Source organism: Dipteris shenzhenensis, chromosome 25 (genome assembly GCF_047967505.1).
Source record: "Dipteris shenzhenensis isolate YYH24624 ecotype China chromosome 25, Dip_SZ_1.0, whole genome shotgun sequence".
Taxonomy (NCBI): domain Eukaryota; kingdom Viridiplantae; phylum Streptophyta; class Polypodiopsida; order Gleicheniales; family Dipteridaceae; genus Dipteris; species Dipteris shenzhenensis.
The window spans coordinates 40693850-40838028 of NC_141620.1; the positions used below are offsets into that span (position 1 = coordinate 40693850).

Sequence of the window (144179 nt, forward strand, 5' to 3'; positions counted from 1 at the left end):
TCGTGCTGTAGGGCTGCAACCAGAGCTGCCAACAGGTTGCCATCCAGTGGATGCATCGGCTTGATGGATCATGTCAATGGTACTGTTAACACAATTCTGCCCCTGGATGTGCTTTCTGTTGAGTGACTTGCTGTCCATTTCCAGCTGAGGTGCTGAGCCCGCATCCCCCTCTAAAGGAGGGCGGGCCTTTCCATTGAACCTTCCCTGCTCTTGCAATACCTCTGATCTATGCACATGACGAGAGGTTGCCCCGATACTCTCGCTGAGAGGACTCTCCTGCCCAAAATTCAGAACGGTACTCGACACTGGACTGTCAAAAGCTGCGAAAGAGCACACTTCCAGTGGCAGTAAATGAGGCCTCGGGGGAGGAGATCCTACCTTCAAGTGCCTATTCAAGTCCAGAGCTGAAGACCCAGTACATGAGAGCAATGGCTGTGCACCATCGAGCGCATCAACTCTGACTGCTAGGTTCTCGGGAAGCGTACTGCGCAGGTGTGCTACCGAGTGCTTATTCTTCCGCCGACCAGCACCCACCGGCACATTTCTTAACGTTCCCCCAGCGGTCCAGTAACGTTGGCAATTCTTGCAAAAGTGACGAGGTTGGTTCACGTTGTAATTGTTGAAGTAGCAAAACTTTGTCTCTAGGCTGTCGCACCTAGGGCATGGAGTGGGCTTGTCTGGTTTCTTCAGTGTGCCCTCGTTCTCATCCGCTCGACTATCATCTTGAATCTTCTGCGTATCTGCAGCTGCAAAGTCGGGGGTTGGGACGAGGGTACTTGGCTTATCATCACCCGTTCCCATCCCATCATTCGGCTTTTCTCGGTCACACCCATCACTGCTTCCTGAAGAGCTTCCTAGTTCGTCCAGAGCAGACGCTCCAAACTTTTCATCGTCGGAATCTGGAGCCTGATCTCCGATACCCTGGAAAGAATAGCGCGCAAGGGAATATGTTAGACACTTACTCATTCAGTACTTCACTGAAAACATATCTATTCACAGTATGCTTGTGTTAAGACATCGACCAACAGCAAAAGACCAGAGAAAGACCGACGGAAAAGCAGTCAAAAGACCGTCTTTAGGAAGAAGTGTAATAGGCTTCCGGCGAAGCCGAAATGCAATCGCATGCTCTGCAGCAATGGAAACACCGTCTTGCACACAGAAAAAATGGCAAGGATTGCAACAGAAACAGAGAGGAAAGAGGGAAGGAGGGAATGAAACCTGAAAGGAAGAAGGAGGAGAAAACGAGTGGTAGATGAGGAGCTCCTGCTTGATGGGGGGGGTGTGCGGGAAGGGGGAGGAGGAGACAGGGATGGTGCGGCCAAAGAGCTTGAAAGCGGGGTCGAGAGGGGAGGGAGAGGGAGGGGAAGCAAAGGCAGAAGACATGGGAGCAGAGAGGGAGAAGAGCAGGAAGAAAGGGGGAGAAGCTTTGGAGCAGAGCAAAGCAGAACAGAACAGAGAAGACAAAGTGCAAGATGATGAAGAAGAAGAAGAAGAAGAAGAAGAAAATGAAGTGGCTTATAATAGTCTTTCTTTTTCTTCTTCTTTAAAAAGAATTATATAAACTTTAAAGCAATCAAACAAACTAGAGTCTCCCCCAAAACGAAGTGAAAAAGCTTCCTTCATTTTCTCCCCAAAAAGCCTCCTTTCATCCTTCTCATCATCACCACTCTCGCACAGTCTCCACACCCCGGCTTTGAGTGTGTTTTTTACCGGCTCACATTGTTACATCTTGGTTGTGATTGAAGGTTGCCTTTTCCTTTTAAGAGCCACAATTCAGTGCCTTGTTTCGTAAATACCGGCATTTTATGCAATTTCTGCGGTCCAATCCTCTCGGATTACCCTTAATCGTAAGGGCTGGGCAAAAAAACCGTTTTCTACGAGTAATGCTTCCGATTCTGGAGTGTGCCAGTAAAAAACTGTCCTGTAGTGTATTTTGCACCAGCTTTGCAATTGAAAAAAACCGATCTTTAGCAAACCCGTTGGCAAATTCGAATAATCCAATGTAATAAAAACTGGCAAATGTGTATGCTTAGGTTTTTTCCCTTCATTTCGACCCCCCTTTATATTTATCTTAGTTCCGGATTATGTCTAGTTTCCTCTGCTGGAATGTAAATGTTTTATTTTGAAAATACGAGAAACTTTAAGATCCATTCTTCCCGATTAAGCTTCAAGATTGCCCGCTTTAAAAAAGGTATTTTAAAGCACTATCCCCATGTGTGTGTGTGTGTGCAAATATGCATACGTATATATGTACATATACACATCTATGTACATAACATACTACATACTACATACATAATGTATATATGTACATGCATACTACATATGTTTATACGTGCATATACATACTACATACATATGTATATATGTACATGCATAGATACGTACATACCTTGCATATAGACATACATTAGGAAAAAAAAAGGATTTCCTATCCTCATAAAATAACTTCTACTCTTCTTTTTTCTTTGAGGTGAAAAAGTCAAAACATAACCTCTACTCTTAAATATATTCAATTTTCACGAGTTGAAAGTGTGTACTTTGTTGATATTTTTAAACTAAATGTCATAAATTGTAGCTCATAAAATATAGTTTAGGAAAAACCTTACCCAATTTCACCCATTTTAGCCAATACAAAATCCACTAAAGGTTAGTGTTTAGAAGCATTGCATAACACCTCTCCTATGGGAATTGATTGCACTATAGCCACCCGAGTCAACTTCAACTTCAGCTGCTTGCATTGCCACCACTGAGAGAACTCAATGGCGGCCCAAAAGCGACAAGCCCATTTATAATAATTACTTTATCTAACTTAAACTTGAGACATTTTCAACAAGGCCAATCCTCTCGAGATGCAATGGAGTCAAAGGACCTAAACCCAGACACACACCAACAAAAACGTTAGGCCCACCAGGATCTTCTATGTTCTAACATTGGCTTACATATTTTTATTCCACATTATTGGATCTAGCTCACATGATAGCTTTACATATTTCATGGAAACATTATTGGATCGAACTCACATGATAGCTTTACATATCTTGATGGCAACATTATTGGAACTAACTCACATGATAGGTCTACATATTTTGCTAGGAACAATATGTGACCAAGCCTTTTAGGACAAGTTCTTACAAGCTGAAGGTTTGATTATGACTGATAACAATCATGGGTTTCCCTGAAGTAACCCTTGATAGTTCTACACTTATTTGCAATTTGGTTAAAGAGTATGTGGGGTTGTTTGACTAGAGGACCATGGTATCCTTTCAAGTTTGTTTCTTTTTTTTAAAACTGAAGATAGAAAAGATGTGCATGTCAACGTTTCTCTTTAGTATTTTCCACTTCCTAATTTGCACGTCCTCTATCATGGGTGAGGTTGGAGGGGGATGTGAGAGTATAAAGGAGAAAAATCACAAGAAGTAGGTGGGAGCCTAAAAGACTTTTTGGGGGCCCTTGGGCACGTGGGAAGCAAGCTCACAAGGCCACAATCTTAGCTTGTGGCTAGAAATGCCCCTCTTCATCGCTTTCCTTTTCCCAAAAGCCAACGAAAAGCAACACACCCTTGTTCCCACCTTTCCACAAACCCCTTCTTTTCTTTAAATTTATTGTTTAATCTATCCATCTCTATCCATCGCTTTCCCTTTCCACTTCTCCCTTACACCACTCACTCTTTCCACTGTCAATCTGAGCAAAGAATTCATGGCTTTTGCATATTATCCAATTGGTCATGATAAGAGTATATTAATGCCACTTGGTGTCACTCCCACTCACCTACTTAACACAAATATAACTCATACACAACCTTAACAAGGTTAAGATAGAGTAATTCCGACCCAATCCTATTCCCTTGTGTGGGTTTAGAGTTACACTAGAAAGAAATCATAATATCCACAAACTATTTTAAGGTTTTGATATGGCTCTCATGTTTCACACAAAGAAGTAATGAAGGAAAAGAGCATAGGATCTTTTCCCTCCTTCTCAACATGCTTAATAGTCTCTCTCTCTCTCTCTCTCTCTCTCTCTCTCTCTCTCTCTCTCTCTCATTTGTCAAGTATGCTTTCTCATTACCTTTTTAAGTGCGACCTTGGAAATAAAATTGTATCTCATTGTTTCCCACCATTTTAACTCTATGGGCATGTTAAGAGATAGCACAAGGAACTCCGCATTTGATGTATTACGGATATAATTCTTTTTCTTTTATGGCTGCTTGCAAAAATCCATCATCATCCTCTTGAATTTAGAAGATACAAGCCCATGCATTCAATTTATAACCCTTCCTACTTATAAATTAACTGCTAGATGTAAAGTTTATTACTTCATTCATTTAGTTCGGATCTGTGTGCTCTAAGTTCTACACACTTTCACAAGCAAAGAAGAATTCTACTCTCTCTATGGAAATGGGGGCAAGCCACCTATAAACTTAAGGAACCCCAAATTAGAAATTTCTACTACCATAAACCTCAAGGAGTAAAGGAATATGAACCTTTGGCGGTTTCAAGATCACTAGCAAATGAATTGAAAATGCTCGATTTGATCCAACTTAATGGAAAGGAGAGGATCATATTTTAAAGTCTTGACATTTGAGTAAAAAAAACGCTCATGCAACTAGTTGTCTTTGTAATGCCTCCATGTAATATAATAATAACAAAATTCATAATATGGCAAGAAAAGAAGAACGTGTATTCCTTCGGAGCATTATTTAACCCATACATCATTTTATCCATGCTATCTGGAGGTATTAAGACATGCAATGTCATTTTCTTATTTTGTACCCTCCTATAATATAAAGAAAATACAAAAAGAGGCTTTTTTAGAGTGCGAATGGTAGCTCATTTTCAATCACAGATTTTATGTCACATATTCATACTCAATTTTAAAAAATGGAATATGCTTTTGCATTGCTTTTGATTAATGAAAAAGTGTTGCATGAATCATAACATTACTTTATGAAGGCCCTCACTCAACATGTATCATGTCATAGTTTACTAAGACCCTTTAATTATTATAAGTATTGTTTGTATACTAGTCCCACTATTTTACATCTTTACACAATATGACACTCTGCCATTTGTATCCACATTTTTCATATGAAATTCTTGAGCTTAACATTCTACCTTTTTTGAAAGATTTGCCTTTAGCAATTTACCTTTTAGCTTATTAATAAACTTAATGAGTAATCTAACATAGATTTTAATGACATTATTCCTTTAAAGAGTGGGCAAGATAGGTTGTACGCAAGTGTGCATACACACCTAAAACATATTCTAAGTTAGCCTTCTTATGCCCTTACATTGGAAAAGATAGGCTTGTTAGTATTCCTTTTGGAGAGTGGGAAAGATAGGTTGTACGCAAGTGTGCATACACACACATAAAGGATATGCTAAGTGAGTCTTCTTATGCCTGAAATTAACCAACAATTTTCAATGAATTTACACTTTTCTTTTAAGATAGGCTACTTCTATTTGATTCATTTTTGTATTTTTGGGACCAAAACTTTGGAAAATTCTAGCTTGGTATCCACAAAGATACGACTTGGGCAAATAGAATTTAGTAAACATCTTGCAACATTGAATATCATCTTCTAATAATACCCTAAGCCCTAAAAATCTACATGTAATCAGTTATACCTCACGAACTCTCAAGAAGCATCTAGATGTCCTTCTAATATATGCTAACCCGATTCAACTTAGTCATGGCCACCTTTACACAAATAGCCCATTTGTTCCATGATTATGTTTATATTGTAATAGAAATTTGAAACCCAAGGCGATCACTCTCTAAAACCCCATAAAACATGTGCAACCAAGCACACATTTAAAACACACCTATATTTAGATATATATATATATATTTGCATTATTTTTTACCCCTCTTATACGTATACGTGTTGTAATTTTGAATGTAAAAGTCCCCTCCGTACATGTACATACCATGATTTTTTACATGTGTAGAGGGGACTTTTACATTCAAAATATACATGTTGAGATATTAAGTATTTTTGTAACCCCTCCTATCCATAAATGGCCCATGAGTCCTCCAAATTAAAAATTCCATTTTCATTCACAAACCCACTATGTGATTGTCCACAGAATTTAAATAATAAGTTTTAATGGTTGGGGATTTGTTAAGTCTTTTGCTTACTTTGAAGTAGCCTAATTTTATGTATATGGCAAATAATTTTCCATCTAACCCTTTTAAACCTTCTAAACTAACCTTGCTACTACTTTTGCCAATTTCTAGTTTACTTAGAATTTAAATGATTACTTAGGATTTGGAAACTATGGCACTAATGTGACTCCCCTTTTCGCTTGAGTAAACCTAGGTTGGGGCCCTTTTTCAATATCTATTCATTAATTGAAACTACCATATAAGAGCAACCTTCCAATTTTGTCTACGACATACTTAAGTTTGATTTCTCCTCTAAACCTTTCAAATAAACTTTACATTTAGTATATAATCATGACCTAAGCCCCTCTACACGTGAGAGCATAAGAAGCTACCAACAACAACCCTTCTAGCTACCTTTCAGACATCAAGTGTTGCCATGGTTACAAGGGCCTTGGTTGAAATGAGGTGCTCTTTACCCTTGCATTGTCGGGAGTGAACGGTGTACTAAGACAAGGCAAGTAGTGGATTGTATAAAGTGTCATGCTCTCTCCCAAGGGTGGAATTTTTGCAATGTCATTGGGAACAAAGAGTACGTGAGCTCCATAATGGTGCTACTTGCAAGGTCAAATGGATTGAAAACTATGAAATTTTCATAGAGGTGGTCCTTGCAATATATGAGACTAGATGTATCATTGACATTGAAAGACGCAAACCCTTGAAGGGGGGTATGTTCAGATAAGTGTGATCAAGGGCTTGCTAGGTGCATGTGTGCATCCACTAGTAGTCATATGGTTGTGTGTGTGTGTGTGTGTGTGTGTAGAAGAGGCACACTTAGTGCATAGACCATGACACAGGTGATGATGTAATACAAAGGCCCCCAAATGGGGCGGTGCCTATGATTGTGGAGTTCCTATGATTTAGGAGCTACCTCCTTTGATATAGGAGAGGTGCCATTGATTTAGACCGCCCTCTCTCCATTTCTATAAAAGAGGGACTTCCTTCTCACAATGAATGGAACACCCATTGCTATATCTCATGTGTTCTCACTCACCTCCATGATGAAGCTCTCCTCTCTCCCCAAGTTCCAACATTTGGTATCAAAGCCTCCTTGAGTCCCTAGGCCATTGTAGCTTCAATATGCCACCTCATCATCTTTTTCTCCACCCTCCATCTTCTTCTTCATTTCTACCCTCTTTCTCTCCAGATTTTGCTTAGCTCAATTCTCCTCCATTAAGCAACCATTCTCAGAGCCCTCTGAGCTAAAGTTTCCTCTACTTAGGTCACACCTTTAACACCAAGCAATTAGGGAGAGATGCCCTCTACAGCCCATGCCGACATGATCTCTACTCGATGAAATTTCAAGCAATTCTACCCCTACTGATGCAATTCCTCTTAGCCACCGGTGGGTGACACTATGAGCTTGGTGCTCATGAAATTTGAGCTCAAATGCTTGTTGGAATAAGGAGAAACAAGCAAAAAACTAGTCAGAATAGGCACATCTTTCCATGGTGACACAACATGCAATCTCGCCATTCCTCTCTCCTAGAAGTATTCCTCAGTAAGAGCTTCCATTCGCCTTTGAAAGCTCTCTCAAAGCTTTTCTCTTCAGCTTTAATTACACCCTCCAATTTTAGACTACTCAATTTGGGGGTAACAGTGATATTTGCTTCTAAGATGAACCATTGAATATGGTTAAGTGCTAGAAAGTTTCATTATTATGTTAGTTATCTTTGGTCTTTTGGATGTTTGACCATTGGAAGTGATCTGAGGCATTTTTCAATCTTATCTTTGGAGCACTGTCCTGTAGTTTAACAGTTTTGCTAAATGCTCATAATGCATTTATGTTTTGAATATGCTTGAATGCTATTTTTTGAAGCAATAGACATTGTATTTCCTTTATGCTAAGAGTTTGGGGTATCTAACTATCTCTCCAACCAATTATACTTGTGGATAAGGAGACTTATTTGTAAGGGACTAGACACTACCACATTAGTGGGGTAAGACCTTCCCAATATGCCTTCATCATATTGTTCCTCTAACATTCATTATGTATCTCAGAGGAAAGCATTCCAAAAGAAGCCTAAAATGAGAGTAAAGCCTTGTAATGGTGAATATTTCATCAAGGTGAACACCAAGAAAAAGATATGTGCCTTCTATGGAGTACCCAATCATACTATGGAGTATTGCCATCTAAAAAGGTTTTCTCTACAGCCGCTCTCCAAGAGACAAGCCCGAGAAGAGGAGAGGAATGACTCCCAAGAGAATGAAGCATTTCATGTGAAGAAGAGCTGCATCAACAACAAAGAAAATCTTGCCGAAGGAAAGACTCCATCGACAAATGAAGAATCAAATTTTGTGGTAGAAGACAAGGACTATGCCTTTTGAGCACTTTGTCTTTTGAATTTTATTTATCATCACTTGGTCATGTAGTCAATTTTGAGGTTCTCTGCGTGGATAAGTACTCCAAAAAGAATGTTATGGTTTTGCTTTAGTCCATATAGACTTTGTAAATCACCTCTGGTCACCATATGATATAGGCCATGTGATGTGTGTTTGTTCCCATGGTACCTCTTGCAGACATGAGAAACTAGGTCCACACAAAGGCCTATGATTAATACTTGTACATGTAAGAGAGAGAACCATTTGGGGGGGTCTATCCCATTTTTGTAAACATTGACCCTTGGGCACCTTTGCTAGCATGAGATCCTAGACATAGATTTATCCTTGACCACCATGAGATGGCATGAGAAACTATGAGACTAGATGTATCCTTGACATTGCATGAGGCAAACCCTTGAGGGGGGGTATGTTCGGATAAGTGTGATCAAGGGCTTGCTAGGTGTTGAGATATTGAGCTCCACTCGTGATATGCCAGGGTGACCGTTGTGCATTTATGTCACCGACTTGTTAGCTGCAGATGCGGTTGGTACACTGCCCATGAATAATAGCTGGATGATAGCTATCCTTATGTACTCTAGTTCGTGGCTTAGTTAGTATGCCACCTTAGTAAGCTGAGTTTGGTTTGAGACCCACATATAGGGTTCTCCTATTTCTTTGTACTAGAGTTCTTTTGGCTTTCACAACTAAGAAGAGGAAAACTGTTTTCAGCCTCCACCTTTGTGTGTATTCCCCCATTGTGTATGTGAGAAAGCCACAAGTGAGACTCCTTCCCTCTCTCCCACTATCTTCACATGATATGAGAGCCTGGTTCATGGCAAGGAGCTCAAGAAAGCAAACCAAGTTCACGGTGTCCTGGTAAGAGGACCGGTGTTGCTTTCCTTTTTCGAGTTTGGGAGCAAATCTCTGTAGGTAGCACAGTCGGAAAGTGCAAGAGTGCATTGTCTTAGATTGAGACGCCCTTCATGGTGTGGCAAGAGGGAAATATATGCTACGGGCGAGGGCAAAGCCCTCGGTGACTTTATTTTTCTAATTCGAGGCCATTTCAGGACCCGCCATTTTGGAGGCCGAAGTTCACCGCAAGCACTGAGAAAAAGGCCCTATTTTTGCTGTGCGATCACTACTCTACAGGTCGGTGAAAAGTTGCCGTAGAAATTGCATCATATGCCTGTGCGCAGAGATACTAGGAGTTACAAAATCATCCTTATTGCCTGTTGATGCAAAATTGTCACTAGGAAGTGACTATGTGGTCAAATACCACTTTCCTCAGTTTTGCAGATTTGCTCGTGTGAGGCAGAAGCTGTGTTTTTTGCAGTGACAGAATATTTTGCAATGTTCTGTAATGGCGTCTGATTCTCTTTCATAGATTGTCACTGAAAGCTTGACAAGAACAACTTCCAAGCATGGAAGTTTAGAATGACGAATTTCCTTATGGGAAAAGGCTATTGGGAGTTCATTACAAGAAATGAAGAAGAACCAATTCTTCCTAATGTTCCCAATCAACAGGAAATGCAGGCATTTAAAGGATGGCATGAGAGAGCCAGAAAAGTTATGTACTGCCTGTTTATCAGTATTTCAGATTCTATGATTGTGCATATTCAGTATGCAAGTATGCCAAAGGAGGCATGGGATACTTTGGCAAAAATGTACAGCACAAATACACAAGCCAGGAAAATGCAGCTCAAGCAGGAGTTGCACAATGTGCAGAGAGAATATGAGCATCAATGACTACCACATGAAGGTGAAGAAAATAACAGATGCACTTGCTTCCATTGGGTCGCCAGTGGAAGATAATGATCTAGTTTCTGTGACCTTGAATGGTCTAGGAAAGGATTATGCACAGTTCCAGACATCCATTGCCGTCCGTGAAAAATTTCTTGATTTTGAGTTGTTTGCTCTTCTAATTTATGAAGAGCAGAGAAATGGTGGTGCATCTTCTTCAGGAGGAACTTCAAAAGAAGTTGTCTTCTACTCAAATGCTAGAAGAGGTAGAGGTAGACATAGAGCAGGCCCGTGATAGAAATCAGAATATGCAGCAAACTCAAGAAAACCAGTCCTATGGAGGAGGACGTGGTAACTCTAGAGGCAGGGGGAGCCAAAGGGGTCATGGTGGATGGCAGAGAGGCCAAAATGCCAATAGCAATGTTGAATGCTACTACTATGGTAAAATGGTTCATATGGCTAAAGACTGCTACAAAAAGCAAAATGACATTATGAATGGAAAATTGCAGCAAGGCAATTATGCATCTTCTAGTAGACAGGGTGATGACAGAAATGAGCATCTATTTATGGTGCAGCACATGGCCAATTCTGTGACAAGTGCAGAAGAAAGAAATGATGTGTGGTATGTTGACTTAGGTGCGTCAAACCACATGACAGGTCATGCAGAATGGATGCTGGATGCAAGGAAAATGGATAGACTAGGATTTGTGGAGACTGGTGATGATACTGCACATCCTATTGTGCAGATTGGTAAAATTCCTTTTTCTATGCAGGATGGGAAAAAGAAATACCTGTCTGATGTATTTCATGTCCCAAATATCACCAAGAACCTGGTTTTTGTTGGTCAAATGTTGAGCAGGGCTTGCAAGTCAGATTTAATCCTCATGGATGCTTTGTTGAGGATATGAAAAATAACGATCGCTTGATAGCCAAAGGAAAGAAGAAGGGCAGGATGTTTACATTGGATGCGGACATGCCTGAATTGAGTGCAGTAATGTTTGCACATGGGACTGGTGTAGTTGCAGATATTGATATCTAGCATAAACGCATTGGTCATGTTAATGTACAGCGACTTAAATCAATGCAGGCCCAAAATATTGTTGTAGGATTGCCTAAATTCAAGGTTGTAGAAATGCATAAGGTATGTGAAGCCTGTCAATTTGGAAAACGGGCAAGGAAACCATTTCCTAGGCATGTTCAAGAGAGTAAGAAGCCATTGGAATTAATCCATTCTGATGTGTGGACTACTAAAGCTGCATCTATTGGAGGTTGTCATTATTTTATCACTTTTATTGATGACTACAACAGAAAAGTTTGGGTGTATTTTATGAAAAAGAAAAGTGAAGTGTTTGGGAATTTCAAAGCTTTCAAAGCTATGGTTGAAAAAGAAACAGGCCTGTAAAGAAAATGCCTAAGGTCAGATGGAGGGGGAGAGTACCTCTCAAATATGTTTGCAAGGTTCCTGTAGGAGCATGGCATAAAGTAGCAATATTCATGCAGTCATACCCACTAGCAAAATGGACTTGCAGAAAGGAAAAACAGGCATATTGGAGAGGTATCTCGGGCCATGCTAAATGAAAAAGACCTACCAGATTATTATTGGGTTGAAGCACTTGCTATAGCAGTTTACATAATGAATAGGACTCCCATTGCAGTAATACATGGCATGGTGCCAGAGGAGATGTATACTGGTAGGAAACTAGATATTTCTCATTTGAAAATTTTTGGTTGCATTGCCTATGTTCATGTGCCAGATGAGTTGAGGTCCAAGTTGGATCCAAAAGCTGAGAAGTGCATGTTGTTTTTGATGAGATGAGTAGTTGACATAAACCAATAAATGTGATTGATGATGCAGATGCACAAAATGGTAATGCTGCATAGAATTCACAGCAGTAATCACAAAATATTAGTGGACCTGCAGTGTCCTCTAGCAGTGGTTCACATAGTTTGCCATGGACAGGCAGATTGAGATCAAGAGAATATCCTCAAAGCAACGCAGATAGTGGTATGGAGGTATCACCAAAAGGAAAGCAAAAGGTAGATCAGCCCATGTTTGATGTGAATGGAGGTCACTCTTATGTGGATGGTGAATCCAGTGGCTCAGAATAGAGCATTGATGATGAGTTGGGTATTCCTTCTGTTGTTACACCTGGAGTAAGGAAAACCAGGGATGTTTTAAGAGCACCTGGAAGTGAGCCTATTTTGTGCAGGTCTACCAGAGCTAGGTATCTTGTGGATAGGTTGAAATATGATGGATTTATAGCCATTTACTATGCCTATACGGTCAAAGTGATACATGAACTAGAACCCACTTCCTTTGAGCAAGCCATGGGAAAAGAAAAATTGGAGAAAGCCATGGATGAAGAAATGGATGCCTTGGAAGCAAATGCTACATGGGAATTGGTGCCTTTGCCTAAAGACAAGAATGCAATTGGCTGTAAGTGGGTTTATAAGGTGAAGCACAATGCAAATGGTTCTGTGAATAGATATAAGGCAAGATTAGTTGTCAAGGGGTATGCACAGACATATGGCATTGATTATGAAGAAACATTCAGTCCAGTTGCAAGGATGGCAACCGTAAGAGCAGTCATTGCTATGGCTGCATCAAAGGGATGGTATTTACATCAGATGGATGTAAAGAATACCTTCTTGCATGGTGATTTGCAAGAAGAAGTCTTTATGGAGCAGCCACCAGGTTATGTTCATGCTGTTCATCCTGAGTTTGTTTGCAGGTTGAAGAAAGCCTTGTATGGCTTAAAGCAAGCACCTAGAGCATGGGCTGACAAGATAGGACAGTATCTTGTCACTATTGGCTTTCAAATTTCCAAGGCAGATTTCTCACTTTATGTGAGAAAAACAGAGAAAGGTATTATGCTGCTTGTCATTTATGTTGATGATTTGATCATCACAGGTGATAGTGATGAAGATATCCTTCATGTGAAAATGCTATTGAAGCAGAAGTTTGAGATGAAGGATTTGGGAGAGCTGCGTTATTTCTTGGGCATTGAGGTGATTAGATCACCAAGTGGGATACGGCTCTTGCAAAGGCCGTATGGATTGGACATGCTATCCAAATATGGGATGACAGGCTGTAAGACTATTTTAGTTCCTTTGGAGCAGAATGTGAAGCTGAGCGCAGACGCAGGTGAGCTTCTGGAAGACCCTACTATGTACAGACGCGTAGTAGGAAGTCTGATTTATATGACTATTACCAGGCCAGATTTGAGCTATGCTATTGGATTGGTAAGTCAGTTTATGCAGGCTCCAAGGAAACCGCATTTGGATGCAGCTAGATGCATACTCAGTATGTGAAGTCCACACTGCAGTATGGACTATTTTATGAGACTGGGGTTCAGATACAGTTGCATGGATACACTGATGTTGATTGGGCTGGTAGTATTTCTGATAGACGATCTACCAGTGGATATATGTTCTCTTTTGGGAGTGCTGCAGTCACTTGGAGCAGCAGGAAACAGCCTACAGTTGCCTTGTCTAGCACAGAGGTTGAGTACAGGGGTGTAGCAATGGCTGCATGTGAGGTAGCTTGGTTGCATAAGCTACTCTATGATATGCATCAGTCTACAGATGGGCCAGTTGTCATTTATTGTGACAACGTGAGCAATATACACTTGGCAAATAACCCAGTCTATCGTGCTAGAACAAAGCACATTGAGGTGCATTATCACTTTGTGTGGGAGAAGGCTTTACTAGGTCTTATTGATCTAGTATATGTCAGCACAGAGGATTAGGTAGCTGACATATTCATGAAGGCATTGGGCACTGAGAAGCTGCGCAAGTTCAGAGACCTGCTTGGTGTGTAGGAATTGGGATTGAGCTCGAGGGGAGTGTTGAGATATCGAGCTCCACTCGTGATATGCCAAGGTGACCATTGTGCATTTATGTCACCGACTTGTTAGCTGCAGATGCGGTTGGTACATGCGGTTGGTACACCACCCATGAATAATAGCTAGATGACAGCTATCCTTATGTACTCTAGTTCATGGCCCAGTTAGTATGCCACCTTAGTTAGCTGAGTTTGGTTTGAGACCCACATATAGGGTTCTCCTATTTCTTTGTACTAGAGCTCTTTTGGCTTTCACAACCAAGAAGAGGAAAACTATTTTTAGCCTCCACCTTTATGTGTATTCCCCCATTGTGTATGTGAGAAAGCTGCAAGTGAGACTCCTTCCCTCTCTCCCACTATCTTCACACTAGGTGCATGTGTGCATCCACTAGCAATCATATGGCTGTGTGTGTGTGTGTGTAGAAGAGGGACACTTAGTGCCATAGACCATGACACAGGTGATGATGTAATACAAGGGCCCCCAAATGGGGTGGTGCCTATGATTGTGGAGCTACCTCCTTTGATGTAGGAGAGGTGCCATTGATTTAGGCCACCCTCTCTCCATTTCAATAAAAGAGGGACTTCCCTCTCACAATGAATAGAATACCCATTGCTATATCTCATGTGTTCTCACTCACATCCATGATGAAGCTCGCCTCTCTCCCCAAGTTCCAACACAATATCACAATTAACCCTTCACTAGCATCTATGTTATGGGTTCATATATGGAAGTATACCAACATCGATGAGTTCACCAAAATCATTGTCATGAGTTCACAGTTGGAAGTATACCAACAATTTCCCTTCCTACATGCAGGATTGCCATAGTGCCCAATAGGCACAAATGTTTCATGCAAGATCATCATTCAAAAAGGGGGTATTAGCAAACATCCACAACTTCACTAAATTATTCAACCCTTTATGACTTATGTGTAAACATAGGGCATTCAAGGCCATGTAAAGGTGATGTTGAAAGGATGATAACATGATGCAGCAACTTAAGGTGACTTTGGAAGGGATTCATATAGAAAACTATGGAATACATGAGGATACACAACCTTTAAAAACTAAAACATGAAGAAAGATTTGATATAAAGGCAACAATTGATTACAATAGGTATCCAGTATGGTTTTCTGTGTTCCTGTAGACAATAGTCATGAACTTGAAACCATTAAAAACCTATTAAGTGGAACTTAGGTCATATGAACTAGCTCCAACCCATCCTCCACATGTATTTAGCATTAGCAACAAGCAAAGTTGGCAGTGAGAAACTCAAACCCTTCATCAACACCTATTAAGTGTGACTCATAACCTGTGGACTAACTAACCACTCTCCCCTTGCCTCTAGCATTCACAACTAAAGTTGATAGTGTGCCTTCCTCCATGAGACTCCCCACAGTGGCATGCAACATCACTCTTCCAAGAATTTAGATCCCAATCCTTGCAACAATCTATAGGGATCTCTTTTCCCTTGTAACCTAATGGACGTGCCTCTTATAACTATGTGTGGCTTTCTAGTAGCCCAAATAGGCCATTAAACCTTAGCTAAAAAACTTCAACCCTTGGCTTGCCATCACTGATGGTCTTGTCCCTAGCTTTCCACCAATGGCTTTGGCTGCTCATCACTTAAGGTTTATCAAACTAGGTCATCTTGGTCCCTCAACATTTGACCCAAGCATGCGTGTGCACTTTTATTTGTCCTGTTCTTCAAAGCACTGTAGCCTAGGTGTCCCTGTGATGTCAAGGAGTTAGAAACATTTAGACATATTATCCATAGTTTATTAGCTTCCTCTTCCTTGATGTAATACATTTTGTAGTAGAAGTCATGGTGGATCTTGAGATACATGCATGCTCTTCCATTATATTAGCTTTCTCTTCCTTGATGCAATACATTCTACAGTAGAAGTCATGGTGGATCTTGAGATACTCTTCATGACCAACACATCAATGCATAGCCTAATCTTTTCTTGTGCAACCTGACTGGTGGCGGAGGTGGCCTTGTCCCTTCCTTTTGTAAATATGATTATCTACTAGTCAATGTGTACATGCTCATACTAAGTTGATCTCCATATTTGAAAGGTGTAGATACTTCTACCACTTCAAGGGGTGCCTTTGGTGCCAATGTAGCCTTCACATATTTTGGGGTTTTTTTTGGGGATTCCAATCTAATTGTTTCCACATCTTCTTGGTTAGTGTTGGATCAAGTGCTCTTAAGTTTTAAGACTCCTTGTGGTATATATAAATTCTTCAATAAGATAACATTTAATAGGTTTTTTCAAATATGATTACATTTAAGGGGGGGCTTGTTCCCCAAGGTGCTCTCTACAGTGAAATTTAATGGGAGCCTCTACACTATCTCATCATGTTTGCTAGCTTCTCAAGGACTTCCCTGGCCTTTTCTTCAACCTCCTATTGCTAACCAAGCCTCTAGACATTGTGCAATTTTCATCCTTTTGGTATACTATCCTTAAGTTTTGGGCCTACTCAGTGTTGATGGCTATTAGAGTCGTCCCTCCTTTAGCTTCTGGTACTAACATTGCTTGTGGGCTTTTGAAGGTATCCTCATTAAATGAATCAAGTCTTCCACTTGTTTTAAGGATGCACTTCTTGGTCCTTGAGGTACTACCATTGCTTGTGGGCTTCTAAAGGTATCCTCATTAAATGAATCAAGTCTTCCAATTGTTTTAGGATGCATCTCTCTTCAACTTTGGTTTGTTGAATTTGGAGTTGTATCTATAATGGTGTTATAGACTCAGGGGGGGTCACTCATAAATATGTAAGCATAGTGCATGGGTTCCACACAGAAATTTTAAAAATCCCCGCTCACAAAATCTTTGAATGTATAGAAGGGTATCATATGAAGAGGGGCAATTTGTGTGTTTTATTCTTATAAATTTATAGATAAGGGATTTTATAGATAGGCCTTGAATGCCCATGATATATCAAGTCCATGCACGATTGGGGTAGAGAATTGTTGCAAAACTATTAGGGGCAATTTTAGGGCCGCAACACGACACGCTGGTGGGTGATATTTTGAATTTTGGGTAGGCTCATGCACTCGCCAAAATTTTTCACAGTGTAATTATTCCCTTACTGGAGTAATAATGAGATGCAATTTATCAAAACTTATAGTTCTGAACATCATAGAGCTTGACACATGTCACTACACGAGTAGTTCTGCCCTCCTTTGCATAGTCTTTGTGCTACATCTTTGTATATCAGACTGTAGTCTATCCTATCATCTACCCATATCTCGCCACTTGTCATGTATCCACATCTCACCACCTATCATCTATGCACAACTCTCTTGCGCTAATCTAGAGTTGTGACCACCGCATTGATGTTGGCTTGGTGTGACCATTGTGCTGGTCCTTGGATGTGGCTGTAGCTACTCCTAATTAAACCAAAGGAAATTTATTCACGTTAATTGGCTGGGTTATGTGAGACTCGAATTGGAGTCCCACAATTGCTCATATATTTTGGATTGAGTTTAAAACAAGTGGTTAAAAGTGAATCCTCAATGAAGGAAAATGTATTTCCTTGCGCAACCACTGCACTGATTCTATTTGCAATTAATCCTAAAACAAGGAAAATGTATTTCCTCATCCCTGGTTCTATTTTAGTGTAGTGGTTGCACAAAGTTAAACATTTTCCTTCATTAGAAGTTAATCCTAAACGAAGGAAATACATTTCCTTCGTTTTAAAGTTAGAAGGGAAATACATTTCCCTTCATTTTAAAGTTAATCCTAAATGAAGGAAAATGTGTGTCCTTGTACAACCACTATGCTAGTTTTATTTTAGTGTGGATTAAAGTTAATTTTAAACCAAGGAAAATGTATTTCCTTAAAACCGCTCCGTTGGTTGTTGGAACTATTTTCGTGCCGCTTGTAGTTAATCCTAAAACCAAGGAAAGTGTTTTTTCGTGTGCAAAAATTGCTTGTGCAATGACTACAACCAGCAATGATTGCAATAATAGTATTATGTATATTAAAATTGAAACTTAAAAGGGCTTACTCCTGATGTCCAAAGACAATTTACAACAATTTAGCAATTGCTGAGAGCCTCATTGAGCAAAAATTAAATAAAAGAGATTACAGCTACATCCAAATACAGTCTATAAAATCTAACAACTCATCAATTGTTGCTTTAATTGAACAAAAGAGATAACATTTATAAAAACTCAGCAATTGCTGAGAGCCTTACAGCCCAAAACATTACATCATCGAGCAAAAATTTAACAAAAGAGATTACATCTACATCCAAAGATAGTTTATAAAAACTAACAACTCAACAATTGTTGAGAGCCTCATGGAGCAAAAATTGAGCAAAAGAGATTACATTTATAGAAATTTAGCAATTGCTGAGAGCCTTGGAGCCCAAAAGATTACATTCGGTGAGGATAACCACTCAGCCATGAGCCTCACTGAGAAAAAGATGCAAAGATGATATTTGTACAACTAAGTGTTACCGATTGCTGATAGACTTCTATACATTCTCATATTCAAAAAGGTTAGGCCAGCTTGCTGCGCCCAAATTTTTGGGGAGCCAATGGAGGAGACGATGGAGAGGCCAAATACCATGCACAAATGTAGGACTTAGAATTCACCCCCTACAACAACACAAGAAAAATCTCCTCTGAAAATCCTTAGCCATACGTCAACATCTCCAGGGAATCCATCGAGCATAGCCCATAAAGAGGCCAGTTCTGTGCATGCCATCTAAGGTGGTGACATGGAGATGTGGGGGGAATTGATGGAGATTACAAAAACATTCCACAAGAGTAGCCATTTCAAGTCCTGGCGAGTGCAACACAATGACCTTGTACGAGAAAGTAGATAAGATTGGGATCACATTGTACTCGAAAGGGTAGCAATGTTGGTTGCATTTCCAACAGTTCTTGACATGGTAAAAAGAGTGGATGAGCAAATGTAGTAGCGGATTGAGTATGGGAGCATATGAGCAGATGAGAGATGGAGGAGTGAGCATGGAGCAAGGTAGCCGATTAGGGGTGGATGAGAGCTAGATGAGGGAGCATGGAGCAAAGTAGCAGAGCAAGGGTGGATCAGAGCCTTAAGTAGCCAAATCATGTATGGGGCCACCATTAAATAGTAATATTGGCACTCTAATATTAATCATGCACCTTAATTAATCAAAATTACAGCCACCATGTTGAGTGGAGGCCCAGTGGTGCCATCCAAATAATCATGAGCCATCTTAATAAGCCACCTTAAATTAATTAAAATCCGAGCCATCATCTTAACTAGAGGTTAGGTGGTGCCATTTGAATAATCATGAGCCATCTTAAATTAATCAAAGTAATCAAAATCCAAGCCAACGAGGTGACTGGAGGCCTGGTGGTGCCTTCCAAATAATAATGAGCAATCTTCAATCAATCAAAATCTAAGCTACCAATTAATCGCACGCCTAGACGCCAGGGCACAGTGCTATATTTTGTAGACATTCTTTGCATGCAAAGCTTCATCATAATGCCTTAAAAAATAGCTAAAATTTTCCCTCTCATTAAAGTGAGGGCACTACGATGACTAGGACTAGATTGCTTGTTTTCCCCCAAAAATAATCACCGAAATGCAAGCTCGTCCAATTATAGAACCATGAGCTCATAATCTATTTGGATGTCCTTAGTCCACATCTTCACATCATGTAGTCCACATCCTTGGGTGGCTACTTTAATACATTCCTACACCATACCTTAGCCTTTGATTTATGTGCTCATGGCACCATATGTCAACCCTATCTCAACACCTCCCCTTGGTGCCATGATCCATTGGCTACTGCAGGGTGGTCAGATGTGAGTTACAAATCCATCACCTCCCCTTAGTGCATACATTGCTACTTAAGGTGGTCAAGTGTATGTTTTACATGTCAATACCTCCCTTGAGTGCTTGCATGGCTACTTGCAAGTGGTCAAGTTTGATTACAAGAATATAGGCTAAAGGTGGAAAGGCTTTTGCTTCTCAATACATGTTGTTGTTGTCGTTCTGCTCATGGCTTGATGATGACTCCACATAGACCTACTGGTTCTTCAATATGTAGTCTTCTTCTTTGTGACCTAGCTTCTTGCAATGGTGACTCTTTGGTTGGTTCTTCAGTCTAGTTCTTTAGTGTGCAATCACTTTGATAGTGACCCATTCTTTTAAAGCTTCTGATGCATCAAGAGATACCTCATTTGTGTAGACCAGGTGTGAAATCCTTCCCTAGTGAACTTCTTAATAGTTGGGGTATGTATTGCCATTGCTAAGGTCTTACCAGTTGAAGAAACTTTTAAATCTACTAGTGTCTAATTGCATAAAGCAAAATTGACTTGATAGGCACGTAGAGCTCAAAAAGGCGATCACTTTTCCTTTTTGGAGCAAGTGCAAATACTTTTTGGATTGCAAGTTATGGCTTGTCGAAGTTTTAATCAAGAAATGGCCTTTGATGATGTGGCACAAGGATTCATATGTAGAATACAATGTGTGCCTAGCTGGGGCTATGTGCTTACATGTCATTTAGTTGACTAAACCCTTGACCTAACCCAACTTGTGAAACCTTGACTGGTGAGTTAACTTAACCAATCATACTCAACTAAGGTTAAAGACACTAAACCATGGTTAGTTTAAATCTTGCCACCTATCAATCAATGGGAACCTTTCAAAAAACAAAAAAGCTTTGACGATGAAGGTGGTGTAGTCTGTAGTTTACGAGCAGAGGCATTGAAAAGGTCATAGGTCTGATCAGCTAAAGGTCACGTTGCCTCTTCCTTGTTTATGATGTCACTGAACATTGTGGAGGTGTGGCTTGCATTCTTGGTACTCGAGTGTCATGACTGCAGGTTGTGGGAAGCCTAGCTAGGATGTCAGATGGTCAAGGCGGGCTTCCGGGCTTCAATCAAGGCTATGGCACCCGTACTTACAGATGAAGGCACAAAGGTAAGGAGCGAATGGCTTTGATAGAGCTCAAGCGGCCTGTGATAGGAGATCCATGGAGGAAGCCGTTCATAGTAGATGTAGATGGAGTGATGGGCTGGAGCTGTAGGGAGTATATACACACATAGTTATCAAGGATCATCTTGTCCTCTTGGCTGGTTTCAGATGCAATGAAGAAGCTTTCTAATTTTCCAACATACAGCACAAAAGTGCACTGCTGCAATGAGGTCTTAGTACCACCACTAACAGCTTCAATGTCATATTTAGAAATGATGGCATCTCCTAATCAACAATGCTTAACTAGTTTTGTTTTAGTGCACATATCTCTCTTCCCATTTGCTTTTCTTCTCCTCTTTGATTATAGAGCATGGGATTACAGCCCTCATGAACAAAAGAAAAAGGCACCAACCAAGGAACCTGATACAGTATTGAGAAAGATGAGTAACAATACATTAACCATAAAAGATGGCCTAATGTAACAAATGTTAAAAAAAAGAACAAAGACACACATCTTCAACTGGCTCCCACCTTTGGTAAACCCATGGCCACTTGCAGCTACCTGCATGATAAGCAAGTGATCTACCAATGAGGTGGTGATAAACCAACATTCATCAACCACAAATTTCCAAGAAATCTTGCAAGCAGCCATACATAGATCCACAATCAAAATATTCCACTCTAGCACTTTAGCATTGCTACACATTAACAACAGTCACGACCTATTTTTGAATCTTGCATGGCACATTGTTAACAACCATTGAGCATGCCAATGGATCTGGTCCATCCAAACCCTACGGGTTCTGAGCCACAAATGGCTTAGTTTTGAATTAATCACTGGGATCACTCAAAGTGGCACGGATAACACAAGGGCCATTTGGATCCTGTATATGGATAAAACAAGAGCCATTTGAAGATAGAGGGAAGGTTGTGAGAATTAGCAACTACCTTGGCGCCATATGGTCCCAAGTGATTGTAACAAGAGAGAGAGAGAGAGAGAGAGAGAGAGAGAGAGAGAGAGAGAGAGAGAGAGAGAGAGAGAGAGAGAGAGGTACAAGCAATAGTGTTGGACCTTCCTTCAAAAGTTGACATGTATAAAATGCCAAATGGTTGACTTTGGTCTTCATAGTGTAGTTGCAAAAATTGGAATATAAGATCTCATTCTCTCAACTCTTGTTCATGAGTATGGTTGCTTGCTTTCTTGGTGTATTGCCTTGTGATTGCCACTCATCCCCTTTCACTTCCCCCCTTCTCTCCCACTCCCTCTCCTCTCACCTCCTTCCCTCTCCCTCCCTCCTCTTATGGAATCATTTGTACACATTCTGATAGGCACTTGCATGACACAAGTGTAGGCTTTTGCATCTAGCTAAGGAAAGGAAGTAAGGAGATATTTTCAGTGCTTTCTAGCCTACACAAGTGTAGGATTTTGCATCTAGTTGAGAATAGGAAGTAAGGAGGTATTTTCAATGCTTTCCAGCCAAGAATAGGAAGTAAGGAGGTTGATGATCCTCATGTCCAAGATTGGCATTCTAACCTTGTAGCAATGTCTAGATCATTTGCTTTTCAAGAAAGTAATTGATCTACCTAGATTGAGCATATGCACTTGTGACTTGCCAATTGGATGAGCTTGGTGGGAAAAAAACCTATATAAAGTGGCATACACGACATGGAGTTTTATGCAAACTATTATAATTTGCAAAGTAAAGTGCCCTTTTGTTAGTACCAGTTTTGAATCGATAGACTTCATCAATAATGGATATGTGTAGGCTATATAAGAAGCACCATATCTGTAAAAATGCATGGAAGGTTGTTGTACCATAATGTAGTGTGAGAATTCTCAATTCTATATATTTAAGCTTGCCTTTTGGCAACTTGGACATAGAGCTACAATTTTTTTAGATGTGTCTATCAACCAAAATTTTCCAAAGTAGTGATTATAGAACCTTTGGCCCAAATGGGGTTTCATTTGTGATTTTTGTATACCTCTGCATCTGAGCTAGACACGAAGTGTGGATGTTCAATATGGACTTATTAAACAATTATCCTACTTGTTTGCATTGATAAGATTGTGTTCAATTGGTTCTACATCTTACAACCATAGAGTTGATTTTGGAATTGCATTGATGGTATGGGTGGAAGTGTACCTACCTCCTCAATTGTCCTTGGTAGGCATCTACCTAACATATTACTTAGTAGTATCTCATCAATTTAATGCTTGTTGCTTTGATTGGGTTGGCATGTGTTTACTTTGATAGCAATCCCTTTTGATAAGAGGGTCAAAATGACACAACAAGGGATGAGGATTCATACTACCAAGTAGGGGCATTATTTTTGTGCCTTCTCAACAAGTAGAGTATCTTTTATTCCTTTCATGCAAGACAAAATGATTGATTGATTTGAGGCCTCCAAAAGCAAACAAAACATGAGGCACCCTTTTTTACCCATTTTAAAACTTCAGCTTGAGATTACTTTCAAACAACACCACTTTCCCTTCAAATATAGAATTTAAAGAACTAACAACTTACAACTCTCATTTAGACCATATATGGAGCAACATTGACAACCCCAACAAACAAGTAGGTACCTCATTTGCATACTAGAAAAACCATTCCATTGCATAAATTGGCACATAATTCTTGCACCTATAATAACATTCCAAAATGCAGGGCCGTAGTGGGATCCCCACCTTGTTTATACTTGTGGACTCCCAAGCATTGCCAAGGTGACCAAACAAACTATTACCTCTAAGCGTGCATTCAAGCATGTGTGTTTGGGTGGATGGGTGTGTTGTAAGGACTTATCTCAAAAAAGATGAAATTTCGAGATGGTTTGAGACCATTCAAAGCTATTGGATCAATTGTGCAAGAGCTTCATGAGATGCAATCCCTCATCATTAACTTTGAGATTGCTATTATGCCTTAAAAGAGGAAAGAATAATAAAAAGCATTAAGGCCTTTTTCTCATTTTGCAAGGTGCTCTATATAGATTTTTGATACACCTTGAATTTTAGCAACCCTAGGTATTTGGAGAAGTTTGACTTGATGTGGTAGCATATGATGTCTCTTTCACTCGCTTGATCTCCCACCCCCTCTCTCTCTCACTCTCTCCTCTCTCCCCCTCGTTCTCTCCCCCACCCCCTCTCTGTCTCTCACTCTCTCTTCTCTCCCCCCCTTACGCTCGCCCCTCCACCCCCCCCTTTTCCTCTCTCTCCCCCTTACCCCCCCCCTCTCTGTCAGCCCCCGCTACCCCCCCCGTGGCGGTGCACGCAGCGCCGCTGCCCCACGCCCCTCCAGCCCCCGCTACCCCGCCCGCGGCGACGCACACAGCGCCGCCGCCCCGCGCCCCTCCAACCCCCGCTACCCTGCCCGCGACGACGCACGCAGCGCCGCCGCCCCCCGCCCGTAGCCCTGCGCCCCCCGCCCGTGCCACCCCCGCCTACCGCCCCGTGCCACCCCCGCCGCCCCGCCCACCCCCCTCGCACCCCCCCGCCCTCCCTCGCCCCCCCCCACGCGCCACCCCCCGCACCCCCCTCGCACGCCCGCACCCCCGCCCTCCCCCGCCACCCCCCTCGCACGCCCCTCCCCTCACACCCCCCGCCCTCCCCCGCCACCCCCCTCGCACACCCCTCCCCTCACACCCCCCGCCACCCCCCTCGCACGCCCCTTTCCCCCCCTTGCGCCCTTCCCCGCAACCCCCCCTCGCACGCACCTCCCCCCCTGCGCCACCCCCCGCCATTTCCCCCCGCCCTCCCCCGCCACCCCCCTCGGACCCCCCTCACACCCCCCGTGCACACCCCCCGCCCTTTCCCCCCGCCCCCCCACCCTGCGCAACCCCCTCACCCTCCCCCGCCCCCCCCGCGCGCCACCCCCGCCCTCCCACGCCGCGTCAACCCCCCCCCCCTCCGGGCGCCGCCGCTGGGCAGCCCCCCACCTAACCAAACAAAAAAAAAAAAAAAAAACACAAACTAAACCTAACCTAAAATTAACTCTAGGGTTAGTTTAACCATAGTTAGGTTAGTACTAACTACAGTTAGGTTAGGTTAGTTAACCCTAGGTTAGTTAGTTAACCTCAGTTAGATTAGCTACGTAGGTTTGGTTAGTAGTAACTGAGGTTAGGTTAGTTTAGTTAACCCTCAGTTATGTTAGACTAACTCTTCAGTTAGTATCTAACTACAGTTAGTTAAACCTCCCAATTACAGTAACGGGGAGGATCTAGGTTAGTTTCCCTAACTAGAGCCACTTGGTTTCAACCCCTCGGTTGGACTTACAGTCCATTCACACCACCATTAGGACCCCCCAAACGCGAAATTTACCCCTCCTTTAACCCCTCAAAACTCATCCGTTTGGGACCCAAATTGAACCCCGTTTGAACCCAGATTTCACACACGGAAACACCACGTTACGGGGTATTTTTCCAGCCCATTGCACACCATTTTGGCATCCCTAGAACACGTTCATTCGCGCCCCCGTGTGGGCCTCATTTTGCATTAATTCACTCGTATTTTCACGCCGCGACCTTCGATTAACAATCCGTCTGCACCGGCACATTTCCCTACACACGTAGGACAATCTTAGGCACATTATTAACACGACGGTCCCTACACAAACTAACACCACTCTAACTCTCCTAACAGCACCACCTCCACACCCACACTTGGGGTAGCGATACCCTTGGCAAATCACGCACCATCTGCATGCAGTTACGTTCCGGCCAACGACTTTGACTCCAACGCTCACCCAATCCGCAACTAACTCCACTGCAACAACCGCCCTCGCCAATCCTCTACCCCGAATCCCCCCCTGAGATTCAACAACTTCCTTTAACTCCTCCACGCCCCAACATGGCGGGACGTCGTCCTGAGCATGATGGGGATATCGAGCTCGATGCCGAGGCTGACAACTTCTTCAATCGACGAAATCACAACAATCAAGGCCGACGCCCCTTGGGAAAACTGGAACTTCCCAAATATAATGGTAGGGGAGACCCAGCTCGCTTCTTCCAGCATTTTGATGCCGCATGTCGAGCAGGTGGTGATCAATCCCATGAAACCAAGGTGGCTTGGTTTCCAATGGCATTAACTGATGAGGCGTCGGAATGGTACCTCGACCTTCTTGTGGAAGAACGTGCCACATGGGACCTACTTCAAACCGAATTCAAACGTCGCTTCCAAACGGAGAGGCTACAAGATGATCCCGCTCTCCAACTCAGCAAGATCGAACAAGGCCGGAGGGAAGATGTACGCACATACCTAGGAAAGATGAAGAGATTGATCGCCAAATGTGACCCACGCCCAGATGCAAAGTACCTCACGGCATGGTTCATAGCAGGTCTACGAAAGAAAATCCGCAAGGATATGAAAAAGATAAGTAGCTATGAAACATTCAGTGCTGCTCATGCGTGCTGCTCATGCGGCAGCCATTGACATCGAAGATGGCATGACAGATTCAGACACTAGTAGTGATGATGCCAGATCAAATACACGAGATAAGCGCTCGAAAAAAGGTAAATCAAAGGACACTGCCGAAACATCCAATGAAGATCGCCTCGAGGCCACGCCTCGAGGCCATGACCTTGAAGCTGAAAGAAGATATGATGCAGGCCATGGATCAAAAACTTCACTTGTCTCAGCCGGCAACTCAAACATATCCACGGCAAGAAAATGTCTGGTGCCCACACTGTTTGGCAAATCATACAGCAAATGAATGCCCAGTCCTAAGAGCAAGGATCACTGCACAAGCAAATCCACCGCCACGGTTGTGGTGCCATATCTGTGTCGTCGGCGGCCATGATGAGACCAGTTGCATCTTCAACATGCGCAACAATCCACCTCGACCACCACAATACCAAGCGGCACCCATGCCAGTATACAGGCAACCGGCACTTGCACAAGCGCCCCCAGCTCCGAGACTAAATCCTGTTCCCGTTTGGACACAAGTCCCACAACTACTCAGGAATCCAAATCCACCACCGTATCCAAGAGCACCAAATCCAGCTCCTCAGGCAGTTCCCATACATCAATTACAAGCCGAGGAAGTAGACTCACTATTTGAGTATGAAGCAGAGTACCCAGTGTACTATGTAGAAGGTGCAGAGGGTCTAATACCAGTCTATGCAAATCAAGTGCGACCCAACACATTTTGAGCACCAATCAAGTGTTACGGTTGTGGAGAAAATCATAGGATCACAGAATGCCCTCATCGTGGTAGCCCAGCCACTTTCCAACCGCTCTGCAGAGATTGTGGCATAGGACATGCCTGTATGGATTGTCCCATGAAAAATAAGGTCCCAGAGCAAACAGAGGTTAAGCCTGACATCCCCATCGGCATCATTGGGGTGGACCGTCAAAGTCTGGGTCCGGCAAGTCTAAGGTCACAACCTATCAATGTAATTACACGCCAATAGAAAGAGGCCACGAAGGACCCTATCATTCCAATCCAACTGAAGCGACTTCTGAAAAAGAAAGCACAAGTGCCTCCACCTCCGCCAAGCAATGAGCAGCCGAGCTCATCCACATCAACTCTCGAGCCTCGAATAAAAGAAGTTCCATTCCCGAATGCAGAAGTGGAGAAGGCTCGTTTTCAGCCACTTCAGCAATGGGTCCAAAATGAACAAGCTCAATTTGAGGCTCAGAAACAAGCTCAAGACCCACTCCATGACTTGGCCCCACAAAGTATTGATACTGTACTCGAGCCTTTGTTCCAACAACAGACTCCACAACAGAATGTACCGCCACGTCAACTTGAAGGAGCTGCACTCTCTAGCATCCTGAGTTGCCATGTGTCCATTCCCATCGGAATCCTCTTACGAAATTGTCCCAATCTCTGGGAGAGTTTCAAAGGATGGATTGAACTCGCAAATCCCCCTCCACCTGTGAACGACATTGATGATATCCCTGTGCGGATGGGTGAGAAAGATGACATACGCAACATCACTGTGCCTTTGATCCACAAGGCATATAATGAAATCCAAGCCATAGTGGATGGTGGAGCAGGTGTCAATGTCCTATCAAAGGAGCTTTACGAAGAATGGGGTCTCCCACCAATGCAAAAGGCTAATTTCAACATACGCCTTGCCGATGATTCATGGGCTAAACCCTTGGGAATAGTGAATGGCGTGTCCACAAAGATCGCAGGAGTCTGCTTTTCCCTTCAATTCACAATCTTGGATCTCCCCAAAAAATCCTATCAAATCTTACTGGGATGTCCTTGGTTATGGGAAGCATCAGTCCTCCATGACTGGGGAATGGATAGATTGACAATCCAGAATCGAGACATTGCAATCAGGGTGAATGTGGGGACAGGAGTTATTAAACCAATTGTTCCTAGAGTATTGGATGACACATCTTCCACGACAATCTCGAGCAAATCAGATCCCTTGCAACAGCATGCCATAGCAGGTGACTCACAAAGCAATGTCAATAACTGGATACAAACATTGGCAACCATCGACAACTGCCATTCATTAGACCCCATCTTCTCACAGATAGATGTTAACGCACTACAGGTCGATCCTCCACCGACGCATGAAGAACCAATCGATCTAGAGATGCCTTTCTTTATGGCTGACCTCGAATGGGATAATGAACCTAAAGAAGGTCCCCATACCAATGATGACTCATATTTTCCTTGGGACCTTGAAACAGAGGCTGCGAATGCTGAAATTGAAGATCACATCTTTGATAATGACCTAGCCATTCTGCATGCCCTAATGGCAGTTGAGCTCCCAAAAGTTGAACCTCCACAGTTGAATAACAGCAGAAGATCCCGCAAGAAAGCTGCCGGAGGAAATCGCAGAAAAGCCAAGGCCGAGCACTTCAATGAATTCGAACGAGTCCAAACAAGGATTGAATTGTACCTTGCAAAGGCAGTTCCCACAAAATCAAAACCACCACCTCTTGAATGGTCCTCTGAGGGGCTGGAAGGAGTATGTGCAGCACATGAACCCTTACTTGGAAACACCTTGCCAGTGGAAAAGTTACCCCACAGTTCCCAACGTAAGAAGTTTCGGAAATATAAGCCACATGTGCGGATGAAGCTCGATCAAGAGACTTCAGACAAAGAAAGAAAAGAAGAGCCTAACAAATTGCTAAATGCAACTATGCCACCCAGTACATATGACACATCTCAGGCTAGTTCAACCCCATCAGAGGCCGATCTTCGAGAAGTGTCGGAATACTTTAAGAATTATACAAGTGGCAGTGCACCAATAGCAATGCCAAGACCAATCAGAGAATCTGAAGTTCAAGAAACCGATAGCATTGGAGAAACTCCAATCTATGAGGGACCGGCAAAAACACGCACAATAAACCTTGCCCTTGAAGGGGAGGAAGAAACGTTGGTTTTCATTGGGAAACAGCTCCGTCAAGAAGATGAAATCAAACTCAAAGACCTCCTAATGGAATACCGTGACTGCCTAGCATGGTCATACAAAGAGATGAAAGGAATTTCACCAGAAGTGGCAGTTCACATGATCCTTATAAGGGAAGGTGCTCTCCCTAAGGTATGTGGACCTTATCGCACAAATCCTAAATATGGCACCATGGTTTACGACGAGCTGGAAAAACTCCTAGATGCCGGATTCATCTACGAGATAGAGCACACTGATTGGGTTTCACCCATTGTCATTGTGCCTAAACGCAACAAGAAGCTCAGAATATGCGTAAACTTGAAAAATGTGAATGCCGCCACAATTAGGGATCACTACCCCCTACCCTTAACAGAAACAGTGTTGGAAAAGGTGGCAGGATCCGCAATATATAGCTTCTTGGATGGCTTCAGTGGCTATAACCAAGGACAAATTGCTCCTCAAGACCAATCAAAAACAGCATTTGCTACAGAATGGGGTATTTTTGCATATAGAGTCATGCCATTCGGCCTTTGTAATGCCCCAGCCACATTCCAGCGAGTCATGTTCACAGCTTTCAAGTCATTCTTGAATAAGTTTTTACAGGTGTTCTTGGATGATTTGTGCATCCATTCAACCAAACAGGACCACTTCAAATGTCTGGAAGAAGTACTAATCAAATGTAGGGAGTATGGCATCTCCCTAAATCCAACAAAATGCCAGTTCATGGTCACCCACGTAGTTGTTTTGGGACACATCGTCTCTCAACATGGGATTGCAACTGACATGGACAAAATCAAAATCATCATGGAATTGCCTCCTCCTACAAATTCCAAAGGTGTACAGGTCTTTATGGGACATGCCGGCTATTATCGAAGATTTATATTGCGGTATGCCATGATAGCTAGACCACTTTACAAATTATTAGTGGAGTTCTTATGGACCGAAGAGTGCGACCAAGCCTTTGAGCTTTTAAAGTGGCGCCCAATCACAGCACCCATCCTTCTCTCTCCCAATTGGGATATTGATTTTCATGTTCATACTGATGGATCCAAGTATGCAATTGGGAGTGTGCTTTGTCAACCTGGTGAACATAAGAAAGACTACCCCGTCTACTTCGCCAGTCGACAACTCAATGATGCAGAGATCAACTATACAACCACAGAAAGAGAAGCCCTAGCAATGGTGTACAGTGTAAAGAAATTTCGGCACTATCTACTCGCAAATGATTTTGTCTTCTACACCGATCATCAAGCATTGCTATATCTTGTGAACCGTCCGTGTACCACAGGAAGAATAACCAAATGGCTCCTCTTGCTGCAAGAATTCAACTTCAAAATTGTGGTCCGCAAAGGTGCCCAACACTACATTGCCGATCACATGTCTCGAGTCAAGACAGGAGAAGAAGCCACTGGAGTAGAAGATGACTTACCAGATGCCACACTATTTCAAATAGATGCTGTTCCAGAATGGTGTGGAGATATCATTGGGTACTTGATGGCAGGAAGACCACCCCCTGACATGAAAGCAGTAGATGCCAGAAAATTGATTCTAAAGGCTGCACCCTATCAACTCATTGCAGGACAACTATACAAGATGGGCAAGGACCAGATATTAAGAAGATGTGTAATGCCTCATGAGATCCTACCAATCCTGAGTGAAGTCCATGAAGGCATTGCAGGAGGACACTTCCAAGGGGAAGCCACAGCAAGAAAAGTTCTCCTCGCAGGCTACTGGTGGCCAACACTGTGGGCAGATGCCTATGAATATGTAAAAGGCTGTGATGTATGCCAACGAACTATTAAACCACAACACAAAGACTTCAATCCCCTAACAACAGTTGTTGCACAACAGCCATTTGAAAAATGGGGGATTGATTATGTGGGTCCCATACATCCAGCATCAAAAGGAACACAGGCACGCTACATCATTGTGGCCATTGATTACTTTACAAAATGGGCTGAAGCTAAAGCAGTCAGAAAGGCAGATGCCAAAAGCACATGCCAAAAGCACAGCAAGATTCTTGTACGAACATGTGATCACCCAATTCGGATGCCCCATTTAAATTGTGTCGGATAGAGGCACACATTTTGTCAATGAGGTAATCCAAGAACTCTTGTCTGGCTTCATGGTCATTCATAGAAAAAGCACACCCTACTACCCCCAAGGGAATGGACTAGCAGAATCCACAAACAAAATCATATGCAATATCCTCACCAAGGTAGTAGAACCACAGCGTTCTGATTGGGCAGAGAAACTGAATGCAGCCTTATGGGCATACAGAACCACATTCAAGGTCAGTACAGGGAACACACCTTTTCAATTGGTGTACGGCCTTGAAGCCGTGGTCCCACTCGAATTTGTAATACCAAGTCTGCGCATCGCAATACAGGAATGCATGGGTGATCATGAGTCCTTGAAAGAAAGGCTCTGTCAGTTGGAAAGGCATACAGAGACAAGACTAGTCGCTTATCATGCCATGACAATAGAAAAACGTCGAAGAAAGGCATGGTTTGACAGGAATCTGAAAGCTAAAGACATCAAGGAAGGCGACTTAGTCCTGTTATACAATGCCAAAGTACACAAGGGAAAACTGAAGTATCTAGGTCAAGGACCCTACCGAGTACGAAAGATGAATCCCATCGGAGCTGTGCTACTTGAAACACTAGATGGAGTCCAATTCAACATAACAATAAACGGGAGCCAACTGAAGCGCTACTACATCAACACGTGAGCCATCCCCAACAAAAACGAAGATTTGGGAAACCAAGTCTTCCTTAGTTAGGATTAGATTGTATCACGAGCACTCACTTGCATATGTACGTCTTCGCACATATAGGTAGCCTCAATCGATTTTACCTAGAGCTCAGAAGCGATGATGAGTTCTAGCTGCCCTATGAAAATCCCAGCAAAAAAGCATATAGTTAGTCCCTACTTAGCTACTAGGTCACGTGCACTCACACGCTTTCGCTTAGACACATAGATGATTGCATGAATAATTGTACCCCACACTTTCATTCCACACTCTCAAAGGATGTATTAACAAAAAAAAGGAAAAAAAAAAAAAAAAAAAGGATCTCTCCCACACACACACAGAAAGGTCATACAGGCATGCCAATCAATGTAATGATCAATGGTACACTACATGTACATGGATGCAGGTTCAGAAAAGATGCCGCCACTAAAGAGGATGCACAGAAAGAGCCCACCGCCTCAACCATGGGACCCCCTCCAGAGTTCGCAGCCATCTACTTCCTCTCAACCACGGAGACCACAGGCGTTCCTGGTCCAAAGCGATAGCTCCGAAGAAGATTCAGTGCATGTCCAAGCAGAACAAATGCCACCCCAGTCACAGCCGGCCTACACAACCGTTAACAAGGCCCAATCATTGGAACTTGTCTGGCCACCCACCTCGACTTATGCTCTTTCCCAGGAAGCAACATCTTACTTAGAGCAACGGGGCTAGGCAATTTGCATGAGAGCCTCAAATCCTTGGAGGACAGTCCTATCATGACCACCTACATCAAGGACTTTCTCCACTCTTACTACTCCAGCAATGCAACGGATGGCAAGTACGGTACAATCACTGTACAGCAGAGCCCACTGAACATTATCCTTGACAGTACAGTCATTCAAAGGGCTTTCTCTCTGCCAAAGCAAGGTGGCGAATACCCTAAAAGGTCTGCGGATGCAAAGTTTATTGAAGTACAGTCTCTCCTCACCAAGGGTACCCTGATCCATAGAGATGGCATCTTGCTTCGCACAATCCTTGACCCTCGCCTCAAAGAAGCAGCACAATTTCTCTCTACCATCCTGGGAATAAAGAACGGCAAGGAACGCTCCCTTCCACTCCGCACATTTGTTTTGCTGAGTAGGAAGCTCAAACAAGACTGGGTCCAACACTTCGTCATTTTCTTTACCAAAAAACTCGATGGTTCTTCAGGCCAGAAATGTAAAATTCCGCACTTATTGGCTATAATCATCAAAAAAGAACTACAAGAAAGAGAAATGACTCTGCCCCAGTCTCCAAAGCCAATTAAGGAGTTGGACATACCCTTCTCACCAGTATGGGAGCCATCATCAACTGCTCCATCTATCACATTGATAAGTACAGATGCCTTAACAGAAGTTCCTATTTTGGAAAGCAGGATTGCAGAATTGCCCTAGGAAATGCTTCAGCTCGGTGCACAACTGCAACCACTAAGTCTCCACCAACAGCACCAGAGACAAGGTTGGCACCTGAACCTGAGGAACGATCAGCACCAGAGCTTGAGACCACATCAGCACTCGAACCGCCCATCGACGCCATGCCAGTCGATGAGCCCCAAGGAGAGCTCGTGCCAGATCAGCAGTATGACTATTGTCCACAAGGGAGTGAAATGCCATTGGACCAACCTCCCCCAAGTACTACAGAATCCTCGGGATGGCTACATGGGCACCACTTGTATCAGCAATATCGCCAGACCTCATCATCGTCTGTCATTCTCCAACATCAAGCTAGCCAAATGATCCAAATGTCAGAACTCTTCACTAGCTTGGCTAAGGAAGCATATGCAAGAGAATTGGAAAGGCAGACGGCATCAGAAATTGAAGACCAATTCCAGGAAATCGCCATAGAGGTCAAGGCACTTCGGGCACAGATAGATGAGAAGGAGGTAGAAGAAGTGCGCATGAACCATGTTAAAGATAGTGTAAATTGCACTATCCACATAGGGCATAGGGGCAAACCCTAACCCTAACCCTAACCCTAAGGGGTTCACATGTATATCTTCATGTTCATTGTCAATACACTTAGTGTACAGGTAGCTATATCGTGTGCACTCCTCTCTCTCTCTCTCTCCCTCTCTGTCATTTCCGTTATCATGGTATCAGAGCCAATGGTGCTCCACTCCCTTCATGAGTGTCAAGCCCTCCTTGCGTGAGGCATCTTCCATTGAGAGAGATTTCCGTCGAGAGAGAGTCAAGCCCTTGCTCTGTCAAGGCACAAGCCCTTGTTCCGTCAAGGCAACAAGCCCTCTTTCATGAGGCATCTTCATCTCTCAGTTAGCTCTCATCGTAGAGTCCCTTCTCGTCTCTGTTTGGATCAAAAATCTCTCCATTCCGCTTCATGGAGGTCAAGTTATGATGTTCCGAATCTTTGTAGATTTCTTTGAGAGATCTTGTGAGGTTTTGTGAGAGAGAAAGGTTCATTTCTGAGCCTCTAAGTTTCTGTAAGGTTTTTTTGAGAGGATCTCTTCTTCATCGGTTAGCAGCACCCCTACCTAGCAGCTTCTGCTAGCAGTCGTGACTTAGTGCAGGCTCCATCGAAGGAGCCCACGGAGCTCCGGGCTCGACATACACTGCTCTACAGGTTCTATGGTCTCCAACGACCATCACGACCTCCTCTCCACAGGCGGCCTCTTCTACGGCTCAACGGGCTTCACAGCAGTGACCCTCAACGGCCTCTGCCCTCAACGGCCAATTCCAGCACTGCAATCGACGACCGGCTCCCTCAGGGTGCCTCATCTGCAAATGGCGCTCCTCTATGACCTTCCATCATGGCTCTAATGAGCCTCTGCATCGCACCTGTGTCAGTGTAGATGCTCCAAGCTCCTACATTCTCTACAAGCTTTGGATGCATCTAGCCTCCTTACCTCGACAGTCCTCCACCGCGACTCCAAAGCCACAGCCGGCTGGCTTCCTGGCTATAGTCCAACACCAGCAACTCTAGCGTCTTCAACAAAGCAGCGCACTCAACGCGGCTCCTCTGCTGCTCCAAGCGCCACTACGGCCTCCAGGATCTAGCGATCCCTGGTCTCCTCAACAGTCCTGATAGCAACTACAGCAGCGTTTCAACGAGTGAAACGACATCAACAGGCCCCTACAACTCAAGGCAATGCCCTTGACTTTGACCCAAATGCCCATGCAAAGCGACGCCTCCAGGTCTAGCGCCACGGTCTCCATTGAGCGCATGGGCCTTGAGAGCGAATCGGCAGCCACTCCAACAACAGCGCTTCAGCATTCAACAACTTCCATGCACAACGACTCGCAGCATCTCCCAGAACAACAGAGAAACAACTCCTGCTCACAACGCCCGGCACAGCAAGCTTCTCCAAGTAGGCTCCTAGCTTCATCAAAGCTCCACGACGAGCTCCATAGCCAGAAGCGCTCCTTCAACGCCTCTCAACGAGTCCTCACGAGCTAGCTTAGAGACAAGCAAGCAAGGCTACGAAGCAAGCGACGCTCCTTCAACGGCTTCAATAGCCCGCCTCTGAAAACGACCCTTTCAAGGCCTTCATTTTGACTTCAAAGTTCAGCCTCTCCACCGACGGGTAGCCTAGAGCAAAAACTCCATCCACGGGCGTCCTAACGAGCCGGCTGACCTGACTGCCTAACGAAGAGGAAGTGAACTTCTGGCTGACTCCAACACCCCTCGGCAGACTTCTCGGCAGCATCTTCTATGATCGACAGCTTCATATGCCAGCCCCAACAAAGGCAAAATCAACCTACAGCTGACGCTCTACAGCACAGCCTCCACTCAAGGCTCTAACATCAACTCTCCAGCGGCTCCCTTTAGAAATGGACTGCAGCTCCGCAACGCTCGTAGCTCCTCCAACGATGCCCTCTACTATCGTCTTCATCGCTATTGCCAACTCTGTCGCCTCACAGTTCTCGCCTCAGCCATCGCCTCACAATTCTCGTCCCTTGGGTTGACTATGGTTGGATCATCATGTTGACATGTGGCGGATAAGAGTCAGGTAGCCCGGGTTACATTAACCTTGGGTCAGTTGTGGGTCGCACCATGGTTAGTTGGACCTATAGTCTAACCTTGGGTCTAGTCAGTGGCCATGTGGCATTGCCACCTTAGCCTGCACAGTCACCAGCTGTCAACTAGGCACAGTTGTCTCTCCACAGGCACACAGTGAATTCAACATGTGACACTCTCTAGGCCACATCATCATTTTTGGCCTTCTTGGGATCAAAGTTTGGCCTCTCCTTCCGGGGGCTGTATCTTTTGATCCAGAGGGAATTTCGCAGAGCTGTAAAAGGCAAAAATGCTCGCCAGATCATGCTCTACGTGCTGAGCACCTGAGATCTGCCATCCGAGATTTCCACATGCTAGCATCATTGATTCCTCTTCATCGAAACCACCTCCTGATCCTTTGCAGCACACCCAGCACTTAAAATGAATTAAGATAAAATTCATTTGCTGCATTTTGCGATTCGACGTGTAGTCTAGCTATAGACTAGCACCACCATAGAGGAGATCCAACTCCACCAAGCCAAGTTAGCCATTGCCACATTACCTGATTAGTTCCCACCGGCGTCAGTCCCATCGGATCTATCATCGGTATTCACTTTCACACATCTGACACCAATTCAGTCCTCTTGGCATTTGGCACTTCATCACTCAGTGTGACACTTGGCAGAGTGATCTTCCTCCTCGGATTCAGGATTGTTGCACCTTTGCACGCACACATGCCACCCATGTACAGTCACTTTTGTTGACTATTTTTGGCATTGGTTTCTACACACATACATCAGCCTTGTATGGCCTCTTGGCTACTCCCGACACACAATTGTCATCACTTTCCTACAGGCTTGATCCTTGGCACACACATCAGTTCTCACATGACTTGGTTCTGACAGTTTAGCGTAAGCCCCCTAGTGGCAGCTCCTTTACAGTGTTCTCATGGGTAGACACTCTCGTCGGTACACGGGTAAGCCTCTTGCACAGAGCACCAGACCGCCTCCATCATGGAGTTATCCACATCACTTCGTTGATGATACACCAGTCATGACTCCGGATGAGATCCGTGAGTGGAAAGAGAACCTACTTCGACCATTCATTGCCACAGGGTATGTACCAATCTATGATGCAGACTCTAGCCTCATTGGCCTTGACAGATAAGATGCAGTTGCAGATGCCTTAGATGTTAGCATGGATCAGCCCGCAGTTTTTGATCATGCACACCCTCGGTAAGCCCTCAGCATGAGGCACACTTCTTGGTAAGCCCTCAGCATGAGGCACATTCTGCAGTAAGCCCTCAGCACGAGGCATATTTGACGGTAAGTCCTCAGTACGAGGCAGTCCCATCTACATCAGCTGAATCTGACTTTAGTGATGTACAGCCATCACCCTCATGCATGGATCCGACTCCATCCTTTGCCACAAATACAGATACTGATCAGGAGTTCACCTATGATCATGCAATTATTCAGCAGGTAAGTCCTCAGCACGAGGCACTCACATCTTCTGCCGCATGCAGAGATATATGCCCCAGCGCATTCAGCTCTTCAGGTGATTCCATTCTAGCGTCCATCACTGATGCTTTCACCTCTGACATAGAGCATACCTTGGGCTCAGTTCCCTTCAGCAGTTCAGATCAGCAGATCAGTCTTCAGGACATTTCAGCATCGGCTCACTCATGCCGCATTGCATCCTTGGATCTAGTTATGACCACCACTTTCGATCAGCAGATCATTCCTCAGTATGAGGATACTTATGCATCAGTACGGTCCTGCTCCAGTGCAGTAGACATCATCAGGTTCAGCCATAGCGCAACCTGGGGAGACTCAGTGTTTCATCATGCACTTATGGCTGTCGTATACAGTCCATACTTGATGCAGATCAGTGGTTGGATCCAAGATTATAGATCAGTCCCTACATCAGCATTCAGCACCTCATTCGCTTCAGGGACATTTTATGCATTCTCAGTTGTATTCCAGGCTTCTAGGCCTTTACACTGTCAGCTCCTTCTCGATGAGCCTATGACAGATGCTACATCCCATGCCAATGGATGTTTAGCCATGCACATAGCAGACGACCTTCAGCTCATGACAGTTGAGTATACAGGTTTGACAGGTTTCCATACCTTGTCAGTTTTATGGGCTTCTTCTTTAGCAGAGCAGTGTATCACACCTGCACCTTCGGCCCTAGATTTTCAGCCCCTGGATCACTCTGTCCACATCGACTATGCAGTCTTCTTCGACCCCGCATCATTTGACAGAGATTATACTTCTACTGCAGCATATCTCACACATTGCTGTCAGTTCTTTTGGGTTGGTGACAACCTCATATGTCACAACCTACCGGATTGTTTCTCCATAGCTACATTGACTAGCCTCACATCCGGATGCCTCTTCTTCAAAGCAGCTGCACACTCCACGATGACTCATGACATGTTCAGCTTTGACATGTTCAGTACGCAGCCATACATGCAGACATTCACGCAGTCATCTTTTGATCGACCAGTCTTTGATCCAGGTGGACTTGACTTTCTCCATATTTCCTTCCTCTTCCTTTCGGCCTATCTTTTGGGTTTTATTCCCAAAGGCGAAGGATGACCCACAACTTAAGAGGGGGAAATCCACGATATGTACAGGATCGTAAGTTGTACTCATTGTACATGCTTCCGTTTCGTAGTCACTGTGCTCACATACGCACATACTACTCTGATTTCTTTTCAGTTTTCTTTTCAGTTTTGGATGCTAGCATACGCACCAAACAAAATCCACAAAAAGGTCTTGTACATGCACCCTCTACTTACCCAGTGCAATTTAAGAGGGGGTGTTAAAGATAGTGTAAATTGCACTATCCACATAGGGCATAGGGGCAAACCCTAACCCTAACCCTAAGGGGTTCACATGTATATCTTCATGTTCATTGTCAATACACTTAGTGTACAGGTAGCTATATCGTGTGCACTCCTCTCTCTCTCTCTCTCCCTCTCTCTCATTTCCGTTATCAGGGCAAACCCTAACCCTAACCCTAACCCTAAGGGGTTCACATGTATATCTTCATGTTCATTGTCAATACACTTAGTGTACAGGTAGCTATATCGTGTGCACTCCTCTCTCTCTCTCTCTCCCTCTCTCTCATTTCCGTTATCAAACCAGGCTCTCCAAGCTCAAGAGAAGGCCGTAAGGGATGTGACCTCCAACCTCCACCAAAGTCAAACACAGCTGACTGCGGTAGTAGAAGCAATGGCAATCCTACAGACCTCCTATAACTCCCTGACAACTGCACATGCGCAACAAACAGAGGAAGTGGCACAAGCTCGACTCACTCTCATTCACAAAGAAGAAGAGCTCCAGGATTGCAAGGACAAGCTTGAAGACATGCAACAATCTTTGGCAGTACGTGCCTTTAGCATTGATGAGCTTACAAGGGAATGCCGACTCTTAAAAGACCAACTTGCTACTATTCAAGAGGCCAGCACTTCACAAGCCCAGTTCTTGGACCAATGGTCCAATACCACTGAAGACATTCCTCAACAGGCAAAGGTCACCTTGCAAATGAAAAAGCTTAAAGAGGCATACACAACCATCTACCATCAGTACAAAGAAAAGATGAATGAGATGCACTCCCAAAAAATAGCCATCTCCAAGCTTGAACTCCAATTGCTAGTGCACAACAATGAGGCATTGGAAGACAACACCAATGATGGCCCACTACAATGCACAACCGTGGTGTATGAAGAGCTTGTGGCTGCTCTACAAATGGAAGATCACCTCCACGCACGCGTGCTTATCCAATGGAAGCAACTCCAACTCAGGATCATATCTGCTCATCCAACAATCAACTAGAAACGATCCATCGGGATTAAAACCCTGCGCATAATTTGCCAAGACTTGTCTGAAGATGAGAAGAATATCTTCTGCCTGTCTACACATGCCGGGTTTATAACTCTCAGGACGGATGCTTTCATTGCATATGTCTGCCTCATGGGTAGTCCTCCCCTCAGGGTTATTGCAGGTTTGTTGCCATTGCTACAAAGGCCATCCCTATTATTTGCACGGCATGACATAACCGACATCCAACCCATGCAGCTCATCATCCCATCGCACCAGCAAAAAGAAGTGTCGGAAGATGACAAGGCCTATCTCACATCCAACTTCCCATATCTAACCACTCTTTCTGCCAACATCATAACCTCACTTCCCCTTGCTGCTACCACCCTCTTAACCTTCCCCGAGCTCCATCCTAACATCTATTCCCTCCATCGTCTCTTTGCTCATGCCTCTCACCATTTTCAACTTACCCAACAGTCCACAAACTTACGAGCCCCTCACACCTAGCTTTTTCCCCTCCCTTGCTAATCCTACCCTTGAGGATTACCAAGCTGCTCAAACCATTTGCCCATTTCTTCCCCCCCTCCCCTCTGCTCCCCCTTCCGCCACTATCACTCAGCCATATTTCTCCTCCATGTCCCCTGATTCTCTCCCGGCCCCGTCATCACCTCCGACACTTCTGGTGCTTCCATCAGCAGAAAATGATGCAGTATTTGATTTTGAATATCAGGATCCGGATAATCCAATTCATACACCCATGCCAAGTTCCAATGATGGGTATGATTTTGATGAGATACCACTTCCCTGTAACCCCATCAAGGAATTTTGGAGCAAATATCCTGATATGAAAACTCGCGGTGGATGGACCCTGGGTAACTTTCCTACCAATCTTTGTCAGCACCAAATAAGTGAAGGTTGGATTAGCAAATTGGATCCACAACCTGATTGGCGCCGTCCCAAGCTCTTTGATGTAAACTTCTTAAAGGAGTACTTACGGGCACCTCCATGTCTCAGAACCCATCCCAAGTTCTATGCAGTTCCACGGCGTAAAAAATGGGAAGCCAACATACACACTTTGGCTGAAGATCGAGTCACTAATTGGCCAATGATCGAACCCTACTCTGGTGTAGAATGGAATATCCAAGGCACCATGTGGCAACATTGATCGCTTCCTTCGCCAAAGTGCCATATTCTGCAAAACATTAGCATTAATTCTGGAGCTCCCATGTTACCTTGATTCCCATTTGCCTCCACTCAGCTTTAATCCCAATGAACGAATTGATGCTCAGATTACAAGCCGACTATATCAAAGAGTGATCTTCTTGGAGGCACGCCACATATCTCTGTTCGAGCAAATGGTAGATACAGGCTACCTGGAAACTGCGCAAAAATTGTATGGTGCTAAGGCTCTACAGCAGGATTGACTGGCACGACACAAGTTCCACAGCCACTGGACTAAAAACATGGCAACCCAGGTACGTGATCGCAATATGCCATAACCCAAGGACGGGTAATCAAATGGATCCGGGAGTATGTTGACTCTGTGCCAACATGAACTTATGAAGAAAGAGAAGGTGTTACAACTTTGTTATACAATTTTGTGTTACAACTTTGTGTTACAACTTCTAGACACAACTTTGTGTTACGACTTTGTGTAACAACTTTGTGTTACAAGTTTGTGTTACAAGTTTATGTTACGACTTTGTGTAACAAGTTTGTGTTACAACTTCTGCATGAAGAGAGAGAATGTGTTACGACTTTGTGACACAACTTTGTGTTACAACTTTGTGATACAACTTTGTGTAACAACTTTGTGATACGACTTTGTGTTACATGCAGAGAGAGAAGCTCTCCAACTTGTATAAATGCCCCATAATGGAATGAAGCCCGCACTCTTGGGGCATTGTGTTGAGTCTACATTGGTATTCCAAGCATTTGTCTCAAGTGTCCATGCTTCCTTGCACTGCACGTCCAAAAGCATGTCCTAACCTTGCAACCCTTCTCCCATCTCCTCCAACCCTGCAACCCACCCTCTCCCTCTCCTCCTCCCTCCTTCTCCTTCCTCCTTCTCCGCCTCCTCCCTCCTCCTCCATCTCCTCCTCCTCCCTCCTCCTCCTCCCTCCTCCTCCTCCTCCTCTCTCCTCCCCCTCCCTCCTCCTCTCCCCTCCTCCTCCTTCCTCCTCTCTCTCTTCCTTCACCCATGCTCTTACACCTTCTTCCTCTCCCACTCCTATGCTTTCCTAAACCCTTAAACTCCATGATCTACGAGGGAGACGAGTTCTCCACCATGTACTCTACTCTAAACCCTGGAACTCCTTCTAACCCTGGACTCCTTCTAAACCTTGGAACCTCTTTCTGAACCCTGAAACCTCCTTCTGAACCCTTGAACTCTTTCTAAACCCTGGAACCTCCTTCTGAACCCTTAAACTTCTCTTAAACCCTTAAACCTCCTTCTGAACCCTTAAACTCCTCCTAAACCCTACAACCCCCAATGAAGGCGAAAGCCTTCATTACCGCACCAACGATGGTTTACGTGCCTTTTACACATGCTTGCACTTCGTTTGCTTACCACACTTAAGCCTACGTCTTTCACCGGAACACGACTCGAGGTCCTAAGCTACACATATACTACAACGACAATCTTAATATATCTGTAGGTGACAAAAAGCCTCGGAACCCTGCAACATAGAATACCCAGCTCTTCCTACGAAAGCAGTAGGAAAGATCCAACACTGCAACAAGCATTTCTTGACTATGTTTTGAAAATAGATGCTACATTAAATGCTAAGTTGATGCTTGAGGAGTTAAAATTCAAATCAAAGATTTAGAGATTTCTTTTTCAGATCAGAGAATGCTCTTTTGGAGTTCAATTGATGTTGATTTCTTGAAAAAATGCTAAACTCTCAATCTTCCTAAAGTGCCAAGAAGACTACAAAGACAAAGTACAAGGTAAAGAAGACCCCAATTAAGAGGTCATGGGAGAAGCCAACTGGTTATGCATATGCCAAACAATTAGGATTTGCTGAACTCTTATCTTGCAATTTGCATCTATATGGTGACGGTGATTTCTTTGTTTAGAAAGATTGATCTTTTGTAAAGGGATTAGACACTATCATTAATTTGGTAAGACCTTCCCAAAATGGCTTCCAAACTGAAAATAGATAAGTTTGAAGGAGAGGGGTTCTAGACTTGGCAAACAAAACTGAAGTTTATTCTCATGAAAAAGGGAATATGGAAGGCAACAAATGGAAAAGAAGCTAAACCTACAAGTAGAGAAGGAGAAGCTTCATGGCTTCCCAAAGATGAAAAAGCACTTGCTATAATTGCTCTTGGTTTAAGTGATTCCTTTATCATCACATTGATGGATGTGAGACTCCTCATGCTGCATGGACTCATCTTGAGCATGTTTTTGGAGCACAGGGAAGATGCTCTAAGTTTAGCTTGCTTATCAACTTCTTTGATTTAAAATTGGATAGAGGAGAAACCATCTCTTCACATCTAAATTCAATGAAGAGCATTTTGACACAGTTATCTGGCATCAAGTTTAACCTTGATGAAGATATTGTAATTGCCATCTTACTTATAAGTCTCACTGAAGAATATGGCACTATTGTAACCACACTCACCAATATACTAGAAATAATTCTGGTAGAAATTGAAACATCCCTCTTGGAAGAAAAAAGAAGGCTCAAACAAAGAAGCGATTACAAAGAAGGGGCATATTTGGCCAAAAGCAACTTCAAGGGAAAGAGCAAAATGAAGTGTAAATTTTGTGGCAAACATGGACACTTTGAAAAGGAATGTTATGCCAAGAAGAGATGTTCAGCCAATCTTGTTGAGGAAGCAGAGATTGAAGAAGAAGAAGAACCAGAGAATGTCAAAGCTCTCACTGCTTACAACACCCAAGTCAATTCTGACAAGGGTGAGGATCCATATGTTTTCTAAGTTATGTGTGTGTGAGGTCAATAATGGTTCTCTACCATGGATAATCCATCCTTATATGATTGTTAGTCTTTTGAGATTCTTTCTTTGTTGGACTCATTGGGCTTTTCATACATAGTCATTGTCTATCTCCGAGTTGTAAACCAAATCCTAAGAGTGAGTCATAGGTTGGGGCCATGTGTGTTGCCACATGATGGTGGGCAAGCCATGGAGCATCCCATGTACTACTGCTAAGGGATGAGGTCATCAATTTTTGGGGGGGAATGAAGGGGCAAATTGATGTGTGTGTGTGTATGCCTATGGGTTTGGAGTCCCCATGCAAGGAGTGTGTGAGTGTAGGTTTGCTAGAAGGTTCTAGTGACTCATGAGTTATGTATGTCACATTGGTGTGATGAGTGAGTGATCATAGGAGGTGACTAATTAAGATAATCATGGAGATTATTGTGGATCTGGGATCTACCAACATGGAGGCCATTGCCTATATATGTAACCACTCTTTGAATAAAGGTTTACATTTGTGCCTCATTGCTTTCTCTATGGATTCACAGGAGTGTCTGGAGGAGATCTCCACTGGCCATTGGTTGATTGATGGGAGGGATGCTCTATGCAATGGATTTGCACTTGAACATATGTTGGATGTGAGGGATTATGGGAAAATGTTGCAGAACCTTTCGAGGCACATCCAAAGTATTGAGATCTACTCTATATCTTGTCTCGCCACAAGTAGGACACTTTCGAGCCTCCTTATGTGCTCCATGAAACAAAAGGCAATCATTGATGCACGAATGGATGCGCTTGTAATCCGACCCTCCAAGAGATGTCGCATGCTGCCTCGCCATATCTCTTGAGGTCAGTAATTTATTCTCCCTTGGAAGCATTTTAGACAATAGCCTACATGTGAAGACCATCATAAATGAGAAAAAGTATTCCAGTAATTGATCCATTAGCATAATTCACCATGTTTGCAAAACAAAAAGCTTAAGTAATGCATTCAAACTTGAATTGCTCCATCCATAAATGGTATGCAAGTTTAGTAACTCAAGGAAGGCACATAGAACAGAGAATGTGCACCCCTCAAATACTGGTGTTGATGCTGCAGTGAAAAGGTCATCCTGCTCCATGCTATCATCTCTACCTGAGGATTGATGGGTAAATAAATCTCTAATCATATCATCAAACACCTGCTCCTCCATGGCCTCATGAGGCAAGCAATGGTGGAGGGTTACTATCACCATCACTCCATGCATCCATAACGGTTCCTTCTGAAGATCTCACCTCATATTGTCGACGCTTCGCTTCCTCCACGAACGAGCATAGGGCAACATATGTGGGTGTGGCACTACATCTTGTATCAAATTAGAAAAGGATCATATATCAAACACTTGAATACCCATAGGTATCTCAATCAACTGCAATGCTCTTACACTTACCATGGATACGATTGCATCCCATTCTCCATACTTTGAGATGTGACTGAGTGTAATTCTACATGCAAGATACATGTTTCCTCGACATTGATCACACATACATTTGACTTTTTGCTCCAACCACATTTCTCGATGGTGGATACGGAGGGATTTATCCTCACTAGAGGTACTTGTTGAAGATGAAGAAATCCTACAAATAATAACAACTCAAAAAAAGTGTTAGTGCTTGCAATTTCAATCCCAAATGTGTAATGCATCTATAAACGTGTCTATTAGCACATCTATACTGTGAACCACATCTATAGGTGCATCTAATATACAGTGTAGATGTGCCAATAGACATGCTAACTGGCTTTTAAACATACATTTCCTTCATTTCCTCACTCTGCCATGCTTACATTCCTTTTAAGACCCACACCCACATCCAAGAGGAAATCATCTCCAAGAGGCTTACACATCATCTCCAAGCATACAAGAGAAGAGGATGAATAAGGAAGCCAAAAGAGAAGAAGCTTTTCATACCTATATCCAAGGTAAGTCTCTTGTAAGTTGCTCTCTTCTCTCTCAATCTATGATGCTTCTTGTACTTGTGGAAAGTTGTTCTCTTTAGATTCGTCCTTTGTCGCATGTAAGAAATAATATCTTTGGGTACTTTTGTCCTTTGTGGGGGTCGGTCAGTTTGTCATTGTTAGTTTTTGTTGATATTCGACCATAGAGGCTTTTCTTCTCCAAGTTGGAATTATGGGATGAGCTTTGAGAGTTGGAGCAATGGGTTTTGAATGGGTTCACTTGGACTAATAGAAGAAAAGCGAGCTAATTTACCTAACATCTTAATTTCAAGCTAGCATCAGAATTTCAACAGTTTTCTCAAATTTTAGTCCAAATGGTCATGATTCTTATTAGAATGAGTTTTCTAATAGTTTTAATGTCCCACATTCTAATAAGTACTATAACACATATGTTCGGATTGCCTTTAGATTTAGATAATCATACTATTATTTGTAGACTTAAAATTAAAATTTGTGGATGATGTTAGCTTAGCAAATTACATATTTATTTAACATGTATAATAAGTGACAAAACTAACCATACTATTTATATGTTCTTAATATCATATTATGGAGTAGCATGAGTATTTTGAGGACTTAATATGATGTAGAACATCAAATTCAAACCTTATTTTATTGCTTTATTACTTTAATTTATGCAAACTTTAAGATAGAAGGATTAATTTATATCATAGGAACCTTCAAAGGTCTAAAGTATTTCTCTAGAGTTTCTCTAGTCATGATTGAATAATACCACAAAAAATGCATATATATATAACACTTATGGATACTTTGAAATTATTAACACGAGACTTGCTGTAGTGAATCCTGTTTTGAATCCCACCTGGGTGAGAAGCTATAAATTTACTATAGATTTGTGGACACTTTGTAATCATGTGTGATGTTGTTTTATGTTGTAACTTATATTTTCTACAAATAGCCTTATGAGTCTACCTTAAGCTCAAGAGAGGGAATCCTAAAAATATATACCTAGATCAAGTTGTGATTGTTTTTGCCAAAATATGAAAAGGACACTTTTATGTCCTCTTTTGCTACCAAACTAGTGTTAGTAGAAAGGCATATTTATTTTTGTCCTCAAAGCAATAATCAATAAAATAATGCCAAGATTTCATAATTAATACATATGTTTATGTGTGGTATTCCCACCATTTTGGATCTAATATATTCAGCCCACCATAGTGAAGAGAGTTGTGGGCTTGGTTCCATCGTTTTTGCACCATTTTTTGCAACACATATGTAGCGAGTCAAACTATAGACACCTTTACCAATTTTGGATGAAGATTTTCTAGCCATTAGGGACAAAAGAACCGGCCAAGTGGTATGTTATGGTACAATGGACAACATCACACACAAGCTAATGGCTCTCAATTATAATACTAGAATCCCTCGAGGTGACCTATGTCATTTTAGGTATGGTCACTTGAGCATGGATTCATTACAATTAGTAGCCAAGAAGGTCAATGTATGATTAGATGTAGCTAATCATGAAACTATTTTAGGGGCAATTTTGGGGCCATGAGGTGATGCACTGGTGGGTGAGATTTTAAATTTGGGGTGAACTTTAGCTTTTGTCAAAAGTTTTCTCAGTGTAATATTTGTCACACTGGCATAATACTGAGATGCAATATTTCAAAACTTGTTGTTCTAAACATCTTAGAGATCAACACACATCATTATATGAGTAGTTCTTCTCTTCTTTGCATAGTCTCTTTGTTGCATCTTTGTCCATTATGTCCTGTCACCTTTACCACCTAACATCTACCTATATCTTGCCACCTATCATTTATGCAAAAATCCAAGAATCCATATCTAGACTCTTGAAAATCCATGAATATCTAGATACACAACCACTGCACGGGGACAAGCATTTTTCGAGCAAAAACGTATGAGCGATCTGAGCAGTGGACCTTTAGTTAAGTCCAATTTGATACCTTCAATATATATATTTTTTCAATGTGCAAAAAAATAAAGTAAAAATAATATTTCTTCCAAACAATTTATAGTCAAATGGTCTAGAATCTCAGGAAGATTGAATTGAGAGACATGGATAGATTTCTATAAAAGGACCATTCAAACACACCAAAAGATCACCGAAAACTATAGTGTGGTGAGTAATACATTGTTCATATACGACTCTTAAAGAAGCTGTGGGCAACAAAATACTGTTTACATACATATAGCTATATTATGTCAAGCAAATGACTATTAAAATGCACCCAAAAAGTCAACACAAGCTACTATGGTCATACAATATTTGTATGCACCTATGCAAGTTCCTTTGATATAACCACAAGTAGAGATAAATGCCCTTTTTAGCAAACAGGTAGAGCTTGGTAGAGTTCTTGCCTACTTAGTGCAGATTGGTGAATGAACATGTGTATCTTCTCATCTAGACCCAAGTATTGCATATAAATGTAATACAGATGTTTGCATGGGATATATCTATTTTGACCTTGATAATGGCCCATAAAGTCCAGACATGTGCATGATGGAAACATTGAAACCACAACATTATACCTGCTCCCTTTTCTACGTGATCCTGGAGTTAAAACTAGGTACTTCACATGCTCTCTAGGGACAACTATATTAACATTGTGAACAACATATTCCAAGGAAATAGACTTAGCTATCCTTGTTCTCATTTCACATGTCACCTCAGTTACCCATTCCACAACCATGCCATCCCCTGTGCTCGGTCTACCTATTAAATCAGCACATTTGGCCCTAGTGCATTGCTTTTTTAATCTAAATCCTCCAGCTACTAATAACCTCATTTCTTCCTCATCCAGGCTTGTCCCCTTCTCAATAGGCCACTCCCTCGGCACCTCAGGTGGTTTTCCTTCAATGCAATTTGATGGTGTCCATGTGTGGTCCATGTTATCCCCACAAAACCAAATCAATTGCCTTCAAATGCCTGCTTTGGTGTTGATTCTCCCAAAAAATCTAGGTGCAGGAGCACCTCTCTTTCCCGTCCTACCCTTGTGATCTATCAATTTGTGGCATTTGATTCCTTTGTCCTCTAAGTATCCTCCTTGACACCTCACCTCACTACCTACATTAGTTCTTCTTATAGCCCACATAGTCTTGTGTACTACCTCTTCTTCAACATATTGATTTGTTTTCAAGATTTTGTTTTCTCTTTCTTTGCTGATTTACATACTCGTATTCTGGACGATGTGAATCATTTGCATATACTACTTTTGAGAGAGATTTTGATCGCTTCCTTCTCATAGTCTTCAAATCACCCATACAATCTTGACCTCCAATAGTTGCATCCACCTTGCTAGCCACCTCATTACTGAGATCAATGAACTTGCATGAATTGCTCCCTATGTCCCCATAAGAGTGCCTTTGAGATAGCTTTTCCAAACTAGGTCCACAACCCAAGTGTAGTCCCTTTAGATATTTTGTGTATCTTGTAGTTTGCAGCAAAGCACCCGTCATATCTGTCTCACAAGCATTTTTTAGTGTAACATATTTCACTCCATCATTCGATGCCAACCAACTTCCATGGACTGACTCTACAAGGTTGGCTCTAGGAACTAAAAACTGGTCAGATCCCTCCATGCCCTGTGTCACAACATAGATTAGTTTCCAATAATCAAAAAATAATAAAGTTGTGAATGAAATAACAATAGACCTACCTTGAGAATGTATTCTCCCAAATGAGCCACTCTTGCATGCCACCACACAATACATGTTTCTAAAATGGAGATGTCTTTCTTATGTGCATGATGCTTGAACCACAAATGGAGGTTTTTCAACTCGATGTCTGCAGCTTCTTGAGATGGAGCATTCTTCCATTGTCTACACCTTAGCTTGAACTCCTCATGATCAAATGATGGAAGGAACTTAGCATGGTTTTCCAAGCTTTGCTCCCAATGGAATAAGTAAGATCTCTCTTTTTCTTTGAGCACCTTATTAGCATCACCATTGAATACCATTCTAATTGCATGCCAATTTGCTTGTGCCTCATCAGCCATAAACCCTTTAAATTGAGGCTTTGGGAATCCCTCCTTCTCCATGACTCTATTTAACATTTCCCAAAAAAGGATCTGGGCTTCTGTATCCTCAAGATGCCCCCCACATCTTCGAATTCTAACTAAACCATCAAATCCTATCATATTACTTGTTATATCATCCGTCCAAACATGGCTGTCATATTTGGTTTCTGTCCCCTCAGCATGGTTAGGGAGGCCCGAAGCAAGAAGCTCAAACAAAATATTGCCATCATACTTTACTGGAAGTGCATCAACTTCTTGTATTGTTGTTACAATGTCCATAGCTTTTTTGAGTGCACTTCTTGAAGGAAGGTTTTTCAAGAGAGGAACCAAACTCATGGTCTTATCGGATTGTTCATCTACTTGTTTTTTATCTGACACTTCCTTACTGATTCCTGTCAAAAGCTTTACACCTCTAACAATGAAGGTGGTTCCAAACTGAGTGTCAAGATGAAACAAGGACTCCTCACCTACAAAGGGAACCTCAAAGGACAAGTTGTCACACTTGCTATCAAGTAGTTAATGCAAAGAGATTGAGCTTGGTGAAAGTCCAAATGCTAAGTGAAGGTATTCCCTACTAATGCGTGCAACACCATTAGTTGTTGCAACTTGCAGTGTCTTCGACCTATTGTCATTAGACACAATTGCAAAATCCATGGAACTTGTGGAACACAATCTCCCTTCCTTCAAGTGAACGGAAAATTAGTCATTACCAATGTTAAGATCTATTGCTAGCAAACGAGGCACAAGTGACTAAGCATGTGAGCAACAGTAGTTCATGCACTTGTCTCCTTTCGAACTCTATACTGACCAACTCTACACTTGTAGTGCAAAAGCATAGAAAGAGGCCATCATTGTTGTCTGATACTAAATTAGCTAGAAGATCAAACTCATAGTATAACCACATTCATTGCCACCACTATGTCCCAAGTACACAAGTCCTTATAACTGCCAATTCAAAAGAATCTACTCATATAGTCAATTCACAACATTCAGTCTGACCGCCCACATTCCAAGCACTCAAGTTGGCACCCCATTTATCATTCATTGAAACTTTCTCTAGGATGGAGAGGATGGGGAGTCATAAAAGAGTCATGTTACTCAAGGTTGAGCTTTCCAAGACTAATGCACACAAAAAAGTACCACTACAAATTAGTTTCACTGCGAAACACAATGGAAAACATCATCTTTAGGATACCTTTGCCAAAGAGGCCTTAAATGGGTGTGTATCCCTAGTATAATTTTTACTCTAAAAACAATCATACCAAAGGATGGAATAGTTGTGAGAGAAAAATCATGGACATGATGCCATCATTAGATCTAATGAAATAATAGAGCTCAAGAAGGTTAATGGATTGAAGGTGGTAGCAAAAAGTAGAGATATCATAGTTTCACTGGCGAAACACTATTGGAGGCCATTTCATTTGGAGTTCACAACTATAGTTTCGCTAGCGAAACTATGTGGAAGGTAACAAGAAGTAGAAAAACTATAGTTTCGCTGCCAAAACTATGCGGGAGATAACAAAAAACATCTCATGTTGAGTTTGCTAGAAGTAGTAAAACTATAATTTCGCTGGTGAAACTACACCAGAGGCCATTTAAAACTAGAGTTTGCAAGTTCACCAGAAGCAGAGAAACTATAGTTTCATTGGCAAAACTATATGAGGAGGCCATTTCACATGCAAGGTAACAAGAAGCATTGGAACTATAGTTTTGCTGGGAGGCCATTTCACATGCAATCGGCAAGATAGCAAATTAGAGCAAAACTCTAGTTTCGCTGGCGAAACTATATCAGCAAAAAATTGTTGTGGGTCTCAACAGAATAACTCTTGCACGATCCTGTCTTGGAAAATGGGAGATGCGTGAATCCCACTCAAGTATTTCTTCTTTCTTGTTGATCCCATCTCCTCTAGAATTGTGGAGCTTTGGGCAACATTTTTGCAGCTTTAGAGTTGCAGCTCGTGGAGCTTCGAGCAACGTTTTTGCAGCTTTGTAGAGCCAGGAGTTCTTGTGGGGATTTTGCAGCTTTGTGGGGCTCCATCTCAGAGGTAAGGGAGACATTAGAAGCATAAAAGAGTAATATTTGAATGTTTTGTGTATGTGTGGGTTTTTGAGAGAGAGAGAGAGAGAGAGAGAGAGAGAGAGAGAGAGAGAGAGAGAGAGAGAGAGAGAAAGAGAGAGAGTTTTGCAGTGGATATTAGCATGTTTGAATGTGAGACTCTATGAGAGGAAAAGTAGGAATGTGAGACTTTGTGTGAGGAAATGTGAGCTTAAAGGAGGAGGATATTGCATGTCTACTTGCAAATGCTATATAGCAAGACAAGTGAGAGAAAATGTTGGATTTGTTGGATATAAAACTGTTGTTGGGGAATGGGGAATGAGTCTGAAGAAGTGTAATAAAACTGTTGTTGGATATAAAACTATGGGTGGAATGTTGCAGGAAATGTAGAGATCTGAGAACTTCGAATAGGAAATTTCTTCTTAAGACATGGCTATCACTATACTCTTACTCTTTTATGACTGTTGCTTTGTCTATTTTCTTCAGTGTTTGTTGCCTGCGTGTTGGTTCTCTACCTACGTGTTGGTTCACTTCTGGCCTCTTGCCGAGTGTCAAAAATCTTAGTCCACACCACCCACTAAGGCCATCGAGAATCGCTTGTAATTGCCAGAAGTGTCTGAGAAAATGGTTCGATCTAACGAGACCTTGTATTTCTTGATGAATTCGCTCTTGATGTCTTTCATCTCGGTCTCAGCATGACCCTTCGTAATTTTCTACATATTCAGGAAGAATGGATTAGTTGAGGAGTTTCTGGGTGTTTTTACCTACCGACATCCCATCATATTCCCTTTGCCTTAGCCAATTAGCTACTGGATAGAGAGATTGTCTCCATCACGGCACAAAGAAGTGTGAAAGAGGGACGAATAGTTTCGCTAGCAAAACTATCCTTCTGCATAGTTTCACTGGCAAAACTAGTCTCGCTGGAACAAAAGTCCTTCTACATAGTTTCACTGGCGAAACTAGTCTCGCTGCCAAGGTGTGAATGTCTTCATTCTCGCGAAAGTCCTTCTGCATAGTTTCGCTAGTGAAACTAGTCTCGCTGCCAAGGTGTGAATGTCTTCATGCTAGCGAAACTAGTCTCACTACCAAGGAAAAGTAGGAATGTCTTTGTCTGAGGAGGATATTGCATGTCTGCCTTCAAATGCTATATAGCAAGACAAGTGAGAGAAAATGTTAATGATATAAGTAGCAGGATTTGTTGGATATAAAACTGTTGGGGATATAAAACTATGGATGTAGGTTGCAAGAAATGTAGAGATCCAAGGTCCTTGTAATGTAGAATGATCTTATGTTAGAATCTTTTGAAGTTCAGTTGTTTGACGATTTCGGGAATTTATCGAACACTGCACTGTCTCATTAGAATCGCGGAACATTTGCTCTTTGATTTTGACATTGATTTATGTTTGGGCAAATGCGAAATCCTGTCATGGGGACTAATTCGCTGCATGAAATTCAGATAAGAATCCCTTCAACTTTGTCGAAACCACTCTCTAGCGACTGAGTGAATCGATCGCAATAATAGTCCTTGCATTATATTTTGGCTTTCTGTTCCAAATTTTTGAATTTCAAGAAGCCATTGTAGCTATCCTTTTTTGCAGATTGAGTAAGTGTTATTTGCCTGATGACATAAGGTACACTAGATTGCTTGGCTATCTCTAGACTTTTTGCCAAGGAAGCCCACTTTACAGTCGTTGAAGGGCGAGTAAAAATATAGCATGCCATTATCATTCACACATGATCACAATGAATTTGCATGTGTTTGCTTACAAGTGCTTTAGCTCTTCCCGTACTTGTATGCTCATGGTCGAATCTTTTAGAGCAATAGTAGTTAGTTTGCAAGCAAGCTTTCTGTGTGCCCTTACACACTGAGTGCACAACACCATAGCTTTGAGAGTATATAGAGTTATTTCACGCTGGTATGTGTAGAGATTGTGGGTGTAGGTTGCAGGAAATGTAGAAATCCCTCGGATCCCTCGGATTCTCTATGTTCCATTGATGGCTCAGATTCCACCTTCTGTTAGTTCTCCAACTCTTTCCATCTTCTGGCAACTCTATCTCCTAGTGGACACCTCACCAAATGCTTTTCGTGTTCCATTGGTGACTCCATCTCCTGGTCCTCATAGTGGACACCTCACCAAATGCTTTTCGTCCATTGCGGTGTTAGGATTTCACATCCCTTGCCTTCCCCCGATTTCACATCTCTTGCTCCTCGTCCTTACACCACTTCATCATGATGCACCCTTACAGGTCCATTGCATGAGCATATAGAAGATTATGCTATGGGTATATGAAATGAGAGCACATGCTTGTCGCTGCAGGTCATTAGGATCGTTGGAATACGTTGCCCGAATGACGAGAAAAAAGAGAGTGGACTTAGCCAGAGCGAGAGAACTGGAGCAACTAAACAAATCGGCTAACATTTGAACCGTGAGCAACCATACAAACCAGTTTGAAAATAAAAGCATCAAGGGATTTTGCCCAGCACTGTTCAGAGCCTTTATTTGAGGTTTGCTTAACTTGTCAATTTAGTAATCGGATAGATTTCATAAGTTTACTGTGAACTTGGACCCATACTGCATCGCAGATGGGCTAATCATATTCAGATGGGCTTTTGTAGATGGAAGACGCAGATTAAAAAATAGAAACCCCATTAATTCATAGTGAAGTTGCATCGCATTTCTGTTCTACTAGTAGAACCTCACGACAAAGTTCGTCGTCGCATTTCGTGTTCCATCCCCACAAAGTTCATCGTAAAACACAAAAGCATTTTACACCACAAAGTTCCATCTCTAGCTCATCGTCCTGTCGTCGAAACACACATCCCGCTTCCATACATGAGCACGTAGAACTTTGCCCTCGAGAAGAAGACCATAGTAATGAACCCGAAATCACCGAACCCAGGTGGGACGTTCTCTACCCATGCGTTCCTCCAGGCCTTGTGCCTGGAATCATATACCTCGAAACTAGTTTCACTGGTGAAACTAGTTTGGAGCCTTCTTTTCTCTGCCTCCGCTCACTCCTATAGTGCTGCATGCTAGTACAGCTGGAGGCTATCGAAGCTCAAATGAGGATGGCAAATCACAACGAGAAAAAGGTCACAATCCTATTGGTGGAATGCAACATGAAATGAATTTGTGCTGCATGCTAGTACAGCTGGAGGCTATCGAAGCTCAAACGAGGATGGCAAATCACAACGGGCAAAAGGTACCAATAGTTTTTTTGCAAGGTGTTACTGAAGCAGGCCCTTGTTGATGACCGTGGAGATATTGTGGCCAGTGTACAATGGCGACAACGGTCAATCAGCGGTAGCATGTAGCAACAATGAGGATCGTAAGGAGGGCATCAACGATGACTATCCTTGAGGAGACATTGATTGAATGGGAGCAATGAATCTTGATGACCGGCATCCTGTCGCAAGATTTCAAAGAGCCAAAGTGATATTGCCGATGGCATTTGCAAGACCAATTTGGGGTGCAACCATGACGGGCTGGCTTGAGATGAATGTGCGAAGGTCGTATATGGGCGATGCATAATAGGTCTTTGTTTCGTCTGTTGCGGAGATGCGGTGGTTTGAAGACACAGATTGTAAACACAAAAATGACTCTCACTCCTATAGTGATATGGTTTTGCCAGCGATGAAACTATATTCTAAGCCTTTTGCCCTATGCCTCCTATCCAATCTTTCGTGCCCCCTTTGCTGTTTCGTTTCTCTAGCTCCTCCCCCCCTTGCCTAGTTCCTTTTAGGCCTACCGAGAGCCAGAGCGTAGTTATTATGTAGTGCAAACTTCTTCAAAATCTTGTGGATCACACATGTAATAGCTATCGGTTCATACCTCTAGATATGGTTTCGCCAGCGAAAATATGATCTTGCCTTCTCCACACACTGCTAGTTATAGTTGAAGGGAGCCTCACCCATAACACGAAATGTTTATTCTTAACGCACTCTGTTATCAGAATAATGTATTGAGGAACTCCATTTTTTTCAATCATTTAAAAAATGTTTCCATTGGCAAAACTATGAATGGCATTTTTATTTAATCATTTGAAAGATGGTTTCACTCTATCATTTTTCATTTAATCATTTCAAAGATGGTTTCACTATGTCATTTATTTGTTTTTCTTCTTATGTAGGTGAGCTTATTGAAAGTTGTGCAACACATGCCTCCAATAAGTTTGGTTTCTTTTTCTTTTTCTAGTTGCATTTCACCTTTGCATTTTTGCAAATCTTGTAATTGAGTTCTTCAAACATGTAGAGAAAGAAACGTGATGTGTCTAGTCCTATCACAAGGAAAGGTGGCAAAAGGAAGAAGCAAGAGTCAGAGGTCAAGAATGAACTGAAGGAGCTTGAGCAAGTTGACATTGAAAATGATATTGAGGATCCTACGGAAAAGGATAAAACTATAGATGATCCATCCAACAAAGTAGAAGTTAAAGATGATGTGGAGGATATAATTCCAGAGTGTGTTGAGAGACCATCAGGTGCAGATATTTTAGAGCTTCTTACAGTAACTAAAGAAATTCCACCTCCTCGAATTCCCTTGTGTCGTCTCATAAACCCAGTTATGCGTCAAATTAGGAATGATTTGACCAGTTTGAAAAGAGCATTTGAAACAGAGGGATACATTCCGACAAAAGGGTCTTTTATTCTATCTATCAAAATGCCTGATGGGTCTTCCAAGGATGTTGATGATGTCACAAGAGAATGTTGGGACAAGAATTGGAGCTTAGTTAATGATGAGATTGAATCAGAGATAATTGGCACACCATGGAGCTTTCTATCAAACAAAATGTTCTTCGTGTGGGAAGGAAATCATCGTATGGCATCTTGGATGGAAAGCATAGAAGAGCTTTACACAAATATCAAGTCTAGACACATTAGAGTGCAAGCTTAAATTATTGAACCCGAAGCAAAGGATGAGCTTAAGCTTGTTGCTGCTCTACAAAGATTTAACTTGTAAGCCTTGTTGTTTATGTTCACTATATTGAGCAAGAGGGTTGGATTATTTGTATAATCCTTGAGATGGTAAGTGCTTGTAAATGAAACCAATTTTGATCCATTTAAATCAATGGTTGCAGATGCAATAGTTGTTACTATTCTCAAGGATTATTTGTACCACACAAGCACACTCGTATCTTGTGATGCTCAATATTTTACTTAGGATTTTAGTGAGGAGGAGAAAAAAGCTATTGAGTTGGCAAGACAGAAAAAGGTTGGAAGTGGACGAAGGGTGTGGTATCCCCTCACCCAAACTATTCTTGGGAGGATGGTATTTTCTATAAGTATTAGTTCTTTAGTTTATATATTTTCTTTCTTTATGACTTTGCTTTGTGTGCCAATAACATTATGATGAGATTATATATTTATGTTAAAAGGGGAAATGGAAATCAGACTTTGAGGCTCAATGCAAGAAATTGCATTCTTTCATGCCAAAGGATGAGAGAGAGTCTAAGATTCATGAGATTAAAAATACTATGGGAGCAACATATCAAAGAAAAATTACACGGGTAAGTTTTCAATTTACCAAATTTTGTATTTATAGATCACAAATTTGAATTTGTAGTCCACAAAATTCTATGTTTTATATCTCAGATATTTGAATTTATAGTTTGAAAATTTGAATTTATAGTTTGAAAATTATAATTTTACAACTCATAAACCATAATATATGATTTGAAAATTATAAATCTATAGTTACAACTTGCAAATTTTTAGTTTGTACTTTGAAAACCTTAATATATGGTTTGTTGTATGTATCAAAGTCTCTTCTAAAACTTTACTATTTGGCAGATGCTTCCAATAGTCAATCCTTCCCACGGCAAGGAGTGGTTTAATATCCTTTGGAATTTACCATTTGAGGATACATCAATGAAGATCACTTTGGAGAAGCTTTACCAAGTATCAATTGCAACCTGTTCCAAGGCAAAGCAACTATCTATTCTTTCTCTTCTCGGTGCAGATGACAATCTAAAGGAGAGTTATGGGATGCCTATGACTGACCATGGCTTCATACCTTGGCTTGCAAAAGAAGTATGGATGGACCATGTGTTGATAAATGCTGGGCGATTGCTTGACCAAGTGATGAAATCATCAAGCATTGAGGGTGCAGCGACACTTCCAGACAGTCCTTCTATTCTAGAATACTTTGATGGCATTATAGTGAGACACATGCCTTTTTTCTTTGAGCCTTTTGCTTCATTGATGATAGTTGCTGCTGTTCCATCCAAGCAAGTTGACCTTACAAATGCTAATAGACGATTGGTTTATAGGTGCGTTTTGGCTTTCGTTTTCAATGGAAAGATATCTTTGTATTACCTTGCATTCTCTTATATTATCCTAAAAATCATTTAGGTATCTCCATTATTTGGCTGCAAATAAGAGTCTTAAGGTGGTACCATCCATTTGCAAGGCTTGGACTATGCTTGCACCTACTACTTATTGCATGTACACCTCTCATATTTTTAGAGAGAATAAGCATAAGGATGGCCATATATTGCTTACAGAGTGGGAAAGGAAGCACTGCCCTTGGTGGATCGAGATGAAGGCTGGAACATGTATTGAGGAAGAGAAGGAAACTTATGATCGCCATTTAAAAGGTGAGTGCAAGTCAAACTCGGGTTCGTCGGGCAACATGGATGAGGCACAAAAGAAGAGGCTTGAAGAGGAGAAAAAAGCAATAGTAGAAAAGCAAAAGGTAAGTCATGTGACTCCAAATAACAAACGAGGTGGAAGACCTAAACCAACGGGCACTTCTAACACATGTCTATTTTCTTATAACTCTTTCTTTCATGTTTCAAAGTGATTAGAAGCTTCCTACAAATTTAATTTAGGGTCCTTTGTTATTGTAGACAATGATTCACGAAAGGAGGAGTCTCTTCTTAGCAAGAAAGTGTGTAATACGGATATGGTTTATGTTCCTTTGTCCACTTTCTCATCATTTGCAACTCGTATCTCACAAGAAAACTACAAAGTTTGGGAGTATGATTATGTATCACTTGGAAAAGAAGTTAAGCAATACAAGTATGATGGGGCTTTTCAAATCATAAGAAATTTTTACCATGAACTTGGTGGCATGAAGAAGTCATGCAATGGAAAAAATGCTGCATGGAGTGTGGATTTTTGCTTGATTGAACTTCCTACAGGATCTATAGTGAGTGGAATCAAGGGTGGAATCCCTGGATGGAACATTCTAAACGAGGAGCATATCTCATGCTCACTTGCTATTGCTTCATTTGTGATGGGTGATTATGGATGGACATTGGTGATGTGTTCACCTCTATCCACTTCATTCGTTGAGCATTGTGTGAAGATTTTTGAAAACCCCAAACTCGTCTGAACATATGTACATGTGTGATGTTCAACCTGTGTGTGTGCTTGCTGGCGTTCAATCAGATTTTGTGTGAGCAACTTTTGAGCACTTCATGGTATCCAGGGACGGGATGGTGTTCATCATATGTGGATGGTCAGTGGGCAATCAAATGCTAAATGACTGGTGGCATGCAATTGTGTGCACATAGTCAATGAATATGTGCTTAAGTGCCTTGGTGTGTGATTTGGGGGAAATGTCTTGAGAGTGGTAAAATGTCACTGATGAGGTGGCAAATAAAGCTAAGGTGGCCAAATTGATTTGGAAAGGAGCATGCATGCACGTGGCTACGTGATGAAGGAAGCTTCTGGTCATGAGCTCGCGAGGATGGCATCGATGAAGAGGGACGAGGATTCAACGGAGGATGGGTGTGTGGGCGGAGAGCTTCTGAAAGGGGGGATTGCGCTGTGAGCAGGAGGAGCTCCTCTGGAGAGAGAGAGAGCTTGGAAAGCTGGAGGAACATCGCGATGCGGGTGCTCTATGAGTAGTAGAGAAGCTATGAGCATATATCGTAGTGAAGAGGAGGTCGTCTTCTCTTACTGGAACGTTTTTGAAAGGGCGAAGCATCTCAACTATGCCGAGAAGATACGTGAGTTTTAAAGCAAGGGAGAGTGGCTGCAGTGAGGATGCGATTACAGACTGCAGGGTCTAAAGAGAGGTGTCACTACTACAAGCTTGGAGGTCTTTCAGAGGGGCGGTTCTCTGGAAAAAGCTTGGTAGGAAAGGCACAACGGGAGGGCTGCAAAGGAGGTCCAGGACTGCGCAGAATTATACTATGGTTGGAATGATGGGGACGACGGTGATCTCTATTATGGGCCAGGATATCAAAACTACATAAACAGGCAGTTCTATTTGAATAGCTACAAGTTCACAAGAGAGCAGACGTCGTCGAACAGGTTGAAGTCATCTCTGAGCAAGTTCAAAGCAGTGGCGTGGGCTGTGATGCCGTGCAACTACAAGCCTGTGCTGCGAGAAAGATCAAGCAGATGATTCATTCCACCACCCATTGTCTGAGGTGCGGTGCTTCGTGTTTGCACTTACCGAAGTGTCTGAGGGTATCTCGATAAATTGCAAACCAGCCATAGGCTTGTCGAGGTAATAAGACACGAGAGTTTGATTGAAAACACCCTACGTTGGGTCATACTATGGGGATGCAATTGCTGAAAGGGTCATCAATTGCTCCCATTGGGAGTTTTCGGGACTTGGCGGGGGGGATCTGTCTACAGCGGACGGTGAAGACTTGAGAGAGAGGAAGGCGTGCACTCCATGAGGAGTAGGGAAGCTGTGAGGCCATGATCACTGTGTGAAGGAGTGTGGCTCTTGTTGGTCGTGACTTTCTGAACAAAGGCATGGCGTCTCTATTGTGGAGGTTGAGAGACCTTGGAAAGAGGGTCGAGAGCTCCGGGAGCTCTAGAATGCTGTAGGACTAGCTATGGGAGGCGACAAAGCAGTTGGTCGTCAGTTGCATGAGATGATGGAGGGTATACAATGTGAGTAGAAAGGATCTGCAGTGCTTGGATGATCACGTGAAGAAGAAGAAAGAGCCCTTGTGATTGTTGCCATTCTTGATCATTGGATCTGATATGTGGTACCTATGTGAAGTTTGTTGACTGTTATGTTGCTCTCGTTGTGGGTTCTCTTGTAGAATTGTGGTGTTTGATGGCATAGAAGAGGGGTGATGGCTTTGAGTTTATGAGGCTGATGATAGACTTGAAGTCAAAGAGATCCAAGATTGTTGTTCTTCATGGATGTTGTCGGGGGAGACATGAGCATCATTTTCTGGAGTTATATTTATGTTTCATGGGTCTTCTATGTATTTTCTGAGCTTGATCTCAGTCAGTAGGAGCTTGTGTTGGGCTGTGTAGTCCACTGGTTTTTTTAAAGAGTTGTTTGGCTTCCGGAGAAGTGTGGCCAGAGTGTGAGTTGTATCAGAAGGTATGTGTAGAGACAATGATGTTGAATGGATGCCTTTTGCCTTGTGATAGTGTTGTTCGGGTGTTTTGAACGTGGATGAGTGTGGCTGTGAAGGTGGGTTAGGCTCTACTATTTTTGTCCATCCACGTTTTGGTGCCTCCACGGAGGAGTTCACTTCAGTTTACAAGATTGGAGGAGCAGGTGTTCTGAGATGTGTTGCAAGCAATGGGGAGAAATCCACACATGAGAGTGATACAGTGTGAGTGGTGTGGAAAATGTGGTCACAGGAAGGACAGATGTATTGAAGTCCAGCTACGTGTGATCCGACTCCGAGCTAGAGTGCAGAGAGCTTTGAAAGTGCTTGCCCGCAGGAAAAAGAATGCTCTTCGGATGTAGAGTGAGCTTCTTCAGTAGTGTGTTTATTTTGTTGCCTTCCAGTTTTGTTGTGGTTGAGAAAGCCAGGGTGTGTGACAGTTGAAAGATTGTGAGGATGGCAGAGGACTTTCCAGAGTTTTGGGGGATGCCATATGAGGATGCAGTGAGATTCTTGGAAAAGATGGAATTCACAGAACTTATGAAGGATAGGGCAACCCCTCAGATTCTGTTTCAGATCTTGAATTATTGTTTGCAGGGAGATGCAAAAGCATGGTTGCAGACTCAAATGACTACCTTCAGGACTACTCATCCTCAGCATCAAAGTCCGGAGTATACAGTGGTGAGAGCAGCTTTTCTTGCACGGTTTGCACAATCCAAGAGCCCTAATGAAGTATGGAAGGAGTTGTGCAAAATTCAGCAAAAGGATAATCAGGATGTGGATCAGTATTTGATAGAGTTTAGTAGACTGTGGAGTCTATGGTGTGAGGCTTTGATTCCTGAAATACCCCCGCAGATGATAAAGAGAGACCGGTTTGTGGCTGGTCTAGAACCTTCACTCCGTCTGAAGGTGGAGCTAAAGAATATTGATAGTTTTGAGGATGCAGTCAGAGTGGCTAGAGAGAAAGAATGGAAGGTCAAGAGATTGAAGCAGCTTGGTATGCAAGAGGAGCCTAAAGCCCTGGTCAATAGGCCAGAAATGATCAAGGCATATGCAGAGAGAGAGCCGGTGTCTGTTCCTGTGCAGGATGATTCCCTGAGAAGGGATTTGCATGAAGCTGTGGAGCTAATGAAAACACTCAGCTGGATGGAGATTGCAGGAAGAAGCAGAGGTCAAAAAAACAGGAGAGTTGCTATGGATGGAGGAGAAGGAAGTTCACCTGATGCAAGGAGAGTACCAGATTATGTGATGAGCTGTCGACTGGAATTGGAAGAGAAACTTGAGGAGACAGTCACAGATGAAGAGAGAGATTTTTTGAGTGAGACAGAGAAAGAGAGCATCTCATCAGAGGAAGAGAGTCAGTTGTCTTCACTGTTGAAGGAACCTGATGATGTAAGGGAGCTGGATATCATTACACTTATGAGTGGAGGCTTGTCACTTGCTATGGAAGAGGGTGTTGCTCAGCAAGATCTGTGCGAGGTGGTAGAAGAGAGCCCGAGAGAAGGGGTTGCTACCATAGATGGCAGAAATGTTGAGAGCCCATTAAAGGCAGCTAAGGATAAGTCTATGTGTGTAGATGATGATCATGCTCCAGTGTTGAGTGGTGATGATATGCCTATGATGGCTGAATGCAATCAGTTTGTGGTTGACACTGTGATTGTGCATATCGAAGAAGATGAGATTTCAGGTTCAACAAGTGAGGAAGAAAGAGGTGAAATTAGTAGTGAAGATGAGAGCTCAATCATGTGTGACAGTGATGAAGCTGATGTGGCTATTACTGATAAAGTAAAAGACCTACAGACAGCAAGTGTTGATTGTGTGCATGCAAATTGTGATGAGTATGATGAGGTTAAGATTCAGTGTTTACAAGATGATGGTGATTCAGAGGATGAGATGGATTGTGTTCTTGATGATGCACTGAATGATATGTTAGCATTGATCTCTTCAAAAGAGAATGAAAACACCAGTATGCATGTTGAGAAGGATAGCAGTGATAGTGTGATTGATGATCAGCTGGATGCTTTACTTAATGATACCCTCATGGATTTTGCATGTGTGGTTGGCAATGACAAGAAAGAGTATGCTGGTATGTTTGAGCATTCTTCAGGTGGAAGAGATGTTTGTTTGCTCCTGAGTGATCTTGATAATTCATGTGATGGGTTGAGTTTTGCAGCTTCGAAGGTTGAGGCAATAGGGTATGCTGAGAAGTCCCTAATCACAGATTATGAGCTGGTTGTGCCCGTGAGATTTGTGTGTGAGGTTGTGACCTCAAAAGATGTAGCTCATGTGAAGATGGGCAAGACTCATGATATAAGTGTGACGGCTGATAGCCAGTGGAGTTGTGTAATATCTTGGCAGGATAAGATATGCGATCCTGGAGGCTTAATGAGGAAGTGGATATATGGAAGGAGCTGGTGGCTACATCAAATTGGTGTGTTGTTGATGCCTTTTGATCCAGGAGGATGGTGGATTATGCATATCTGGCAGTGGAGGGTTCAAAGTTATCCTTTTGATCCGGGAGGAGAAAAGCAGAGGCATAGAGCACAAGCTTGCTTTGTTTTTGATCCAAGTGGTTTGCTAATGTTTTTCTTTAGCTGCTGGACATGAATGTCACAGCAGAAGAGTAGGGGTTGCTAAAGGTGTGTGAAGATTTTTGAAAACCCCAAACTCGTCTGAACATATGTACATGTGTGATGTTCAACCTGTGTGTGTGCTTGCTGGCGTTCAATCAAATTTTGTGTGAGCAACTTTCGAGCACTTCATGGTATCCAAGGACGGGATGGTGTTCATCATATGTGGATGGTCAGTGGGCAATCAAATGCTAAATGACTGGTGGCATGCAATTGTGTGCACATAGTCAATGAATATGTGCTTAAGTGCCTTGGTGTGTGATTTGGGGGAAATGTCTTGAGAGTGGTAAAATGTCACTGATGAGGTGGCAAATAAAGCTAAGGTGGCCAAATTGATTTGGAAAGGAGCATGCATGCACGTGGCTACGTGATGAAGGAAGCTTCTGGTCATGAGCTCGCGAGGATGGCAACGATGAAGAGGGACGAGGATTCAACGGAGGATGGGTGTGTGGGCGGAGAGCTTCTGAAAGGGGGGATTGCGCTGTGAGCAGGAGGAGCTCCTCTGGAGAGAGAGAGAGCTTGGAAAGCTGGAGGAACATCGCGATGCGGGTGCTCTATGAGCAGTAGAGAAGCTATGAGCATATATCGTAGTGAAGAGGAGGTCGTCTTCTGTTACTGGAACGTTTTTGAAAGGGCGAAGCATCTCAACTATGCCGAGAAGATACGTGAGTTTTAAAGCAAGGGAGAGTGGCTGCAGTGAGGATGCGATTACAGACTGCAGGGTCTAAAGAGAGGTGTCACTACTACAAGCTTGGAGGTCTTTCAGAGGGGCGGTTCTCTGGAAAAAGCTTGGTAGGAAAGGCACAATGGGAGGGCTGCAAAGGAGGTCCAGGACTGCGCAGAATTATACTATGGTTGGAATGATGGGGACGACGGTGATCTCTATTACGGGCCAGGATATCAAAACTACATAAACAGGCAGTTCTATTTGAATAGCTACAAGTTCACAAGAGAGCAGACGTCGTCGAACAGGTTGAAGTCATCTCTGAGCAAGTTCAAAGCAGTGGCGTGGGCTGTGATGCCGTGCAACTACAAGCCTGTGCTGCGAGAAAGATCAAGCAGATGATTCATTCCACCACCCATTGTCTGAGGTGCGGTGCTTCGTGTTTGCACTTACCGAAGTGTCTGAGGGTATCTCGATAAATTGCAAACCAGCCATAGGCTTGTCGAGGTAATAAGACACGAGAGTTTGATTGAAAACACCCTACGTTGGGTCATACTATGGGGATGCAATTGCTGAAAGGGTCATCAATTGCTCCCATTGGGAGTTTTCGGGACTTGGCGGGGGGGATCTCTCTACAGCGGACCGTGAAGACTTGAGAGAGAGGAAGGCGTGCACTCCATGAGGAGTAGGGAAGCTGTGAGGCCATGATCACTGTGTGAAGGAGTGTGGCTCTTGTTGGTCGTGACTTTCTGAACAAAGGCATGGCGTCTCTATTGTGGAGGTTGAGAGACCTTGGAAAGAGGGTCGAGAGCTCCGGGAGCTCTAGAATGCTGTAGGACTAGCTATGGGAGGCGACAAAGCAGTTGGTCGTCAGTTGCATGAGATGATGGAGGGTATACAATGTGAGTAGAAAGGATCTGCGGTGCTTGGATGATCACGTGAAGAAGAAGAAAGAGCCCTTGTGATTGTTGCCATTCTTGATCATTGGATCTGATATGTGGTACCTATGTGAAGTTTGTTGACTGTTATGTTGCTCTCGTTGTGGGTTCTCTTGTAGAATTGTGGTGTTTGATGGCATAGAAGAGGGGTGATGGCTTTGAGTTTATGAGGCTGATGATAGACTTGAAGTCAAAGAGATCCAAGATTGTTGTTCTTCATGGATGTTGTCGGGGGAGACATGAGCATCATTTTCTGGAGTTATATTTATGTTTCATGGGTCTTCTATGTATTTTTTGAGCTTGATCTCAGTCAGTAGGAGCTTGTGTTGGGCTGTGTAGTCCACTGGTTTTTTTAAAGAGTTGTTTGGCTTCCGGAGAAGTGTGGCCAGAGTGGGAGTTGTATCAGAAGGTATGTGTAGAGACAATGATGTTGAATGGATGCCTTTTGCCTTGTGATAGTGTTGTTCGGGTGTTTTGAACGTGGATGAGTGTGGCTGTGAAGGTGGGTTAGGCTCTACTATTTTTGTCCATCCAGTGTTTGGCAAGACAAATGAGACTAGAGGTTTCTTGTAGGTGAGCAATTTATCATAGTTGATAATGTCTGTTTATGTGAATTGCATTCATCTATTGGTATCTTATAGTTAGTACATGTAGATGGATCGTGGAGATGGGAGATTGCATTGATGTTGCGGATAATGTTGGCTTTGGTGTCAAGGTATGTCATTTGGCTATTTACATGATTGTCATGTTCTTGTTTGTTCGTATTTTAGTATTCTCCATTAACTTCTTCAATCTATGTTTCATGTAGATTACCGCCTTTCAAATCCTATTGTTCTCTAGGATTGGCAAGAAGGAACATCACTATCTTGATAGGGCAAAGAAAGTTTCCCAATCCCTTAAGGTGTGCATGGACAATTATTTCATCACTCATTACTTGCCTTCAAGTGTACGGTGCATAAAAGAGGGAAAGGGTGGACAGTGGCGTGGTGGGTTAGAGAAGAGTAGCTCCATGATGTTGATGTTCATGGAGTTGTTGTGTCTGATTGGAGGCTCTGTGCTTGAGCTTGGTGTAGGTACAGCACCTGGGATGAAAGTAGCAATTCACTCAAGACGTCCATGCACAGTAGTGGAAAATGACAAAGAGATTTGCACAGGATACTTAGACTATGACTTTGATGCACCTCTTGATTAGTGAGTAATTTATTTGATCTATGTGTATAATTAAAGCATGGTTAGATATTGACTAATTGGGCTTAGTGTTCTGCCTTGCTATGCAGAAGATGTGGCTACCCAAATGGCAGGAGATAGCACATTCGATTATGAGTTGGTGGAGAGGCATCATGGACATCTAGACTACATAGATGACTTGGCTGATGAGGTCTAGAGAGCATGTCCTGGCTTTTTATGGATTGATGCAAAACTTAATTTCTCATGTTTTCATTATCATCTCATGTAGACTTGGTTTCTTATGGATGGATAGCCATTACCTTCTTATGCAAACTTAACTTCTTATGGATTGATAGATTATGGCTTCTGAATCATGTGATTTTAATGTTCTTTGACCTAATAATATGAACATGTCATAGTTGTTTTGGAAATGTATTGCAAGTTGTAATTTTTAGGTTTGAATTTACACTTTTAAAATTCTAAATTCGCATACCTTAATGTAGAGATAAATTTGTAGTTTGTGAACTCTAAATTTAGAGTTTGTAGTTTACAAATTCTGAATTCATAGTTTACATCTTTGATTGTTAAAATATATATCCGTCCCTCTATTGAGTTTAGAAAGACTAAAAAAAAATAATTGTTGGCAATCTCACAAGCTTGAGGAGAGGTATTAATAAGCATATCTACTTAAAAGTGAACAATGCCGCTAGTCCTAATTTTGTTGGCATGTTGAGGCTTATAGAAAATACAATGAATGTGCAAATATAATACACACAATTGCATCATGAGAGCATTCAAACCAAGGGTATATGTCTTTGGCTCTTTGTACCTTGGTACATGCATGCAGCTAATATGAGCACTGTCGATTGAGGTTTTTAAAAAAAGATATTCCATAAAAAAACATTCATACAAGTATAACTCCATTGAGTGTTGCTCGGATAATCTGCACAAGGGTTACCACTCATAATATGTACACACCCCCACTGCACTAGGCTAGACTTGCAAAAATCATTGACAATCTAGATGTGCAACCATGATGTTGATAAGGTAATGATGTTTGCTTGGATCAACCACTGCATTAGTTCTTGGAGCTATTTTTGTGGTGGCTGCAGTTACTTATAAGCTATAGAAAAATGTAAATTTTTTGTTGTTTATATATTTCACATCATTTGATCTTGAGGGGCAAGGGCCATATGTGGCCAATCCTTAAATTTGATGCATAGTTTTAAGCTTCACAAAATCCATTAAGGCCTTGAATATTCTAAGATTTACTATGCAGTCTTAAGCTTCCCAAATCTCATAAGGCCTTGAATAGTCTAGGTCCCTAGGCTTAATGTTGAAGCTTTCTCAAAATAATTGGGAGACATGTGATGCTTAAAATGCTAATGAAGCCTAATCTATGCAAAACATTTGAGCACTATATGTGGCATTTCTATATGGTCCTTCACCTAAAGGGGACCCTTCAAGGGCCATATCGACAACTGCATTTCTAAATTTAGCTTAATTTATGTGCTTAGCGTGCCATTGGATAGGATTAAAACTAGCTTGGTGGTTTGAACAACATGTTGTTATGCTGTGATGAGAGTGTAATTAATAGTTTAAGACAAGTGGTTAAAAGTTAGTCCTAAACTAAGGAAAATAAATCTCCTTGTGCAACCACTGCATAGGTGCTTCGAGCTATTTTAGTGCTTTTTTAGCAACTACAACCTCTACCAACAATGACTCTACTAGCAAAACAACTATGATAATAATATTATTTATATTAAAGTTGAAACAAAAGAGACAACGTTAATAGCTTAGCCATTGCTTAGCATCATCACACAAAAGTTGAACAAAAGTGATCACATCCAACAAGATAACCACTCAGCCATTAGGGACATATACATGTTTTAGTTATAAATCTTGGTAGCAGTATAAATTTTTATAGTCTTTTATATAATTCAATCTAGGTTCAATCTTGATGTTACCTTTAATATTCAAGGCACATCATGGGCCATCACAGAGGCTAGTAAATTAATAGCACTCTACTTAATCACATGCAAGCCTAGTGGTGCCATCCAAATAATCATGAGCACATTCAATTAATCAAAATTTAGAACCATCAAGACTTATGGTTGTATGGTTTGATGGTTTAGGTGCCAAGTCAAGACACCAATTACCTAGCCAACCTTTGTGGTGGCTACTAAGTAGGCCTCAAGCCACCATCGTAGTGGCTCTCACTTGGTCCAACCAGCTTAGTGACCCTCACTCTACTTAAGACTCCACTATTCCATTTCATTGTCCATTTTTGAATCCTTTAACAGTTTTGTCATTTCAAACTTCCTTCACCATTACCTCTCAAGATTTCTTTGTTTCACTCATCCTTCCACTTATAGCCCCTCTCACAATGGATCCCCTTAGACACACCGAGCTCCAAAACATGTCATCTTGCTCCTCCATCTTTGCATTGTCGGACAACTTATCACTCAATATTTCCTCCCCCTTTGTACGGACTGAGAGCTTGTCACATAATTTTCCCTTTCCCAGTCTTGAAATTGACATGTGAGAGCTCCTCACACAATATTTCCTCTCCTAATCTTCTATCATGGTTTTAATAGCTCCTCACATAGTCTTCAAAATCTACATTTTTATTCTCTATCCAAATTCATCAAGTTAATAGATGAAGTGAACATGAAGGATGTGAGAGATCTCAACAACGGAAGTGGAACGGAAGAAGGTGGGAGAGAGGAAGAGCCATAAGAGAGAGCCACACAATTTTTGGTGGGTGTAGAATAGCTTAATCTTCTATGTCATCCATATATATATGTGTTCAAGTATTGTACATAACCAGGATTAAGGTACAGTGGCATTTAGCCCCCACAACCTCCCACTCAAAGGCCAATGTTCCTTTAAGAGAGAACAACCAATGGACACACTATCCAATTCCCATCAATACACGACAATACTCAAACCGCTAACTAGGTAGACTCTTTCTCATCATATCTGCAGGGTTATCATTTGTATGAACCTTGACAAGCTCTATGCGCTTGTCCTCAAGTACCTCCCTAATAAAATTGTACCTGACCTCAATGTGTTTGGTCTTTGCATGAAAGACCAGATTCTGTGATGGGAAAATAGTACTCATGGAATCACTATGCAATGTTGGTACACTTGTATGAATCCCCAAATCTCCCACTAGTTGATTAAGCCATATAGCCTCCTTGCAACCCTTTGTGGCTGCTACAATATACTCATCCTCTGTGGTAGATAAATCAATGCACTTCTATGCACGAGACATCCACGACACTGCACCACTTGCAAAGGTGAACACATAACTAGAATTGGATCTCCTGCTATCTACATGCCCTGCATAGTCTGAATCTATGTACCCAAGTACACGCATCTCTTCTCTGCCAAAGAATATGCACATCTTCTTGGTACCCTTCATGTATCTCATGATGCACTTAACTACCTCCCAATGTCTTTTTCCTAGAATAGCCATATACTAGCTAACAACTCCCACTGCAAATACAATGCCCAGTCTAGGAGCTATCATAGCATACATAAGACTCCCAACCACTGATGCATAAGGTACCTTGGTCATCATGGCCCTCTCCTCATCTAATTTGGGACTATTCGCCTAACTCAGTTTCACATATGGAGGCAATGGAGTACTTACTGCCTTCCCCCCATTCATATTGAAATGCTGCAATGCTTTTGTAACATACTCCTCCTGTGAAAGCCAAAGGAGTTTCCTACTCCGGTCACACGTGATGCGCATACATATAATATGACCTACAGGTCCCAAATCCTGCATGTCAAAGGCCTCATGAAACTTGGCCTTCAATGCATCTAGCTCATAAGTGTTCTTGCTATCCAATAGCATATCATCCACATAAAGTGCTAGGAGCATCAGGCTATTATCCCTAGTCCTTTTAGTGTAGAGGTAGTGATCCATCTCACTTCTTCTAAAACCTTGGGACCAAATGAAAACATCAAGCTTCTGATACCATTCTCTAGGCACTTGCTTAAGGCCATACATACTCTTTTTTAGCTTGCAAACCAAATGCTCTTTTCCCTTTTCTTCAAAGCCTTTCAGCTGTACCATGCAAGTTTCCTCATGCAAATCCCCATGCAAGAAAGTTGTCTTGACATCCATTTGCATAAGCTCCATATCCTCTACTACCACAAGTCCAAGTACACATATAAGTGTTGTCATATTCACAACTGCAGAGAAGATCTCATCAAAGTCCACACCCTTCTCTTGTTTGAACCCTTTAGCAACCAAATAGGCCTTATACTTAGGCACATAATCACCTGTGACCTTCATCTTGTAGACCCATTTACATGGCAATACTTTCTTTCCATGTGGCAAAGACACCAAGTCCCAAGTCTTATTTTTCATGAGTGAATTCATATTTGATTTTCATAGCATACTCCCACTTGCACTGATCCTTGTGCATCATAGCCTCTTTGTAGCAAGAAGCTCCTCGCAATCAGTAAGCATCACATAGTCTGCCTCTGGAACAAATCTCTCAAATACTCTAGAAACTCTAGATGATCTTCTCAAGGGCATTTTAGCTTGCTCTCCCACCTGCGTATCAGCCACATTTGGCTCATCATTTCCACAAATAGATGATGCATCATCTGCCTTGATTGTGTACCTGTGCTAGTATCTGGTGGCACCATTTCTTGCACATTTGGTGCATGGACAGCTTGTTGTCTATCAACATATTCAAGTGGATTCACATCCTAAGAAGTGATTATCCTCATTTCCACATCCCTCTAAGCATCACATAGTCTGCCCTTGGAACAAATCTCTCAGGCGGTATAGAAACTCTAGATGATCTTCTCAAGGGCATTTCAACTTGCTCTCCCACCTGCATATCAGCCACATTTGGCTCATCATTTCCACAAATAGATGATGCATCATCTGCCCTTGATTGTGTACCTATGGTAGTACCTGGTGGCACCATTTCCTACACATTTGCACATTTGGTGCATCAGCTTGCTATCTATCAACATATTTGGGTGGATTCACATCCTAAAAAGTGATTATCCTCATTTCCACATCCCTCATGGGTGCCTTATGCATCTTATTCTCATTGAAGACCACATCATGACTTCATATGCTCTTCTTTGCTTCTAGATCCCAGATATAATAGCCCATCTCTCCACTTTTACCATAACCCAAAAAGATGCATTTCCTAGACTTACGATCTAGCTTCTTCTAAATCTCTTTTAGCACATGTGCATGTGTCTCACACCCAAATGTATGCAACTGAGAGTAAGAGGGCTTCTTTCCACTCCAAGCCTCTTCAAGAATACCACCATCCAAACTCTTACTAGGTGATATATTGATCACATGCACTACAGTCTTCATTGGCTCAGCCCAAAATGATCAGAATGACTTGCATTTGAAAGCATACATTGCAACCTTTCCTAAATGGTGCGGTTCATCTATTCTGCAACTAGATTTTGTTATGGAGTATGAGGAGATGTGAGATCCCTCTTAATCCCAAGTGTATCATAGAAATGTTGAATGTCATGAGAGAGATACTCTCCACCATTGTCAGTCCATATGCATTTAAACATTCTACCTAACTAATTTTCAACGAAAGCTAGCCATTTTTGAAATAACTAGAACATATCTCTTTTTTGAGCTATAGCATAATCCCACACTTTCCTATTTTCATCATCAATGAATGTCACATAGTATTCATCCCGGCCTAATGATCATGTACGCATGGAACCACATATGTCTGAATGAACCAAATCAAGCCTTTTAAGCACTTTCTTTCCCCTTTTTTTATGGGTTGATTTAGTCTGCTTCTCATAGAGACAATGCTCACAAAATTCAAAATCAAGAAAACATAAATGTTGTATACAACCCAAACGGCATAAGAGTTTCATTCCATTCTAGCTCATGTGCCCCAACCTGCAACACCACAAAGAAGTTCATTGCTTGGTTATTGCAACAACATGATAAAAAACGCCTGATACATGTAAGGGATAAAATGTCCCATACTTGGCACCTAGGCTTTCCAAAACCATGGAGCCCTTCTAAAGTTACAACTCTGAAAGCCAAAAGTGGTCTGAAAACCAACATCATCTAGGTGACCCACTAAAATAAGACTCTTGGTCAGCTTAGGCACATGTCTCACACTTTTCAAAACAAATGCAGACCCATTTGCAAAAGAAAACTCTATGTCACATGCTCCCACTATGTCACATGCATAGTTATTTCCAAGATGCACACAACCTGTCTTTCCACTATCATAAGTGGAGAACCATGCCCTACAGGGAGTAACATGGAATGAAGCACCATAATTCAAAATCCAATCCTGGGAATATGAATCATTTGAAGTGGTAAACAAGTCTGCATGTAGACTAGACATGAATGTAGAACCGTCACTATTATCAGTGACTGCATTAATTTCATTGATCTTCATTTTTCCTTTGTCCTCCCTTGGACTCTCTTCCTTCTTATTTGCACCCCAATTTGAATTTTTTTTCTTATCCTTCTGCTTTCTTTTCAGATTGTGGCAATCCTTTTTCATGTGGCCCTTCTTGCCACATTTGTAACACTCAATGTTTTGTATCCTAGATTTGCTATGAGACTTCCCTCTTTCTTGGGACATCCCCCTGAATTGTGATCTGTCCCTTTGCACATTTAAGGATGCATCCTGGTTGTTGCCATCCATAGACTTTTGTCTAATCTCCTCAGCCAACAAGCTACCCACATTATCATCATACTTCAATACTCCACCAGTTGGAGAGTTATTGATAGCTATAAAGAAGGTATCCAATGAGGATGTCAATGAACAAAAAAGAAATATTGCCTTAGTCTCTACATCAAAATTCATATTTTGAGCTTGAAGTTGGTTAAAAATAAAATTGAATTCATTCAAGTGAGAAGCAATGGAGACCCCTTCCTTCATCTGTAGCTCAAACAACCTCTTCATGAGGTAAACTTTATTAGAGGTAGATTCCTTCTCATAAGTTTCCTTTATTAGAGGTAGTTTCTATCTCTTAAGTGGCACATTATTTCTTCCACATATCTTCCATAGTATGGTCATTTACTACTGTGAAATAAACTGACTCTGCAAGATGAAGTCTAACAATAGACTTTGCTAATGCATCCAACCTATTCCAATCATCCTAAGACATATCTGCTGGCTTAGCTTCAATCCCTACCAAGGCATTTGACTCATGTGCATATACTATGCATCCATATGAGCAAATCTGGCCCAAAAGAAAATGTCAATTTGCAATGACAAAATAATGGCAATCTGAATGCCAATAATTGCCAAAATTCCTCAAGCATAAACACCATCCATAGGGATAAACATCAATAATGTCTCATCCAAGAGATCATAGCACAACCCATGCATCCATTGCAATATGTCCAAGCTCTCCCTTGGCATAAAATAGCATCTTTATGCTAAACGCCCATCAATAAAGCATCCCACAAGGAAATATGGGCCTATCAACAGGTCCAACAAGGATCACAATGCATCCAAATGGTTTGTAAAGCATCCACTACAACCTAATGCAAACCAAAAATGAGCGCACATGGATCAGAAGTGATCTGCATAAGGTATATCCAAGAAATCACAGCCCCACGGCAATGACCGCTCGTGAAAATAAAACCTAGGATGCCTCAAAACATGGGTGTCATTGCATAATCGGACTTAGAAAGACAATTTGTACATATCTCTCTTCTACTAGAACTCCAAAATCCCAACCAATGAATGGGAAATGGGGAGTCAACACTTGCAATTCATCGATAATCCAAAAATCAAAGGTTTGAACCTTTGAATGGATGCTTAACAGAGAAGCAGACGATCCAGTGCCTCAGTGAGATGGAACTTCTCTAAATCTCCAAGGAATCATGCAACATCTCACAGGGAGGGGTTTTGAGGCCTCCTGAATTGCAATGGAAAACCATGGTCCCAATCACTAGGTCCACCACATGGATCAAAAATGTTTTTGCAAACATACCTATTTGTAAACACCACTAGAGTGTGAATGATGTGCAATACAAAAGTTTTAGACCTCCTAAGTTCACCGAAACTGATAGATTTGCCAATGGTTGCTTCAAAATCGAGTTCCAACACACTGGCTAAAAAATATTGAAGTAGAGACAGGGAGTCAAAAATCCAACAAAATCATGCCAAATTCAAGAATGAAGGTGTTTTCAAACCCCCAAAGTGCAATGGACACCAAAAGCAGGCAATGGTTGACAAAATATGAAGAGGGGAGAGGAGAAGAGTGGAGATGAGGGGAGAGGGCACAGCTAGAGAGCACACCACAAATGACTAACTGTACACTAGATTTAGTTGAAAAAATAGAATATATACAAACCCTTTTAGGGTTAGGGTTAGGGGATCTAACCCTTTCCTTTTTAGTACTCTATAAGGTTAGTGCTATGCACATATGATCACATGATGTGCTATGCACACATGATCACATGATGTTAAGCATGAACTCTCAACACCTTCCCTCAAGATCAACATCATGAAGTAGGCCTTCCCTCAAGATGATTATTCTAGGGAATCGAAGAAGGACTGAGCATTACATTCCATCACACCCCTTTAATGGGAATGTCCTTCCTCTGTGTCAAACCAAGAGCTAATCGGTGTTTCTCAAAAAGCTCTTTACCGAATGGTTTGGTAAATATGTCTGCAACATTCTCTTTGCTATCACAATGCTGTAGTGTGATGTCACCAAGTAACACTCTTTCTCTAATGAAGTGGTCTTTGACATCAATATGCTTTGTCCTAGAAGGATATACTGGATTCTTGGCCAACGCTTGAGCCGATTGATTATCACAGTATATTGTTGTTGGCTTTGACTCATCAAAGTAATCTATTTCTGACAATAGTCTTCTGAGCCATATAGCCTCACATGCACCTATATTGAGTGGATAAATTCCTCTGTATTCTATCCCAAACTGTCTTGTACCTCTGATGTATCTCAAGACTCTTTTGGTTGCATTCCAGTGAGACTGCTGTTTTGGATTTGCCATAAATTGTGCTAGTGCCCCCCAAATGTTCCCAATCAACAGGAAATGCTTGCATTTAAAGGATGGCATGAGAGAGCTAGAAAAGTTATGTACTGGCTGTCTATCAGTATTTCAGTTTCTATGATTATGCATATTCACGATGCAAGTACGCCAAAGGAGGCATGGGATACTTTGGCAAAAATGTACAGCACAAATACTCAAGCCAGGAAAATGCAGCTCAAGCAGGAGTTGCACAATGTGCAGACAGAAAATATGAGCATCAATGACTACCACATGAAGGAGAAGAAAATTGCAGATGCACTTGCTTCCATTGGGTCGCTAGTGGAAGATGATGATCTAGTTTCTGTGACCTTGAATGGTCTAGCAAAGGATTATGCACAGTTCCGGACATCCATTGCCGTCTGTGAAAAATTTCCTGATTTTGAGGAGTTGTTTGCTCTTCTAATTTCTGAAGAGCAGAGAAATGGTGGTGCATCTTCTTCAGGAGGAACTTCAAAAGAAACTATCTTCTACTCAAATGCTAGAAGAGGTAGAGGAGGCCGATCTGGAGGCCATGGTAGAAATCAGAATATGCAGCAAACTCAAGAAAACTAGTCCTTTGGAGGAGGATGTGGTAACTCTAGAGGCAAGGGGAGCCAAAGAGGTCGTGGTGGATGGCAGAGAGGCCAAAATGCAAATAGCAATGTTGAATGCTACTATTGTGATAAAATGGGTCATATGGCTAAAGACTGCTACAAAAAGCAGAATGACATTATGAATGGAAAATTGCAGCAAGGCAATTATGCATCCTCTAGTAGACAGGGTGATGACAGAGCTATGGTTGCATCAAAGGGATGGTCTTTCCATTAGATGGATGTAAAGAATTCTTTTTTGCATGGTTATTTGCAAGAAGAGGTCTATAAGGAGTAGCCACCAGGTTATGTTCATGCTATTCATCTTGAGTTTGTTTGTAGGTTGAAGAAAGCCTTATATGGCTTGAAGCCAGCACCCAAAGCATGGTCTGACAAGATAGGACAGTATCTTGTCACTATTGGCTTTCAAATTTCCAAGGCAGATTTCTCACTTTATGTGAGAAAAACAGAGAAAGGCATTATGCTGCTTGTCATTTATGTTGATGATTTGATCATCACAGGTGATCACCGGTTCTCGGCAATCACTATGCAATTCTAGTTTTTGAGTAGATCTCCACAAATTTAGCACTTTGGAAGATCGTCATGTCCTAGATGTAGCTAAGGCTCTATGACTTACATGATGCCATACATGATGATTATTCCACCCTTTTCAGTAAAGGAAAAGAGTAGCAAGGCCAACATGAGATAACCCCCACACCTATCACAAAGTAGTACCTAGACTTGTATCACCCTATCCATGATGTCATATATGATGATTTGTCCTACCTTTTCATCAAATCAAAATACATAGTTGAATTATTATTATGAATCCATGAGTGACCCGATCACTTAGCACAAAGTGGTATATAAAAGTGGATCACTATAATTAGGAGATAACTGATCGATAACCTCCATAATTTTATCTATTTTTCCCTTTCCAATTACCAAGATTCTGCACCAATCATTGATGGAAAGTTGCACAACCAATAATTTATTTGACTCAGGGTGTTTCTTGATTTCCTGCATGTCTAGGGCAACGATTTTGTCATGGACTCTTTTATTCATCATAGTCATTAGATTATACTGGCACACCATTTACTACTGGTGGGATGGATATAGATAATTATCCTATAGTACTAGTTATGCTTCATATCTCTTGATCCAGGAAGAATTTGAGGGTGCTCCAAAAAGGAAAGTCGCTCGTTTTTTTGTACTCTACATGCTCGTCACATCATGCACACATTTTGGTGCAAGTTACACTCAAATTTGAGCCTCGCCGACAAAACCACTTCCTTCATGCACATTTGCCTCTACATCTATGCATCTGACCTAGCACTTAAAAAGAACAAAAGAAAAGGAATTATCTGCTATTCTTTCATTGATCGACGGTTGGTTTAGATCTAGATTAGAGTAGACTAGATCACCATAGAGGGGATGCTTTGAATTTCCCCAAGTTGCCAATCTAAGCCATGCCCCAAATTCCCGACTAGTACCTACTTGGAGTCAGTCCATACGCTCACATACGGTTTCACATCATTACATTACCTGAAACCTTACGTTCATCAGTTCAGTGAGTAGACTTCAGAGAGTACAGAGGCATTGCAGATTGATTCAGTGGCCAGATAGCATTTGATTTCACACACACATGCCACCATTGGAAAGCCTATTCAGCTATCTCATGGCATCATGCACATCATTTCAGCCTTGTAAAGCCTCTTGGCTATTCCCGGCATCATTGCCACAAGCCTTGTAATACAGATCAGATTTTGTATACTGCAGTTCTATCTTCACTGATGGTATAGAGATTTCACTTGGCATATATGGCATGGCATCCATGTGACGGGGTAGACAAAGGATCTCCATACCCGAGAACCATCAAATCTGTTGACTCTGTGCCAACATGAACTTATGAAGAAAGAGAAGGTGATACAACTTTGTGATACAACTTTGTGTTACGACTTTGTGACACAACTTTGTGTTACGACTTCTAGACACAACTTTATGTTACGACTTTGTGTAACAACTTTGTGTTATGAGTTTGTCTACATGAAGAGAGAGAATGTGTTACGACTTTGTGACACAACTTTGTGTTACAACTTTGTGTAACAACTTTGTGTTACATCTTCTACATGAAGAGAGAGTGTTGTGGGGAATAGCCTTCCCTCAACAGAAATTACAAAGACAATAGATTTTCATTACATGCCTGAGTACGGAATTGAGAGAGATATATCCATATTGCTGCTACTCTGTATTACTCCATGCTCCATACGCGAGAGAATACAATGCCAGCCCCAAGAAACACATAACTGCCCCCCTGAGAACAACCAACCGTCATCCACATATGTAAATATACCCTAAGTGCCTACCCCCTTAATCCTAAGGTGTATGTGCACACATGCCTTAACACTTGGCACACCCGGTGGGTCGAATATAGAATTCGCCTACACGAACCCACACAAGCACCAAATGTCAAACTGAATACAGTGCCATAAATAGAAACTACCCTATAGTGCATAGAATCATGTGAGTGTAAATAATACAGTGCCACCACTTTATGGCAACATGCCAGGGCTGGGAACCCATATAATATAATATCATCCACTCATGATCATACAAAATAAAAATATAGAACCATGAAGTAATCAATAGGTCCCCACTCCACCGGCACGGAGTGTAGACATCATAGGTACGTCCATGCCAATACGAAAAATATGTCGATGACGCTCCAGCAACTGCTACATGTGCTCGCACGAACACACCACCTCGACCTCGTATCGATGATAAACATGATGAAATACCATCACCATAGTACCATGAAAAATAACTCCGTAACATATGCATAAAGAAATCATGGATGGTCGAACCATCCATCAAGGAAGAACCAAGATCCACAACCTGAACAACCTGCTCCACATGCAAATCAAGATCGTCCTCCAGCAAGGTATCAAACCATGCCGCATCCACCTCACCAAGAATATCATCCTGGATCGGCACTCCGTCATCCTCCAGCAATCCATCAAACCAGGCTGAATCCATAGACTGTCCGAATACTGGAATAACCCCGCTTATCCAAGCGGCATCCTGCTCATCCATCCGAGCATCTAGCATGTAATCCCCCTGCCCACTCATCCGAGTATCCCGCAGGTCACACACAACAGGCTCACCTTCTGTTGCACTTGTCCTCCTTCCGGCCGTTACAAATTCAGCCATCGAATTTCCATTTCTAGTTTCCGCAGCATCCGCTGCTCTAGCAATCCGTCGTACCCGCTGGTCTGCTCCAGCAATCCGTTGCATCTGCAGCTCCTCATGTTCCTCACGCTGCAAATTCAGCGGCTTCTTTTCTTTCAGCTGCACATCCAGCAGCTCCCTGCTATCCAGCAGATCCTCCCAACCTTCCGGTAGACATTCAATCGCCGATTGAATTTGGGCTTGTAGATCACCCGCCGCCGTTGACACCCATGCCAGATCTTCCACCGCCCTTGGGCAACAGGGATGTTGTTCATGCCAGACCTTACCCTCATTTGCATCAGCAATTAGACGTCCCAATTCCCTCAGGATCTTATGCAAGCGTTTCAAATTCTTTGAAGCCCGATGGCGGAATACACGACATTGAACTTGATCAAAATATTCAAGAAAAGAATCCGGACAGACCTCCAAATAATGGCCACGACTGTTGCAGCCATTACAAACGTGAAGCCACCATTCTGATTCGCGATGGTTGTACTCGCCACAGTAGGTACAAGATGCAGAATTCGTAGTTCTATGCTCATTATTGAAACTTCGCTTGCATGTCATTCTTTGAATGTTGCCCTTGACCGTGATCGCAGATGGTCCCAGGAAGTCACCCTCTGATCGCCGACGGTATGATATGGCTTCAGCTCCAGATGGCGATGACTACCGTGGTGGGTGGTGGTGCTTCCAGCAGACGAAATAGCTCCGTTAATGGACATCTCCGCATGCTGGCGATTGGCTTCCGTTGGCTGTCGCTTGTCGCTGATGGTACTCCCGCTAACGGAACTATCGCTGACGGTGCTTCCGCGGATGGATATGGAGTTTCGTATTCTCGATTAGTTACGTGACGGTGGTCTCCGTGATGGTTTCCGCCACCATAGCTTTCAAAAAAATTGATCTCCACGACCTTTACCTTGACCTCCGGAACGGTGGCTACTCCGCGAATAAGTCATTTGCTTCCATAGATGACATCACCGTGAATACGGTTCAGCGAAACTACGAGACGACTCCAGATCCCCTCCCGTCATTTAATTGCCTGGTCTTCCTTGTTTTGGTTTTGGTCAGTGGATTGGCTCTTACGGTGGCTCTGTCTGCTGCTTGTATCCCCATAGCTTGCAGCACGTCCCCCTCTGTCATGGATTTCCTTTGTCACGGCTTTTGCTTGATGGACGACGACTGCGTCCAGTTATGGTTACGACTTGATTGACGACTCTTCCGCCCTCATGACCAATGAATGATAGAAGCACCCGCAATCCGTGTCACAAGATTGGTAGCAATACCAGAGCCAATTTATCAATTGCTCCCTTATACGTCAATAGGTCTTCCGTCCGAAAACACGCCAGGCAAACTGACCATCCACAGCATCGCCGTCAATGTTGGCTGCACCCACGATCACCAGACCCAACGTCGAGTCCAACATGCATTCCCGTCGATAGTCAATTGTCAAACTCCGCCTGCGCCTGTTCATATCTCCTCAAAGATGTACTTCAAAGATGGACTGCAGCAACGGATCCTCCATCACCAAAGGGAATCGAGTCTCGTGATCGCCAAAGTGTTGTGGGGAATAGCCTTCCCTCAACAGAAATTACAAAGACAATAGATTTTCATTACATGCCTGAGTACGGAATTGAGAGAGATATATCCATATTGCTGCTACTCTGTATTACTCCATGCTCCATACGTGAGAGAATACAATGCCAGCCCCAAGAAACACATAACTGCCCCCCTGAGAACAACCAACCGTCATCCACATATGTAAATATACCCTAAGTGCCTACCCCCTTAATCCTAAGGTGTATGTGCACACATGCCTTAACAGAGAGATTGTGTTACGACTTTGTGACACAACTTTGTGTTACGACTTTGTGATACAACTTTGTGTTACAACTTTGTGATACGACTTTGTGTTACATGCAGAGAGAGAAGCTCTCCAACTTGTATAAATACCCCATAATGGAATGAAGCCCACACTCTTGGGGCATTGTATTGAGTCTACGTTGGTATTCCAAGCATTTGTCTCAAGTGTCCATGCTTCCTTGCACTGCACGTCCAAAAGCATGTCCTAACCTTGCAACCCTTCTCCCCTCTCCTCCAACCCTGCAACCCATCCTCTCCCTCTCCTCCTCCCTCCTCCCTCCTCCTCCTCCTCCTCCTCCTCCCTCCTCCTCCTCCTCCTCTCTCCTCCCTCTCCCTCCTCCTCTTCCCTCCTCCTCCTTCCTCCTCTCTTACTTCCTTCACCCATGCTCTTACACCTTCTTCCTCTCCCACTCCTATGCTTTCCTAAACCCTTAAACTCCATGATCTACGAGGGAGACGAGTTCTCCACCATGTACTCTACTCCGAACCTTGGACCCTCCTTCTAACCCTGGACTCCTTCTAAACCTTGGAACCTCCTTCTGAACCCTGAAACTCTTTCGAACCCTTGAACTCTTTCTAAACCCTGGAACCTCCTTCTGAACCCTTAAACTCCTCCTAAACCCTACAACCCCCAATGAAGGCGAAAGCCTTCATTACCCCAACAACAATGGTTTACGTGCCTTTTACACATGCTTGCATTTTGTTTACTCACCACACTTAAGCCTACGTCTCTCACTGGATCACGACTCGAGGTCCTAAGCTACACGTATACTACAACGACAAACCCAATATATCTGTAGGTGACAAAAAGCCTCGGAACCCTGCAACATAGAATACCCAGCTCTTCCTACGAAAGCGGTAGGAAAGAGCCAACATTTGGCGCCGTTGCCGGGGAGACTAGCGTCTCAAGTAGCGAGTAAACATGCGTAGGTAGGTGTAAAAGCCACATGATGTACAATTAGGCTAGGTAGTGGACACGGTTACGAAGAGCTTTCAATTACGATCATTTTACCTTTTTACAGAAAGGCAAACTGAGCTCTCCATTAAGAGTTATGGCTCGGGAAGAGTTTAGGGTTAAACCCTAAACCTAAACCCTAAACCTAAAATCCAAACCTATAAAAACCTACTCCACCCCCTCATTCTTCATCTCACACTTTTTGCCTCCATTCTCTTCCTCCTTCCGAGCCCCACGCAAGACACTCCTCCCTCTCCATCGACCGCCCCCTTACTCCTATCCTCGCCATGTAAGTGACATCGAGCCCTTCTCGCAGCGATGACCTAGCCTTCCACCCACCGTCCATTGTTCCGCGACAATCCCGTTCCATCGAGAAAGACTTGGAGAGCGTCAGGTAACCACTTCGCCTTGCTTTTCAATTTCCGTCTTTCAGTTTTTTTTTGTTGCTCTTTTACCCCTCCCCCTCCACCACCATCTCCCCCTCTCCCCCTCCCCCTTCATCTTCACCTCCCCCTTTTCCCCCTCCCCCCCCACTACCACCTCCCCTCTCCCTTCATCTCCACCTCCCCCTCACCTCCCCCTCACCTCCCCCTCCCCCTCCACTACCACCTCCCCTCTCCCCCTCCACTACCACCCCCCCCTCCCCCTCTCCCCCTCCCCCTCTCCCTCTCCCCCACCCCCCCACCTCCCCCCTCCCCCTCTCCCCCTCCCTCTCTCCCTCTCCCCCACCCCCTCACCTCCCCCTCTTCCCCCTCCCCCTCCACTACCACCCCCCCACCTCCCCCCTCCCCCTCTCCCCCTCCCCCTCTCCCCCTCCCCCATCCCCTCACCACCCCCTCTTCCCCCTCCCCCTCCACTACCACCCCCCCATCCCCCTCTCCCCCTCCCCCTCTCCCTCTCCCCCACCCCCCAACCTCCCCCCTCCCCCTCTCCCCCTCCCTCTCCCCCACCCCCCCACCTCCCCCCTCCCCCTCTCCCCCTCCCTCTCCCCCACCCCCCCTCTCTCTCACTCGCTCCCCTCTCCCCCCTCGTTCTCACCCCGCCCCCTCTCCTCTCTCTCCCTCTCCCCCACCCCCTCTCTCTCTCATTCGCTCCTCTCTCTCTCCCCCACCCCCTTACATTCGCCCCTTCACCCCCCCTCTCCTCTCTCTCCCCCTTACCCCCTCCCCCTTACCCCCCCCTCTCTGTACCCCCCCGCTACCCCCCCCCTCCCCCTACATCTCCCCCTCCCCCCTCTCCCCTCCCCCTCCCCCACCCCCTCTCTCTCTCACTCGCTCCCCTCTCCCCCCTCATTCTCACCCCGCCCCCTCTCCTCTCTCTCCCGCTTACCCCCTCCCCCTTACCCCCCTCTCCCCTCTCTGTAAACTCCCTCTCGACCCCCCACCCCCCCGCGGCGGCGCACGCAGCGCCGCCTGCCCAGCGCTCCGCCCGCCCGCCCGGCCTGCGACGCCCCCCCGCCCGCCCGCGACAACCGCACCGCCGCCCCGCGCAGCGCCCTCCAGCGCCCCCCCTCCGCCCGCCCGCAGCGGCGACCCCGTGCCGCCCCCGCCCACGCCACTCGTCGGCGACGACCCCGCACCGCCCCCGCCCACGCCACTCGCCGCCCTGCGGCGGCGCCCCCGCGCCACCCCCGCCCGCAGCACCGCCCCCCGCCCCCCTCGCCCCGCCCCCGCGGCGGCGCACACAGCGCCGCCCCCCCTCACCTCTCACCCCCCGCTCCCCGCCCCCCGCCCCCGCGGCGGCGCACACAGCGCCGCCCCCCCGCCCCGCACCCCGCACTCACACTCCCCGCTCCCCACCCCCCACTCACCGCCCCGCCCACAAGACCCACTCCATGACTTGGCCCCACAAAGTATTGATACTGTACTCGAGCCCTTGTTCCAACAACAAACTCCACAACAGAATGTACCGCCACGTCAACTTGAAGGAGCTGCACTCTCTAGCATCCTGAGTTGCCCTGTGTCCATTCCCATCGGAATCCTCTTACGAAATTGTCCCAATCTCTGGGAGAGTTTCAAAGGATGGATTGAACTCGCAAATCCCCCTCCACCTATGAACGACATTGATGATATCCCTGTGCGGATGGGTGAGAAAGATGACATACGCAACATCACTGTGCCTTTGATCCATAAGGCATATAATGAAATCCAAGCCATAGTGGATGGTGGAGCAGGTGTCAATGTCCTATCAAAGGAGCTTTACGAAGAATGGGGTCTCCCACCAATGCAAAAGGCTAATTTCAACATACGCCTTGCCGATGATTCACGGGCTAAACCCTTGGGAATAGTGAATGGCGTGTCCACAAAGATCGCAGGAGTCTGCTTTTCCCTTCAATTCACAATCTTGGATCTCCCCAAAAAATCCTATCAAATCTTACTAGGACGTCCTTGGTTACGGGAAGCATCAGTCCTCCATGACTGGGGCACTGATAGATTGACAATCCAGAATCGAGACACTGCAGTCAGGGTAAATGTGGGGACAGGAGTTATTAAACCAATTGTTCCTAGAGCATTGGATGACACATCTTCCACGACAATCTCGAGCAAATCAGATCCCTTGCAACAGCATGCCATAGCAGGTGACTCACAAAGCAATGTCAATAACTGGATACAAACATTGGCAACCATCGACAATTGCCATTCATTAGACCCCATCTTCTCACAGATAGATGTTAACACACTACCGGTCGATCCTCCACCGACACATGAAGAACCAATCGATCTAGAGATGCCTTTCTTTATGGCTGACCTCGAATGGGATAATGAACCTGAAGAAGGTACCCATACCAATGATGACTCAGATTTTCCTTGGGACCTTGAAACAGAGGCTGCGAATGCTGAAATTGAAGATCAAATCTTTGAAAATGACCTAGCCATTCTGCATGCCCTAATGGCAGTTGAGCTCCCAAAAGTTGAACCTCCACAGTTGCATAACAGCAGAAGATCCCGCAAGAAAGCTGCCGGAGGAAATCGCAGAAAAGCCAAGGCCGAGCACTTCAATGAATTCAAACGAGTCCAAACATGGATTGTGGAATTGTATCTTGCAAAGGCAGTCCCCTCAAAGTCAAAACCACCACCTCTTGAATGGTCCCCTGAAGGACTGGAAGGAGTTTGTGCAGCACATGAATCCTTACTTGGAAACACCTTACCAGTGGAAAAGTTACCCCATAGTTCCCAACGTAAGAAGTTTCAGAAATATAAGCCACATGTGCGGATGAAGCTCGATCAAGAGACTTCAGAAAAGGAAAGGAACGAAGAGCCTAACAAATTACTAAATGCAACTATGCCACCCAGTACTCATGACACATCTCAGGCTAGTTCAACCCCATCAGAGGCCGATCTTCGAGCAGTGCCGGAATACTTTAAGAATTATACAAGTGGAAGTGCACCAATAGCAATGCCAAGACCAATCAGAGAATCTGAAGTTCAAGAAACCGATAGCATTGGAGAAACTCCAATCTATGAGGGACCGGCAAAAACACGCACAATAAACCTCGCCCTTGAAGGGGAGGAAGAAAAGTTGGTTTTCATTGGGAAACAGCTCCGTCAAGAAGATGAAATCAAACTCAAAGACCTCCTAATGGAATACCGTGACTGCCTAGCATGGTCATACAAAGAGATGAAAGGAATTTCACCAAAAGTGGCAGTTCACACGATCCCTATAAGGGAAGGTGCTCGCCCTAAGGTATGTGGCCCTTATCGCACAAATCCTAAATATGGCACCATGGTCTATGACGAGCTGGAAAAACTCCTAGATGCTGGATTCATCTAAGAGATAGAGCACACTGATTGGGTTTCACCCATTGTCATTGTACCTAAACGCAACAAGAAGCTCAGAATATGCGTAAACTTGAAAAATGTGAATGCCGCCACAATTAGGGATCACTACCCCCTACCCTTAACAGAAACAGTGTTGGAAAAGGTGGCAGGATCTGAAATTTATAGCTTCTTGGATGGCTTCAGTGGCTATAACCAAGTACAAATTGCTCCTCAAGACCAATCAAAAACAGCATTTGCTACAGAATGGGGTATTTTTGCATATAGAGTCATGCCATTCGGCCTTTGTAATGCCCCAGCCACATTCCAACGAGTCATGTTCACAGCTTTCAAGTCATTTTTGAATAAGTTTTTGCAGGTGTTCTTGGATGATTTGTGCATCCATTCAACCAAACAGGACCACTTCAAATGTCTGGAAGAAGTACTAATCAAATGCAGGGAGTATGGCATCTCCCTAAATCCAACAAAATGCTAGTTCATGGTCACCCACGGAGTTGTTTTGGGACACATCGTCTCTCAACATGGGATTGCAACTGACATGGACAAAATCAAGATCATCATGGAATTGCCTCCTCCTACAAATTCCAAAGGTGTACAGGTCTTTATGGGACATGCCGGCTATTATAGAAGATTTATATTGCGGTATGCCATGATAGCTAGACCACTTTACAAGTTATTAGTGGAGTTCTTATGGACCGAAGAGTGCGACCAAGCCTTTGAGCTTTTAAAGTGGCGCCTAATCACAGCACCCATCCTTCTATCTCCCAATTGGGATATTGATTTTCATGTTCATACTGATGGATCCAAGTATGCAATTGGGAGTGTGCTTTGTCAACCTGGTGAACATAAGAAAGACTACCCCGTCTACTTCGCCAGTCGACAACTCAATGATGCAGAGATCAACTATACAACCACAGAAAGAGAAGCCCTCGCAATGGTGTACAGTGTAAAGAAATTTTGGCACTATCTACTCGCAAATGATTTTGTCTTCTACACCGACCATCAAGCATTGCTTTATCTTGTGAACCGTCCGTGTACCACCGGAAGAATAACCAGATGGCTCCTCTTGCTGCAAGAATTCAACTTCAAAATTGTGGTCCGCAAAGGTGCACAACACTACATTGCCGATCACATGTCTCGAGTCAAGACAGGAGAAGAAGCCACTGGCGTAGAAGATGACTTACCAGATGCCACACTATTTCAAATAGATGCTGTTCCAGAATGGTGTGGAGATATCATTGGGTACTTGATGGCAGGAAGACCACCCCCTGACATGAAAGCAGTAGATGCCAGAAAATTGATTCTAAAGGCTGCACCATATCAACTCATTGCAGGACAACTATACAAGATGGGCAAGGACCAGATATTAAGAAGATGTGTAATGCCTCATGAGATCCTGCCAATCCTGAGTGAAGTCCATGAAGGCATTACAGGAGGACACTTCCAAGGGGAAGCCACAGCAAGAAAAGTTCTCCTCGCAGGCTACTGGTGGCCAACACTGTGGGCAGATGCCTATGAATATGTAAAAGGCTGTGATGTATGCCAACGAACTATTAAACCACAACACAAAGACTTCAATCCCCTAACAACAGTTGTTGCACAACAGCCATTTGAAAAATGGGGGATTGATTATGTGGGTCCCATACATCCAGTAGCAAAAGGAACACAGGCACGCTACATCATTGTGGCCACTGATTACTTTACAAAATGGGCTGAAGCTAAGGCAGTCAGAAAGGCAGATGCCAAAAGCACAACAAGATTCTTGTACGAACATGTGATCACCCGATTCGGATGCCCCATTGAAATTGTGTCGGATAGAGGCACACATTTTGTCAATGAGGTAATCCAAGAACTCTTGTCTGGCTTCATGGTCATTCATAGAAAAAGCACACCCTACTACCCCCAAGGGAATGGACTAGCAGAATCCACAAATAAAATCATATGCAATATCCTCACCAAGGTAGTAGAACCGCAGCGTTCTGATTGGGTAGAGAAACTGAATGCAGCCTTATGGGCATACAGAACCACATTCAAGGTCAGTACAGGGAACACACCTTTTCAATTGGTGTACGGCCTTAAAGCCGTGGTCCCACTCGAGTTTGTAATACCAAGTCTGCGCATCGCAAAATACAGGAACGCATGGGTGATCATGAGTCCTTGAAAGAAAGGCTCTGTCAGTTGGAAAGGCATACAGAGACAAGACTAGTCGCTTATCATGCCATGACAACAGAAAAACGTCGAAGAAAGGCATGGTTTGACAGGAATCTGAAAGCTAAAGACATCAAGGAAGGCGACTTAGTCCTGTTATACAATGCCAAAGTACACAAGGGAAAATTGAAGTATCTAGGTCAAGGACCCTACCGAGTACGAAAGATGAATCCCATTGGAGCTGTGCTACTTGAAACACTAGATGGAGTCCAATTCAACACAACAATAAACGGGAGCCGACTGAAGCGCTACTACATCAACACGCGAGCCATCCCCGACAAAAACGAAGATTTGGGAAACCAAGTCTTCCTTAGTTAGGATTAGATTGTATCACAAGCACTCACTCGCATATGCATGTTTTTGCACATATAGTTTGCACTAGATTCTTACACGCACACTCACTGCATACGCACGTTTTTTGCACATTAGGGATGTTTGAGTCTTAGTTTCCCTATCAAATCCCACAAATAAGCATATAGTTAGACACATCACATGCACTCACATGATTTTGCATAGGCACATAATAGATTGCATAAAAAATAGTATCACACACTTTCATTCCATACTCTCAAAGCATGCAATGAATTCACACGCACTACACAAAGCTATGCCAAAACTCAAGATGAATTGGCAACAGAGTCTGCAGCCTCCGCAACGAGACCCCCGCCAAACATCACAGCCGTCTCCTATATGCAAAAATATCAAACTTGCATACTAATTATCTACAAGCTCAATGCTACGGGTGCAATCGCATCCAACATGTATGCAAGATAGCAAGAAATGACAGCCTCAACAACGAGACCCCCGCCAAATCTCTTCCCAAGAAGATTCGATGGCAGTGTCCGCAACCTCCGCAACGAGATCCCCTCTGACATTCATAGTCATCTACCCCTCCTTAAGTGGAGACAAGCTTCTTGACCAACATCCTTTATACCAATCCTCCACAACGAGACCCCCGCTAAACCTCTTCCCAAGAAGATTCGATGGCAGCATCTGCAACCTCAGCAACGAGATCCCCTCTGGCAATCATAGTCATCTACCCCTCCTTAAGAGGAGATAAGTTTCTTGACTATTGACTACAAATTGTGTGGTGCAAACGCATTATAGCAGGAACGACTCGCATACCACAAGCTAAATAGCCACTGAATTATGCACATGGCATCCCAACTCTGAAATCAAAATAAGCCATAACCCGAGGACGGGTAATAAAATGGATCCGGGAGTATGTTGACTCTGTGCCAACATGAACTTATGAAGAAAGAGAAGGTGATACAACTTTGTGATACAACTTTGTGTTACGACTTTGTGACACAACTTTGTGTTACGACTTCTAGACACAACTTTATGTTACGACTTTGTGTAACAACTTTGTGTTACGAGTTTGTCTACATGAAGAGAGAGAATGTGTTACGACTTTGTGACACAACTTTGTGTTACAACTTTGTGTTACAACTTTGTGTAACAACTTTGTGTTACATCTTCTACATGAAGAGAGAGATTGTGTTACGACTTTGTGACACAACTTTGTGTTATGACTTTGTAATACAACTTTGTGTTACAACTTTGTGATACGACTTTGTGTTACATGCAGAGAGAGAAGCTCTCCAACTTGTATAAATACCCCATAATGGAATGAAGCCCACACTCTTGGGGCATTGTGTTGAGTCTACGTTGGTATTCCAAGCATTTGTCTCAAGTGTCCATGCTTCCTTGCACTGCACATCCAAAAGCATGTCCTAACTTACCGGATTGAGATGGCACTTTCAGCCTCAATCCTTTCTTTTTGGCTCTTGAGCTTTTCGTGCATTGCATGATGTATCCCGTATGGAGCTTGCTCTAACGGTTTTTCTTTAATACTTAATAGAAGTCTCTTTTTGCAAAAAAAAAAAAAAAGCATGTCCTAACCTTGCAACCCTTCTCCCCTCTCCTCCAACCCTGCAACCCATCCTCTCCCTCTCCTCCTCCCTCCTCCCTCCTCCTCCTCCTCCTCCTCCTCCCTCCTCCTCCTCCTCCTCTCTCCTCCCTCTCCCTCCTCCTCTTCCCTCCTCCTCCTTCCTCCTCTCTTACTTCCTTCACCCATGCTCTTACACCTTCTTCCTCTCCCACTCCTATGCTTTCCTAAACCCTTAAACTCCATGATCTACGAGGGAGACGAGTTCTCCACCATGTACTCTACTCCGAACCTTGGACCCTCCTTCTAACCCTGGACTCCTTCTAAACCTTGGAACCTCCTTCTGAACCCTGAAACTCTTTCGAACCCTTGAACTCTTTCTAAACCCTGGAACCTCCTTCTGAACCCTTAAACTCCTCCTAAACCCTACAACCCCCAATGAAGGCGAAAGCCTTCATTACCCCAACAACAATGGTTTACGTGCCTTTTACACATGCTTGCATTTTGTTTACTCACCACACTTAAGCCTACGTCTCTCACTGGATCACGACTCGAGGTCCTAAGCTACACGTATACTACAACGACAAACCCAATATATCTGTAGGTGACAAAAAGCCTCGGAACCCTGCAACATAGAATACCCAGCTCTTCCTACAAAAGCGGTAGGAAAGAGCCAACAAAATCCTTGTGCCATAAAGAGGCTTGCTAATCAAAGCCAAGCATAACCATTAGTCATGAGATTTTTCTTACCTCACAATGGTTAGGCTAGTGTGTGTTTTTACTATATTTCTACCATCCTTTTCCATAATTAAATCAAATACCATTGACACTTTTAGAATCGTATTTTTTCATTACTTCCAGGAATCCTTAACCAATTCTTACTTCAAAACTGTTTAATAACCCCAAATCAACCATTCATAGCTCCAATAATCATATCTTTCATATATGATACTTTCCAAATTCCTTTTCTTCCAAGTATTTTCATTTCCCATTCATAGGGATCAAAATACAATATAGATGCATAAAATAACATTGCAGAATACAAAGTCTTTGTGGTATGAGCATCCACATGTTGAGAGTTCACGCTCAACATCATGTGATCATGTGTGCATAGCACCATCACGTGATCATATCTGCATAGTGTGATGCCAAAAATTGATATTTTTAACTTGGCATTGATATTGTTTTTCTCTGTGTTTGATAAGAGTTTGAGTATCAAGTGATAGCCTAGCGGCTCTCACTTATTTCTATTTTCTATGATATTTTATGGGATGGAGAGGATGAGTGGAATGGCTCATTGTAAATACCATAGGTATGAATTATAAATACCTTGGTATGGGGTGAGAGTTATTTGTGTATGGGATATTATGGAGTTTTTTAGAAAATAGGAAGAGTGAGTCATATAAAGAGGTGGGCTCATGTCCAGGTGTTCCAATAATATAAGAGAGGCCACATGCCAAGCATGTGGAAGGCATGTGGAGGAGTATGAAGTCAAGAGGAATCCTTCTAGAACTCCTATGTGGAATAAGGAGGATGTGGACATGTGGAAAAGAGAGGGTCCCTATGGGCTCCATGTGAGGAGACTCTTGACTTTCTCAATATTTTAAGAGTCTTGAGCATCTTTTGATGGGACACATGGCAAGAGTAGCCAAAAAGGACATGGATGGTGACATACGTGCTTATGTGATTGATGGGGAAAGGAATCTACAAGCAGCAATTGTAAATGGGTGAAGGAGGGTAACAAAATCTCTATAAAAGGAGCCCTTCTCTCCCTTGTTCATCAATCTCTTCCACCATTAGGCCTCATGTGGCTGTAGCTCTAGTCTCCCCAAGCCTCTTCCATGAGCCTTCTCTCCCTCTTGTAGATATTCTCTTATGTAGACTCTTGAGTCCTTCTCTCTCTAGTTTATTCTCTCTCTATGAGTAGTCTTGGAGCTTCCGCTCCCTCTTGTATGTATGAAACCTCTTCTTCTCCCTTGTTTTTGTAGTGTTGAAGTGGATTCTCACTCTATTTGTAATGAAGGTCACTTTAGGTTCTCTCTCTCTTGAGTGTCTCTTCCCTTTTCTTTCTTTCAAAGCCTTAAAAGTTCTTTCTATTTGGCTGCTCACTGTGCACATATGGTCCTTCTGTTTTCCGAGCCACCATGCAAACTTCTTTCCTCTTCTAGGCAAAATATATGAGGGGTGGATCGTTGATGAAGGTGGAGTCTTGAGGGAGCATCCTGCTCAGGCGAAATTAGCCTGGGTGGAGGGTAGTTTTCATGACAGTTTGACCCCCTATTAGTGTTTTGTTCATAACTTTCTGCTCGATAGTCCAATTATAATGAAAATTATATCAGCACGAAACCCTCTTCAAGGCGCATGTTTTTGTGTAATCAGATCTTGAATCAGATATTGTTGCAAAAAGTTATGAGTCTCTGTGTTTGACAGTCTGTTTTCATGATAGTTTTTACCCCTGTCTAGTGAACTGTCCATAACTTTTTGGCCACTTCTTTGTTTCTTACGAAACATATATCAACACGAAGCTCTCTTTAAGACGCATGTCTCTATATGCTTAGATCTTGAATCAGATACTGCTGCAAAATGTTCTGAGTCTCTGTGTTTGATAGTCTGTTTTCATGACAGTTTTTACCCCCTTCCAGTAAACTGTCCATATCTCTTCAACCGTTCGTCTGTTTTCAATAAAACTTATATCAGCGCGAAGCCCATCTCAAGGCGCATTTGTTTGTATACTTGAATCTCTGATATCATGTCTTTACTAAAAGTTATAGGCCTCTGTGTCTAATGATAGTTTGTAGAGTGTTTTGAGCTAAGTATGAAGGTGTCTATGAAGGAGGTGCAATGTTTCCTCGGAATCTACCCACCCGACCTAATCAGCCCCTTCAAACTCCTCGATGTATATCAGTTCATGTCATGTTGAGTTGCAAGATCTTCTTTCAACAATGTATCGCTCTTCTCTTTGGCGCAGACCGCCGGCTCAAGCAAGTGTCATTTGGCTCAAACAAAAGTAATCTTGTTGGGGCATATTGTGTCTCAAGAAGGCCTGCAAATGGATCCTGACAAGGTTCAAGCAATCATGGCATTGCCAAGTCCTGAGAGTGTCACTGATGTTCGCAGAATTCTAGGAAAGAGCAAGTATTATCAACGCTTTTGTGATGATTTCACAGAGATAGTGCATCCCATGAACTTGTTGACAAGAAAAGGAGTTTCTTTCCAATGGGGTATGGAGCAACAAGAGTCTTTCCAGCAACTTAAGGAGGCCATGAGTAAGGGCCCAATATTGAAGCCCCCTGATTGGTCTCAAGACTTTTATGTAAATCCAAGTGTATGTTTGCATTCAGTTGGTGCTGTATTGCTACAAAAAGGAGAGGCAGGTAGAATGCAACCCATCTATTATGCCAGCCGACAGCTTACAGATGTGGAAACAAGGTATGAAGAAATGGAGCAGCAAGCTCTCTCTTTGGTGTTTTCCATCAGAAAGTTTCGCTCCTATTTATTACCTCGACCATTTTTCTTCCTTACCTCTCAGTCTGTATTAGCATATCTAGTTCACAAGCCTAATCCTGGGGAGAGATTTGCAAAATGGTTGTCAGAGCTTCAAGAGTTCTCTTTCTCTTTTGTCACTGAAAATACCACTAGGTCCACTATGGCAGATTTGCTCACAGGGCGGGAGAATCTAGGAGAAGAAAAGAAATGTAAGGAGAACATTAAAGATGAAAGGGATACACCACCCCAACAGCTTTTGTTTTGTATTTTGATGGGGCTTTTAGTCCATGCCAACAAGGAGCCGGGGGGATAGTCTTGATGAATCCTGAAGGTCAAGAGGTATGGGCAAGAGGACAAGAGCTTCCAGGTATCACAACTAACAATGCAGCTAAGTATAATGCTTTGATTCTTGGTTTGGAGGGTTGTCTTCAAAGTCAAGTTAAAGAATTGGAAGTAAGAGGAGATTCTCAGCTTATTATAAAGCAAATGCAAGGGCATTACCAGACAAGAAGTCCTCATTTGAAGGAGCTTAATCAAAAGGCTATGGCACAATGTAGTCGCTTCAGTTTTTACAAGTTTGTTCATATAAACAGAAAAGAAAATCAAAGGGCAGACGAGTTAGCTAAAGCCATTGTAGTGCCAGACCGGGGGGTGGTTTCTTGGGTAGACACTGGATGGCCAAAACTACAAGATGTTTAGCAATATGTGGAAGAAGGCATGTTTCCTTGAGGGTTAACTCCACAACAGAAGCAGAGATTGGTTACTTTTGGCCACCCCTCCATAAGGATGTATATGAATGTCACGAATGGAACCTATCAGCTTGAGGATGTTGATGGCATGGTGATACCCAGATGCGCCAATGAGTATCGCCTTAAATTCTTCTATGCTCGACCACCTTGAGCGCCAGCAGACCCTCTCTGTAGTAGAGAGGATCTGCTGGGGGGGGACAGATGTGACGCCAAAAATTGATATTTTTAACTTGGCATTGATATTGTTTTTCTCTGTGTTTGATAAGAGTTTGAGTATCAAGTGATAGCCTAGCGGCTCTCACTTATTTCTATTTTCTATGATATTGTATGGGATGGAGAGGATGAGTGGAATGGCTCATTGTAAATACCATAGGTATGAATTATAAATACCTTGGTATGGGGTGAGAGTTATTTGTGTATGGGATATTATGGAGTTTTTTAGAAAATAGGAAGAGTGAGTCATATAAAGAGGTGGGCTCATGTCCAGGTGTTCCAATAATATAAGAGAGGCCACATGCCAAGCATGTGGAAGGCATGTGGAGGAGTATGAAGTCAAGAGGAATCCTTCTAGAACTCCTATGTGGAATAAGGAGGATGTGGACATGTGGAAAAGAGAGGGTCCCTATGGGCTCCATGTGAGGAGACTCTTGACTTTCTCAATATTTTAAGAGTCTTGAGCATCTTTTAATGGGACACATGGCAAGAGTAGCCAAAAAGGACATGGATGGTGACATACGTGCTTATGTGATTGATGGGGAAAGGAATCTACAGGCAGCAATTGTAAATGGGTGAAGGAGGGTAACAAAATCTCTATAAAAGGATCCCTCCTCTCCCTTGTTCATCAATCTCTTCCACCATTAGGCCTCATGTTGCTATAGCTCTAGTCTCCCCAAGCCTCTTCCATGAGCCTTCTCTCCCTCTTGTAGACATTCTCTTATGTAGACTCTTGAGTCCTTCTCTCTCTAGTTTATTCTCTCTCTATGAGTAGTCTTGGAGCTTTCGCTCCCTCTTGTATGTATGAAACCTCTTCTTCTCCCTTGTGTTTATAGTGTTGAAGTGGATTCTCACTCTATTTGTAATGAAGGTCACTTCATGTTCTCTCTCTCTTGAGTGTCTCTTCCCTTTTCTTTCTTTCAAAGCCTTAAAAGTTCTTTCTATCCGGCTGCTCACTGTGCACACATGGTCCTTCTGTTTTCTGAGATACTATGCAAATTTCTTCCCCTCTTCTAGAAAAAATCTATGAGCGGTGGATCGTCAATGAAGGTGGAGTCTTGAGGGAGCATCCTGCTTAGGCGAAATTAGCCTGGTAGTTTTCATGACAGTTTGACCCCCTATTAGTGTTTTGCTCATAACTTTCTGCTCCGTAGTCCGATTGTAATGAAATTTATATCAGCGCGAAGCTCTCTTCAAGACGCATCATTTTTTTAATCAGATATTGTTGCAAAAATTTATGAGTTTTTGTGTTTGACCGTCTGTTTTCATGATAGTTTTTACCCCTGTCTAGTAAACTGTCCATAACGTTTTGGCCACTTCTCTATTTCTTACGAAACATATATCAGCGCGAAGCTCTCTTTAAGGCGCATGTCTCTATATGCTTAGATCTTGAATCAGATACTGTTGCAAAATGTTATGAGTCTCTGTGTTTGATAGTCTGTTTTCATGACAGTTTTTACCCCCTTCCAGTAAACTGTCCATATCTCTTCAACCGTCTGTCTGTTTTCAATAAAGCTTATATCAGCACGAAGCCCATCTCAAGACACATCTGTTTCTATACTTGAATCTCTGATATCATGTCTTTACTAAAATTTATAGGCCTCTGTGTCTAATGATAGTTTGTAGAGTGTTTTGAGCTAAGTATGAAGGTGTCTATGAAGGAGGTGCAATGTTTCCTCGGAATCTACCCACCCGACCTAATCAGCCCCTTCAAACTCCTCGATGTATATCAGTTCATGTCATGTTGAGCTGCAAGATCTTCTTTTAACAATGTATCGCTCTTCTCTTTGGCGCAGACCGGCTCAAGCAAGTGTCATTTGGCTCAAACAAAAGTAATCTTTTTGGGGCATATTGTGTCTCAAGAAGGCCTGCAAATGGATCCTGACAAGGTTCAAGCAATCATGGCATTGCCAAGTCCTGAGAGTGTCACTGATGTTCGCAAAATTCTAGGAAAGAGCAAGTATTATCAACGCTTTTGTGATGATTTCACAGAGATAGTGCATCCCATGAACTTGTTGACAAGAGAAGGAGTTTCTTTCCAATGGGGTATGGAGCAACAAGAGTCTTTCCAGCAACTTAAGGAGGCCATGAGTAAGGGCCCAATATTGAAGCCCCCTGATTGGTCTCAAGACTTTTATGTAAATCCAAGTGTATGTTTGCATTCAGTTGGTGCTGTATTGCTACAAAAAGGAGAGGCAGGTAGAATGAAACCCATCTATTATGCCAGCCGACAGCTTATAGATGTGGAAACAAGGTATGAAGAAATGGAGCAGCAAGCTCTCTCTTTGGTGTTTTCCATCAGAAAGTTTCGCTCCTATTTATTACCTCGACCATTTTTCTTCCTTACCTCTCAGTTTGTATTAGCATATCTAGTTCGCAAGCCTAATCCTGGGGGGAGATTTGCAAAATGGTTGTCAGAGCTTCAAGAGTTCTCTTTCTCTTTTGTCACTGAAAATACCACTAGGTCCACTATGGCAGATTTGCTCACAGGGCGGGAGGATCTAGGAGAAGAAAAGAAATGTAAGGAGAACATTAAAGATGAAAGGGATACACCACCAATAGCTTTTGTTTTGTATTTTGATGGGGCTTTTAGTCCATGCCAACAAGGAGCCGGGGGGATAGTCTTGATGAATCCTAAAGGTCAAGAGGTATGGGCAAGAGGACAAGAGCTTCCAGCTATCACAACTAACAATGCAGCTGAGTATAATGCTTTGATTCTTGGTTTGGAGGATTGTCTTCAAAGTCAAGTTAAAGAATTGGAAGTAAGAGGAGATTCTCAGCTTATTATAAAGCAAATGCAAGGGCATTACTAGACAAGAAGTGCTCATTTGAAGGAGCTTAATCAAAAGGCTATGGCACAATGTAGTCGCTTCAGTTTTTACAAGTTTGTTCATATAAACAGAAAAGAAAATCAAAGGGCAGACGAGTTAGCTAAAGCCATTGTAGTGCCAGACCGGGGGGTGGTTTCTTGGGTAGACACTGGATGGCCAAAACTACAAGATGTTCAGCAATATGTGGAAGAAGGCATGTTTCCTTGAGGGTTAACTCCACAACAGAAGCAGAGATTGGTTACTTTTGGCCACCCCTCCATAAGGATGTATATGAATGTCACGAATGGAACCTATCAGCTTGAGGATGTTGATGGCATGGTGATACCCAGATGCACCAATGAGTATCGCCTTAAATTCTTCTATGCTCGACCACCTTGAGGGCCAGCAGACCCTCTCTGTAGTAGAGAGGATCTGCTGGGGGGGGAAAGATGTGACACCAAAAAATGATATTTTTAACTTGGCATTGATATTGTTTTTCTCTGTGTTTGATAAGAGTTTGAGTATCAAGTGATAGCCTAGCGGCTCTCACTTATTTATATTTTCTATGATATTGTATGGGATGGAGAGGATGAGTGGAATGGCTCATTGTAAATACCATAGGTATGAATTATAAATACCTTGGTTTGGGGTGAGAGTTATTTGTGTATGGGATATTATGGAGTTTTTTAGAAAATAGGAAGAGTGAGTCATATAAAGAGGTGGGCTCATGTCTAGGTGTTCCAATAATATAAGAGAGGCCACATGCCAAGCATGTGGAAGGCATGTGGAGGAGTATGAAGTCAAGAGGAATCCTTCTAGAACTCCTATGTGGAATAAGGAGGATGTGGACATGTGGAAAAGAGAGGGTCCCTATGGGCTCCATGTGAGGAGACTCTTGACTTTCTCAATATTTTAAGAGTCTTGAGCATCTTTTGATGGGACACATGGCAAGAGTAGCCAAAAAGGACATGGATGGTGACATACGTGCTTATGTGATTGATGGGGAAAGGAATCTACAGGCAGCAATTGTAAATGGGTGAAGGAGGGTAACAAAATCTCTATAAAAGGAGCCCTCCTCTCCCTTGTTCATCAATCTCTTCCACCATGTTGCTGTAGCTCTAGTCTCCCCAAGCCTCTTCCATGAGCCTTCTCTCCCTCTTGTAGACATTCTCTTATGTAGACTCTTGAGTCCTTCTCTCTCTAGTTTATTCTCTCTCTCTATGAGTAGTCTTGGAGCTTTCGCTCCCTCTTGTATGTATGAAACCTCTTCTTCTCCCTTGTGTTTGTAGTGTTGAAGTGGATTCTCACTCTATTTGTAATGAAGGTCACTTCATGTTCTCTCTCTCTTGAGTGTCTCTTCCCTTTCAATGCAATCAAAAATTTTCAAATGAGAAATATCTAGTTTCCTACTAGTATACATCTCCTTTGGCATCATGCCATGTATTGCTACAGTGGGAGTCTTGTTCATTATGTAAACTAATATAGCAACTACTTCAGCCCAATAATCTAGTAGTCTTTTTCATTTAGCATGGCCCGAGATACAACTCGAAAATGCCTGTTTTTCCTTTTTGCAAGTCCATTTTGCTATGGGGTATGACTGCATGAATATTGCTACTTTATGCCATGCTCCTGTAGGATACTTGCAAACTCATTTGAGAGGTTCTCTCCCCCTCCATTTGAGCTTAGGCATTTTATTTACAGGCCTGTTTCTTTTTCAAACATAGCTTTAAAAGCTTTGAAATGCCCAAACACTTCACTTTTCTTTTTCATAAAATACCCCAAAATTTTCTGCTGTAGTCATCAATAAAAGTGACAAAATAATAACAGCCTCCAATAGATGCAGCTTTAGTAGTCCACACATTAGAGTGGATTAATTCCAATGGCTTCTTACTCTCTTGAACATGTCTAGGAAATGGTTTCCTTGCCTGTTTTCCAAATTGACAGGCTTCACATATCTTATGCATTTCTGTAACCATGAAGTTAGGCAATCCTGCAACAATATTTTGGGCTTGCATTGATTTAAGTCGCTGTACATTAACATGACCAATGTGTTTATGCCAGATATCAATATCTGCAACTACATCGGTCCCATGTGCAAACATTGCTGCACTCAATTCAAGCATGTCCACATCCAATGTAAACATCCTGTCCTTCTTTCCTTTTGCTATCAAGCGACCATTATTTTTCATATCCTCAACAAAGCATCCATGAGGATTAAATCTAACCTACAAGCCCTACTCAACCATTTGACCAACAGAAACCAGGTTCTTGGTGATATTCGGGACATGAAATACATCATACAAGTATTTCTTTTTCCCATCCTACACAGACAAAGGAATTTTACCAATCTGCACAATAGGATGTGCAGTATCATCACCAGTCTCCACAAATCCTCGTCTTTCCATTTTCCTTGCATCCTGCATCCATTCTGCATGACCTGTCATGTGGTTTAATGCACCTGAGTCAGCAAATTACACATCATTGCTTTCTTTTGCACTTGTCACAGAATTGGTCATGTGCTGCACCATGAACAGATGCTCATTTCTGTCATCACCCTGTCTACTAGAAGATGCATAATTTCCTTGCTGCAATTTATCATTCATGATGTCATTCTGCTTTTTATAGCAGTCTTTAGCCATATGACCCATTTTACCATAGTAGTAGCATTCAACATTGCTGTTTGCATTTTGGCCTCTCTACCATCCACCACGACCTCTTTGGCTCCCCCTGCCTCTAGAGTTACCATGTCCTTCTCCATAGGACTGGTTTTCTTGAGTTTGCTACATATTCTGATTTCCACCATGACCTCTAGATCAGCTTGCTCTACCTCTACCTCTACCTCTTCTAGCATTTGAGTAGAAGACAGTTTCTTTTGAAGTTCCTCCTGAAGAAGATGAACCACCATTTCTTTGCTCTTCAGAAATTAGAAAAGCAAACAACTCCTCAAAATCAAGAAATTTTTCACGGACGGCAATGGATGTCCGAAACTATGCATAATCCTTTCCTAGACCATTCAAGGTCACAGAAACTAAATCGTCATCTTCCATTGGCGACCCAATGGAAGCAAGTGCATCTGCAATTTTCTTCACCTTCATGTGGTAGTCATTGATGCTCATATTTTCTCTCTGCACATTGTGCAACTCCTGCTTGAGCTGCATTTTCCTGGCTTGAGTATTTGTGCTGTACATTTTTGCCAAAGTATCCCATGCCTTCTTTGGCATACTTACATCTTAAATATGCACAATCATAGAATCTGAAATACTGATAGACATCCAGTACATAACTTTTCTGGCTCCCTCATGCCATCCTTTAAATGCCTACATTTCCTATTGATTGGGAATATTAGGAAGAACTGGTTCTTCTGCATTTCCTATAATGATCTCCCAATAGCCTTTTCCCATAAGGAAATTCGTCATTCTAAACTTCCATGCTTGGAAGTTGTTCTTGTCAAGATTTTCAATGACAATCTGTGAAAGAGAATCAGATGCCATTACAAAACATTGCAAAATATTCTATCACCACAAAAAAAAATAGCTTCTGGCTCACAAGGCCAAATCTGCAAAACTGACAAAAGTGGTATTTGACCACACAGTCACTTCCTACTGATGATTTTGGATGAACAGGCAATAAGGATGATTCTATAACTCCCAATATCTCTAAGCACAGGCATATGATGCAATTTCTGTGGCAACTTTTCACCAACCTGCAGAGCAGTGGTCGCATAGCAAAAACAGGGCCTTTTTCTCAGTGCTTGCAGAGAAATTCTGCCTCCAAAACAAGCCCCGAAATGGCCTCGAATCAAAAAAATAAAGTCACCAAGGGCTTTGTCCTCTCCTATAGCATATACTACCCTCTCGCCACACCGCAAAGGGTGTCTCAATGTGAGACAATGCACTCTTGTACTTTCTGGCTGTGCTACCTACAGAGATTTGCTCCCAAAGTCAAAAAAGGAAAGCAACACTGATCCTCTTACCAGGACACCACGAACTTGGTTTGCTTTCTTGAGCTCCTTACCACGAACCAGGCTCTGATGCCATGTGAAGATAGTGGGAGAGAAGGAAGGAGTCTCACTTGTGGCTTTCTCACATACACAATCGGGGAATACACACAAAGGTGGAGGCTGAAAACAATTCTCCTCTTCTTTGTTGTGAAAGCCAAAAAGAATTCTAGTACAAAGAAATAGAAGAACCCTATATGTGGGTTTCAAACCAAACTCAGCTAACTAACGTGACATACTAGCTGAGCCACGAACTAGAGTACATAAGGATAGCTGTCATCCAACTATTATTCATGGGCAGTGTACCAACCGCATCTACAGCTAACAAGTCGGTGACATAAATGCACAATAGTCACCCTGGCATATCACGAGTGGAGCTCGAAATCTCAACACTGACTTCCACCTCTAATAATCCCTCATTATTTGGAACCCATTCACCTTTCTTTTTCAAGCATCCCTCATAGAGTTATTCTATTGTATATCTTCTCGGGAGATTTTTCAATGGCTTTGGTTCATGCCATAAAGCTGTGAATGTTATAGGAGTTCCCTTGTCATTCCTTTCTATCTTAGCAACCTTTGTAATCCAAATTAGGCCACCTTGGTCATGAATTTCTCTCTCTCCATCCATGTCAGTGGAGATCCCTACAAAATTCTTCCATCTCTCCTTGCTCCTTGGTCAGTAATCCATTCTTTGAGACTGTCGATTCCAGACTCCAGGTCTCCCACAATGCCAAGGACATCCATGATGGGTGGAGAGATGATAAATTAAGAGTGATGAACAAAGAATCTACGTTTAGAAGGACTAGGATGGACTAAATAAGGGAGTCTAATAATTATATTATTCTTGTATTCAATCAGTTTATTTCATAGATTTAAACCGATTCAAAATCTATCATCTCATGTGTCTCTCACATTTACGATCTTTCATCTTTTACTTCACTCAATGGACAACTCACCTCTCTAAATTTGTTGAATTGGTTTTACTTTTTTTGAAGTCTAACTTATTATCAATTCAAAAAATGACTCATATCACTTTAATCGTAGCCTAAATCTTTTACAAAAGAAGTGTGGCACATGTGAGGCTATTGTATAATAAAAAATGCCAATACCTCAAGCACACAATGCCCCTATAAACCACACAAGCATATCCTCTAACATATGTATGCAACAGACGGTGTATTCAAAGTGTAGAATCGTGTGGGATAGAATAGATGCATCTTGGAAGAGGAGTGTGAGCACAAGATGAAACCAAAATGTTGTTCTCTATTGATTGTGAGAGAGGTGACTCTCTCTTATCAAAAATGGGGAGAAGGTAGCACCTTACTTACATAAGTGGCAATCAGCCCCTACATCAGTGGGAATCAGCCCCTACATCAATGGGACTGACCTAAATCAAAGGAACCTCCCATGTGGGGGCCCTTGGCTTACATCATCACTTAGGTCACACACTAGACACATCATAGCACTTGATGTGCCTCTACAACACACACAAACACACATGTGACTCCCCTAGATGCACACATGCACCATAGAGCAAGCCCTTGATCACACTTATCCCAATAGAAAGATAATAGAATTAACATCCAAAACCCCACAAAGAAATTCGATATTAGCCATGATAGGAACCAAAATTATATAGATCTCCTAAAAGATACAAACTAACTAAATCTAAAATTTGTTCCATAATACACACATAATAATGTACACATAAATAAGAAAATTATAGATTATAAGTGGCATAGAGCATACATATAGACATGTGCAACATCGAAAGCTCCACCATGTAGCTAGAAGTATGTTGAAAAATCTTGAACAAGCCCTCTTCAACTTTCTCTCTAAGCCTAAATGACTTCCCCATAGCAATGATTGCATTCGAAGGGTGTGTCCCTAAGGATTTGGGGGAGAATTAAAATAGGTGTTTTAAACTGACAAACAATTAAAACTTCTTAAACTTGTTTTGGCCCCCTGTGGGCCCCGCCATGATGTTTTACAAGGACCACAATTTCATCCCATTACCGCACAGTAAGACCACTTACCATGTGGTACGAAGGTAGGTGTACCACCCAGTATTTATCTATACCCGTGTGATGATACATATATTGTACGGTCTATTACAACTACCGCACGGGTTTTTGTAAATACCGAGTGATACTGTGAACAAACTGTGTGGTACAATTTCTTATAAAACTATGTGCCAACCTCATACTATTTGCATTCCCAAGAATCTAGCTCTGCTTGGAGTCTCAAAAAAAACAAAGAAGGACAAGAAACAAGGGATAAAGAAAGCTTCCAAACTAATTTATGAGATTTATTATCCTTTTAAAAAGTGTCCAATATCAGTGGTGGTGGGCTCACTCAGGCCAACTGATATCTACCCACAATAGGATTCAAAATGGATAAATGCAAAGCTCTTAGTTTATGGTTTATCGTTTGTGATTTGAAAGGATTATTTTCATAAATAATGGTTTTTTAAAATATATTTGAAGTTATTTTCACAAGAAAATAGGAAAGAAAGTGGTTTTCGTAGTAGACAGTAGCTTTTAAAATTTAGTGAAATCTTACAGTTTTTGGTACAGTTTACAAACCTATAAAGAAATTACTTTTTTAGTAGCTATTAGCTATATATGTTACAAAAAAGTAGTAAAAAATATCGATGGTTTTGAATGTAAGTATCTGTGTGCCAGTGGAGAGTCTACTTATGCTAACTTGTAACTACTCACATATGGATACATAATATCTTTCAACCATGTGACACTGGGTGGTCTGCATATGCCAACCATGGTCTCCCACGTGGAGTGATTTGAGTAAATATGTGAAGCATTTAGTGCTCCCAGAGATCTAGAAATGGTTAGTGCATTCGGCCTTTTTGATTGGTGTGTATAAAACAGGCTACCCCTCCTTTTCGAATAGTTTGTGGCTTGATTCAAGAGCAAGAGGTCATCTATTATCTCCTAGGAAGCAAAAATGATCTACTATCACATGATTCCAGCTTGTGGCTTGCTGATTTTGGCCTTCAGAAGCAAAAAACGAGTTGCTTTATGGAGAGATTCTACTGCTACAAGTAACACTTAGAGGGCAGTAGCATGAGTATGTTAAATTACACAACGCAATGGAACAGAGAATAAACAAAGAATAGAGAGTACACAACAAACTAGAGATGAACAAAATTTTGCTTCAATACTGATGTAGTACGGATGATGGCTCCGTCCACCTGTGCACTCCCACAGTGGAGCTTAGATGGTGATCTAGACAGATACTAAGTGAAGAGCTACTAGCTGGAAGATCTGATCTGATCTAAATTGATCTGATACAATGGACTGGGGAGGTCTTCTCGTTATAACTATGAGCACAATAGTCGGGAACAATGTAGTCGATGGAACCGACTAGCCAACCTAGTTGGTGGAGCTGACTAGTCAACCTAGTTGGTGGAACTGACTAGTCGTCCGTGGAATATTTAGGAAATATTCCCTATACCATTACCTCGGGGGCTCCTGCCCTCAAACCCCCACCAGACCTCCACCAAGGGGGTCACTGGCCCCCAGGCCCTAGCAAGAATAAGGGGCTCGCCCTAGCAAGAATAAGGGGCTCCCACACAATCACCTTTCTACCATCAATGGTCTCATTGATAGACCTCATCTGACATGCAAGTTAGGATCCATCCAATGTCCTGGGCTCACACATCGCTTCTCCTCATATGGGGGCCTTATAACTTGAGCACCTTGGACCACTGTTGGTTACCAGGAGGTTGGGGCATTGAGCATATCTGACACCCCCCCTCAATGTCCACCTGTAGGTGAACTACATTCTTGGCCCAATGCCGAGTCTCTGAAGATCAACCTGAAGTTGATCCTTCCCGAGTGCCTTGGTGAAGATATCTGCTTCATTTTGTTCTATTGGATAGTAGACCAATTCTGCTATGTAACCAGGGCACATAGAGCATCTGCATTCCTATGTTTCCAAGCTCGTAGAAGGTTGGCATTAGGAGGTATTGTACTCCCTGGATTTGCTGGGTTGGGGGTTCCTTGTGGTTCTGGGTCAGTCCCTAGTACTGTCTCTAGAAGCTTGTACGAATCTAGAATAGCAGTAATTTTAAACTTCCATAGAGTGTAGTTTGTACCATCTAGCTTGCCATGAGTGAAGGTTGGTGGGTGAATCCTCAACGCCTAGATTGTTGGTGCAGTTGCAGCTGTTGAGCCGCTTCATATTGCCATCACTCCGTATGCTATTGAAGCCCTCGCCTTTCCTCTACTCTTTGATCCTTAGAGCCACTTGGGCTCTGATACCATGTTAAATAACACGACGTTGTGGAACAAAAACTAAACAAAGAATAGAAAGTACACAACAAACTAGATATGAACAAAATTTTCCTTCAATACTGATGTAGTACAGATGATGGCTCTATCCACCCATGCACTCCCACAGTGGAGCTTAGATGGCTACTAGCTAGAAGATCTCATCTGATTTGAACTGATCTGATACAATGGACTAGGGAGGTCATCTCTTTATAGCTATGAGGGCAGTAGTCAAATCAACGTAGTCAGTGGAACCGACCAGACATTAACCTAGTCGGTGGAGCTGACTAGTCAACCTAGTCGATGGAACCGATTAGTTGTCCATGGAATATTCAAAGAATATTTTCTATACCATCACGTCGAGGGCTCCTGCCCCCGAACCCCTACCAAGGGGGCTAGCTAGCCCCCAAGCCCTAGCAAGAATAAGGGGCTCCCATACAATCACTTTTCTACCATCAATGATCTCATTGATAGACCTCATCTAACATGCAAGTCAGGATCCATCCAGTGTCCGGGGCTCACCCTCCTCATATGGGGCCCTTACAACTTGAGCACCTTGGACCATTGTTGGTTACCAGGAGGGTCGGGCATTGAGCATATCTAACAGAGTAGCCAATAGCATCTAAGCAAGCTTAAAGCAGGAAACAACCTGTGTTGAGTTTATGGTCCTCTTCTACATTTCGATGCTCATGTGCTAAACTGGCTCATAGAGATCATCATTTTCAATTTTGTCAGTTTTGGTGGACTCAAGAGGTTCTTAAACTTCTGTGTTGCCTTTCATCGAGTGTGTCTTGCATTCTATAGCTGATAACAACCCGTTGAAAGTCTAGCCGCTTGTGTAGCTTGCAATTCCCAGCTTGTATCAACCCACAAATTACATGCTAGAGAACATTACAGACTATACTAATTTACTTGTAAGATGCAATTTCTGGCATTCTATACCATGCTTTTATGTGTACATAGTAATACTATCTTATCAAAACAATTAGTTGATCTTATATAGGTATGATATGTATGTCTAAACTCATGTTAGGTATGTCTAACCTAGGTAGCATCCTTCACTTCGTAGATTCAAACAAAAATTCTTGATAAGTGCACATGTAGGTATTGCTGGCTACTACACCAATGTGTGTGAAATACCGACATTCGCATACAGAGCATGATGTTACGAATGATCATAGTGCAGATAGATGCTTACTCGAGAAAGAGTGGGACATGGTAAAAGGCAACTTGCCATCCCATGCCTATTTCTATAGGCAAATTACCATGTCTATGACCATCCAGTTATGTTGGGAGGGGAAAAGATGATTGGATGGTGACTCTCTCTTGAGGTCTAGTAAATTTACATTGTTTTTTTATGACATGTTAGCGACATTGTCTTAATTTGCTAAAAACATATGAATGAACTTAGATAGTTTTTCTCTTTAACATGTGCGGCAATCATGGTGGATAGAGAAGATAGGGTAGGATTTTGTTACAATGTTAGGTCATCAAAAGTGGATGTGCAACTTTTGCAACCAAGTCTTCATAAGATCATCCTTGAGAATAAGAAAACATTTGATTTGAGATGAAGAAAAACTAATAATTTAGAGATGTGTGGGACCAAGTGTCGAATTTGTTGCTGGCATCCTACAGGGCATTAACCATGCAGAGAGTAGAGTTGCCCATGCACAAGCTGAAGATGTAAAGGATTGAACATTTACTATGTGGAACTATTCTAATGGAATTTGACATTGATTTAGACCATGGGTATTGTTAGTCAATCAATTGCTAGTTCCTTACATATTTATTTGAGTCCAGATATTTAAGACTACTTGTAGCTTGAACAAATGCTTTTAAATCTTTTGAATAATTGTGTCATATGGTTGGGATTTGAAAGTAGAGGGTGTGAGAGAAAGAACTACCATGTGCATCAAAAGCAGTGCTAGCTACTGCACTAACGTGTGTGAAATACCAACTTTTGCATATAAAGCATGATGTCACAAAAGAAAGCAGTGCTAGCTACTGGTGTCGGTTAATAACTTGGCATTTCGGAAGAGGGTATCTGATGCAGTGGAAGCCATGCAGACAATTTGGTTTGCAATCTGTAGGTTGGATGTGAAAGGGCTAAGCATGGCAAGTGCTTATATGGCTTGGTGGACTAATAAGAGGGATGTTTTGAAGGAATATGCAAGGCCAGTCAAAGATGGATACAACATGGCTAAACGGAGCATGTTCCCATATATTAGATCCACAACGGTGGGAATATCAAACAGAGACAGATGTATAGATTATGCAGTCATTAGGGGAATTTTGAACTCAAAAAGGGCCTCTTGGATTAGTCCCTTAAGATTTGTGATTAGTAAACCAGCCAATGGGAAGGCTTGGGTATTAAAAGAATGGAGGATTCCATATTGGCCTCTCATTGGTGGAGAGATGTCCCTTGGTCCCCACTAGGCTCCCACTTGCCTCCTCTTTCCCCCACCACCTCTTGGGGTATTTATGTTGGGATATCTCAAGGTGTATGCCTCAGGCACACCTTATGTTTCTATGTGTGTGCTAGAGGCACAGTTAGGTGCCCACAAGCACAGTTAGGTGGTGGAAAAGCCACATAGGATGATTGAGAGAATCTAGGAGCAGATTGAGGAGATGATTGTGGAGCTTTGAAGTCATCAGTGATGTCAGTGAGCATGTATGAGGTGCCTACTTAAGGACCTCACTCTTCTTCATTCTACAACCAAGTAATGCAAGTATTCTGAGTTTGTGTCCACTCTTTGCTTTCCTTTCAGCTTTCCAACATGGTATCAAAGCCATTTGATCCTCCTTGAGCCCATTTCTACCACATCATCATCTTCTTCCTCTTCTTCTTCTTCACCATCTCTCCCTCTTCTTCCCAAAATTTGCTTAAGCTTGTTCTCCTCCGGTTCTCAGCCATTTCCCATGCCCTTCCAGTTGGAGATCCACCTTGTTGGGGCAAATTTCTGGCTGCAAGGAATTGAAGTATCTCCACCTCTGCTGGTCGCCATTGTACGATTTTCATCGATTTCTCTTACTGCGTTTTCTCTGCGCCTGCTCCTTCTTTCTCTAATTCCTTTCAGGGGAAGCTTCTCCATACCTTGGGCTACCTTGTGCTGAAATTTTAGTAGCAATGGCTGCATATTGAAGGAGAAAATAGAGAAAAACCAGTCGACTTTGTTGAAGGAAGAGAAGGCGACCTGACGCGTTTTTGCGCCTCTTCTTCCCAGAGGATCTACTGTGGTATACCAGCTTTCTTTTGCCTCAGAAAGCCCCCTTTCTTTTGCTTTGAAGAGTGAGCTATAAGCCCTCCAAGTTCAGCTCTCTAGTTTTGACAGTTTTGACAAGCTTTGGAAGATGATGCTACATAAAATGCTACTCTAGCATTTCTGGTCTTTTGAAGTTTTCACTAACTTCAGTACAAGCATTGCTTCAGTTTTGTTTTGACTTGCTAGACCTGGTTTTGATTGGAAAGTGTTTATTTCACCCACTTCTATGAAGCATGTAAGAAGAAGCATCATTGTTTGAAATCTGGTCACTACTCTTTGCTACATCAAGTGCTCATATTTTGGAAGTCTTTCAGTTATTTTTGCCTTGTAAGAGAGATAGACACTGCCCAATATCTAGGTTAGACCCTCTCATGGCTACCATATTTAATCTTGAGAAGTTCAATGGAAAGGGCTTCCATACATGGCAAATGAAGGTGAAATTTGCATTGATGAGGGAGAACTTATGGGGACTTGTCAAACCTACTCCTACCGCTTCTTCTACATCCTCCAATGCTGGAGAATCCTCAACACCGACACGACCGGCAAGGGATCCAGCTAGAGAAGAAAAAGCATATGGTATAATTGCTCTTGCTCTAGGTGATGATTATATACACCATATCTCTGACTTAGAGTCTCCTTCGGAAGCTTGGTAGAAGCTAGACATTATTTTTTGGTGCAAGCTCTCACATCTTTAAACTATCACTTAAAATCTCTTTCTTTGAATTAAAGATGGCAAGTGGTACTACTTTAGCAGCTCATGTCAACTATATGCGGAGTCTTATGACTCAATTAGCTTCTATCAACTCTCCTATCACTCTTGATGATGCTATGGCAGTGTTACTTAAGAGTATGCCTGAAGATTATGATCACATTGTTAGCACTTTGAAAAATCTTCCTAATCCTAATCTTGAAGGTATTATCTCTGCTCTCCAAGAAGAAGAAAGGCATATGGAGCTTAGGAAAAGCAATGACACTGCTTATGCTGTAAAAGTCCAGAAGGGCAAGTATACCCCTTGCAATCACTGTGGAAAGACAAATCACCTTTCAAAGGACTGCTTCAAAATTAATCCATGCAAGCACTGTGGCAAGAACCATAAGGAGAAGCTTTGCAGAGCCAAAGCAAAGACAGAAAATGCAAATCTACTTACAGTTAATGAGCCTCCACAAGATGAGGCATCCTTTGAAGATTATGCATTTTAAACACATCTCTATGTATGCTCCAGATCTCTCTTTTCATGTCAAGGTACTCAGCCTGGATAGTCCTCCAAAATGAATGAAAATAAACTATTGTGTTTTTGTGTTTTGTAAACACCTCTGGTCACCTTATGATGTAGGCCATGTGTATGTTTTGTTCCATGGTACCTCCTGCAGACATTGTGTGCATGTACATACAGGGGAGATAGCCATTGGAAGGTCTTTTTGTATCCCTTTCTGTTTACCTTACACCCAAGGGAACCCTTGCTAGCATGAGAACCTAGCCATAGATTTATCCTTGACCACCATGAGATGGCATGAGAAACTATGAGACTAGATGTATCCTTGACATAGCCTGAGGCATTTCCTTGAGGGGGGGTTTGTTGGGATATCTCAAGGTGTATGCCTCAAGCACACCTTATGTTTCTATGTGTGAGTGCTAGAGGCACAGTTAGGTGGTGGAAAAGCCACATAGGATGATTGAGAGAATCTAGGAGCAGATTGAGGAGATGATTGTGGAGCTTTGAAGTCATCAGTGATGTCAGTGAGCATGTATGAGGTGCCTACTTAAGGACCTCACTCTTCTTCATTCTACAACCAAGTAATGCAAGTATTCTGAGTTTGTGTCCACTCTTTGCTTTCCTTTCAGCTTTCCAACAATTTACTCCCCCCCTTGACTTTTTCATGGTCCCCTACCCTCCTCCCTCACTCTGTGGGCCCCCAAAATCACGAGTTTTTTTCCCTCCAAAAAGTCAAAATTTTCCAAAAGTGTCCCCAACCCCCCAAACACCTCCCAAGACCCCCCCCAAACTATCCCCATTGACCCCCGACCTTCCTCCTAGCCTCCTTCTCCTCTCAGCTTCCTCTCAACTGCCTCCTCCTCCTCTCAACCTCCCCTCAACCTCCTCCTCTCAACCTCCTCGCAACTTCCTCCTCTCAACCTCCACTCATCCTTCCCCTCTCAATATCCTTATCCTCCTCTCAACATCCTCACAACCTCTTCTTGCTCTTAGCCTCATCCTCTCAATCTCTTCCTCTTTTCTTTCTCCCATTCTTTCCATATTTATAAAGCACTACTCTTCCCTCAGACCATATGTAAGACACAATTTGAAGGAGTACTTCATTTTGGGATTGCTCAAAAGGGGATTGTATGGGAGCGAGGGTAAGAGGACTATGTTGTGGAGAGAGAGAGAGAGAGAGAGAGAGAGAGAGAGAGTGTGTGTGTGCGTGTGTGCGTGTGTGTGTGAGATGGTTTCCCATGCATTGTGTGTGTGTGTGTGTGTGTGTGTGTGAAAGAGAGAGAGAGAGAGAGAGATGGATTTCCATGTGTGTGTGTGTGTGTGAGAGAGAGAGAGAGAGAGAGAGACAAAAAAGCAAATGGATTCCTATGGATCATGATGTAGTGGACACAATAAAGATTTGACTTGATTCTTAGGCTTTGTTTGATTAGATATTCTGATTTCTATTACTAATTTTGTCAATTTTAAAGAAATACTATCGATTTACTTATTGCAAATGTCAGGATGCATCAAAATTGATCAGTTAGGAATGCACCAAGCACTGCTACTACAATATCTATGAGAAGTGAATTCACAACCACAATGGGGCATGACTTACAATGATTATTATTTTCTTTTATAGATCAAAAAGTTAAAGATCAAGAAGTTATTATAAAGGCACATGGATGTAATACTATCTTTCATTGAATGGAAGCATTCATGTACATTGGCTAAAAATGATTTGATTGAATATACTAAGAAATTTTTTATACTACATTGGATATCTATATTTTGTCCTGTAAATTATCATAATGTAGTGGACACAATAAAGATTTGACTTGATTCTTAGGCTTTGTTTGATTAGATATTCTGATTTCTAGTATTTAGGTTAATTATTGTATTTAGTTAGCCATGAGAACTTTGAATTACTACACGAATCAGTGTGATGAAGAACAATAGGTTGTGCATGGATGAGAGTAGCTAGGTTGTTTGTGGGATCTTGTCGATGAGGTGTAGATGTAAGTCTTGAAAACAAGTGATGGGGCATGGATTCCTTTAGAATGAATTCCTTTATTAGGTAGTAGGTTGTATTTGGGATCTTGTGGATGAGGTATATATGTACGTGTTGTGTTTGGGATTTTAAATCAATGGGTATATGGTCTTTGAAAATGTACTACTTTTAAAAATTATGTAGGTTCAATTAGATATATGAGTCTTTATTTACTTAATAAATCCCAATGGTGCCAAAATACACCACCTCATTTATGGATGAGACAAATTAATATGTATTATATTTTGTGTATGAAATATTATGTAGCTATTTGGAAATTATATTTACTTCTTGGACATTACATCACATTTGAGAACAATCAAACATAATTACATGTGATCACTTGTATTTATTATTTACATAGAATGGGATTTGGCAACTTGAACCCCCAAGTAATACATGCCTTTATGGAATACTCCAAGTAACATTTTGGGAAGGTTCTACTCTTAGGTATTGCTTATATTTAGAGCTAGATTGATTTTTTGATTCAATTAATAAAATTGACTCATGAATAATATAAGTTAGAGGGGATATTATAATTGAATATGTATTAAAAAACTTTGATTTTATAATTTTTGTCAATTATATAACATTTTTTAAAGATCTTCAAATATACCAAAAATTTGGATGTAATAAACACAATGCATCATTTTTAAATTTAAATTATGTGGAAATCAAGCATGCAAAGATTCAGTAAGAAGACAAGACAGGACAAGGGTGGGAAAAAAATGTTGAATTTTCTTTATTAAAAGAAGTGCAAAGCTTTTTAAGGTTCAAAGTTAACATATCCACATCAAGACCCAATGAATGATATCCATATCATATCCTAATGTTTAGCATCCAAAAGTAAAAGTATTTGAGCATCTAAAAGAAGCAACACCTATAGATCAATTGTACTATAAGCATAGATCATGTCCATGCATATCCATGCTATTGAATTAAGGTACAATGAGATTATTAGGGGCATACATATGTATAATATCGATGATTCTTGTATAAGGTAACAATTATCTATAATGACAAATTGTCTCTAAAAGTTTAAGAGTGACATTTGTTCTTATTGGTTTTAGTGTAAACACTAAAACAATAACTAGAGAAGGACATAATACATAAGAAATTATGATTGAATTTATGTAATAGATCAATCTTGGAGTATAATATGCATATGCATGCAAAAGTGAAAGGGGGAATGTCTCTCCATGCCCCAAATACTATTGGGGACCAGTATTTGGGCCATGGAGAGAATTCCTCCAAAAAAATTTTGAAAAAAAATGGCCAGATGACCCCAAGTGTGAGCATGCATGACTTTGGGCTCCCGTCTAGCCCAAAGTCGTGCCTGCTCACACATGGGGCCATCTGGCCATTTTTTTTCAAAATGTTTTTGGGGGAATGTCTCTCCATGCCCCAAATATTGGTCCCCAACAAATCAAAAATGCCTAATAGTGTTTTTTTTTTTGTGTGGGGGGGGTCAAGATTGTCTAATATTTTTCCAAATCATCTTTTTTCTCTTTTATTTGTTGGGAACCACTATTTGGGTCTCAATCTTTTTGAAGCCTAGTTCAAGTGGTTGCCTGTCTTTGTTTACACAATACTTGTTCTTCTTGGCTCAACTAATTTTTTGTATAGATGTGTGGCTAATGGGGTGTACTGGTGTTCATTATAGAGAAACTTGATAATCACCAAGAAGGGGTTGATTAGGGGCAAGAAGTAATGTCATAAAACACAACAAAGTCCGGCCAAGCACACATTTGGGCCAAACTTCCATTGTTTGATCCAATTTCACACTCACATGCACATTGAGGCCAAGAGGCCTTTTTGAAATTGAGTTTTGGGTAAACTTCAACAAGCAGCAAGGATAAGACAACAATAATAAAACAACATAGATTATGATTTTACTTTATTTCATGAGAATAATAACATTTATTTATTTTAGAATGAAATAATATCAATTACCATAGAAAGGGTAAGTACAAGCAACCTCCATTGGGGGGCAAAAATATAGTGTCTACAAAAGTACACACTATAATATAATAGGTGTCCTTTAAAGGAAAAGAACACATACAAGATAGATAAATGTTGATGGGTATAGTGCTAAATGCTAAGGAATGACCACTTTTATCATGTTGAAGAAGATTCTTCCCTCTACCTTTGATTGCCTCAATGTTCTATCCATCCATGCTCAAGTTTCTTGAAATCCAATCGAGATTACTTCCACATATTTTAAAAGATTTGAATAATTTTTATCCAATAAGCTATAGGGAGAAGGTAGTTCATAATCCCTAGACGTAGCCCTCATGCACCATGTAGTTTGCACCCTTTGATTGATTGATTACTCCACCACAACCTACCAAGAACACATTTTTTCACATGCACTTGTAACTTAGGGAACACTTCTACTTCTTGTTGGTAACATTAAAATGAAACAATGAGAGATGTGAAAGTAATTTAAAAAAATAGATTACAAAATAGCTTTGTTGTTACACTATCAACTACCAAGCACCACATTGTAGGATAATCTTACAATGGAGCCATGAGAGGGTTAGAAAAGGAACAAAAAATAATTATGGTGAGAAGAAAAAGGATTCAAAGGTTAGAAAGTGATTACGTGAGAAGAAGAAGGATTAAGGCATTGTAAAGTGACTATGGTGAGTAAAAGAAGGATTCAAGGGTTGTAAAGGGATTTGGGTGCATATGCATGGTTTAGGGAAGGTTTGGAAGGGTTTTAGGTCATTTTTGGCACTTTTAGAAAATTTCACATTTTTGGGAGTTGTACCCGTGAGATACTTTTTAGGAGCGGGGACCACCTTGGGGTATGAAGAGGGTGGACTTCTTGCACATGGTAAGGATCCTCCAAGTGGGAGAGGGAGGTGCACTTTTTGGGACCACCAAATCCTAGGGATGTGTATTTTTTTGGACTCATATGGGGGTGATGGGACCCTTTATAGACCTTATTAGTTCTTAATCCATTTTTCTAATCCACTCCTTATGAGGCCCTTTTTGAGTCCAAAATTTCCCTAATGCATGGCATGATCTCTTGGATGTTTCTTTGAGGATAGGATAGAGTATGCTTCTACTATTAAGGAACTCTCAACTTTTTAAAACAGAGAAGGACTTTTTGCCTATCCAAGAATCAAAGAATTAGCCAAGGATATGCTAGCATGGAGATGGTGGGAAGAGTGTGGAGTGGTCATGCCTCATTTGCAAGCCTTGGACATAAAGGTGTTGTCACAACCTTGTAGCAACTCCTCTAGTGAACAAAACTGGAGTAGCTATAAGTTTGTGCATTCTATCACAAGGAACCACTTGACATCAAAAAGATCGGAGATGGCATAGTATCTGGTCAGCATACCAAATTGATCTTGACATATTGGACATAAATGCCCATCATTCACAAAGACGATATGCAATGGAAGGGTGGAGGGTTTTCTCGTAGCCAGCCTACAAAATTAGGATCCAAGTTACAAACATAGCCTCCATCTTCAATGTGTTGGAGTGCAGCTTGTGCATCTCGCGCTTGTTGAGAATATGCAATAGAGATAAGGCATTGCTCCTCATAAGCATTTTTGAGGTCTTGCCAATGTCTGACTTATTGTAGCATTGCATTCAAGATATTAACTTCAGCAACAAGTAGGTATTCGTTCTCACTCATCACTCGTCGATACTCAGGCATATCATCATGCACTATGATGCTTGGAAAGGTGAGATCTTCTTGCGATGCACTTTGTGGCATAGGTTGTGGACCTCTGCATCGTCACTCCCCTCTATACCTTCCTCTCCCATGACTTCACATACGTTCATAAATAATTCAAAGCTTGTCACAGAAACTACACAAATGCACAATATGGCTATTGAGTACACTATGTATGATATAGCAACTATGAGCATAGATGGAACAAAATGTCATGTACTTCACTCACCTGAAGTCGGGCATTTCACATTAGCAAATGGTGTTGCAATGTTGGGGTAAGAAGGGGCACCAATCGTCCTTGGTTGCGTTGGCTTTTTGCTATGTATCCTGGGTTGGGAGGGAAAGTCTACAGCCACGTCGAGCACGAACTTTGCATACAAGGTCTTTGCTAACAAACCCCCCCTCCATGGTATGGCTGAAGTATCCTGGATATATTTAAGGTATATAGATGGAGGAGGCATGGCTCCACTATGAGGCTTATCAGACTTGACCATGCAATGAATGTAATATGCATTCTCCCTCATAGCTAGGTGGTGACAGTTTTTGATGGGCCACCATCGATGTGAGCATCGCCCCAATCCCACACAACCGCTATGTCATCATTGGAGATCACTGCATTGATGCGGTCATACTTCCAGCCGTTTGTATCATGAAAGATGCTTGTGTTGGCAATTGCGTGTGCCTCATCTCTTTTTGTCAGTAGGAGGGTAGCATCAACAATGCCCATTATGTGTTTCATTGCTTGCTTTTGCCTCACATTTGGATCCTGGGAGGCGTATGTAGCTTGCGTTGATCATTGCAATGCTGAAACCATGGCAAGTGAGAGAGCGAGAGAAGATCTAACAACCATCATTGCAAAAATTGAGTGAGACATGTTATTGAAACCTTTAATTATAACATGCTCATGCAAATTACACCATCTAGGAATTTACCCAACCATTTTGATTGTGGATTTACCATGATCGATTGAATTTTACAAATAGAAAGGGAAAACTCTTGCAAATTGTTACATTTGTTTTAAAGATACATGTCATAGTAAATTTTAAATCCACGTATACAATTCAAGGACATTACAAATTTTGCAATCAAAATTTCAATCATAAGGGTCAAGCTCAAAAAGGATGTAGCTTATGTTCAATAACATGTCTTCATTTCCTCAATGGGTTGCATTGCCACATCCTCGTTTACATTGAAACTATGCATTTTTGTCAAAATTGCTCCCACAATAGGTGGATCCTTTGGATCAGTCCTGCATAGCAAGTTTCCACAATCAACCAAGAGCTTGATTGCAATGTCTCCCTTCACCTACTTGTCATTAAGAGCATCTGCAGCATCTATGAGAAGGAGATAAGAAGTTGGCAATTTCCCTAAATAACCAATGGCAAAACAATCTAACTCTGGTGCCCATGCAACCTTGGGATTTGCCTATGTAGTTGTACTAGCATATAATTCCAATGCTAACCATGGAAATACCTTTGGAGGACCATAAGCCGGGTCTTGTGGCTACATTTCTCACCTTTGCATATGATTCTCATTGTCCTATAGATCTCCAAACACTCGAGGGATAAATTGATCAACTATCACTTTTTGTCCTTCCTTTCTCCTTTCCCTCTTTTCTTCTCCATCCCTTCTCTTTTTTGCATTCCACACAACCTCCCTTTTTCCCATTCCACACACCCTCTATTTTCTCCATTTTGCACATCCTCTCTTTTTTGCATTCTCCACTCCCTCTCTTTTTCACATTCGATAGTCTCTCCTTTTCACATTTTGCATTCTGCACTCTTTCTCTTTTTGAAACTCCATATTCCCTCACTTTTCCATATTTAGTATTCCCTCACTTGTTTGCATTTCTCATTCCACATTCCCTCTCTTTTCTACATTCTGCACTGAGTCTCTTTTCCACATTTTTCATTTCATGTCCCCTCTCTTTTATGCATTCTCTCTTTTTTATGCATTTCACTTGCCATGCCAACTAAAATGCATCGATACCGTATAAATTTTTATGTGGCAAAGCATGTAAAAGACTGAGTTGGAGCGGCTCTTATGGGTATGGTTCATTACACCCATTGAGAACTTGGAGTGGCTTTCTCCAATCGTGATCATGATGAAGAAGAACAAGAAGCTGTGGATCTGTGTTGACTATCTCAAACTCAACATAGCTACTATACCATATCCATTTATGCTCCCTTATATGGATTCAATGCTTGATGAAGTAGCAAGGCATGTAGTTTACTCCTTCCTTGATGGATATAGTGGCTATAACTAAATCTAGATGGCACTAGAAGATCAGCCAAAGACCTCATTCATCACTACATGGGGGGTTTATGTCAACACGGTAATGTGGTTTTGATTTCAGAACACACCATCCACCTTTCAGTAGGCCATGTAGAAAATCATTGGCAAACCAGTTGGAACACTTGTGGCTCTATTTCCAATGCTGCCAAGAGGTGTCATTCATCCCATGAAGTGTGCATTCATGGTATGCAATGGCCATTTGTTGGGGCATGTCATCAATACCGAGGGCATTACAGTGGACCCTGACAAAGTGTGGCAGCCATCATGCAGGCACTAGTACCAGTCAATCCAAAAGAATTCTTGCAATTTTTAAGCCAGATTGATGGCATGGTAGGAACCTGTGATTTTTGGCACACATGGCAATAACATTGAATGCACTGGCCCATGTGGAGTCCAGAGCCTTTGTGTGGAGCCTTTGTGTGGTCCACAGAGTGTGAGAAAGCATATCGATAGTAGCTGAAGGTGCAACTTTCTCAGGCACCCATTTTGATTGAGATAATACATTTCATGTGTTTTTTGACACCTCATATCATGCAGTAGGAAGTGTGTTGATGCAACAAGATGAGGCCAGTTGGTTCCAGCCATAGTGTACTATGCTAGTCTCACAAACTATCTGTAGGCAAAGTGGAACTATTAGGGAGAGAAAGAGAAGGCTTGGGGAAAGTATTTTCCATAAATAAGTTTTGGAATTACCTTTTGGGGAGCTTTTGGGATGCCTATTTGTATTTCACGTTGACCACTCTACACTGTTGTATTTGGTGAAGCAGTAGAACTTGACAGGTAGGCCAATGTGATGGATGCTACCTCTTTAGGAGTATGATTTTGAGGTGGTTCATCAACTAGGGTCACGGCATGTAGTGGTCGATTACATGTCTCACCTAGAATCAAGGGATCCCACAAACAGTATTCAGGATGAATTTTTGGTTGTGGAAAGTGGTTATGGTAGCCATTGCAAAAGCAATTGGGGAGGAGGTGAGTCAAGGGACCCCGTGGTCATGTTATGATGAAATTCTTCACTTCATGGCATCCAGTAAGATGCCAGAATACTTAACTAGAGATCAAAGAAAGCGGTTAGAACTGAGAAGCCGTGGATTCTAGAAGCGGCAGTAGGTCATCTCTACTGCATGCATCTATACTATGATGTGTTTTACCACATGAACAAGAAGCCATGCTCTTTAAGGCACATTGTAGAGTGGCAAGTGGTCACTTTGTGGGAGTAATCACGGCCAAAAATTTTCTACAGGCAGGGTTGTGGTGGCCTACACTACAGGAATATGCCCATCAATTTGCACTGCGGTGTGATCTATGTCAACGGTGGGGGCAACTTCAGATTCGTACTAAATGCCAATGCAGCCAATGCTCCTTTGGGCCACATGAACAAGAAGCCATGCTCTTTAAGGCACATTGTAGAGTGGCAAGTGGTCACTTTGTGGGAGTAATCACGGCCAAAAATTTTCTACAGGCAGGGTTGTGGTGGCCTACACTACAGGAATATGCCCATCCATTTGCACTGCGGTGTGATCTATGTCAACGGTGGGGGCAACTTCAGATTCGTACTAAATGCCAATGCAACCAATGCTCCTTTGGGCCCATTCCTAAAGTGGGGATTGTGCTGGGGCAACTATAGATTACTGCACCATGTGGGTAGAAGCATGGTCATTGTGGGACAATACCACACGCTCCATAGCCAATTGCCTCTATAAAGATGCGTTATGTCGGTTTGGGTGTCTGATTGAGCTGGTTAGCAACACAAAGGAAAGCATTTTGTGGCTCAAGTGGTGAAGAAGATAACATGATGTGTTTTACCACATGAACAAGAAGCCATGCTCTTTAAGGCACATTGTAGAGTGGCAAGTGGTCACTTTGTGGGAGTAATCACGGCCAAAAATTTTCTACAGGCAGGGTTGTGGTGGCCTACACTACAGGAATATGCCCATCAATTTGCACTGCGGTGTGATCTATGTCAACGGTGGGGGCAACTTCAGATTCGTACTAAATGCCAATGCAGCCAATGCTCCTTTGGGCCCATTCCTAAAGTGGGGATTGTGCTGGGGCAACTATAGATTACTGCACCATGTGGGTAGAAGCATGGTCATTGTGGGACAATACCACACGCTCCATAGCCAATTGCCTCTATAAAGATGCGTTATGTCAGTTTGGGTGTCTGATTGAGCTGGTTAGCAACACAAAGGAAAGCATTTTGTGGCTCAAGTGGTGAAGAAGATAACATTCTCTATGGTGATTCACAAAAAATCATCTTGGGTCATTGTTTGCTTGGGTGTAGCCATTTTTTGTGAGGTTCAGGGACTTTTTTGTATATATAGATGCTTACTCGAGAAAGAGTGGGACATGTTGAAAGGCAAATTGCCATCCTATGCCTATTTCTACAAGAAGATTACCACATCTATAACTATCCATTTATGTCGAGAGGGGCCAAGACGATTGGATGGTTGCTCTCTCTTGAGGTCTAGCAAACTTACATTTGTTTTTGGTGACATGTTAGTGACATTCTCTTAAGTTGCTGCCAAAACATATTAATGAATTGAGATGGTGTTTCTCTTTTACATGTACAACAACCATGGTGGACAAAGAAGATAGGGTAGGCCAACATCAACCGCCAAATGAGACTCAAGGAAGAGGCCAAAGTGTTGCAAAACCACAAGATTTTGTTACAATGTTAGGGCATCAAAAGTGGAAGTGCAACTTTTGCAACCAAGTCTTTACAGGATCAACCATGAGAATAAGAAAACATTTAATTGGCGATGATGAAGAAAAAATAATAAAAAGATGTGAGGGACCAAGTGTTGAATCTATTGCTAGCATCGTACAAGGCATTAACCATGCAAAAAGTTGTTGAGAGTTCACGCTCAACATCATGTGATCATGTGTGCATAGCACCATCACGTGATCATATGTGCATAGCACTAACCTTATAGAGTGCTATAAAGGAAAGGGTTAGATCCCCTAACCCTAACCCTAAAAGGGTTTGTATATATTCTATTTTTTCAACTAATTCTAGTGTACAGTTAGTCATTTGTGGTGTGCTCTCTAGCTGTGCCCTCTCTCCTCATCTCCACTCTTCTCCTCTCCCCTCTTCATATTTTGTTATGGTATCAAAGCTCCCTTGTCTTCCGTTGAGGCATTGTGATCCTTGAGAGTGCGAGAGAGATTGTGAGATTGAGAGTTCTCTTGAGTGTTCTCCGTGAGAGTCCACTTCCGGTGAGAGATCTTCATCCATTCATTTGAAAGAAATTTCCGTCATTGTTCTTAATAGATTTTTCGTTGAGAGAGAGTCCAAGACCTTGGCATCTTTAGCTCTCATCATAGAGCTCTTGTCCACCTTCATTTTGCTTTAGAAAGCTTCCAGATCTGATATCTAGAGCTCAAGATATGGTGTTGAGAAGAGTCGTTGGTTTCCTTGAGTGTTCAATGAGAAAGAGACTCTGTTCTCTAATTTTCTAAGAGAATTCTGTTTGAGAGATTTTCGAGAGGAAAAGAGTCCTGCAACAAGAGAAAGTTTTTGTATAAGGTTTGACTAGCTCTCTGGGAGTAGCTCCAAGCTTCCTATACTCAGTCCAAAGCCTCTCCAAGCTACGTCTCCATCTAACTCTATAGAAACCAGCTGGTAAAACAGCTCCAAAGGTGCAAGCCCGCACTCTCAAAGCCAGCTTCTCGGCCAGCTCCATCAACAAAGTGGCTCCAGCAGCATCGGCTAGCGTCTGCCTCGCCTCGTCTACAACAAAGTGGCTCCAAGCCTCCCTGCTCCATCAATGATGAGCGACTACAGTGCTCACGGGTGATGTCCCAATGGCTCCATAGGTGACAGTAGTTGTGCTATTCGGGTGTCCGGTAGTTGGCAGCTCCGCACCTTGCTCGACCGTCATTAATTCCAAGGGAATTGATGTGCAAGATGTACTCTCGGCCTTTTACGCAGACTCAGGCACAATTTCTGCCACTTAATACTATACCGCGGTTGATGGAGATACTACAAGACACCAATTCCCTAGTGTCGAAAACAGCTTCTTCTTGTTCTAGCTCTAGTGATGCACCATTACAACCGAGGTTACTATTCAATAAGCTAGTCTCTGACGCAGATAAACGGCTCCCACGAACTGCATCTCCAGTAGATCTCCCTCGAACGATCGACCGACTCCCATGAGCTATCTCCTAAGCTCTAGGCTCAACCGCCTCCAAGCCTCACGACGAGTAGCCACCAACAAAGCCACAGCACCCTCGTAAAGATTTCGACTGCCAGGTCATCTTTCCGTCGAAGCCATGTGTCATTTTGTCTGCCACATCAGCAAACTCTGTCGTCTGCCATGTCATCACCTTATCTACATGCCACGTGTCACCACACATTGACTGCCATGTGTCATCCCTATCCTCTTGCCATGTCAGTACCTTCTCTACCACGTCACCTGTGCCATGTCATCATTGCCATGTCACCCTGCTGACATCATCAATGCCACCTCAGCATTGCCACCTCAGCAGTCCAGTCAGCACTGACCTCTGCAGGCACAGTCCCTTGCCAAGCACACTGTGCACACACTGCATGTGCACACTCCTGCCACCTCAGCACAGAGCTTCACTGGCACACCTCTTGCTAAGCGCAGTGCCACATCATCACTGCATGTGACTCACAGTGACACATCATCATTGAGCACCATTTGCACTCCTTTTGCCCCTCCACCTAGATCAAGTCATATCTCTTGATCCAGGAAGAATTTGAGGGTGCTCCAAAAAGGAAAGTCGCTCGGTTTTTCGTGCTCTACACGCTCGTTACATCACGCACACATTTCGGTGCAAGTTACACTCACATTTGAGCCTCGTCGACAAAACCACTTCCTTCACGCACATTTGCCTCTACATCGACGCATCTGACCCAGCACTTAAAAAGAACAAAGGAAAAGGAATTATTTGCTACTCTTTCATCGATCGACGGTTGGTTTAGATCTAGATCAGAGTAGACTAGATCGCCATAGAGGGGACGCTTTGAATTCCCCAAGTTGTCAATCTAAGCCATGCCCGAAATTCCCGACTAGTACCTACTCAGAGTCAGTCCATATGCTCACATCCGATTTCACATCATTACATTACCGGAAACCTTACGTTCATCAGTTCAGTGAGCAGACTTCAAAGTTCAGAGGCATTGCAGATTGATTCAGTGGGCAGATAGCACTTGATTTCACACACACATGCCACCATTATAAAGCCTATTTGGCTATCTCATGGCATCGTGCACATCATTTTTCAGCCTTGTAAAGCCTCTTGGCTATTCCTGGCATCATTGCCACAAGCCTTGTAACACAGATCAGATCTTATATACTGCAGTTCTATCTTCACCGACGGTACAGAGATTTCACTTGGCATCTTCAGTGTATTTGCAGTTGATTCATACAGAGTTTTTCAGGACACTTTTGAGTACATTGTTTGCACCATGTCGACTAGCAACCTCAATCTGGAGGCATCTGCTAAGTTAGACAACTCCAATTATGGTACATGGAAATACCGAATGGAGACCATTCTTGTGCTTCAGGACAAATGGGAGTATGTCGATGGATCCATACCTAGACCATTGGCCGATCCAGCCACCAGTAGCTCTACTCCATCTGTTGTCACAGCACCAGCAACGGGATCTACATCGGGATCTACATCTACACAAACAGTTTTCACACCAGTAGCAGATCCTGCCATTGCCCGAGCTCAAGCAGAATGGGATAAGAAAGACAAGTATGCCTATCACCTGATCAAGCAGAATGTGCAAGATGTCATGCTAGGACAGCTCAACACAGTCAAGACATCAAAAGAAGCATGGGATATGTTCGCAGCTCTCTACCAAGAACACATCTAGGATTCTCACCCTAAGAAACTAGATCAACCAGAGTTTTCGCAACAGCAGTGAAACCGGTCATGCTTATGTACTCCGCATCAAAGACTACAACAATCAACTTGCAGCAGCAGGAGAGACTATGAATCCCGCAGAAATGGTTCAAGTAATCCTGAATGGACTAGGAGAAGGATATGAGAATCTAGTCCAGAGTATTGCCATCCAATGGCAAATTCCAACACTGGAAGAACTTCAGTCAGTTCTACTTGGTGAAGAACTCAAGACTCAGGCCATTCAAGCACGTAAAGGTCATTCTAATGATCAGGCATTCACAGCTTCAGACAGAAGCAGAGGCAAAGGCAGAAACAAAGGTAGATCATATCAGAAAAGTGGTCATCATCAACAAAATCAAAGTCAGCATCAGCATCATCCTCAGCAACATCAGAATCAGCAAAGAGGAAATCATTCCAACCGAGGAAGATTCCAAGGACGAGGGAATGCATCCACCAATGTGTCAAACATTCAATGCAACTATTGTCACAAGTTTGGACACTATGAAAGAGATTGCCGCAAGAAGCAGTATGACCAAGGCGGTCAATCCCCAGCAGTAATCGAGGGACTTCCCGAGGAAGAGGAAATCATCGTGGTGGACATTCTAGTCACAGTCATTTTGCAAATGAACATGGCAATATGTTTCTTGCAAGTGAGGAATTGCATCAGACTGATACAATGCACCTAGACACTGATTTCAATCCCAAAGAGGATTTCAGCTATCAAGTCGACCAAGTGGAATAGGATCCTTGGTACATCGACAGCGGTGCATCATCTCATATGACAAATCACCAGGAATGGTTCACAGAAATGAAGCCATTAGAAGGTCAAAAGAATGTCATCTACACAGCAGACTACACCGAATCTGGTTCAAGGGACAGGTGTTATCCCTATGAACAATTTCACTGGTACAAAAGGATTAGTCAAAGATGTGCTCTATGTTCCGAAGCTCAGCAAGAACCTTTTGTCAGTAGGTCAAATGATGGAACACAACTACAAAGTCATCTTCGACGGTGATGAATGCACTATCCAAAAGAGGTCAGCTAGTAGCAAAAGGTGTCAAGGAAGGACGCTTATACAGGATGCTAGCTACAGTACCACATAAGCATGCCATGTCAGCTCAAATGCAACAGATGCCACTATCTGCAAAATGGCACAAGAGATATGGTCATGTCAACTTCAAGTACTTGTTAGATCTCCGGAATCAGAATATGGCAATTGGGATTCCGAAGCTACAGTTTCTTGGAAAAGTTTGTGAAGCATGCTACTTCGGCAAACAAAAGCGAACCAACTTTGTCAGAAGTACCTCTCGTGCACGAGGTATTCTTGATTTGATTCATACAGATGTATGGGGTTATGCCCAGACCCGCAGCATCAATGGTTCACTTTATTACTTGACCTTCATCGATGACTATAGCAGATATTGTTGGGTCTACTTTCTGAGAGAGAAATCTGAAGTGTTTGCCAGATTTCAAGAATTCAAAGCCATGGTAGAAAACCAAACAGGCAGAAAGATTAAGGTCATGAGATCAGACAGAGGAGGTGAATACATGTCTTCAGCCTTCATGAACTTTTGCAAAAATCACGGCATTCAAAGACAATTCACATGTGCAGATACTCCTCAGCAAAATGCAAGAGCTGAAAGGAAGAATGGGACTTTAGCAGACAGTGCTAGAGCAATGCTTAGTGAAAAGCATCTTCCGAATCAGTATTGGGTAGAAGCAATAGCTACAGCTAACTACTTGCTTAATCGGCTTCCTACCGAACCGATACAAGGTATGACTCCTTATGAAGCATTCACTGGACACAAGCCACGCATTGGGCATCTCTGCATATTTGGTTGCATAGCATATGCCCACATACATGATGATCATCGCAGGAAATTGGATGCGAAGTCATGCAAATGCATCATGGTTGGCTACAGTGAAGAAAGCAAAGCATACAAATTGTATGATCCCATCAACCGCAAAGTCATTATCTCTAGAGATGTAATCTTCGATGAGGAATCAGAATGGAAAACCTCACCTACACAGGAGATAGAAGCATCGACTTCACAGTCACCTACACAACAGGTTGAAGAAGAAGAGCAAGAATTGCCAGCAACACCCCAAACAGTGCCACAGCAGCTCAGACGGTCTACTAGGGAAAGCAGACCACCAGCCAGATTGACATATGCTCAGAAAGGCAAAGCAATTCAGGTGGAAACCACCAACTATGCTCTTATGACTACCATCATGGCTACAGAAGAGCCAGTGTACTTCGAAGACGCAGTAGACAAGCCAGAATGGCAAACTGCTATGAATAAAGAAATGGATGCTTTGTATAAAAATAACACTTGGGAATTATGCGACCTTCCACCAGGAAAGAAGGCCATAGCCAACAAATGGGTATACAAAGTGAAGTACAATCCAGATGGCAGTATTCAAAGATGCAAAGCCAGATTAGTTGCAAAAGGATTTGCACAACAATATGGCCAAGATTATGATGAGACTTATGCTCCAGTAGCAAAGATGGATTCCATACGATTCTTGATATCACTAGCGACACTCAGTAAATGGAATGTGTATCAGCTCGATGTCAAGAATGCATTTCTCAATGGTTATCTAGACGAGGAAGTCTACATGCAACAACCAGCCGATTATGTTGAACCAGGAAAAGAGAACAAGGTTTGCCATCTCAAGAAAAGTCTCTACGGCTTAAAGCAAGCACCCAGAAGTTGGTACAGCAGAATTGACAAGTATTTTGCTGATCTGGGATACATGAAGTCCAATGCAGATCATACTCTCTACTACAAAATTCAAGGGGAAGATATTACTATTGCACTTTTGTACGTAGATGATCTGATTGTGACAGGAAGCAAGGATAGCTTCATCAGAAAACTAAAACAAGACTTATCTGCAGAGTTCGACATGAAAGATCTTGGACTTATGCACTATTGTCTTGGAATTGAGTTATGGAGAGATTCAGATAGCACATTCATGAGTCAGCTCAAATATGTTGACAGTCTCCTGAAGAAGTTTCATATGGCAGATTGCAAGATTGCAGCCACTCCCATGGAACAGAGTTTGAAACTTACTAAAGATTCAGAAAAGCCTACAGTCAATGACAGATACTACATGCAACTCATTGGATCTCTTATATATCTGACAATCACACGGCCAGATATTTGTTATGCAGTAAGCTCACTAGCACAGTTTATGGCAAATCCAAAACAGTCTCACTGGAATGCAGCCAAAAGAGTCTTGAGATACATCAGAGGTACAAGACAATTTGGGATAGAATACAGAGGAAGTCATCCACGGTTGCATGGATACTATGATAGTGACTATGCTAGAGATCATGAGACCAGGAGATCGACACAGGGATATGCATTTTTCCTTGGTCAAGGTGCTATATCATGGTTGTCAAACAAACAGCCAACTATTTCTTTGTCTTCGACTGAAGCAGAATATAGGGCACTCACTACAGGTGCATGTGAAGCTATATGGCTCAGAAGACTATTGTCAGAAACAGATTACTTTGATGAGTCAAAGCCAACAACAATATAGTGTGATAATCAATCGGCTCAAGCATTGGCCAAAAATCCAGTATATCACTCCAGAACAAAGCACATTGATGTCAGAGAGCACTTCATCAGAGAAAGAGTGTTACTTGGTGACATCACACTGCAGCATTGTGATAGCAAAGAAAATGTTGCAGACATATTTACCAAACCACTCGGTAAAGAGCTATTCGAGAAACACCGACTAGCTCTTGGTTTGATGCAGAGGAAGGACATTCCCATTAAAGGGGTGTGATGGAATGTAATGCTCAGTCCTTCTTCGATTCCCTAGAATCATCATCTTGAGGGAAGGCCTACTTCATGATGTTGATCTTGAGGGAAGGTGTTGAGAGTTCACGCTCAACATCATGTGATCATGTGTGCATAGCACCATCATGTGATCATATGTGCATAGCACTAACCTTATAGAGTGCTATAAAGGAAAGGGTTAGATCCCCTAACCCTAACCCTAAAAGGGTTTGTATATATTCTATTTTTTCAACTAATTCTAGTGTACAGTTAGTCATTTGTGGTGTGCTCTCTAGCTGTGCCCTCTCTCCTCATCTCCACTCTTCTCCTCTCCCCTCTTCATATTTGTGGTGTATTCTATCCCAAACTGTCTTGTACCTCTGATGTATGTCAAGACTCTTTTGGCTGCATTCCAGTGAGACTGTTTTGGATTTGCCATAAACTGTGCTAGTGAGCTTATTGCATAACAAATATCTGGCCATGTGATTGTCAGATATATAAGAGATCCAATGAGTTGCCTGTAGTATCTGTCATTGACTGTAGGCTTTTCTGAATCTTTAGTAAGTTTCAAACTCTGTTCCATGGGAGTGGCTGCAATCTTGCAATCTGCCATATGAAACTTCTTCAGGAGACTGTCAACATATTTGAGCTAACTCATGAATGTGCTATCTGAATCTCTCTAGAACTCAATTCCAAGACAATAGTGCATAAGTCCAAGATCTTTCATGTCGAACTCTGCAGATAAGTCTTGTTTTAGTTTTCTCATGAAGCTATCTTTGCTTCCTGTCACAATCAGATCATCTACGTACAAAAGTGCAATAGTAATGTCGTCCCCTTGAACTTTGTAGTAGAGAGTATGATCTGCATTGGACTTCATGTATCCCAGATCAGCAAAATACTTGTCAATTCTGCTGTACCAACTTCTAGGTGCTTGCTTTAAGCCATAGAGACTTTTCTTGAGATGGCAAACCTTGTTCTCTTTTCCTGGTTCAACATAACTTGCTGGTTGTTGCATGTAGACTTCCTCGTCTAGATAACCATTGAGAAATGCATTCTTGACATCGAGCTGATATACATTCCATTTACTGAGTGTCGCTAGTGATATCAAGAACCATATGGAATCCATCTTTGCTACTGGAGCATAAGTCTCATCATAATCTAGACCATATTGTTGTGCAAATCCTTTTGCAACTAATCTGGCTTTGTATCTCTGAATACTGCCATCTGGATTGTACTTCACTTTGTATACCCATTTGTTTTGGCTATGGCCTTCTTTCCTGGTGGAAGGTCGCATAATTCCCAAGTGTTATTTTTATACAAAGCATCCATTTCTTCATTCATAGCAGTTTGCCATTCGGGCTTGTCTACTGCGTCTTCAAAGTACACTAGCACTTCTGTAGCCATGATGGTAGTCATAAGAGCATAGTTGGTGGTTTCCACCTGAATTGCTCTACCTTTCTGAGCATATGTCAATCTGGCTGGTGGTCTGCTTTCCCTAGTAGACCATCTGAGCTGCTGTGGTGTTGCTTGGGGTGTTGCTGGCAATTCTTGCTCTTCTTCTTCATCAACCTGTTCTGTAGATGACTGTGAAGTCGATGCTTCTATCTCCTGTGTAGGTGAGGTTTTCCATTCTGATTCCTCATCAAAGATTACATCTCTGGAGATAATGACTTTGCGGTTGATGGGATCATACAATTTGTATGCTTTGCTTTCTTCGCTGTAGCCAACCATGATGCATTTGCGTGACTTCGCATCCAATTTCCTGCGATGATCATCATGTATGTGGGCATATGCTATGCAACCAAATATGCGGAGATGCCCAATGTGTAACTTGTGTCTAGTGAATGCTTCATAAGGAGTCATACCTTGTATCGGTTCGGTAGGAAGCCGATTAAGCAAGTAGTTAGCTGTACCTATTGCTTCTTTCCAATACTGATTCGGAAGATGCTTTTCACTAAGCATTGCTCTAGCATTGTCTGCTAAAGTCCCATTCTTCCTTTCAGCTCTTGCATTCTGCTGAGGAGTATCTGCACATGTGAATTGTCTTCAAATGTCATGATTTTTGCAAAAGTTCATGAATACTAAAGACATGTATTCACCTCCTCTGTCTGATCTCATGACCTTGATCTTTCTGCCTGTTTGGTTTTCTACCATGGCTTTGAATTCTTGAAATCTGGAAAACACTTTAGATTTCTCTTCCAGAAAGTAGACCCAACAATATCTGTAGTCGTCGATGAAAGTCAAGTAATAAAAACACTTATTTCATTAATTTTGGACTCATATGTCTACTTTTGGACTATTCCTTAAAATCCTTCCCAACTGAAAAGTTTACTTTATGAAACTGTCATTCGAGAATCAAAAGTTTACTTTCTGGCACTATCATTTTCACATAAGACATTTCAAAATATCTCTCTACAATGTTGTACAAATAATGTAAAAACTACTATTAAATCCTAAATTTCTATTTCTTGTTTATAAGAATCATATTCTTAAAATAAAAAATCCGAGTTATTAGTTTAAATCCATGAAAAACCATGCTATTGAGGATTCACAACATTTTAAAAATGTATACATAAGAGACCTGTAAGACTCTTTTTACTTTCAATGCAGAAAACTATAACACTCTTGAATATTCAAGAAATTAAAAGGTTTATATACACATGAGACATGATGGAAGCCTCTTTTGTACTCCAAAAAGTAGCAATAGCTATGCTTGCAATTTTACATTATCATGTCATAAGTTTTACAACAAATATTGCTCTGGATGAGTCTTTGTACAAAGGATCTCCTGTGGCCTTTTCAATAATTTAATTTTTCCTTTACAATGAGTTTAGTACAAATGGGCGATCCAAACATTTGCTTGTTTGAATGTCCTTTTCTATCATGATCACAGAAATGAGCGATCCAAACATTTGCTTGTTTAGAATGTCCTTTCTGTCGTCACTTGTCGCTTGGGTGCCATCTTCATTCACTCTCATCTGACAACCACCACCACCTTCACTCTTTCTCGATATTTGAATGGTGTTATCATGGGCATTCTTCATTTGCGCTATCTCCTTCTACTTCCTCCCGGGCGAGCATCTTTGTGAACTCTGTAATGTGCGTAATAATTGGTTGCGGTAATTTTATTTTGTCTTCTACATCATACCCCATGTGCTTCTTTGTTTTCTTTGACCTTGATTTCCAGGATACTATGACTGTCTCTGTGGAAAGTCTTGAAATTGCTTCATGGTTTGGGACCCATTCCTTTTTCAAACAACTACTATACAATGTACTGTTATCTTGGTTCTCCTTCCTGCCCCTTGGCTCATACCATACCGCTGTAAATGTTGTAGCTCTCCCCCAGTCATCCATGCTCACGTCAACTACTTTTGCAACCCAAAACTTCACGTTCTCATGTTCATCATCCGATGGTCGAACTGCAACAAAACAATGGACATCTATGTCTATTTGTGGCATAAACTCTCTCTTCTTGGGTCCACAATATGGACGTGGGAGCAACGATTCAAACTCATTTTCAAAGAGACCACATGCTGGACGTAAGTCATTACCAACATTTGGCCAAAATAAAGGCCGTTCTGCCTTAATATCATCTTCTCGCATTTTTGCAAGGTCCTTTATCAATTGGTAGGTCTTGCTAATTACAACAGTAGTGTGTTCCTTCCAAGAGGGCTTCCAATCAGGAAATCTCCGGAGCATTTCCTCTTTGTATGCAATAAAAGCTTTTAAGCCTTCTATTTCACCTTTGGATTTCTCGCTGAATTCTTTTATAGGAGCCCATGTTGGATGCATTTCTTTACTCGGGATTGAAGTTAAGAGAGAGTAAGGTTCTTCAGGTTCCCATTTTGTATCAAGAGAATAGTGTTGCCATTGCATCACTGGTTTTTCATCCTTTAAGAAAAATCGAAAATAGTGTGGAGCGCTATGACCAATCAGGGCATCACCACCTTTTTGTATGAAAGGTAGAATAAAGCTCTTCCAATCATACATCCTCTCAACCATTGAGCATATTGTTCCTTCCTTACGGCCACCAACTTGCCTCCCGCATTTTCTTATCAAGTCATCCATTGTCTCCATGTCCTTGTGTTTTAGTTCTCTTGAAACTGTGCTAAATACCTGATCGATATCCTCATGTGTGTGCCCAACCAACAAAAACCCAACTTCAATCTCATTGAAGATTCTATGAGCGATTAGCATTGAGCAAAATGCAAAGAAGAGTACATTCTTATTCTCTCGTCCACAATTGTCTGCTTGTATTCTCAAAGTTGCTGGTAGGCGACCTTTTTCTGCATGTACATTGTGAATTGCCTTCATAACGGATGTTACAACTTGATTGCTATCGTGTAGATGCAAGGAATCAATCCATATGTCTGCAAAAAACTTAAATCCGTGCACTAACACTCCACATAGATGTGTCTTTAAAAAGTATTTGCCTTGTAGCTTAGGTGGAGTGTTAACGAATCGAGGTAATGTTGTTGTATTTTGATCCATACCATCTACAATAATGCACATGTACTCATTTGGGTGAGAAATAGCTTGCTCCTTCCAAAATGCATATTTTATTCTAGAATGTCGAACAAGTCCATGATGAAATTCTCTCTTTCTTTTGTAAGCTTCTTTTTGTTCTGGAGATGTTGCACTCTCAAGTGCTCGCTTTAGATCATCACAGTCGTTGCACTTTGACATTTTTTGCCTCTTTGGGATTTTAACATGTCCAAAGCTTTTTTTCCAAAGAGTATACAAAGTATGAAAAGATGCCGGTGCATGCCCTCTTTGCCTCTGTGTTTCTCCAATAGAGTTAAATACTTCTTTTTTGGTCAAACCTATCGGAAGATGCATTTCTGATAGGTGGGGTTGTGGTAAAGCATTTTCATAAATGTAATCTTTCAAAATTGCTATTGCCGCAACCGTTGAGGCTCTTGTTTTGGGCCTTCCTATGTTTCCATGAATGTTAAATTTAACTCCATACTTTGCTTTATTAGCCAAATTCCAATATGTGCCATGTGATAATCCTGTAATAATGCGATATGCATTATTGCATATACTTTTTCCATTTATAAGAGGCCTTATTTGATGTCCTGAACTTCGCCTTCTCTTATCATTTACAAGAAAGCAAGACAATCTCGTGAGTAGGTATTCATTTCTTCTGCTTCCTTTCCTTTGCCATACATGTTCTCTACAACCCTTGATGTCATGTAAGTTAATGGATCGCATACATGTATGCTTACAGCATGTAGATCGCATTGCTTTTAGCATAACATCTTCATTCATTACTCTTATTCTCTTTGGTTGCTTTTCTGGATCTGCCTGCACTCGTTGTCTTTTCATGCATCTGTATGTCCGTTTTGGGACCTTCTGTTCATTCTTATTTGGATTTGTGTAGTTCTCCTTGTAAGATTTATTTGTCACGTTGTTTTCATGAGATGTTGCATCCTTGATCTTATCACTCTGACAGTCAAATACTGAATATTCCTTTGTTGATGTCATCCTTGCTTTTGATACATTCGTCAAACCATTTGTAACATTTACAAGTTCACAATCAAAGTCAAACACCGAATAGTCCTTTGTTGATCTCATCCCTACTTTTGATACAATCGTAGAACCACTTGTCACAATGGCATTAGAGTGTCTAGAATGATCTTCAAACTCATCTATTCCTGAGAGAACATCACTCATTGATGCACTTTCTATGGATTTCATAACTCCATAGTTAGTGGTGATAGACTGTCCAGAATGATCTTCAAACTCATCTATTCCTGAGAGAACATCGCTCATTGATGCACTTTCTATGGATTTCATAACTCCATAGTCTTGAAACTCCTCTACTCCAGAGAGAACATCACTCATTATACTATCGTGCATGATTTCCATAATTCTATAGTTACCTGCTTTGACTCCAAGAACTTTATCAGTATCCATGAAGCCATCCATGCTTGAAGATATAACACTTTTCACATCTTTGCCCAAGTTCTCAATGTGCATGAACTCATCCACCCCGGATAAGGCATCACTTGTGAAATATTTTTCTTTCTCGGTACCAATGAACTCATCGACTTCTGATAAGACGTCAGTGCTATAGTTGAGTGCATTGGAATCATCCATCTCTGAAGGAATAGAGCTTGGTACATTGGCATATTCTTTCAATTCTTTGATGTTGTAGTATACATTATGTTTATCATTAAAAACCACATGCCGAGTCTTTCCAATCTTTAAAAATTGCATGCTCCATCTCAAATCCTTACCTACCTCATAGTAGGGACCATCCAATGACATTGAGTTATCATCCATACCATCATCAGTAACTTTTTGAATTCTCATCTGCGCAAATGTCCAGTGTTCAACTTGTTCAAATCCCAAGACTTGACCTTCTGCTACATACTTATTTGTAAATGATAACATTTGTAAAATATCTCCCACTCTAAAATCCAAAGATATGCACTTTGTATTCCTGATGACATGTGTTGGATAAGTCTCATCTCTGTCCCATGCAATAAATGCTTTGTTGGAAGTATTATAGGGCATAACATCTCCAAGGATTTCCATATCCCCACACTTATGCTTTAGCTCAACATGTGCACTAAGAATCCTTGATACGATAACCGCTACCTTATCTTCGCCAAGTCTTCTAAAGTGACAAATAGAATTTGGATCACTTTCATGGATTGTAGCAAATGCAACTACTTCTCTTTTGCAACATAAAATCACCTCCATCCCCGGAATAAATTTTGTAGCCATCTCCTTTGTGAGTTTCCTCTGCAAACAAGCTGTAACAACCATTATAAAGAACATTAGTCTCTTCTCAATAATCTACTTTATTAATGATTTAAAAATCCAGAACGTGTTTGAAAATTTAATTAGACACTAACCAATAACAACCATAAACCCTAAACCCTAAACCGTAAACAAAAACAACCCTAAATCCTAACCAATAACAACCCTAAACCCTAAACCCTAACCCCCAAACCCCAAACCCTAAACCCTAACCCCCAAACCCCAAACCCTAACTCCCAAACCCTAAACCCTAAACCCCAAACCCTAAACCCTAACTCCTAAACCCTAAACCCTAAACCCTAACTCCCAAACCCTAAACCCTAAACCCTAAACCCTAAACCCTAACTCCCAAACCCCAAACCCCAAACCCTAACTCCCAAACCCGAAACCCTAAACCCTCAACCCTTAACCCTAACCCCCAAACCCTAAACTCTAAACCCTAACTCCTAAACCCTAAGCCCTTAACCCTAACCCCCAAACCCTAACCCCCAAACCCCAAACCCTAACCCCCAAACCCTAAACCCTAAACCCTAACTCCCAAACCCTAAACCCTAAACCCTTAATCCCAAACCCTAAATCCTAAACCCTAACTCCCAAAACCCAAACCCTAAACCCCAAACCCTGAACCCTAAACCCTAAACCCTAACTCCCAAACCCTAAACCCTAACTCCCAAACCCTAAACCCCAAACCCCAAACCCTAAACCCTAACCCCCAAACCCTGAATCCTAAACCCTAACCCCTAAACCCTAAACCCTAAACCCTTAATCCCAAACCCTAAATCCTAAACCCTAACTCCCAAAACCCAAACCCTAAACCCCAAACCCTGAACCCTAAACCCTAAACCCTAACTCCCAAACCCTAAACCCTAACTCCCAAACCCTAAACCCCAAACCCCAAACCCTAAACCCTAACCCCCAAACCCTGAATCCTAAACCCTACCCCCTAAACCCTAAACCCTAAACCACCAAACTCTAAACCCTAACCCCCAAACCCTAACCCTCAAACCTTGAACCCTAAACCCTAAACCCTAACTCACCAAACCCCAAATCCTGATATCATTTATTTAAGTAATAGTTTTAATGGTAATTTATAAGTAATAGTGGAATTGATAGTTGGGAGGGTGGTAGTGGGAGAAAGGGAGAGTGGGAAAGTGGAGAAAGGGAGTGTGGGAGGGTGGTAGTGGGAGAAAGGGAGAGTGGGAGAGGGAGTGGGAATGGGGGGCGGTGGGGGTGGGGGTGGGAGAATGGGAGTGGGAGTGGGAGTGGGAGAGGGAGTGGGAATGGGGGAGGTGGGGGTGGGAGAATGGGAGTGGGAGTGGGAGTGGGAGTGGGAATGGGGGAGGTGGGGGTGGGGTGAGGGTGGGAGGATGGGAGGATGGGAGTGGGAGTGGAAGGGGTGGGGTGGGGAGTGGGAGTGGGAGGATGGGAGTGGGAGAGGGAGTGGGAATGGGGGAGGTGGGGGTGGAAGTGGGAGGGGTGAGGTGGGAGGATGGGAGTGGGAATGGGGGAGGTGGGGGTGGAAGTGGGAGGGGTGGGGTGGGAGGATGGGGGAGGGAGTGGGAGTGGGGGAGGTGGGGGGGGTGGGAAAATGGGAGTGGGAGTGGGAATGGGGGAGGTGGGGGGGTGGGAAAATGGGAGTGGGAGGATGGGAGTGGGAGGGGTGAGGTGGGAGGATAAGGGTGGGAGAATGGGAGTGGGAGTGGGAATGGGGGGGGAGGGGTGGGGGTGGGAGGATGGGAGTGGGAGTGAGACGTGTAGGTGGGAGGATGTGAGTGGGTGGGAGAATGGGAGTGGGAGTGGGAGTGGGAGTGGGAATGGGGGAGGTGGGGGTGGAGTGAGGGTGGGAGTGGGAGGGGTGGGGTGGGAGGATGGGAGTGGGAGAGAGAGTGGAAATGGGGAAGGTGAAAGAATGGGCGTGGGCCAATGGGAGAGGAGATAATGTTATAGAAGGACCAATGAGAGAAAAGCACTCAAAACCCTAGTTTTTCTTATATATACTCTCCTTCTCTCATTGTTTCTCTCATTTCAACAAGGAAGAGCAAGAGAAGAAGCAAAAAGAGGAGGAAGAGCAAAAGCAAGCACAAGCAAGCACAAGCATCGATTTCAACTTTTTTCCAGGTACTGTTTTTAAAATTTGTATTCTTTGAAATTTTTGAAGGATAGATTTTTAGAGAGAGAAAAGAAGAGAGAGAGTCTTGCTGCCTCGGCAGCAAAAGAGAGAAAGAAAGAGAGAGGGAGAGAGACGAGAGAAGGGGGGGGAAAGAGAGGGGAGAGAAAGGGAGGGGGGAGAGAAGGGGGAAGGGGGAAAGAGAGGGGAGAGAGGGGAGAAGCAGCGAGGGGGGGAGAGAGAGAGGGGAGGGGGAGGCCGCTGCCGCGAGGGGGGGGGAGGGGGGGCGGCGAGAGAGGGAGGGGGGGCGGGGATAGAGAGGGGGAAGAGGGAGGGGAGGCGATGGTGGAGAGGGAGGGGAGGGGGCCGCTGCCGCGGCAGCGGCAGCGAGAGAGGGGGAGGGGGGGAGAGGGAGAGGAAGGGGGGGGGGGGGCAAGGGGGGCGAGGAGGGAGAGGGAGGGGAGAGGGCCGCTGCCGCTGCCGCGGCAGCGAGAGAGGGGGAGGGGGGAGAGGGGAGGGAGGGGGCCGCTGCCGCGGCAGCGGCAGCGAGAGAGGGGGAGGGGGGCGAGAGGGAAGGGGGGAGAGGGGGCAGCGAGAGGGAAGGGGGGGAAGAGAGAGAGAAGGGGGGGGCCGCTGTCGCGGCAGCGGCAGCGAGAGAGGGAGGGGAGGGGAGAGAGAAGGGGGGGGGGAAAGGGAGGGGAGGAGAGAGGGAAGGGGGGGGAAGAGAGAGAGAGAGGGGGGGGCCGCGGCAGCGGCAACGAGAGAGGGAGGGGAGGGGAGAGAGAAGGGGGGGGGAAAGGGATGCGAGGAGAGAGAGAAAGGGGGGGGGCCGCGGCCGCTGCCGCGGCAGCGAAAGAGGGGGAGGGGGGGAGAGGGAGCAGCGAGAGGGAAGGGGTGGGAAGAGAGAGAGAGGGGGGGGCCGCTGCCGCGGCAGCGGCAGCGAGAGAGGGAGGGGAGGGGAGAGAGAAGGGGGGGGGAAAGGGAGGGGAGGAGAGAGGGAAGGGGGGGAAGAGAGAGAAAGGGGGGGGGCCGCGGCCGCTGCCGCGGCAGCGAGAGAGGGGGAGGGGAGGGGAGAGAGAAGGGGGGGAAAAGGGAGGGGAGGAGAGAGGGAAGGGGGGGGAAGAGAGAGAAAGGGGGGGGCCGCGGCCGCTGCCGCGGCAGCGAGAGGGGGGGAGGGGGGGAGAGGGAAGAGGGGAGCGAGAGAGGGGGGAGAGGGAAGGGGGGGGGGCCGCGGCCGCTGCCGCGGCAGCGAGAGAGGGGGAGGGGGGGTGAGGGAAAGGGGGAGGGGCCGGGGGCAGCGAGAGAGAGGGAAGGGGGAGAGAGAGAGAAGGGGGGGGGCCGGGGGAGCGAGAGAGGGGGGAGAGGGAAAGGGGGGGGCCGCGGCCGCTGCCGCGGCAGCGAGAGAGGGGGAGGGGGGGAGAGGGAAGGGGGGAGCGAGAGGGAAGGGGGGAGAGGGAAGGGGGGGGGCCGCGGCCGCTGCCGCGGCAGCGAGAGAGGGGGAGGGGGGGGAGAGGGAAGGGGGGAGGGGCCGGGGGCAGCGAGAGAGAGGGAAGGGGGAGAGAGAGAGAAGGGGGAGGGGCCGCGGCCGCTGCCGCGGCAGTGAGATAGGGGGAGGGGGGGAGAGGGAAGGGGGGAGGGGGCGGAGGGAGCGAGAGAGTGGGAGGGGGAGAGAGAGAGAAGGGGGGGGGGCCGCGGCCGCTGCCGCGGCAGCGAGAGAGGGAGGGGGGGGAGAGAGAGAAGGGGGGTAGCGAGAGAGAGGGGAGGGAGAGAGAGAGGGGGAGAGGGGGAGAGGGAAGGGGTGGGGAGAGGGAAGAGAGAGGGGGAGCCGCTGCCGCGGCAGCGAGAGAGGAGGGGGGGGAGAGAGAGTAGGGGGAGATGCGAGAGAGAGGGGGAGGGAGAGAGAGAGAGGAGGGGAGGGGCCGCTGCCGCGGCAGCGAAAGAGAGGGAGGGGTGGAGAGAGAGAGAGGGGATGGGGGGCGAGATCGGGGCAAGTGAGAGAGAGAGTGGAGAGGAGAGTGGGGAGCGCAAGTGAGAGAGAGGAAAAAGGTGAGGAGAAAGGAAGAGAGAGAGAGAGAGGGGAAATGAAGAGGAGGGGAGAGAGTAGACTAAGATGAGAGGAAACGTAGACTAGAGCGGAGAGGAAAGAGAGAGAGAGAAGAGTGAGAGAGATGAAAATTTAGAGAGGGAGGACACGAGAAAGTACGATCGAGATAGAAAATCTTACCAATGAAGAGGAGAAATGAGTGGGCGACGATCGAGACAAGATGAATGAGAAATGAGTGGGCGACGATCTAGACAAGATGAAGAAGCTACGATCAATGAGGCATATGAGAGGAGATTGGTATGTGATTTAGTCTAAACTTAAACAAACAAAACTATAAACCTTGGTGTTTGATGAAAATTTAGAGAGGAAGGGCACAAGAGAAAGTACGACGATCGAGACAAGATGAATGAGAAATGAGTGGGCGACGATCTAGACAAGATGAAGAAGCTACGATCAATGAGGCATATGAGAGGAGATTGGTATGTGATTTAGTCTAAACTTAAACAAACAAAACTATAAACCTTGGTGTTTGATGAAAATTTAGAGAGGAAGGGCACAAGAGAAAGTACGATCGAGATAAAAAATCTTACCAATGAGGAGAAAAAATGAGTGGGCGACGATCAAGAAGAGATAAAGGAGAGATGTTTTGATGGAAGAATTTGGGAGCTACGATCAATGAGGCATATTAGAGAAGATTGGTGTGTGATTTAGTCGAAACTTAAACAAACAAAACTATAAACCTTGGTGTTTGAAAAAGAAACGTGTGGAAAATGACAAGGTTATAATAGCCATCCTCAGGTTTGACACAAACTTTTTACTGACTTTATGCTTTTGTATTTCCATTGGATCAAATGAACTAATATTCTTTTCTTTTTATTGCAGTATGGTTTTACAACAGCTTCCGCTATATATACAAAGATGTGCATATATGGTCGATCCTCTTGTTTCTAGTGTACTTAGCAATAAGGAGAAGACCATAGATGACATTTTTAAGTGGTTGCAACCTATTGATTTGACTGCGGCGCGAGTTATCTTTACCGCATATCACGAAGAGTGAGTATCAATCCCTACCTAGCTTATCTCTTACATTGTGGAGGATTATATCAAATAATAATTATTCTTAATTGATAATGCAGCTTGCATTGGAGCTTGGTAATTGTGGACATCTTAGCCAAGCAATGCTTCTTTGTCAATTCAATAGCATCTATCCATGGCAGTGTGTCAGAGTAAGTATAACCTACTTGTGTCATAATTATGTCAATGAGATGCATCCTATGCAATACACACATTCATTTATGTTTTCTATTTTGATGTGTAGATCTGCTCGAAAGTTGGTAAGTGCTATAGATGCACTTATGCAAATGGAGGGTGACTTGGAAGATCAAATAGAGTATGTAACATGCCCTGCAGCGAAGCAGAATGATGACCACAGTTGTGGGTGGAGAGTTGGATATAACTGCTTCTTGCTCCTTGCTCAAATTTTTGATTTGAGAGGCGGTGAAACCTCATTGTCCACATATACAGACTTGCATCTGCAGGCATTTATGTCATCTATCATTAAGGCATTTATTGATAACGTGGTGGAGCATCCAGAGGAAACATTGGTTGCCACGCCCATAAGTTGTCCTGATGTAACCGCTGTATTGGACGAAATGGGGAGCTCTTCTGAGGTTAAGGTCATCATTAGCAAGCAACCTCGTGTTTTGACTTTTGGTAGCGAGGAAGTTACAATCCTCTCCGACCCTTTGAAAGAGGCTAATGACAAAGTCATGATGGCCATCCTCAGGTTTGACATGAACATCTCTTGACTTGATACTTCAATCATTTGATTCAATCTGCTTCTAACATTTGTTTATTTATTGCTGCAGTACGGTTATATCTCATTTTCCTAGATCAGTACAGAATCGCGTCTGTATGCTCGATTCTCTTCTTTCAGCTGTACTTAGTGATACCAAGAAGACAGTAGATGATGTTTGTTCAATTCTACAACCTTTAGACTTGGATGGCATACTACTTGTCTTTATGCCATACTATGAGAAGTAAGTATGGTGTCAATCTTTCTTTTACTCTCTTATTTACAATATTGTGTCAATTAATACTTAATATTGTGATAAATCTTATCGCTCTTTATTGGTGATGTAGTTCACATTGGAGCCTTATAGTATGGGACCTTGATGACAACCATTGTTGGTTTGTCAACTCAATTACAGGCTTTCACGGGGTGTTCAAGTAAGTGTTCTTTTATCATATCATTATGAACATGCATCAAGTTACTATTTACTACACAAATTTAATTTGTCATATGTCATGATGGACAGGTCTGCAAACAAGTTAGTTTCTGCGATTATGAAAATCAGGGAGCATCAAGACCAACCAAATTTCCAGACACGCCTCGCAGTGGACCAAAAGGACATGTTTAGTAGTGGGTGGAGAATTGCGTACAACTTCATGTTGTATCTCAATGAAATTTTTGAACATGTCTCCATAGAAGCATATACCAAGCTCGAGCTACAAGATTTTGTGGCTAAGACTGTTCACTATCTAACTGCTATCATTGGGAAACAACATGATGGACTCAATGAAGAACCACTTGAATTAGAGACTCAATGCATTCTTCCTACACAAGAAGTGGAGACTCAATGTGCATCTACAACATCACATCTTGTAAAGGAGGAAGAGATTAAGTCTATCCCGATTGCACCAGAAGTAGAATCTCAATGTACACCATCCACACAAGTAGAGACTCAATGTACTCTTAGAGAATCACAGCCTCAAGAGAACTCATCAGACTCTATTCAGTTGTAAAACATGTAAAAAGAAACATGAGTCCTTGAAGATTTTTATCTTGTTTGTATCGATTAATGATAGTGTTTTTAAAACTTATGTTAAATGTTGCAATACATTAGGATATTTTATGATATTTTTTCATTACAATACATTAGGTTTTACTTTTTTGAAAGTCTAATTTATTATGTACAATACATTAGGTTTTACTTTTTTTAAAGTCTAATTCATTCTTATGTTCCATCACTTTATTTTATAGATTTCAATGTACTCAAAATCTATCATTTATTATGTACAGCAAGTATCTCATGATGAGATTCTATTAATTATATCATTCTTGTGTTCCATCATTTTACTTTATAGATTTCAATGTGCTATCACTATCTTATATGTCTCAAATGACTCCCATTACGGTCTTGCATCCCATCATTTTATTTTATAATGTCTCGCATTACAATCTTGCATCTAGTCATCTCGCATTACGGTCTTGCATCTGTAGTTCTATAAATTCCCTAGTAGTCGTTCATCTTCTATATCTCACCCGCAGCAGACACTTCTTGCACTTTGCTCTTCATGATGAGATTCTATTAATTATATCATTCCTGTGTTCCATCATTTTACTTTATAGATTTCAATGTACTATCACTATCTTATATGTCTCAAATGTCTCCCATTACGGTCTTGCATCCCATCATTTTATTTTATAATGTCTCGCATTACGATCTTGCATCTAGTCATCTCGCATTACGGTCTTGCATCTGTAGTTCTATAAATTCCCTAGTAGTCGTTCATCTTCTATATCTCACCCGCTCCTCTCCTCAAGCTTGCTCCTTCCTCTCCTCAAGCTTGCTCCTTCCATCTTGCCCGCTAGTAGTCGTTCATCTTCTACCCGCTCCTCTCCTCAAGCTTGCTCCTTCCTCTCCTCAAGCTTGCTCCTTCCATCTTGCCCGCTAGTAGTCGTTCATCTTCTATATCTCACCCGCAGAGCAGACACTTCTTCCACTTTGCTCTTCTTACCTTACTCCTCTCCTCAAGCTTGCTCCTTCCTCTCCTCAAGCTTGCTCCTTCCATCTTGCCCGCAGCCTTGCCTCCTCTTCTCAAGCATACTCCTTTCATCTTGCCTTATCTCCTCTAGTTACCTTCCTCAGTCTCGTTACCTTACTCACCTCGTTTGTCTTCTATATCTTTCCTCACTCTCTTCCTCACTCTCGTTACCTTCCTCACCTCGTTAGTCTTTTATATCTTTCCTCACTCTCGTTACCTTCCTCACCTCGTTCATCTTCTATATCTCACCCGCAGCAAAAACTTCTTCCACTTTACTCTTCTTACCTTACTCCTCTCCACACTTCTTCCACTTTACTCTTCTTACCTTACTCCTCTCCTCAAGCTTGCTCCTTCCATCTTGCCCGCAGCCTTACCTCCTCTTCTCAAGCATACTCCTTTCATCTTGCAGCCATTATGGATCTTTTTAAGGTAATCGATTCTGTCGAGCAAGCCATTAGCAGCCTCAAAGAATGGATTGCCGAGAACCAAGGAAAGAGAGAGGAGAGAAAGCAAAATCCAGCTCCATTAACCCAGTACGAGAAGGATGACTTTGCTTGTCAGAAGGGCCTAGAGAAGGAAGAGGAAAGAAAAATAAGTATGGCTACTACTGAAATAGATAAATTGCAGTCATATAGGAGAGAGTTGATAGACTTTCAAAGTGAGATATCTTCGCGTGTGGCTCGTTATGGAAGATTTTCCCCCGAGGAAGCGCAAGCCATTCGGAATAAACAAAGTGTTATGCAAGAGAAAATTCATCAATCCTTACTTCTCTTCTATAATTTTAACTACATCGATGAGGATGAGATGAGCTCAGCTCTTGAATGGGTTGAATTTAGGCTAAGGACTTGAAAATAGAAAATTCATCAAATTGAATGGCTGTAGTCTTGAAAATAAATTTGCCTTCCACTGAGAGTCTTATTGTAACTTTTGGTGTAATTTGCCTTCCAATGAGAGTCTTATTGTAACTTTTGGTGTTTTTAAACACCTAAATTATAAATATTGTGAGAGTTTGCTACTTCCACTTGTAACTTTTGAAAGTGTTTCCTAAACACTATTATAAATATAAAGTGAGTTTACAATTAATGGACCACTCTTTTTTGTGTAACTTATCTCAGGCTTAACTTTTGAAGGTGTTTATTAACACCATTAAATATTAAGAGAGTTTACAACAACCTAATCTTATTTTTTCATGTAACTTATCTAGATTGCGTTAAATTTTATAATTTTAGTTTCATGTCCTTAAAAAATATATAAAAAAATGCTTGTTTTTATGTTTTTATATGTGCTTTGAAGATTGGGTTTTTCTTAAATTTTATCTGAAAACTAGTCCAAAAGTATATGTAAAAATGAATTTGTACATTGACAAGTCCAAAATTAATGAAATAAGTGTTTAAAGTGAACCATTGATGCTGCGGGTCTGGCATAACCCCATACATCTATATGAATCAAATCAAGAATACCTCGTGCACGAGAGGTACTTCTGACAAAGTTGGTTTGCTTTTGTTTGCCGAAGCAGCATGTTTCACAAACTTTTCCAAGAAACGTAGCTTCGGAATCCCAATTGCCATATTTTGATTCCTAAGATCTA

General features: G+C 42.6%; 1 protein-coding gene across 1 annotated transcript in view; it reads right to left on the reverse strand.

Moving 5' to 3' along the window:
- Nucleotides 1-1496, reverse strand: part of LOC147885888 (cyclic dof factor 2-like) — a 2561-nt gene extending 1065 nt beyond the window's left edge. Inside the window, exons 1-2 of the mRNA XM_087396516.1 lie at nucleotides 1219-1496; nucleotides 1-921 (exon numbers count right to left, since the gene is read on the reverse strand). The exon at nucleotides 1-921 is cut by the window's left edge and continues 1065 nt beyond it. Coding sequence (XP_087252642.1) covers nucleotides 1-921; nucleotides 1219-1383 — 1086 coding nt within the window. The 5' untranslated portion in view covers nucleotides 1384-1496. The remainder of the gene's footprint in view (nucleotides 922-1218) is intronic.
- Nucleotides 1497-144179: the final 142683 nt, after the last annotated feature.